The sequence below is a fragment of the Salmo trutta genome, chromosome 10 (assembly GCF_901001165.1).
Source record: "Salmo trutta chromosome 10, fSalTru1.1, whole genome shotgun sequence".
In the NCBI taxonomy this organism is placed as follows: Eukaryota; Metazoa; Chordata; class Actinopteri; order Salmoniformes; family Salmonidae; genus Salmo; species Salmo trutta.
Window position 1 is genome coordinate 18,282,821 of NC_042966.1, and position 118,829 is coordinate 18,401,649.

At 42.7% G+C, this 118,829-nt stretch overlaps 8 protein-coding genes and 1 long non-coding RNA gene across 21 annotated transcripts; 6 read left to right on the forward strand and 3 right to left on the reverse strand.

The window, feature by feature from the left end:
- Window positions 1-1,784: 1,784 nt before the first annotated feature.
- On the forward strand, window positions 1,785-5,925 carry hexd (hexosaminidase d). The gene is made up of 13 exons (XM_029764707.1): window positions 1,785-2,099; window positions 2,373-2,474; window positions 2,565-2,680; window positions 2,841-2,928; window positions 3,128-3,292; window positions 3,478-3,661; window positions 3,796-3,867; window positions 3,969-4,167; window positions 4,342-4,424; window positions 4,519-4,597; window positions 4,698-4,808; window positions 4,989-5,078; window positions 5,242-5,925. The coding sequence occupies exons 2-13, from the start codon at window positions 2,385-2,387 to the stop codon at window positions 5,441-5,443; spliced, it is 1,479 nt and encodes a 492-aa protein (XP_029620567.1). The 5' UTR covers window positions 1,785-2,099; window positions 2,373-2,384; the 3' UTR covers window positions 5,444-5,925.
- Window positions 5,547-9,109, reverse strand: LOC115201247 (cytochrome b-245 chaperone 1 homolog). 2 transcript variants are annotated; one of them, XM_029764712.1, is made up of 6 exons: window positions 8,944-9,109; window positions 7,768-7,855; window positions 7,620-7,661; window positions 7,318-7,488; window positions 6,950-7,094; window positions 5,547-6,715 (listed from the first exon to the last, which is right to left on the reverse strand). In XM_029764712.1, the coding sequence occupies exons 1-6, from the start codon at window positions 8,950-8,952 to the stop codon at window positions 6,565-6,567; spliced, it is 606 nt and encodes a 201-aa protein (XP_029620572.1). In that variant the 5' UTR covers window positions 8,953-9,109; the 3' UTR covers window positions 5,547-6,564. The 2 variants fall into 2 exon arrangements, with proteins under 2 accessions (XP_029620572.1, XP_029620573.1); XM_029764713.1 differs by lacking the exon at window positions 8,944-9,109 and adding an exon at window positions 7,941-8,610.
- On the forward strand, window positions 7,801-21,206 carry LOC115201244 (nuclear prelamin A recognition factor). 3 transcript variants are annotated; one of them, XM_029764709.1, is made up of 11 exons: window positions 7,801-7,888; window positions 11,146-11,206; window positions 11,404-11,613; window positions 12,040-12,172; window positions 12,394-12,528; window positions 13,098-13,216; window positions 13,385-13,514; window positions 17,305-17,377; window positions 19,232-19,369; window positions 19,562-19,719; window positions 20,051-21,206. In XM_029764709.1, the coding sequence occupies exons 2-11, from the start codon at window positions 11,150-11,152 to the stop codon at window positions 20,308-20,310; spliced, it is 1,413 nt and encodes a 470-aa protein (XP_029620569.1). In that variant the 5' UTR covers window positions 7,801-7,888; window positions 11,146-11,149; the 3' UTR covers window positions 20,311-21,206. The 3 variants fall into 3 exon arrangements, with proteins under 3 accessions (XP_029620569.1, XP_029620568.1, XP_029620570.1); XM_029764708.1 differs by lacking the exon at window positions 7,801-7,888 and adding an exon at window positions 9,342-9,694; XM_029764710.1 differs by lacking the exon at window positions 7,801-7,888 and adding an exon at window positions 9,701-10,004.
- Window positions 21,207-23,721: 2,515 nt separating this feature from the next.
- LOC115201248 (uncharacterized) lies at window positions 23,722-26,549 on the forward strand. The gene is made up of 4 exons (XR_003879712.1): window positions 23,722-23,828; window positions 24,892-24,961; window positions 25,187-25,543; window positions 25,832-26,549. It is a non-coding gene; the product is annotated as an uncharacterized LOC115201248 (long non-coding RNA).
- A 147-nt stretch (window positions 26,550-26,696) lies between these two features.
- Window positions 26,697-29,199, forward strand: LOC115201245 (uncharacterized). Its single transcript, XM_029764711.1, has 4 exons — window positions 26,697-26,890; window positions 27,032-27,403; window positions 27,876-28,006; window positions 28,512-29,199. The coding sequence occupies exons 1-4, from the start codon at window positions 26,824-26,826 to the stop codon at window positions 28,662-28,664; spliced, it is 723 nt and encodes a 240-aa protein (XP_029620571.1). The 5' UTR covers window positions 26,697-26,823; the 3' UTR covers window positions 28,665-29,199.
- A 2,534-nt stretch (window positions 29,200-31,733) lies between these two features.
- Window positions 31,734-53,345, forward strand: fdxr (ferredoxin reductase). Of its 4 annotated transcripts, XM_029764716.1 has the most exons (13): window positions 31,734-31,769; window positions 32,279-32,451; window positions 32,683-32,783; window positions 42,176-42,271; window positions 42,398-42,520; window positions 42,635-42,748; window positions 44,461-44,562; window positions 46,653-46,760; window positions 49,141-49,225; window positions 50,254-50,453; window positions 50,663-50,834; window positions 51,173-51,346; window positions 52,851-53,345. In XM_029764716.1, the coding sequence occupies exons 2-13, from the start codon at window positions 32,361-32,363 to the stop codon at window positions 52,979-52,981; spliced, it is 1,497 nt and encodes a 498-aa protein (XP_029620576.1). In that variant the 5' UTR covers window positions 31,734-31,769; window positions 32,279-32,360; the 3' UTR covers window positions 52,982-53,345. The 4 variants fall into 4 exon arrangements, with proteins under 4 accessions (XP_029620576.1, XP_029620577.1, XP_029620575.1 ...); XM_029764717.1 differs by lacking the exon at window positions 31,734-31,769 and having other exon boundaries at window positions 31,776-32,451; window positions 52,820-53,345; XM_029764715.1 differs by lacking the exon at window positions 31,734-31,769 and having other exon boundaries at window positions 31,776-32,451.
- A 3,157-nt stretch (window positions 53,346-56,502) lies between these two features.
- Window positions 56,503-62,009, reverse strand: LOC115201251 (39S ribosomal protein L38, mitochondrial-like). 5 transcript variants are annotated; one of them, XR_003879714.1, is made up of 5 exons: window positions 61,935-62,009; window positions 58,157-58,347; window positions 57,941-58,013; window positions 57,765-57,808; window positions 56,503-57,146 (listed from the first exon to the last, which is right to left on the reverse strand). XR_003879714.1 is itself a non-coding variant. In XM_029764723.1 (5 exons), the coding sequence occupies exons 1-4, from the start codon at window positions 61,890-61,892 to the stop codon at window positions 57,008-57,010; spliced, it is 408 nt and encodes a 135-aa protein (XP_029620583.1). In that variant the 5' UTR covers window positions 61,893-62,009; the 3' UTR covers window positions 56,503-56,875; window positions 56,987-57,007. The 5 variants fall into 5 exon arrangements, 2 of the variants coding, with proteins under 2 accessions (XP_029620583.1, XP_029620582.1); XM_029764723.1 differs by lacking the exon at window positions 57,941-58,013 and having other exon boundaries at window positions 56,503-56,875; window positions 56,987-57,146; window positions 61,859-62,009; XR_003879715.1 differs by having other exon boundaries at window positions 57,765-58,013; window positions 61,780-62,009.
- Window positions 62,010-62,294: 285 nt separating this feature from the next.
- Window positions 62,295-85,182, forward strand: trim65 (tripartite motif containing 65). Of its 3 annotated transcripts, none has more exons than XM_029764721.1 (8): window positions 62,295-62,546; window positions 65,703-66,177; window positions 66,434-66,529; window positions 78,511-78,741; window positions 83,034-83,202; window positions 83,996-84,085; window positions 84,320-84,574; window positions 84,671-84,882. In XM_029764721.1, the coding sequence occupies exons 2-8, from the start codon at window positions 65,743-65,745 to the stop codon at window positions 84,757-84,759; spliced, it is 1,365 nt and encodes a 454-aa protein (XP_029620581.1). In that variant the 5' UTR covers window positions 62,295-62,546; window positions 65,703-65,742; the 3' UTR covers window positions 84,760-84,882. The 3 variants fall into 3 exon arrangements, with proteins under 3 accessions (XP_029620581.1, XP_029620579.1, XP_029620580.1); XM_029764719.1 differs by having other exon boundaries at window positions 62,297-62,546; window positions 84,320-84,537; window positions 84,671-85,182; XM_029764720.1 differs by lacking the exon at window positions 62,295-62,546 and adding an exon at window positions 65,012-65,034 and having other exon boundaries at window positions 84,320-84,537; window positions 84,671-85,182.
- Window positions 85,183-107,304: 22,122 nt separating this feature from the next.
- wbp2 (WW domain binding protein 2) lies at window positions 107,305-115,578 on the reverse strand. The gene is made up of 8 exons (XM_029764725.1): window positions 115,353-115,578; window positions 112,345-112,453; window positions 112,085-112,223; window positions 111,458-111,550; window positions 111,206-111,349; window positions 110,939-111,061; window positions 110,678-110,748; window positions 107,305-108,068 (listed from the first exon to the last, which is right to left on the reverse strand). Exons 1-8 carry the CDS (start codon window positions 115,409-115,411, stop codon window positions 108,021-108,023), a joined length of 786 nt encoding a protein of 261 aa, XP_029620585.1. The 5' UTR covers window positions 115,412-115,578; the 3' UTR covers window positions 107,305-108,020.
- Between the last annotated feature and the right edge of the window lie 3,251 nt (window positions 115,579-118,829).

Below are 118,829 nucleotides of genomic sequence, written 5' to 3' on the forward strand. Positions count from 1 at the left end.
ACGAGGGAGGAACACCCTGGATTGCTGGATAGGAGGGAGGATGTAAATTATGCGTTGAATGCACCATTTACCATGGCAGAGATGATAAGGGCAATAGGTAACACTGGGTTAACTTCACCTGGGAAAGATGAGGTGTGCTATGTTATGTTGGCCCATCTTAGTGATGAGGCACTGGATAAAGTATTGGTGTTGTACAACAGAGTGTGGGAGGAGGGGAAACTACCAGGCAGCTGGAAGGAGGCAGTAGTGGTAAAGCTAACGGCCAATAGCTTTAACATCACATGTACAATGCATTTGGAAAGTATTCAGAAACCTTGACTTTTTCAAAAAAAAATTACATTACAGCCTTATTCTAAAATTGATTAAATTGTTTTTTGTCCCTGATCTACACACAATACTCCATAATGCCAAAGCAAAAATAGGTTTTTAGAAATAAAAAACGGAAATATCTAATTTCCATAAGTATTCAGACACTTTATTCAGTACTTTGTTGAAGCACTTTTGGCAGTGATTAAAGCCTCGAGTCTTCTTGGGTATGACGCTATAAGCTTGGCACACCTGTATTTGGGGGAGTTTCTCCAATTCTTCTCTGCAGATCCTCTCAAGCTCTGTCAGGTTGGATGGGGAGCGTCGCTGCACAGCTATTTTCAGGTCTATCCAGAGATGTTTGATCGGGTTCAAGTCCGCGCTCTGGCTGGGCCACTCAAGTACATTCAGAGACTTGTCCCAAAGCCACTCCTGCATTTCCTTGGCTGTGTGCTTAGGGTTGTTGTCCTGTTGGAAGGTGAACCTTCGCCCCAGTCAGAGGTCCTAAGTGCACTGGAGCAGGTTTTCATCAAGGATCTCTCTGTACTTTGCTCCCTTAATCTGTCCCTCGATCCTGACTAGTCTCCCAGTCCCTGCAGCTGAAAAACATCCCTACAGCATGATGCTGCCACCACCATGCTTCACCGTAGGGATGGTGCCAGGTTTCCTCCAGACGTGATGCTTGGCATTCAGGCCAAAGAGTTCAATCTTGGTTTCATCAGACCAGAGAATCTTGTTTCTCATGGTCTGATAGTCTGTAGGTGCCTTTTGGCAAACTCCAAGCGGGCTGTCATATGTATTTTACTGAGGAGTGGCTTCTGTCTGGCCACTCTACCATAAAGGCCTGATTGGTGGAGTGCTGCAGAAATGGATGTCCTGGAATGTTCTCCCATCTCCACAGTAGAACTCTAGAGCTCTGTCAGAGTTTGCGTGTGCACAAACTCAATTCGACCTTGCACACAATTTTTAAAAACTTTGGCAAGTCTATAAAACTTAGTGCACTGTGTTCGTAACAGATTTTCGTTTTGTGAACAGACATTTTTTGAGATCAGATGTTTAATCGATGAGAAAATTGGCACATTGTCGGCCCAGTTTCACCTAGTTTCATCCTCTTCCACTACCCGAGACTGGACTTCCCCTCACTACCATATTTGGTGATGAGAAAACGTTCTAAAAGGGTGCTTCAATTTATAGGCCCTGTCAGGTTTCCCCTTCTGTCTGTGATATTGGGCTGCAGATACCCAGACTTGGAAGATGGTAACATGCTGAAATGACACTTCCTGATCTTCAAGTGTGCTACTAAGTATTCTGATAGGAAACGCCATCGTTCATATTTTCTACAGTCTATGGCAGATAAGCTTGTGAACAACAGATGCCTGGTTTGTACTTGCAAAACAGGTCTACTAGTAAATAAAAATGTACAGGCAACTGAAAAAATGTAGAACGTCTGGAAAGAATCTGTATTATTTTTGACCAAGTCCACCTCTTCGGCACCTCCATCAATAAAATCAGTCGTTACTGCCGCGCACAGAAGAGTAGCTTACGGAGTTTCCTTTTTTACCCCGGTAGAGTTGGTGGCGGTAATGCACGATAAATATTGGAAGCCAACCGCCGTTAAACTTCATCGAAGAAGAAAACTTACATACGGTGGATTTGGCGCATGAGCACTTGGTCAAAAACAAGAACAATTCTTTCCTGACAAGGCATATTTTCGATTGCTTGTAAATTTGTATTTAGATACAGGGCGGGACTGCAGTACATGAAGATAGTTGCTCAGCGAAACGCCATATTTTGTGAGTAACAAACGTATTTTGACATTATAATGCTTGCAGAGCTGTCTAATGCAAACAAACATGGCAGCTTTCTGGGCTAGAAAGGGGACTCGTCATATTCATTGTCTTCTCTGACCAGATAGATACTGGTTCAGCCTAAATGCAAATTGTATGAATGTAAAGGCAACGTTTGTATAGTAGGCTACTCCTTTTATTATCAAAAGTCGAGCATTGTATTGTAATAGTAATTTATGCATGATCCTTGTACACAGTAATTTACTTGCTGCTCTCCAGATTTCAGCTACAATGGATGCTTTACCAGCATGGCCCAAGGGGAAGAAGCTGGTTCACCTGGATCTGAAAGGAGCACCTCCTAGAATGGATTACCTGCACAAGGTAATAGCACCGCTCACCTATCTCTTCCTTATCTGTGTGTTGAATGTAAGATGTCTGTCTGACGTGACCTTTTTCTCTCACTCTCCCCAGCTGATTGGTCTTTTTTCTGGTCTGGGTGCTGACGGTCTATTGGTGGAGTATGAAGACATGTTCCCCTATGAAGGCGAGCTGAAGGTGCTGCAATCCACTCAGCATCCACCATACAGGTTGGGCTATACACATCCACCATACAGGTTGGCCTAAAGCCAATCACTGATATCAACTCTTATCCCTCGAACATCACTATCTTGGCCTCGCTAGAAAGTGTGGGGGGGGGGGTGGTTCTTTCTGACATGTAATGATTCTCCTCTCTCTTCTCTGCTGCAGTCGTGAGGAGGTCCTGTCCATTCAGGAAGTGGCCAAGTCCCAAGGGTTAGAGGTCATTCCTCTGGTGCAGACGTTTGGACACATGGAGGTGAGAGAGAGGGAACACATATCTGCCTCCCACCTGTTCATATCATACCCCACTTAATACCCCACTTAATAATCGTCGAGTTTGAAGCCAATTTATGTTGTATTGTCTTGGTATCTTTGATATTCTTTTGTTTCTTTGCCTCCTTTCTCACTCATTCTCTCTCAGAACTTCTCACCCCCCCACCCCCTCTCTCTCTCAGTTTGTGTTGAAGCACAAGTCGTTGTGGGAGCTGAGGGAGGTGGGCCACTGCCTGGGCACTCTGAACCCCCACAGAGAGGAGGGTGTGAGGCTGGTAAAGGAGATGCTTCGCCAGGTGGTGGAGCTCCACCCAGGCAGCACCAGCCTGCATATTGGAGCTGACGAGGTGAGGCTTGGTATTTTGATCCTTTTGGAATTAAAAAAAAGTGCAGATGAAGGGGAGGCGATGAGGAAAGGAAGCCATATTGAGATGCATACAAGATTGAAATAGCTTTCTAATGATGAACAATGCATGACACCACTTTAATTGAAAGCCTTTCCCCCCCCACCATATCTGTCATGCGTCCTCAGGTGTACCTGCTAGGTGAGGGAGAGGAGTCTAGACGCTGGCTGAGCACACCTGGCCGTACAGTACAGCAGCTGTTCCTCAATCATGTGACCAGGGTAGCAAAGGGCGTCAGGGAGGCGTGGCCAAACCTCAACATGATCATGTGGGACGACATGTTGAGAGGGATGGACCACGACACACTGAAAGGTCAGGGTACAGGCTCTTAGTGATAGTTCTGCAAAGTTACACAATCATTTCAATGTTTTAGCCTGAAAGTAGTCTATGGGCCAGACAAGTCTGCAATCCACCCCTAACATTTGCTTTTTTGACCTGTTTGCCAGGCAGCGGTTTGGTAGGATTGGTCCAGTTGATGCTGTGGGACTACAACCCCACCCTAGATGTGAAAAACACTGGTAAGAACTAGTGGTTTTACTAGAACAGTTTCACTATGCACATGGACAAACACTATTTTGTGCTTAATGTCAATGTTTCCCATCTCCTTTCCCCTCTCCAGTATATCTATTGGAGAGGTACAGTGGTGCAGGGCTATCAGAACTGTGGGCAGCCAGTGCCTTCAAAGGCTCTACTAATGTCCATACCTGTGTGACCAGCACACAGAGACATGTGAACAACCATCTACAGTGGCTACAGGTGGCAGCAGCCCTGCCTGAAGGCATACACATGCTGGGCATTGCCCTCACTGGCTGGCAGAGGTGAGACAGAGAGAATTCACTTGTATTCATCTAAAGTATAGTGTCATAGGGCAAAATCAGACTTGTCTAAATCATACAATGCATCAGACTTTTGCGTAAATCATGGGACATTTGTGCCGAAATGTATGATATGATTTAGCCATAATCTATTTAATAATATTATTTCATCAATAGGTATGACCACCTGTCTGTGCTGTGTGAGTTGCTGCCCCTAGCCCTGCCCTCCCTGGCCTCCAGTCTACAGACACTCACACATGGTCAATACTTTCCTCCAAATACACTTTGATGTGATCCTTGAGGTATTGTAATGGCACCTGACCCGTGTTGATGGTGGTTCTGTGTGTGCTACAGGCCAGTTCAGCCCGGAGGCTCAGAGCAGGGTGACAAAGGCTTTGGGCATCTCTTCTGTAGAGGTAGAAACCATGGAAAGGTGAGAGAGGGAGACCCTTCATAACAGAAAATGCTCCTCTGTTATAAGTGGGTTGTGTTTTTAATCCTAAAAGTGTCTGTCTCTCTGTGCCCTGCCCTAGCTCCACTACAGCTGACTCTGTGCTGTTTCCAGGGAGGAGGTTGGCAGAGTTGGTTGTGGAACTAACAGCAATACTGCAGTCAGAAGAACTCCGCCATTTTGAAGACAACATGTGAGTGAAGCCAGCAGCCACATGGGCTGGAACTAAAGCCTGCACACCCTGTAGCACTCTAGGAAGAGGGTTGGTGACCACTGCAATAAAGGCACACTTAATGATTTCTTGATTACTACTATAAAATCCTTGAATTAAAGAGCTCTCTAACCTTGATACATGTTGCTCTGTGGTTCTCAGGTTTGTGAGAGGCTGGTTCACTCCTTACCACAGACAGAGAAAGACAGTCAGCCCTCTTATTGCTCAGCAGTTACAGAGTCAAGCCATGACGTAAGCATCTGAATGTTTGTATTCCACCACCGTTTATATGCTAAGAAAGGTTTTTCACTCCCTCCATATAGTTAAAAAAAAAATAATAACCTAACAGCCCTCCCCCTAAACAAAATAAAATGTGCCAACCTGTGTTTCTATCAACCACCCTCCTCTCCCCCAGATTGTTGGCTCTTGTGGAGCAGAGAGTGGCGATGGTGAAAAAGGAGATGGTGCGTCTGTACCCAGCCTCCACAGCTCAGGAGTGGGTAGAGCAGCATGTCAGCCCCGTGGTGGCTCCCCTCCAGAGGATCCTGGAGGACACCAGAGCCAGCCTACTAGAGATGGTACCCCAGAATGTCTCTGCTTCTATGGTTGGGCAGTAAGGTTTAGCCTGGGTCCCGTTGATTGATTTTTTTGACAGAGAAAGGGATCTATCAGTGCAGACAGTGAGGTCCAAGAGGTAGTGAGAAAATGATTCCATGATTATCAAAAAGCAACTTTTATTTCATTCTGTTTTTTAACAAAAAAAGCACAAATAAATGTATAAAAGTAATATAAAAAAAAGACAAGGCAAACCAGTACCTGCAGTCATCCAGCAGCACACACTAACTGGACACAAAATATCTCATGCATTCTTTCTTTCAAGCAACTACACTCACCTTCCTCTTGCCAACAGATGCAGTAACGTAGTTAATACAGTCCAGATACAATGTAATACAGTTTACTTGTCAAACATACCTATTGTTATTAACACATTTGTCTACGGACAGGAATGTTACCTGAGACTGGTCTTTCATTTTGTGTGTATATAAGGCCAGCCGGAATCTGTAGTTTACCCTATGAATAATAAATCAAATCAATACAATTTATTACACCCTTTTTTTACATCAGCGAATGTCACAACGTGCAGAAAGTGCAGAAACCCAGCCTAAAACCCCAAACAGCAAGCAATGCAGATGTAGAAGCTGTTAGATTAAGTTAATTCTAGAGGTTTTGCCTCCACAGATTCTGTCTGACCCTAGTCATAGAACCCATCAATGCTGAAAGACATGCAAGTATTTACTTTAACATAAAAACAGGCAAACATTCTGAACTGATCCCTGGAAATCCATGCTTGATTATAGTTTACGGTCACATGCATTCAGATGGATGGATGGTTGCAGTGAGTAGAGACGATCCTACTAGACCAAGATTATCACTTGGGAGGTCTCAAACACACTGTGTTGCCTAAACTGTGGGAATGTTCTGAATGAGTATTTCACACATACTGATTACATTTAAATAGAAAGGCACTGTGATTATAGGGTTGAGTCTAATACAGTAATGATTGTTTTTGAAGAACAGGCAACACAACTATGATTTTGTTTAAATACTCTGTGGAAAACGCTACCATTGAAGTGTATTTAAGGCAATTTATACTATCAGGGATACTACGAAATGCTATAAAATATATTTGGGTGCATTTCAAGTTTGCTGTGGCTTTCCCTCATCACCTCTTCTCCTTCTACTGCACTGAGTCCCCCTCTTCTTCGGAGTCAGTGCTGGGGTCCAGTTCATCTTCCTCCCTGACTGCCTCTTCCTCCTGCTCCCAGCGACACTGGAGCTCCTCCAGACCCAGGAAACGCTTGAGCAACGAAGCCACTGCCTCCACATCACTGACGGAGAGGGGGAAAGGACAGGATCAAATGACTAGTTGTGATCAAGAATAGACAGCAGGAATATTGACAATCAAAACACTAAATACATTTGTCTGATTTTACTTCTGTTCCATGCGAATCTTGAACTGTTATACTAAATATTCTTCAATGTTTTCAGATCCTGGGAAACCTGTGTTCTGATCCTTTAACACACATCTTCCATGTTAGGGTCTTATAATAGACCTATCTCACCTGCGTCCCCCCATGGTGGCGCTCTGTGTGAGGGGGTAGGAGAAACCTGTGGCCAGTCGCAGCACCAGCAGGTAGCCCTTCCCTAGGTAGCGCACCTTCTCCTCCTGAACACACACGTCACGCAGGTGCCTCATGTCCATCACCACTGAAAGACGGAGACGGGAGGAGAGGAAGGGTTTGGGGCAGGGGATGGAAGGGAGACGGGAGGAGCAATAGAAGAAGGATGGAGACGGGGAGAGACCCAGTTGGAAGACCCCTGCGCTAACTGGATTCCAATCGTAAAACTCATCCCATCTGATCTACCCTTATTGGTAAAGGAGGTTCAATGTGAAAGTACTGTACAGGACACATTAGGTGATGTTCCTCACCTTTCTCCTGGCCTCTCCTACACATGGTGAGAATCAGAGCATACAGACTGAAGGTCTTCAGCTCTATCACTTTCTTGGTTTTATCAAACACTGCCTCCTCCCACTCCTCCATGTTCTGCATGGCCACGAACAGACAGCCCGTCATATAGAAAAGCTTCCACAGGATACTGTCTGGAAAGACAAGAAAACGGGGATGAGAGACGGGCAGACATTTTTCCCGTTCTGTCTTAATTATGTAATTGATGACTGGGATTCAAGATCGGACAGGCTGGCACTGGTGATGCCTGTAAATCAGGTTGTACCTGAGCTGTAGTATGCAGCAGCCAGGCCAATGGACGCAATACCTGAAATCAGAAAAAGGACCAAATGCTGTGTCAATTTATTTTCTGACATTGCATTCAAAGAAATAAACTCAGTAAATACACACACACACACACATCATGATCATACCTATGAGCAGCGACCAGGAGCGGATGCCAGGCGATCTCTTCAGGTGTAACATGTTGGTGGTGTGCTCCTCTACCTGCATATACCCCATCTTACAGACCGACAGGCAGACATGAAAAAAATGGTAAACAATATGGATAGGCAAAAGCAATATATTATGAAGAACCACTGCTTACTCTTGTAATTCTGTGCTTCAAGGAAAGGAGAGGATGTATGTCAGAAGTAGAACATAGCCATGTGGGTTCAATATTGAGGTTATGAATAATGATCACAGATTACTGGAAACCAGGATGTTTAAACAGGGAAATTGTCAGTGCTGAGGAAATGGGGAAGCAGATCTGAAATACAAAATGCTATGTTTTACTTCTGACAGATATCCCCCTTCTCTCTAAGAGCAGGGTTGCCAGGTCAAGCAAAATTTTCCAGACCAATGACAACTCAAAACGTGCCCAAAAGGCCTGAAAACGAGCACATTTTTTTCACAGCAAGAGGAGTTGCCATTTATACAATAAACCCCTTTTCCATAATGTTACGAGACAATTATGGATTATCGTAGTAACTTGTAACGACGTTGGAAGCAAAAATCTGTTTTCCTCAAAATAATAATTATTGCAAGTTGTTCCTGAGACCGCTGCGCCACTCGGGAGGCCAACAGTTCATCTACTCCAGTAGCTCTCCAGACAACGTCTTCATTCGAGGAAAACTAACATTGACGGGAATGGAATAAGTTATTCTGCAATATATGTCACGACGTGCGCGCGTGCTGCTCAGCCAATAGCTGAAGTGCTCTCACACACACACACACCCCTCCGGTCCCCCCATCCACTCACTCACAGTAACAACCTGCCCCACAGTCAGCAGCAGGTCACTGTGAAATATATATTTTAAGATATATTTATAATTATATTCGTTATGAAGGTATTCAATTACAAAAAGAAAACAATGAAAACGTTCGCGAAAGTCATCGGATAGAAGTAAATTAATCCACGAATATAATTTTACATCTTCAATGACCGCGTTTTCATGAATTTGATTATATAATTTGAAAACCATTCAAAAACTGTGGGCATGCTCCATGAAGTAGGCGGGACATTCATAGTGTTGCCGATCACTCATTCATCATCTCGCCTATAAGAATGAAATAATGTATTCCCATACGCCTATTAATTTCTCTCTTACCTTACACATTTCAACTGGAATCCTAAAATGATACACGCGGAATAATGTGTCAAATCGGCTTGGTGATAGTGACAGTTACATGTATAAAGTTTTAGAGAAGTCCCATTTCATTTTACAGTAACAACGCACAGTGGGAATGTGTTGATATCTTCCGGGTTACGTCTATGCTGATTAGATGATGACATGAGCTACAGTTTATCCACCCCCACATGATAAAAATGTAGAGGAAACAATATTTCTAACATCTTGTCTCGGATATTTTAATAACACAAACCCATAGAAGAAGAAAAACGCATCTCAATCATATTTGATTTAATAAGAGTGTCTTACAGTACTAGAATATAGTCGTTGATTTACACTAAAAGTGGGAAAAAACTTTTTCACATGGCGCGTGACGCACCCAAAGGGAACCGGGTTTTACGCATGCGCCCTTGATTGACCGCGGCTCAATGGAGTCACTTATGTTCTTTTATAGTTCAATGGTCACGAATTCTGATGCCAAGCCGTCTGGAAAACCGGTCTGGAACCCTCGACTAATTTCTACATCAGACGGTCTTGTGACAGAAACCGTCGCGGAGTCGCATATTGTCCATTATAGCCTTTCAGTGGTATCGTAATCGCTTCAGATATTGCTGAGTAAACATTGCTACATATTACCCTGGCTCAAACTCCCCTTTCTCCTTTACGAAACAGCTTGAAAGGTGTCTGAAGTCATTTGTATAAAGGCAGACTAGTAGAAAACGTCCAACCGGTGAGTGCGTGCGTGCCGTGATGTAATAAATACGGAGAAATCGGATGTCATTGAGTTCAACAATTGCGAAGAACATGAAAGACACAAAACATGAGAAGAATATTCGTTATAATAATGGACTTTAGATAAGCTTTTCTTATTATTTAGTATTTTAAGAGACTCAATTAAAACAAATGATATCCAAACACTTTAAAGCAGGGGGTTGATTATAAAAGATATGGTTTTGTGGATATAACGTTTGCCAAAATCATGACGTTAGTTCTACATTTCAAAGAGTTCAGAGTATCAGTAAAGTGACCAGTTTTACTCGGTATGTACATATCTCTCCAAAATCTAATAGTGTACGAACATCTGTAAAACAAATGTCAGTGTTTCAGGTTCATCATTGGAGAATGTACACTTCTCATCAATTTCTGTTAACATTGACACCATTGTTTTGGAGGGGTACATATTGTGCAAAAAAATATTTAGGTGCACCTCTTATCTTATTAGAAATACCACATTTGAAGGGACAAAGCCAAGACTTTCGACATGGAATGTTTGTTTTTCCACGCAGTTGGTAAATGAATTGTTAATATCCTTACATGTGGATTCGTGTACAAAAAGAGAGAGCGCTGGATAAACAAACCGAGATACACCCTCAGCCTTTGTCAATAGAACCATTCTTAACTAATACATGTAATGGCTGATGATGGGCCCTGGTATAGGCGTCATAGGTTATCTGAGCCATGCCAGACATTGCACATTTGTTGCCAAGCAAGAAATGTTTTTCTCCCTCCAATTACTGTTTAGAGATTTAAAACTACCAGAAAGCATAATCATAGATAATTAACCCTAAATAAATTGCTGTTTATATTGGGTCCTGATAATAGGCCTATATGTTATAACAGAGGCTTCAGCCTTTATTTAACATTTATTATATCAATTATGATGATGTATAATAATAATCTATTATTATTTTTGTCTTTATTTACTGTATACTATGCAAGCCCATTTTGAATACAGTAGTCTACTCAGAGGACACACAGATTATTTGGGGTTTGGGTCCATTCTTTGGATCTCCGTCAACATAATAGTTATCATGTCATAGCCTATACAAATAAAGCTTCATTGCTTGCCTATTGACACACTTGGTGCAATTATGTATGCTTTGTTGTGATATGGATGCAGTTTTGTCGGCAGTTTACCATCTTTATTATATGCTGCTGTTGAGATAAGAAGAATGATCCTGATTGGTTAGGACAGGGTTAATGATGTAGAAGTTGGGTGGAGTTGAGTCACACACCCAAACATAAATACTAGCGTTTTAGTTTGGATCGTAGAGTAGTTGGCACGAGAGTTGTCCGAGGAAAATGTGTAGAAGGGTTGTGAAGATTCCAGGTCTATTCCAGAGTTGGATGGCTTACTGATCCTGTGTTTGTGTGGAATCCAAACCCACCTTCATTTCACAGAAAAATGTCAGAAGAGAACATTGGAAGGCGCAAGGAGAAGTGTGAGAATTGCACTAAACAGGTAAGCCCATGGAATGTTTGTGGTTTCGCTGTGCAGTGTGCAAGTGTCTCTCTGCAACTAAAATTGTCCATCCAGTCATATCTGACCCAGTTGTTTGAGGTCATTACTTTTTGCATATTATAGTCAAACATGATATATTGTGTCCAATTCTAACACTTATTCATGTATTGATTTGTTGGTTGATTGGTCATTTCCAGTGCAACAAGAAGCAGAGTGATGAAGGCATTAGCTCCCTTTCGGAGAAAGATGTAGCCAACGGAGAGGTCCCTGCCTCCTCCCATCTCCTCAAGCAGCAGGTGTTGCTGAGTGCCTGTCTGTCCTGTGAGGGCTGTGTGTCCGAGGAGGAGAGCCTAAAGATCTCCCAACAGAACCTGGAGGAGGTGGCCCGCGTCCTGGGCCTCAACAAGGTACTACTGGACCACTGACCAGGCTACCTGGGTCGTATTCAATAGGCACCAAACGGAAGAAAACGGACTGAAACAGGGAGGGACTATTTGAACTTATCTAATAACAACTGCTTTTTTCCCTTTTTCGTTTCAAAAGGTTTTGCTGAGGTGGTCACTAATGAATACAAACCTGGACACCTCACATGATTAGCCTCCCTAAGCACAATTGGGTTATCTTTGCTGTACTTCATTTCCAGATTACCTCATGCCAGATTTGTTTTAATGTGTGTTGTTATTGCTGGTCTCTTTGCCTGGCATGCAGACTGATTGTTTGGTTTCACTTCACTGAAATGTATAGGGCATTCAGTGTTGATGCCAGGTAAATGGTCTCGTCTCTTCTCGGCCGACGTTTGACATGTCCCTCTCTCCCTCTTTTTGTCATTGCAGAAGTGTGATGTGTCCAAACACCAGGTCCTGGTGGTGTCAGTTTGTCCCCAGTCTCTGCCTTTCTTCGCTGTCAAGTACGGTCTGGACATTCCTGAGGCCACACGCAAGCTCTGTGGCTTCCTCAAGAGCCTGGGTAAGCGAGCGTGTACAGTGTTGACTGGGAATTCCAGACAAGCCCTGTAGTTTCCTCAAAGATCTTTGTGTGGGTGTGTGCGTATGGTGATGGTGTGTGTGTGTGATTAGTAGAACACAGCGTGTGTATGTGAAATAAAAGTGCGGTACATTCATTGGCATCTACCATAACAGATGAATCATTCTCTTCCCTTCTCTCTCACCCTCCCTTTCTGTCTGTAGGAGTGCAGTATGTGTTTGATACTACTCTAGCAGCAGGCTTCAGTATTCTGGAGAGCCAGAGAGACTTCGTCCAGAGGTACAGCAGGAGGCACCATGATAGCCAGGCCCTACCCATGTTCACCTCCTCCTGTCCAGGTAGTATTTACACAATCTCCTTGTTCCTCCCCCTCTTTCCCTATATGCGCGCACACACACACACACACACACACACACACACACACACACACACACACACACACATCACAACCTGAGAATAAAATATTAAGCAGCTTTGTTGTGTTTCAGTTTAACATTTGTGTGTGTGCTGTTTGAGGGATGTGTGGCATTATTAAGGTAAGGGTATTAAGGGTTGGACCTAGCTCCTATTTGAAAGTAGAGATAGAGCCGGGCTGGGAGGGAGAGATAGACACAGCCTCACACCACTCCCTTCCCTGGAGATAGGCCTTTCAGGAGGGGAGTCGCCCTCCCTCTCCTGCTCTCTCATTCAAATCAAATCAAATTGTATTTGTCACATGCACCGAATACAACGGGTGTAGACCTTACCGTAAAATGCTTACTTATGCTCTCTCGTGTACTCGTTCTCATGTTCTCTTTTTTCTGTGTCAGTCTTGCTCGCTCTACATCTTTCTCTGACCCCATCCCTTTAGATAATAAAACCATAAGCTTAGGACTCAAGTCAATTTCATTATTCTATTTACGTCCAGGGTGGATCCGGTACGCTGAGCGTGTTCTGGGCAGTCTGGTCACTCCTCACATCTGTACGGCCAGGTCTCCTCAACAGATCATGGGCTGTCTGGTCAAAGACTATTTCACCAAACAACAGGTCAGCGCTATTTGTGTGTTATAACAACCCACTCCATACAATTAAATGAAACTCATGAGAACATGTGAATAGTGATTGATGCCACACTATTCATGTGTTTTAACCATGTTACTCATCTCACACAGCAGGTGAATAGTGGTTTTATATGTGTCTGCTTTGTGTTTGTAGAAGCTGAGCCCAGACAAGCTTTACCATATTATGGTGGCTCCATGCTTTGATAAGAAACTGGAGGCAGTGCGAGAGGAGTTCTACAACAGTCTCCTGGAGTGCAGAGACGTGGACTGTGTCCTCACATCAGGTACTATGCTCTCATATCCTCTACCTCTACACCCCTTGACTTTTTCCACATTTTCTGGGATTAAAATGGATTTTTTTCTTTTTTTTTACATTCTACACAAAATACTCTGTCAAAGTGGAAGAAAAATTCAAACTTTTTGTAAAAAAATTATGACAAATAAAACACTAATGTGCATTCGGAAAGTATTCAGACCCCTTGACTTTTTCCACATCTTATTACTTTACAGCCTTATTCTAAAATTGATTAAATAACACATAATGACAACGCGAAAACAGTTTTTTTTTTAAATGTTTGCAAATGTAACAAAAACTAAAAACATAAATACTTTATTTACATAAGTATTCAGACCCTTTGCTGTGAGACTCGAAAATGAGCTGAGGTACATCCTCTTTCCATTTATCATCCTTGATTTGTTTCTAAAACTTGATTGGAGTCCACATTTAATGAATTCGATTGATTGGACAATTGATTGGACATGATTTGGACTGAGTAAAGGGTCTGAATCATGTTTTTGCTTTGTCATTATGGGGTATTGTGTGTAGATTGAGGGAATAAAAACCCAATTTAATCCATTTTAGAATAAGGCTGTAACAAAATGTGGAAAAATTCAAGGGGACTGAATTCTTTTTGAATGCCCTGTACCTTGATTACATAAGTATTCAACCCCCTGACTCAATACATGTTAGTCACCTTTGGCAGTGATTACAGCTGTAAGTCTTTCTGGGTTTCTCTAAGAGCTTTGCACACCTGGATTGTACAATATTGGCGCATTATTCTTTAAAAAATTCTTCAAGCTCTGTCAAATTGGTTGTTCACCATTCCTATAAAGCCATTTTCATGCCTTGCCATAGATTTTCAAGCCAATTTAAGTCAAAACTGTAAACAACTCCAGTGTATATATGGCATTGTGTTTTAAGGTTATTGTAAAGGAAAATGTGTATCCCAGTGTCTGTTGGAAAGCAGACTGAACCAGGTTTTTCTCAAGGATTTTGCCTGTGCTTATTCTGTTTATTTTTATCCCAAAAAAACTCCCTAGTCCTTGCCGATGACAAGCATACCCATAACATGATGCAGCCACAACCATGCTTGAGAATATGAGGAGTGCTACTCGGTGATGTGTCGTGTGGATTTGCCCCAAACATAACTTTATGTCCTGAATACAAAATGTTAAATTCTTTGCCACATTTTTTTGAAGTTTTACTTTAGTGCCTTATTGCAAACAGGATGCATGTTTTGGAATACATTTTATTCTGTATAGGCTTTCTTCTTTTCATCCTCGGTTTTCTCCCATCGCAGCCATTAAACTCTAACTGTTTTTAAGTCACCATTGGCCTCATGGTGAAGTCCCTGAGTGGTTTCCTTGCTCTCCAGCAACCGAGTTAGGACGTACACAGTCACTACAAAGTATCTTTAAAAAAATACACCATCCAAAGTGTAATTAATAACTTCACCATGCTCAAAGGGATATTCAATGTCTGCTTTTTTGTATTTTTACCCATCTACCAGTAGGTGCCTTTCTTTGCGACCCATTGGGAAAACCTCCCTGTTCTTTGTGGTTGAATGTTTCAAATTCAACGCTCGACTGAGTGACCTTACAAATAATGTGGGGTACAGAGATGAGGTAGTCATTCAACAATGATGTTCAACACTATTATTGCACACGGAGTCTATGCAACTTATTATGACTTTTTAAGTACGTTTGTGCTCCTGAACTTATTTAGGCTTGCCATAACAAAGGGCTTACTCATTGACTCAAGACATTTCAGCTTTTCATGTGTAATTAAAAAAATAAAAAAAACATTCCACTTTGACATTATAAGGTTTGTGTGTAGGCCAATGATGCAAAATCTCAATTTTAAATTCAGGTTGTAATACAACAAAATGTGGAAAAAGTCAAATGTGAATACTTTCTGAAGGCACTGTATAAATAAAATGTTATTTGTCACATGCGCCGAATACAACAGGTGTAGACCTTACAGTGAAATGTTTACCTACAAGCCCTTAACCAACAATGCAGTTTTTAGAAAATACCTAAAAAGTAAGAGATAAGAATAACATATAATTAAAGAGTAGCAGTAAATAGCAGGGCTATATACAGGGGGTACCGGTACAGAGTAAATGTGCGGGGGCACCGGTGTCGAGGTAATTGAGGTAATATGTACATGTAGGTAGAGTTATTAGTGACTATGCATAGATAATAACAGAGAGTAGCAGCAGTGTAGAAGAGGGTGGGGGGGTGGTGGCAATGCAAATAGTCTGGGTTGCCATTTGATTAGATGTTCAGGAGTCTTATGGCTTGGGGGGTAGAAGCTGTTAAGAAGCCTCTTGGACCTAGACTTGGCACTCCGGTACCGCTTGCCGTGCGGTAGCAGAGAGAACAGTCTATGACTAGGATAGCTGGAGACTTTGACAATTTTTAGGGCCTTTCCCTGACACTGCCTGGCATAAAGGTCCTGGATGGCAGGAAGCTTGGCCCCGGTGATGTACTGGGCCGTACGTGCTACCCTCTAGTGCCTTGAGGCCGAGCAGTTGCCATACCAGGCAGTGATGCAACCCATCAGGATGCTCTCGATGGTGCAGCTGTAAAACCTTTTGAGGATCTGAGGACCCATGCCAAATCTTTTCAGTCTTCTGAGGGGGAATAGGTTTTGTCGTACCTTCTTCACAATTGTCTTGGTGTGTTTGGACCATGATGATTTGTTGGTGATGTGGACGCCAAGGAACTTGAAGCTCTCAACCTGCTCCACTGCAGCCCCGTCAATGAGAATGGGGGCGTGCTCGGTCCTCCTTTTCCTGTACTCCATAATCATCTCATTTTGTCTTGATCACGTTGAGGGAGAGGTTGTTGTCCTTGCACAACACGGTCAGGTCTTTGACCTCCTCCCTATAGGCTCTCTCATCGTTGTCGGTGATCAGGCCTACCACTGTTGTCATCAGCAAACTTAATTATGGTGTTGGAGTTGTGCCTGGTCGTGCAGTCATGAGTGAGCAGGGAGTACAGGAGGGGACTGAGCATGCACCCCTGAGGGGCCCCCGTGTTGAGGATCAGCATGGCGGATGTATCGTTACCTAACCTTACCACCTAGGGGGCGGCCTGTCAGGAAGTCAAGGATCCAGTTGCGGAGGGAGGTGTTTAGTCCCAGGGTCCTTAGCTTAGTGATGAGCTTTGATGGCACTATGGTGTTGAACGCTGAGCTGTAGTCAATGAATAGCATTCTCACGTATGTGTTCCTTTTTGTCTAGGTGTGAAAGGGCAGTGTGGAGTACAATAGAGATTGCATCATCTGTGGATCTGTTGGTGCGGTATGCAATTTGGAGTGGGTCTAGGGTTTCTGGGATAATGATGTTGATGTGAGCCATGACCAGCCTTTCAAAGCATTTCATGTCTACAGACGTGAGTGTTACGGGTCAATAGTCATTTAGGCAGGTTACCTTAGTCCCTGTGCCCAAGAACACTATGGTGGTCTGCTTGAAACATGTTGGTATTACAGACTCAGACAGGGAGAGGTATATCTATCTGCTTTACCTCTTTCTCTCTCTCTTTTCATCAACTATTTTCTTCCTTTCATCATTTCCAGCCTCCTCCTCTCACAAGATGTCTCGATGCCAGCTATACTTTCAATTCCCTGTCTCCTATACCTAGACCCACTTAATTACCCCCTCTCTATCCCCAGAAGTTGAGAAACATCAGACAGTGAGGGATGTCATTCATGTTTATACTGTAAACCTGTAGGTTTTCTCATTTGTCCATTGTTTAATGTAAGACTGTAAATCCGTGTGTGTGTTCCAGGGGAGGTGTTCCACATGATGGAGCAGATGAAGGTGTCATTAGCAGACCTGGACTCTGTCCCTCTAGACCACGTGTGAGTGTTTCACTTTTCACTGGCCTCTTATCAGGAAGTTTGTGTCAGTGCTCAATGTGGGGCTCATTACTCAGTGAAGCGGTGGTGTGTGTGTGTGTGTGTGTGTGTGTGTGTCCTTCCTCCTAATCAAATCAAGCTTTATTTATACAGCACATTTCAGACATTGAATGCAACGCAATGTGCTTTATAAGAATCAACAAAGAAACTGAAAATAAAAGCTGAAATGTTTTACTACACAACAAACATAAAACAAACGAAAGACAAACTGAACAACTAAAGCACCTTAATGAAAAGCAAAGCTAAAAATATGTGTTTTAAGATCTCATTTAAATATCTCCACAGTTTGGGCCCCCCTCAGGCTATTCCAGCGGCTGGGGGCATAATGACTAAAGGCTGCCTCTCCATGTCTCTTGGTCCTAGGCTTTGGGATCGTTAGAGGACCTGAGGGACCTACTGGGTACATAACTTAAAAGCATGTCTGACATGTATTGAGGTGCACAATCGTGGATTGATTTAAAAACCAATAGAAGAATCTTAAAATGAATTCTAAAACTCACAGGCAGCCAGTGCAGAGACCTTAAAACCGGTGTAATGTGTGCTCTCCGTCTGGTCTTGGTCAGTACCTGTGCTGCAGCATTCTGTATGTTTTGCAGTTAACCAATGGCTTTCTTGAGTAGACCAGACTGCAGAGCATTGCAGTAGTCAAGCCTGCTTGTCATAAAAGCATTGATGAGTCCCTCTGTATCAGCCTGAGAGAGAAATGGCTGCACCGTGGTAAAAAGCTATTTTGGTCAATTCCTAATGTGTGATTCAAAATTGAGTTCAGAATCTAAAATAACACCTAGGTTTTTTTCCTGGTGTTTTATCTTTATTGTCCATTAATTAAAATATGCATCTATAGCGCGGGCTCCTGAGTGGCGCAGCGGTCTAAGGCACGGCATCTCAGTGCAAGAGGCGTCACTACAGTCCCTGGTTCTATTCCAGGCTTTATTACATCCGGCCCTGATTGGGAGTCCCATAGGGCTGCGCACAATTGGCCCAGCGTCATCTGGGTTTGGCCGGGATAGGCTGTCATTGTAAATAAGAATTTGTTCTTAATTAAAAAATAATTAAGCAAGTCGGTTATCTCTCTGTGCTTTGGCTCCAACAATAATTACCTTGGTCTATCTTGATTTAGCTGGAGGAAGTATTTAAATCACTAATGCAGTCAAATCGTTTATCCGTGGAGCTGGTGACACAGAAATGTAAAGCTGTGTATCGTGTGCGTAGCAGTGTAAATCAATGCTGTGCTTTCTGATAATGCTGCCAAGGGGTAAAATATATAAACTGAACAGTACCGGACTCAAAATCTAACCTTGGAACGCCACGTGATATGTATTCTCTCTGAGTTATGTTCACCAAGGGTGACAAACTCTCTCAACCGGTTAAATAGGTTATAAACCAATTCAGAAGTGGACCGGAGAGAAGTGGACCCACCTCTCCAGTCTGTCCAGAAGGACATCATGGTTAACAGTGTCTAATGCAGTACTTAAATCTAAGAGTACAAGGATAGAGAGAAAAATACTGTTGGCACTTAACTCTTTTAGCTATTTGAAAACCAATTTCTCCAGAATTTTGCTCAAGAATGGAAGGTTGGAGATTGGCTGAAAATTGCTAAATTGCTGAATAATCTATATTTTGTTTCTTTGTTAGCACTTCTATTTTGTTATTTGATGATATGAAGTACTTTTTTACTTGTATTGAAAGCGCTAAACAAATAGTTTATTATTATTATGCCTGTGTCTGTGAGTGTATTTCCGTGTGTTAGGTTCAGTGACTCAGAGTGTGTCACGTTCTTCTTCGTCTCCATGTTAGCCTGGGTGAGGCGGGGGATCCAGCCTTGGTGAGACACCAGGGCAGAGGATCGGAGGGCTTCCTGGAACACATCTTCAAATATGCTGCTTCTGAACTGTTTAGTCTGGATGTAGAGGAGATCACATACAAGACTCTCAGGTAAATTGGGAGGAGGGGAGAGAGGGATGACCGGGACAGAGCGAGAAATTGAAGACCTTGAACTGAGAAAGATGGAGAGGGAAGGATGAGAGCAGAGAGGGGTAGGAATGGGGGTAGAGGAAGCAGGCTGTAAAAGAGGACCTGAGTTTAAATATCCCTCTCATTCCGTCTCCCCTCCGTTTCTCCCTCTAGGAACCGTGACTTTCAGGAGGTGTGTCTGGAGCGGGATGGGGAGGTGCTGCTGCAGTTTGCATCCGTCTACGGCTTCAGGAACATCCAGACCCTGGTCCACCGCATGAGGAAAGGACACGTCCCCTACCAATTGGTGGAAGTGCTCTCCTGCCCCGGAGGTAACCCATTGGCCCAGCCACCTGTCAGTCACATCTACTTCCTAGTTCTGGTTTTGGTTTTGGGTAAATGTGACGAGGCAGTTGTGAAAACCCGTGTTAGAAATTCTTGCACAAATCGTTTTTTACAATTGAGTAACCCCAGACTAGGCTGCCATTGAACTTAAATCCACCGGTGCAAGTGTAAAAAATGTATCTCAGGAAGCTGAATTCATGTAGAAACAACAGTAGTAATTTAGTGTGATCTTTATTGTCCCAATGAATGTTGACCCTTCATTCTCCCATCTTCTCTCCTCTCTGCCTCCCCCTTCTATTCTCTCCCTTCTCTCCCCAGGTTGTGTGAGTGGTCGTGGGCAGGCGCAGGGAGAGACAGGAGGTCGGGTGGACAAAGCCTTGGTTCAGCAGATGGAGGAGGCCTACAGCAGTCTACCAGTCAGGCTGCCTGACACCAACCCTGGCCTACACATTCTCTACCAGGACTGGCTGGAGGGACAGGACTCAACATACGCCAAAACACTCCTACACACACAGTACACACAGCATAGCCCCAGCCAGACACGGACACACACACAGCCCCCGCACATACAGTGGTGAGACACACACACACACACTCACCTCTCGTACACACGCACACACACAGAAAAGTCCAACACACCTCAACATCCAAAAGCCCAATATGAGGGGTATCAGGACACTGACCCTTTCTCTACTAAGGACCATTACAATGCTTCCCATAGGTACCATTGTATAGGCGGGGAGGGCCAGAGGACCTGGATGTTGCTTTTGTGGTCCTTTGCACCCTGCCTAAAGAATAGTGTATGGAAAAGACTGGACCAGTATATCCCAGAAAGACTTGATTCTGGACTTACTTCAATACGCCATAAGGTGGTGCTGTTGTTCCATCTGTTTCACTGCTCTAGACTGCTGTGGAGGCTGGTCCACTGTGCTCTCACACCATGGAGGGGGAAACGAAGATATGGGGAAAGGACGCCAGTGCCAAATACGTGGGCTAGATTCCAGAGGGAATCAATCATGTGACGGACACATTTGCAGGATGGACAACATTTCATCTGCCAGCCAAAGGAGCAGTAACCCTGGGAGGAATAATATTCGATCCAAGGGGATGAAGCTGGAAAACTATCACACAAATGTGTCCTGTTAACATGTACTGAATGTTAAGCCTGTAAGAAGATCTAGATGCCTTAGTAGTATTGCATTTCAGAGGGGCTAAAATATCCAAAATGTTCAACATAAAACCAGGTGTACTTGTTTCAACTGTGAAATGTACATGTTGTTTTGTCTCCTGTGATTCCAAAATGATCAATCAATCAATTGATTGAAAATGCTAGATCTTCTCACTGATAGTGCTGTTGTGACTGCCATTTGCATTGCGTGTGTTCATCCATGTAATAATCACTGCAATAAATTTGGTAAACAGCTGTGGGATAGGGATGGAGAAATATAACCACTCAAATTCATAGACAAAGCTATTTTGACTTTTTCCATTTATTTGTATTTTTTTTAACCTTTTATACAGGTTTTTTTCTCATTGAGATAACATCTCTTTTTCAAGAGAGACCTAGAGAGAGACTTACCATTTTATGATTTAAAAATTATAGTTTTAACCATAACAAATAAAATGTTATTTGCCAAATACTTTGTAAACAACAGGTGTAGACAAACAGTGAAATGCTTACTTTTGTGTCCTTTTCTAACAATGCAGAGTTAAAGATATAAAACAGAATTAGTGACACGAGGAATGAATACACAGTGAATAACAAATGTTTTGTTCATATTTACATTGTTTACAAACAAATGGATAAAACGATATTTAGGGTTCTGAAGGGGTACGACAGTTGATCTAAGCATCAGGCATTTATAAGTTATATTTTTCAATAGTTATTGGGTATACATCAATCATTTACAAGTCCAAAATTGAATGGACCAATCGCAGATTGGACCTTTTAAGGTTATTGTTTTATTTGACCATGTACTGTCTGTGTCATACTGATGAGCATTAAAACAACTCAAACCTGGAAATCAGTCTGATTTGAAATAATTCTGAAATGGGACTGAGAATGTATCCCTTAACCCCTCTCTCTTTCTCTCTAGAATGCTATAGACTCTACAGCCTAGAATTTTGAAAATGTGTGGAAAACACGTCAAATCATCCACCTCTGTTCTGACAAAAATAAAGTGGTGTAAAGGTTGCATTTTAGTAGTGCAGGCTAGGGCTCTTTCACCTCTGTAAACTATAGTTGCAAGTTTTAATGTGACAAGTACAGTTTAATGCTTTTCTTGCAAACTCAAAACCCAGCAATGCAATAATCAATAACAATGTATTACTAGAAAAAAAACAAGAGAAATAAGAATAGGAAATATGAAATACACAAAGTAAGGATATAATATACAGGAAATATTTAAAAATCAGATCCAATACCATATTTGCATGTGCAGGGATACTGGAGTGATGGAGGTAGATATGTTTAGGGGTAAGGGAAATAGGCAACAGGATATAAGATTAACAGCGTAGCAGCAGATTGCATGTGAGTGGGTGTGTAGACCAGTATAAAATGTATGTGCATATGACGTGTGAGTGAGCAAATGGAGCGTGTGTTTGTGTTGGAGTGACGATGTCTGTGAGTGTGTATATATTTAAATAAAAATGCACTACTCACCCAGAGGATGGCAGTAAACCTCTAAATAGTATGCTGCTGTGGCTGGATATTGGAGCAGGTCCCAGATCTTCCCTCTTTCTTGTACAGTGTGTATTCCATTTTGGGAATCAGGAAAGCCTGGTTTAGTTTATTTTCCTTTCAAACTGTAAACAGAGTCAAAATGTTTGCTTTGACTGTTTGTTGCTTTGTCTCAGCTGTGCATACTACATATTGTTTCAGATTAGTTTGTCATGAGCTTTTGTTTTCATTGACTACACTAAACCTTGTTGTGTTTTCCTTTTTATTGATGCAGTAGTAGCTAAGATGGGGAGAAGTCTGTCTGTAATAAAGCGACGCTCTGCCTTCTTAACAGCACTATCAACAGGGCAGGTCCTACAGGCCCTAGTTTTGTCGCTGTTCAGTCGTGTGGCCAGGTTCCACAAAAAAGGACTTAGGAAAATTGTCATTGGCTCAGAACAGGGCAGCATGGATGGCCCTTGGATGTACACAGAGAGCTAATATTAATAATATGAATGTCAATCTCTCCTGGCTCAAAGTGGAGGAGAGACTGACTTCATCACTACTTTTATTTATGAGAGTTATTGACATGTAGAATGCACCAAGCTGTCAGTCTAAACTACTGGCACACAGCTCGGACATGCATACCCCACAAGACGTGCCACAAGAGGTCTCTTCACAGTCCCCAAGTCCAGAACAGATTATGGGAGGCACACAGTTCTACATAGAGCCACAAATACGTGGAACTCTATTCTACATCAAGTAACTGACGCAAGCAGTAAAATTTGATTTAAAAAACCGATAAAAAAACACCTTATGGAACAGCGGGGACTGTGAAGCAACACAAACATTGGCACAGACGCATGCATACACAAACACAATAACATACGCACTATACGTACACATGGATTTAGTACTGTAGATATGTGGTAGTGGTGGAGTAGGGGCCTGAGGGCACAGAGTGTGTTGTGAAATCTGTGAATGTATTGTAATGTTTTTAAAATTGTATAAACTGCTTTAATTTTGCTGGACCCTGGGCAGAGTAGCTGCTGCTTTGGCAGGAACTAATGGGGATCCATAATAAATACAAATACAAATACAGCCCGTACAAATTGTTGATTGAGCCCAACAAAAAGTCCACCGCAAACAGGAAAAAACTATTCAAGCTTTGTCCTCCCTCAGTGCCCATGTTAAAACCTGTCGGATCAGAGAGAGACATCGTGACAGTGTAAGACCGCATACTGTTGACATTTGATTTGTTTCCAGTACCTCCTCCAATGAGATCCATACATTTGCAGATTGCCTCAGTAAAGAGGAAATGAAAGTTAAAGTTGAATATCCACTCTCTCCGCCCACTCTCTTCTCCCACAGTTATAACCTGGGACACAGCATTATATGGATTTATTGGACAGAAGAACCTCCAGAGGCTGTGAGCTTGTAAGTGCATTATACTTACTATTTAGATCCTTGTGTGATTGTGTGATTGTGTGTGTGTGTGTGTGTGTGTGTGTGTGTCAGGATTTATTAGTCACCTGACCTCGAGGTGACATCTCATGGTTACACTCAGGGTCTCTATCTCAGAATGACCTTTTAGAGTCTGTGTTTTATGGCACTGAGGCTGTGGAGAGAGGAAACTGCATAAACTTGAAAATATTTTGGTGTACTGTGGGACTAGGGCAGACACAATTACCATATAACCAAAGACATACAATATGACGATAAGCAGAAATTGCTTTTCCAATAGAAATCCCTGACCACGCTTGTAGGCGATGTCATGGCAACGTTGGCTAGCTAAGCTCATGTGCAGAAACACATCATCGGGTCTAACATCGTCACCCGCCGAACTGCGCATGTGCATGACGTCAAATTAAAGGCACTCCTTCAATATAAAGTTGTTTTTTAAGAAAATGAAAATGTGTCAGTTTGTCACTTTCATTACCTGGCCTCCACAATCACCCGACCTCAACTCAATTGAGATGGTTTGGGATGAGTTGGACCATAGAGTGAAGTAAAAGCAGCCAACAAGTGCTCAACATATGTGGGAACTCCTTCAAAACTTTTGGAAAAGCATTCCAGGTGAAGCTGGTTGAGAGAATGCCCATTGTGCAAAGCTGTCATCAAGGCAAAGGGTGGCTACTTTGACGAATCTAAAATCTAAAATATATTTTGATTTGTTTAACACTTTTTTGGTTACTACATGATTCCATGTGTTATTTCATAGTTTTGATGTCTTCACTATTATTCTACAATGTAGAAAATAGTACAAATAAATAAAAACCTTTGAATGAGTAGGTATGTACTAACTTTTGACTGGTACTGTATATATATTCCACTTTGACATTACGGAGTATTTAGTTTTACAATTAAATCCATTTTAATCCCACTTTGTAACACAATAAAATGTGAAGAAATCCAAGGGGTATGAATACTTTTGCAAGGCACTGTACATATACTCTTTAAGTTAATCATGTGTTGTGGTCTTTTTTCTTGGTGCTTTAAGACAGATACACTCACTGGCAAAATGCTTCTGTTGTTTCTGTCTCTGGTTTTGGGAACTCCACAAGGACAAGGTAAATTTCAAACTGCAAACTTAGGTGAAATTATGTTTGTTATGGTATTACTGTAATATTACAATATAATACAACATTGTTATATATGATAATGAACATGTGAATGTCCACTTTTATCATTGTGTATATATGAGCATATTTATCATACTGATATCATCCATTGATATCCTTTTAGTCATTGATATCCTTGCATGTTCATTCATTGATATCCTTTGTGTTTTCCAGGGGTTAAAGTAACGTGTGACAATGCATTGGTTCCAAAAGACCAGCAAGTGACACTGTGCTGTACAGTGGATTACACTGCCATACAAACTCCCAACCATGGGATGGAGGGGACCTCAAATGACACAACATGTGTTACTAAGTGGTTTGCATGGAAGTATTCAAATAAAGTACTATTGAATTGTGAAAACAACCGTCACATGAAAGAAATGGAAGCACCGCTACGACACTACTGTTATAAGAAAGAAAATGTTACAAAAGCTGATGAGGGTAATTACACTTTTTCCATTGGCACAGACTGTGGGATTGATTCAGGGACAGCAAGCGTTTTCATTGTTGCAGTTACTGGTGCAGTTACTGGTGAGTACAATGCTAAAGTACAAAGCACTACATCAATTACTCCTGTGTCAATTCACTGTCCGGTAAAATATGCTATGCTTTACCGGTCAGTGACCAGTCTATATTGACTAGGGTTAAATGGGCACTGAGTTTTTCCCGATCATGTGATATGACCAGGAAAAGCTTTAGTAATTATTATTATTAAATGTGATAATACAATATTCCTATATAAATTCAATATAGGGCTTTGTACTGTGACGTTTGTGAGTATTCAGTGTGTTCACAGCAAACGTATCTTTATTTTCTCAGAGAAAAGTGTTGACAACAGCAGAGACCAACAATTAAGGTTATTCCTGGTTGTTATCATCATCGTCATCGCTGTTCCGGGCATTCTATTGTTTCTCAAAACTTCTCGTTCTGGCAGAGGATTGATGGAACGACTCAAGAGTTCTATGACCCAGAGCAACAACACTGATGAGAGCCCTGAAGGTTCAAGAGAGGCCGTTTCCCTGGTGACTGCATAACATTCAGCGTGAGCCAGTTGGCTTGTTGGTTCTTTCGAAATGAACTCAACGTTGACCTTTGCTATGTTGCTGTATGTCAGATGCATTCTACACCAATAAAACACTACTCACCTTTGCACCTAAATTAGTTTTGCACCAACATTTGTGGAATCAGTTAGTGAAATCACTAATAATTGTCTTTCACAGAAAAAAAGGGTGCTATCTAGAACCTAACAGAGTTCCCTCGGCATCCCCATAGGAGAACCCTTTAAATAACTCTGGTTCCAGGTAGAACCCTTTTCATAACCCTTACTAAGCTTGTTTATAAAGGGAGTTGGTTTTGGTCTATATATACATTGATGTGTTGTAATATTCTGCCCATCTCACAAGCATTGTTTTCATAACTACTAAGCTAAGCTTGTTTTTCATTTTAGCCTAACCTGATGTAATATTCTGGGATTCATGTTTTTTTTTATGAATATAAAATGTTATTGATTTGTGTACAAATAAACTTTTGGAAATAACCAGTCTTCATGATGTTATTTCTCTCATATAGAGCTTGTCGTCTTGTACCGAATTATTATCACCAACAATAATGTACATTTCAGTTATCACAGCACATACAGAGTATCCGTCAGCAGAAAACAACCACAATACTTCCTGTGAACAAGTCAAAAGAGGAAACTCTTCTCTATCCATTTATTCAGTTGTTCTTCACCAGTCAGTTGTGAGTGTTTTGCATGTGTGGAAGAGTGTGTGGAGTTCTCTGATAAATGCAGCTGGTACCTAGGTGGCAGGATGGATGTTCTGTTGTGGAGATGTGTGCTGGGACTCCTCTGCACACCTGCAGTGCTCACCTGGACAGGTAAGTGAGTTTTTAGTTGACCCTAAATGGACAATAAACCTTCAGACAAAAAACAAGGAGGACCAAGGGGGCATTCTTGTCTTCATAATAACAATATGTCTAAAACCTGGGCCCCTGTCTATCTATCTCTCTCCCTGCAAGTTTCCCAGAGCCCCAGTGCCGTATCTCTGATGAAGGTCAACTCCTCGGCCGAGATCCTCTGCTCCACATCGCTACCCGACCCCACAGGCCTCTACCTCAGGGGTCAATTCCACGACAACAGAGATGTGCTGTACTTGTCGATAGCTGACAGAGCAGTCGGTAGGATCACAATCCACAATGGGTTCAGAGGTCGGGTCACAGTGGTGTCAGACCAGGACCAGGAGGTCAAGCGGTACTGTGAGTTCACACTTAGGCTGTCCCAGCTTGGGGTGGAGGACACAGACAGTTACTACTGCAGCTGGAGGTACTACGATACCCAAAGGAAAGTGCTGGTACAGCGGCACAGTAATGGCACCATCATCATTGTCAGAGGTACAAATATTGTTTTATTTATTTAAGAAGAAGAAGAAGAAATGTTATTCATCAGGGTTAGGGTGAATTCCATTTTTCATTCAGATTGTCTTTCTCTTCCTGGATTAACAAAGAATTGGTATCCAATCATTATTCTAGAACTGTCTGTTCCACACTTTTTTATGATACGGTGTGAAAATATCGATCTCTGCAATTTCAACGACATACCACAACTGATGTAAGTGGTTTTAATGTGGCTAGTACTAGCTATGATCATGATTAGTGCACAAGATGTTAGGTATTGTGTTCCAATATGTGCAATATGGACTCACCATATTCCTTCGAATTTCTTTTGAATGAGTTTTCCCTGAGCAGTTGACCAGGCCAGGAAAAACTCAGGGTCAGACTCAAAGGGCTATAATGAGGGCCCAGAGTTTTTCAAGAAGACATGAAGCTGAACCACTTCTTCAAATTCCCTCTCCCCTCCATACAGAGAGCGATCCAGAGAAGGGCTGTGGTGGCGGTCAGGCCATCATGGAACTCATCTTGATTGTGCTGAGCTGTACGGCCTTCATCGTCATCTTCTTCCTCTTCATTGGAGCTCTGATGTGGCGATGCACACGGGTAAGCCAGTGTTTCCATTATTTGCCACTGCAAAACCATTCAAATAGTAATTATAATAATTTCCGGAATGGTAAAACGTTTTCAGTGTAACATTAAACATATTGGAGCAATATATTTTTTAAATAAGATTATCTTTGAGAACTAACAATCACCATTCTCAGGGAGAATCTGAAATTCCAAAAATGTCATGGGCTGGGTCCCCCAATGATTTTGTTGTAATGTTTCAGTCATTTCAGATAGCATAAGAACAAGGCATAGGCCAAGGCTAAATGTGTATAATTGCAGGAAATTATCTTTAAAACTGAAAATTCTCTCAGGCCCATGACAAAATGTGTAGAATTGCAGGAAATTAGCTTCAAAACAGCAACATTTTGACTCTGCGGCCAAGAGAAGGGCCTATAAAACCGTGCCTTTGGCCATGCCCATGCCCACTAACCCCCCCATTCTGGATGAAGTCTAAGATGAGTGTGAATATGAATTTAAACATCTCTATGGTTTCCTACAGACCAAAAAGCACTACACACCAGCCAGGGACAATAGAAGACACCACCATCACCACCACCAGCATGTGTGTCCACAGCACAGGCCTACTGCTGACCCACAGTTCATCTACTCCAACCGCTCTCCAGGCCATGTCGACTTTAAAGGGATACTGTAACATTGAAGGGAATGGAAGAAGTTAGTCTGCAATTGCGATAATAATTTACCTTTAGAGTGTCTACGTAGTTAGGCCCTACTGTCTGTTCTCACTAATGGAATGTTCTTTAAATACTATTTTTGGCTAGATTTCAGATATATTTTCAGATGTCTGTCTGAGCAATCCATTATTTGTGTTTATTTGCCAAGTTGGTAGTTGTGCATTTCTGTTCAATGCATCTTACAGAAACATCCGTGCAATTAAATAGTGTGAAATTCTGTGCATTTGTAGGCTACTATTCTCATGAGCTCTTTCTCACGAAATGTCTGTTTTTCTCTTCTTTTGTGTCTCCACTTCCGATTGTTATGGAACTTGTCTATGTTAACAGAAAGACTAATTCTATGTGACTCAGTGATACGTACGGCAACGTACCATACCACATCCTGCAGTTTGATGTCTGACATGCTTTCCGATCAGATATGGGCTGCCTAATGTGTGAACAGGTCAATTGTTTAGTTTTTTTGCACATCCAGCAGATTTAAAAGAGTTTTGACAATGTTGGCTAATCTGTTTGATTATCCTGCTCTTCATCTGACATGTCCTAATGTGACCAAGCTGAATATAAATTCCATACAGGTCAGAGATATAAAATAGGCATGTGTCAGTCAAGTCAACACACACCCATTTAAAGAGATATTGCTGCGTTACTTTGTATTTATGGATTCCCTGGTCTCACTAACAGACCTGTATGGAATTTATATTCAGCTTGGCCCCACCTGTTTAGTTGATTTATATATATATATTTGGGGTTGCCTGTGTTGCATGTTATTTTGGCATTAATACGTGTCACAAATCAGTTTGCAAACAATGTAAAAAAATAAAGCTGCATACAAACATGGTCTCTTTTTGCTTTCTTGAGTAAGGCAGCTTCAAAATGCAGGTGTTTCAGCCTAGCTCAGTGATTTCTGTGGTGGTGGGACAGCCAGCGGAAAATACGGATCGTAGGGGTTGGTAATGTTCTCTAGTTGCACCGTGATTGGCTCAGTGTTCTGTCACTCATGGGGACACTACATCTCTGCAAAATCTACGGGGAGAGCTCAAAAATTCAAGCCCCTTGGGTGCTGCCATAGATTTACATTAGAATTGCCCAACCAAGCAGGCTCAAGGTCATTGGACACAGATAGAATGATGTCAAATCACATTATATCTACCATAGCTTTGATTGTCATCAATCTACTGGCGAATCCTTTTCAATCCTTGTCATATGAAGAGAAATTAAAGATAAAACGTATCGGTGCTCATCGGCCATAAACATTACACAACAAGTTGGAAATCGCAAATTCAACAATGAGTGGTTTGGAAGGAATCAGTGGCTAACTGCAAGCTTCGCAAAGCAATCACTAGCCTGCTATTTAGTGGAGAGGGTGTATGGTCCATGTCTGGGTTTAAGGGTCTCTTTCACAAGCTTAAAAGGATAAACATTCACTCGTAACACACTATGGGCCAGAAAAGGTTGAATACATTGGCCATGCTGTCAATCCAGCATGACTCCTGCCGCGTTCAAAAGAACTGGGAACTCTGAAAAAAAATCTCAGACTGGGAAAATACTTTTTGAACGGTCATCCAACTCAGAATTCCAAGTCGGAAACTCGGGCCTCTTTCTAGACCTCCGACCTGAAGATCACTAACGTCATGAATGAACATATATATTTTTTTGAGTTCCCAGTTGTCTTGAAAGCACCATAAATCCTGAGAATGCCAGACTTTGATGACAAAATTTGCCCACAAGAAGGACCGCCGTGCCACCTTCCTGTTCAAATGAGCACAGCACAACAAGGTGAGTCCAAAAATGTATTGTATGCTGCTGCATAAATGATATAATATGTCAGGGAGATATTTATACTGTAGCTAAGAAAGCAATACTAAGTGTATGTTGGTAGTAAGCTCTTAGTAGCCCATGTGCCTCACCCTAATAATTTGGTCCCTTTCCCCCTCATAACTTAGCCTACTTTTCTGACTTTGTGGTGCACATGTAGCCTATAGCCTGTTTTAGACAAATGTCATCATTGAATATTGTAAGAGCTTTCTTTGTCTGCTTATATGCCCCCTTTATTTATCCTACGGTTCTGACTTGGTGTACAGGGACAATACTGTAAGAATGGACCATGTTCTGAATTCTGTTGCTGTACATTTGAAAAATGCTGAACAAATTCATATTGACTTTGTCCGTCTTAGCTCGCTCATTAATATCTTAATCAGAATTACGGATTGCCTTTTATCTGCTCATCGTTCCCTTATGCCATAGTTTGTACATTTCAATTGTCAGTAGAAACCACATTTGTTTAAGCAAGTCAGCCATATCAGCTATGTTTTTTTTAGAAAGGCAGTAAATTATGCTGAATGAACTGTTTCGCTGCCAGACAAGGCTCCGCTGATAGCCAGGTGTAGCAGTGGTAAGGATTCACTCCATGGTGCTGAAAAGAAAGCTCTGATATTGGGACATCCTTATGTAGGCCCTAACAGTTTGTGGGCACCGTTTGTCACCCTTATAGTGCAATTAATGTATTGTTTAGTGTTGGGTTGTGTAGTGGCTTTGCTGGCATGCATCTAAAAAAATATTGTTTTGTTTGCCCCACCAAGATTTACATGCTAACATTGCCACTGCATACAGATATTGTAGAGTTTATGAGAATTTGGCACTCTACAGGGGAATTTCATGAGGCAATATCTAGGGCTCGTCAATGTCTAATCTTAGAATACATTATGGTGTCTGAAAGAGAGGACATAGTAATTCCTTTAAACTGTGTTTTACACAGAGTCTTCAAAATAAAATATGGTGCAGAAGCTATTGAATTTATTTCATGTAGAAACCCAACAGAAAACACAGTGACAATCATTCAAGGGCGCCAGAAATTCAAAAGCAAGGTCTTGTTATGCAACTGTGTGTGTGTGTATTCTGGGGAGACAAATCCTGATAAATTCAAGACATTGAGCCACTATTACCTTGGGTTTAGAGATTACTATCTCTATAATGCCATTTGTCAAGGTGCAGTTAGTTTCTCCCGGAACTATGTATGCAGCTGTTTTTTCAGGACGAGACACTTTGGACGGAACACATGATAAACGGTTAGTTTTTGACGTATGATTTACATTTGTTTCAAGTCTTCCACTATTGTTTTGAAATGTAATCTGCCTTCAGGCATGGCAAGTACCACATTTTTCAGAATAGCTAGCTAACTTAGTTTGTCTAATAATTAACTTTAAAGCTTATAAACCTAACCAGTTGAGCGAGGTATCTAGCTAATCCTGTTGAATTAATTTGTCAACAAACGCACCCACGGTCATCTGCAGCACTGTGGCTAGCACATTCACGTAGCTACTACACTGTGGATGGTTAACTATCTAGTAGGGGAACAATTGTACTTTTAATGAATGACTGTGCGTTTATTTAATTACTAACGCTAGCTAGCTACCTATTTGCAATGTACCAGCTAGCTGATTAATTGTGTTTTCATTATTGTGTGACAACTGGAGAGCACACACCGCCGGAAGAGATGAAGTGATTGATAATCCCGCCCGTAATCCATTCCTGTCCTAGTGCCTGGTCTATTCTGCGTTTAACGTTATGACCATAGCTCAGTCTGGACCAAACTACAAGCGAGTCTCCCTAGCCGCCTACCAAAGAGACATTTCCTGGACGATTGATGAGTTGTGAAGATGAGCACTCATAAAGCTGCGTTGTGCAAGGTCCAGATGTTAAAGTTATTTCTGACTTCGGCAAGGTGCGTGAGGATCACACGATTCCATGGTAAGAAGGGGGGCAAACAATGGACATTGCTCGCCAAGTGCATGCAGTAATTCACCCTGCCTAGTGTAAAACGACACGTCTACAGGTCTGGACAGAATAGTGATTTAGTAACAGCTATTTATATGTCTGACACTAGCCTATATGGACAGATAAAATGACCATGTAGTGACATAGAATGAGTTAGCTACATACATGGGTCGTCATTGCTCATTCTGGCATGTGCCTATACAGGTGTGTGTGGACTTTCCACATCCACACCTGCCTCCAGCCCCAAGGTGTGCATAGTTGGAGGTGGCCCAGCTGGCTTCTACACTGCGCAACACCTAGTCAAGGTGAGTGATGTCTCAGTGCTACTGTCCCCAAGATTTGAACCATCGGGTAGATGCTTCCCTTAGGCACAAATCTTGGATCAGAGCTTTCTTTCCCAAAATCCGGTTCCAATTTATTGCCCTTCTCCCCGAAGTGTGAACTAGGGAGTCCATTCCATGAGGGGAAGTTAACAAGTGCAGACTTCAGGAAGGATAGAGATTAGATAAAAGGGACAGCAGCCAATGTGTACTTTACACCCAGAGTTTCTCCAGTCCCCACCTACAGTAATCCACCAGACCCAGGTCTTTGTTGTGCTACAGCTCTGTATTGTTTACATAGCTGAGAATTTGGTCGTCACTAGTTACCACAGCCACAAAGTCTAAATTATGTATCTTCTTAAAATCAGATTTTACCTTTTACCTTAACCATAGCCCAAGATGTACTCTTAAAGTTCAGACACACCGGTAAGATTGTCACATTTTTGCCTTCCGACAGTACTTCTGAACAGGGCACCTCTGAACAGGGTGTCAGCAGTCAATCTTTTTTGTGTTCACACAGCAAAGACCTTGGATGTTGTCAGCCACTCAGCCTTGTTAAAATACTCCAAACCAGAAGTCAGTAGCGTTGTTTGGTAATGCATATCCGTGTGTGTTCCTTATGGTTCAGATTCCAAGCTATCTGTTCTTATGTTGCTATTTCGTAGAAAGCCCTTGATGATACTAGCCAGATTGCCACATCAAGATGACCACCTAGGAAGAGGGCGAATAAACAATTTAATTCGCTCTCCATAATCCCTTACTGCCAGTGCCAGCCCATAGTCAAATGTTTAGCTATCTACTTAATGTTAGCATATTCGCTAGCTAGCACAACATAGCTGCACTAACTCGGACACTGCACTAACTCGGCAGTTAACAAAGGCAGCTGTTTCATGGAAAGTAGCTAATCCATTGTTATTTAATTATAATGTCATCACTATCTACAGTGTTTAGCTAGCTTGGTGGAAGTATTTAGTGTTGTATGCATTGCATCTGTGCACTTAGCTAGCTACCATCCCATAGTCTACATTGCATATGAAGTGTGACTGGCTCATATGTGGATGTATGGAGAAAATACCATCTTTTTGGGGGGGGGGGGTCTCTGGTTGGCTCAAAGTCAAGTTGTTGGCCACCGACGAGCATTGCATTAGACAAGTAGAATCGGTAGGTTCGTCGCTACTGGGTAAGAGAAGGAACGGCCTCCCACTGTGATAAGTACCTATCGGCAGTGAGATTCCCTGTGTGCTTAATTCTTTTAAGGAGCCTACTGTTACTCCTTAAGGTCCAAGGACCAAATGTTATTTTCAGAGGTAGACTGGCTCTGGCAGACAAATACTCATCTAAACGTGAATCGATTCTCAATTGTGATACGGTTCTAGAACATAAAGCCCCATACTTTCATTTTTATTTTTTTCACCTTTATTTAACCAGGTAGGCCAGTTGAGAACATGTTCTCACTTACAACTGCGACCTGGCCAAGATAAAGCAAATCAGTGTGACAAAAAACTAAGAGTTACACGTGGAATAAACAAAAGTACAGTCAATAACACAATAGAAAAATATATATACAGTGTGTGCAAATGGCGTAAGGAGGTAAGGCAATAAATAGGCCACAGTAGCGAAGTAATTACAATTTAGCAAATTAACACTGGAGTGATAGATGTGTAGATGATTTTACTAGCGTTTAAGAGCAGTTGGAGGCCACGGAAGGAGTATTGTATGGCATTGAAGCTCGTTTGGAGGTTTGTTAACACAGTGTCCAAATAAGGGCCAGATGTATACAGGATGGCGTCGTCTGCGTAGAGGTGGATCAAAGAATCATCTTCTCTTACCCAGAGCGACATCGTTGATATATACAGAGAAAAGAGTCGGCCCGAGAATTGAGCCCTGTGGTACCCCCATAGAGACTGCCAGAGGTCCGGACAACAGGCCCTCCGATTTGACACACTGAACTCTATCAGAGAAGTAGTTGGTGAACCAGACGAGGCAGTCATTTGAGAAACCAAGGCTGTTGAGTCTGCCGATAAGAATACGGTGATTGACAGAGTCGAAAGCCTTGGCCAGGTCTATGAAGACGGCTGCACAGTACTGTCTTTTATCGATGGCGGTTATGAGATCGTTTAGTACCTTGAGCGTGGCTGAGGTGCACCCGTGACCAGCTCGGAAACCAGATTCCACAGAGGAGAAGGTACGGTGGGATTCGAAATGATCAGTGATCTGTTTGTTAACTTGGCTTTCGAAGACTTTAGAAAGGCAGGGCAGGATGGATATAGGTCTGTAACAGTTTGGATCTAGAGTGTCACCCCTTTTGAAGAGGGGGATGACCGCTGCAGCTTTCCAATCTTTAGGAATCTCGGACGATATGAGAGTTTGAACAGACTGGTAATAGGGGTTGCAACAATGGCGGCGGATAGTTTTAGAAAGAGAGAGTCCAGATTGTCTAGCCCAGCTGATTTGTACGGGTCCAGGTTTTGCAGCTCTTTCAGAACATCTGCTATCTGGATTTGGGTGAAGGAGAAGCTGGGGAGGCTTGGGCAAGTAGCTGCGGGGGGGTGCGGAGCTGTTGGCCGGAGTTGGTAGCCAGGAGGAAAGCATGGCCAGCCGTAGAGCGATGCTTATTGAAATTCTTGATTATCGTGGATGTATCGGTAGTGACAGTGTTTCATAGCCTCAGTGCAGTGGGCATCTGGGAGGAGGTGCTCTTATTCTCCATGGACTTACAGTGTACCAAAACCTTTTGGAGTAAGAGCTACAGGATGCAAATTTCTGTTTGAAAAAGCTAGCCTTTGCTTTCCTAACTGACTGTGTATTGGTTCCTGACTTCCCTGAAAAGTTGCATATCGCAGGGACTATTTGATTCTAGTGCAGTACGCCACAGGATGTTTTTGTGCTAGTCGAGGGCAGTCAGATCTGGAGTGAACCAAGAGCTATGTCTGTTCTTAGTTCTACATTTTTTTAAAGGGGCATGCTTATTTAAGATGGTGAAGAAATTACTTTTAAAGAACAACCAGACATCCTCTACTGACGGAATGAGGTCAATATCCTTCCAGGATACCCGGGCCCGTTCGATTAGAAAGGCCTGCTCGCAGAAGTGTTTTAGGGAGCGTTTGACAGTGATGAGGGGTGGTCGTTTGACCGCGGACCCATAACGGATGCAGGTAATGAGGCAGTGATCGCTGAGATCCTGATTGAAAACAGCAGAGGTGTATTTGGAGGGCAAGTTGGCCAGGATAATATCTATGAGGGTGCCCATGTTTACGGATTTAGGGTTGTACCTGGTGGGTTCCTTGATAATTTGTGTGAGATGGAGGGCATCTAGCTTAGATTGTAGGACGGCCGGGATGTTAACCTCTCTTGGGCAGGTGGGACGCTAGCGCCCACCCACGGTTCACACTATTCAACAGCCAGTGAAAAATCAGAGCACCAAATTCAAAGCACAAAATGTCATAATTCAAAGTTCTCAAACATCCAATTATTTTACACCATTTTAAAGGTGCACGTCTCCTTAATGTAACCACATTGTCCGATTTCAAAAAGGCTTTATGGCGAAAGCATAAAGTTAGATTGTTTGGACAGTTCCAACACAAGAAAAAGCACACAGCCATTTTCCTAGCAAGGACAGGCGTCACAAAAACCAGAAAACCAGCTAAAATTATGCACTAACCTTTGACGATCTTCATCAGATGACACTCCTAGGACATCATGTTACACAATACATGCATTTTTTTGTTCAATAAAGTTCATATTTATATCCATAAACCCCATTTTACATTGGCGCGTGATGTTCAGAAAATATTTTTCCTCCAATACTGTCGGTGAGTCAGCACAACAATGTACAAAAATACTCACCATAAACGTTGATAAAATATTAAACTGTTATTCAAAGAATTATAGATGAACATCTCCTTTATGCAAACGCTGTGACAGATTTCAAAAAAGCTTCACGGCGAAAGCACACTTTGCAATAATCTGAGTACTGCGCTCAGAAAAATACACTAGGCAATACAGATACCCGCCATTTTGGAGTCATCTAAAATCATAAATAGCATTAGAAATATTCACTTACCTTTGATGATCTTCATCAGAAGGCACTTCCAGGAATCCCAGGTCCACAATAAATGTTGTTTTGTTCGATAAAGTCCATAATTTATGTCCAAATAGCTCCTTGTTGTTAGTACGTTCAGTTAGCTACTCCAAATGTAGGAAGCGCGTGGAAAATGTCACGACGAAAGTAAAAAAAGTTCTATTTACATTCGTTCAAACATGTCAAACGTTGTATAGCATCAATCTTTAGGGCCTTTTTAACTTAGAACTTCAATTATATTCCAACCGGACGATTGCAATGTCTTGAAAAATGTTTTGGAACACAGCTAACTCTCACGTGAATGTGCGCCAATGAACGCCAGTACTTTCCTGAGTCAACAACTTCCAACTTCCTCTGTTCGCTCTCTGTTCATCATAGACGCCTCAAACAACTTTCTAAAGACTGTTGACATCTAGTGGAAGCCTTAGGAAGTGCAAAATGAACCCTAAGTCACTGTGTGTTCGATAGGCAATGACTTGAAAGGACTACAAGCACCAGAATTCCCACTTCCTGTTTAGATTTTTCTCAGGTTTTTGCCTGCTATATGAATTCTGTTATACTCACAGACATCATTCAAACAGTTTTAGAAACTTCAGAGTGTTTTCTATCCAAATCTACTAATAATATGCATGTTCTAGTTCCTGGGCCCGTAGTAGGCCGTTTAATTTGGGTACGTTTTTCATCCGGCCGTGAAAATACTGCCCCCCTACCCTAGAGAGGTTAAGCATATCCCAGTTTAGGTCACCTAACAGAACAAACTCTGCAGATAGATGGAGGCGCAATCATTTCACACATGGTGCACTGCTGCGAGCTGAGGGGGGTCTATAACAGAACTCAAGTCCTTTTGTTTAGCTGACCTAGAATTCCTTACAATCAAATGTCGACCGCATTATCTACCAAGAGAATTCTCTTGGATTATAATCACAGTCGTGTATATCCCCCCCCCAAGCAGACACCTCGACGGCCATGAAAGAACTTCATTGGACTCCACATATCCCCAGGCTGCATTTATTGTAGCTGGGGATTTTAACAAGGCTAATCTGAAAACAAGGCTCCCTGAATTTTGTCCGCATATCGAATGCGTGACCCGGGCTGGCAAAACCTCTGCAACGCATACAAAGCCCTCCCTCGCCCTCCTTTCGGCAAATCTGACCACGACTCCATTTTGTTGCTCCCAGCCTATAGACAGAAACTAAAACAGGAAACGCCCGTACTCTGGTCTGTTCACCGCTGGTCCGACCAATCTGATTCCACGCTTCAAGATTGCTTCGATCACGTGGACTGGGATATGTTCCGGATAGCATCGAACAACATTGATGTATACGCTGATTCGGTGAGCGAGTTTATTAGCAAGTGCATCGGAGATGTTGTACCTACGGCGAGTATTAAAACCTTCCCCAACGAGAAACCGTGGATTGATGGCAGCATTCGAGCAAAACAGAAAGCGCGAACCACCGCTTTTAATCAGGGCAAGGTGACCGGAAACATGACCGAATACAAACAGTGTAGCTATTCCCTCCGCAAGGCAATCTAACAAGCTAATCGTCAGTATAGAGACAAAGTAGAGTCGCAATTCAACGGCTCAGACACGAGAGGTATGTGGCAGGGTCTACAGTCAATCACAGACTACAAAAAGAAAACCAGCCCCGTTGCGGACCCCGATGTCTTGCTCCCAGACAAACTAAACAGCTTCTTTGCTCTCTTTGAGGACAATACAGTGCACCGACACGGCCCGCTACCAAAACCTGCAGGCTCTCCTTCACCGCAGCCAACATGAGTAAAACATTTAAACGTGTTAACCCTCGCAAGGCTGCCGGCCCAGACGGCATTCCTAGCCGTGTCCTCAGAGCATGTGCAGGCCAGCTGGCTGGTGTGTTTACGGATATATTCAATCAATCCCTAAAGCTAAGGTAACTGAGCTGAACGACTATCGCCCCGTAGCACTAACTTCTGTCATCATGAAGTGCTTTGAGAGACTAGTCAAGGATCATATCACCTCCAGCCTACCTGACACCCTAAACCCACTCCAATTTGCTTACCGCCCCAATAGGTCCATAGACGACGCAATCACACTGCCCTAACCCATCTGGACAAGAGGAATACCTATGTACGAATGCTGTTAATCGACTACAGCTCAGCATTTAACGCCATAGTACCCTCCAAACTCGTCATTAAGCCCGAGACCCTGGGTCTCGACCCCGCCCTGTGCAACTGGGTCCTGGACTTTCTGACGGGACGCCCCCAGGTGGTGAGGGTAGGAAACATCTCCACCCCGCTGATCCTCAACACTGGGGCCCCACAAGGGTGTGTTCTCAGCCCTCTCCTGTAATCCCTGTTCACCCACGACTGCGTGGCCATGCACGCCTTCAACTCAATCATCAAGTTTGCAGACGACACTACAGTGGTAGGCTTGATTACCAACAACGACAAGACGGCCTACAGAGAGGTGGTGACGGCCCTCGAGTGTGGTGTCAGGAAAATAACCTCACACTCATCGTCAACAAAACAAAGGAGATGATCGTGGACTTCAGGAAACAGCAGAGGGAGCACCCCCCTATCCACATCGACGGGACAGTAGTGGAGAAGGTGGAAAGTTTTACGTTCCTCGGCACACACATCAGACAAACTGAAATGGTCCACCCACACAGACAGCGTGGTGAAGAAGGCGCAACCTCAGGAGGCTTAAGAAATTTGGCTTGTCACCAAAAACACTCACAAACTTTAACAGATGCACAATCAAGAGCATCCTGTCGGGCTGTATCACCGCCTGGTACGGCAACTGCTCCACCCAGAATTGTAAGCCTCTCCAGAGGGTAGTGAGGTCTGCACAATGCATCACCGGGGTCAAACTACCTGCCCTCCAGGACACCTACACCACCCGATGTCACAGGAAGGCCAAAAAGATCATCAAGGACAACAACCACCCGAGCCACTGCCTGTTCACCCCGCTATCATCCAGAAGGCGAGGTCAGTACAGGTGCATCAAAGCTGGGACCAGGAGACTGAAAAACAGCTTCTATCTCAAGGCCATCAGACTGTTAAACAGCCATCACTAACATTGAGTGGCTGCTGCCAACGTACTGACTTAATAAATCTCTTGCCACTTAATAATAAAAAATTGGATGTAATAAATGTATCACTAGTCACTTTAAACAATGCCACTTTATATAATGTTTACATACCCTACATTACTCATCTCACATGTATATACTGTACTGTATACCATCTTGCCTATGCCGTTCGGCCATCGCTCATCCATATATTTATACGTACATATTCTTATCCATTCCTTTACACTTGTGTGTATAAGGTAGTTGTTGTAAAATTGTTAGATATTACTGCATGACCGGAACTAGAAGCACAAGCATTTCGCTACACTCGCATTAACATCTGCTAACCATGTGTATGTGACCAATAAAATAAATGACTTAAATGTAAATGTAAAACTTGATTTGATTTGAACAGGCGGCAACAGCGATATACTTTTTTCTCTAGAGATTACTTTTTTAAATTAGAAGCTCAAACTGTTTGGGCATAGACCTGGAAAGTATGACAGCCTGTAAAGTTCTATCTCTGCAGTAGATTGCGACTCCTCCCCCATGCATTTTACAAATGCAAAATATACACTTACTGTACGCTGTTTTAACCGGCTTTATCACAGTTGCAGCAGACAGTATTTTTCGGTGACAACACGTTTCTGGTAGCCTTCCGTTACACACAGGTGTTCGGCGCGTGCAAGATAACGGGACCACCTGTGTTAATTAGCTGTCTTTTGTCTGTCTTCCGGTAAACAAGCACTGTAACATGGAGATATGGCCATGTAGCAACACTACCCTATATAGGTGTGTCTCAATTTAACATTTAGTTTTTTGAAAATGATTTCAAAAAACAAAATGCTTTCAAAACCATACCGCAAGCGATGCGTGTTAATGTATAGACCGACTGTCGGGGCTCTTAACAAAACTCCCCGTACAGAAGACGCCTTCGTCCAATTACTTTTATGTGTAATGTAATGGACTAACCTTAACCACAATGCTAACCTTATGCCTAACTATAAATTAAGATCAAAAAGCTCATTTTTATGTTATGATATTGCCCATTTGACTTTGTGGCTGTGGTAACTAGTGACAACTCTTTTTACTAGAGTAGTTTCACTGTCGGCTTCAGATAATGGTTTGCACTTCTCAGAAGACCCCTGAACTGTAAAATACAGGTAAATCCATTTGAATTCAATCACTTATTTTTTTGTGAACTTTTTAAAAACTTTTTAACATCAATTATCTAAAAAGGCATCAACTAAAAAAAAAATGCATACTAAATGCATGACTAAATGTTTTTTTCACGAAAATATACAATAGTTTGACAGCCCTGTTTGTAAGCTTTTAAATGGCAGCAAAATCTCAACTGTTTATCTTTTCCAGTGATGAAGACATGGATGTCTCATGGTAGGGTAAACAAAATAGGTCAACTTTGAGCACCTTTTATCTCTTGAATGTTCTGGCATTCAGGTACAAAAAGTCGCTTTCTGAGCTCTTCTACAATGGGCAAATATATATGGAAGGTTTCGTTCATATCAAAGTGATGCTGTCAAAAAGTGATTGAATTCAAATGGATTTACCCATACTTGGTGATATTAAGAGATCATCTGAGAAATTGTATGTGCACAATTGCCTAATTTGCCTGGAACATATTTTTACAGGCAGCTACCGAGCATGCTCGTAAACCAGGAAATTACGTCATCAATTGCTGATCACTCTATCAATAGCTCTCATTTGTATTGTGGTACATACAGTATATAGCGACTGGCTGCTACTTGTATATTTCCCATGTGTAAAGATAGCATTATTTGTGGTCCACGGTTGTTAAATGGCATGAATACATTTCCTGCACTTGCACACAAAGCCCTTATTTTAAAATAAAAGCCTACCAAGTCTGACACTACCCGACAGTGTTGCTCTAGCAATACTGTCGGGTCAAATATAGCCCTACATACGTCAATAGAGTAAAACTAAAGTAGTATGCAGGTCTGGGCAACGCCAATCCTCAGGGGCCTGATTGGTGTCACTTTTGCCCCAGCCAACACACCTGACTCCAATAATCAACTAGTCATGATCTTCAGTTAAAAATGCAATTTGTTTAAATCAGGTGTGTTTGCTAGGGATGGGGGTAAAAGTGTGATACCAATCAGGCACCCGAGGACTGGAATTTCCCAGGCCTGAGTCAGTGTCAACATATGTTTGGTTCATACTGGCATGTTTTTAAATGTAAGCAAGACTTTATTGTGTGTCTGTAAAAGACTCGGACAGATGTTCAGGTGGACATCTACGAGCGTCTACCCGTCCCCTTCGGCCTGGTCAGATTTGGGGTGGCCCCCGACCATCCAGAGGTCAAGGTCAGTATTAATTGATTAAATGATAGCCAGACAGAAGCAGACAAAATTATATAATTTGTTGAATCATGGCATCTCTCTTTCTCTCTCCTCCCTCTTCTCCTCTCTCTTTTTTTCTTGTCTCATCAGAACGTCATCAACACCTTCACCCAAACGGCCCAGCATGCCAGGTGTAGTTTCCATGGCAATGTGAGAGTGGGGAAGGACGTCACTGTGGAGGAGCTTCAAGAAGCCTACCACGCTGTGGTGCTGGTGAGACTACACCCCAAAGAGATCTACACCCCTAAGTGTGTGTGTGTGTGTGTGTGTGTGTGTTGGTTTTGTGTCTTTAAGTGTGAGTATTTATGTGTGTGTGTTTATCCATAGAGCTATGGAGCGGAGGGGAACAGGACTATGGGTGTACCAGGGGAAGACTTGGCTGGGGTGTACTCTGCCAAAGACTTTGTCGGCTGGTACAATGGGCTGCCTAGAAACAGAGAGGTATGTTGTCCTAACTATTTACAAATGTGTTTGGAGAAAGTACTGAGCTTTTAAATCACAGGCTTCGACACACATTTCAGTGATATACAGTGCCTTCTGAAAGTATTTAGACCCCTTAACTTTTTCCAAATTGTTCCACATTCCACATCCTTATTCTAAAATGTAATACATATTTTATTCCCCATGTCAATCTACACACAACAACCCATAATGACAAAGCAAAAACAGGTTTAGACATTTCTGCAAATTTATGAAAACTGTAAATATCACATTTACGTAAGTATTCAGACCCTTTACTCAGTAACTTGTTGAAGCACATTTGGCAGTGATTACAGCATCGAGTCTTCTTGGGTAGAAGCTACAAGCTTGGCACATCTGTATTTGTGGAGTTTCTCCCATTCTTCTCTGCAGATCCTCTCAAGCTTTGTCAGGTTGAATGGGGAGCTTTGCTGCACAGCTATTTTCAGGTCTCTCCAGAGATGTTAGATCGGGTTCAAGTCCGGGCTCTGGCTGGGCCACTCAAGGACATTCAGAGACTTGTCCCGAAGCCATTCCTGCATTGTATTGGCTGTGTGCTTAGGGTTGTTGTCTTGTTGGAAGGTGAACCTTCGCCCCCAGTCTGAGGTCCTGAGTGCTGTGGAGCAGGTTTTCATCAAGTAGCCCTCTGTACTTTGCTCCGTTCATCTTTCCCTCGATCCTGACTAGTCTCCCAGTCCCAGCAGCTAAAAAATATCCCCACAGCATGATGCTGCCACCACCATGCTTCACCGTAGGGATGGTGCTAGGTTTCCTCCAGACGTGACGCTTGGCATTCAGGCCAAAGAGTTCAATCTTGGTTTCATCAGACCAGAAAATCTTGTTTCTCAAGGTCTGAGAGGCTTTAGGTGCCTATTGGCAAACTCCAAGTGGGCTGTCATGTGCCTTTTACTGAGAATTGGCTTCCGTCTGGCCACTCTACCATAAAGGCCTGATTGGTGGCGTGCTGTAGAGATGGTTGTCCTTCTGGAAGGTTCTCCCATCTCCACAGAGGAACTCTAGAACTCTGTCAGTGACCATCGGGTTCTTGGTCACCTCCCTGATCAAAGCCCTTCTCCCCGATTGCTCAGTTTGGCCGGGGGGCAGCTCTAGGAAGAGTCTCTGTGTTTTCAAACGTTTTCCATTTAGGAATGATGAAGGCCTCTGTGTTCTTGTGGACCTTCAATGCTGCAGAATTTTTTGGGTACCCTTCCCCAGATCTGTGATTCGACACAATCCTGTCTCAGAGCTCTACGGACAATTCCTTTGACCTCATGGCTTAGTTTTTGCTCTGACATGCACTGTCAACTGTGGAACCTTATATAGACAGGTGTGTGCCTTTCCAAATCATGTCCAATCAATTGAATTTACCACAGGTGGACTCCAATCAAGTTGTAGAAACAGCTCAAGGATGATCAATGGAAACAAGATGCACCTGAGCTCAATTTCGAGTCTCATAGCAAATGGTTTGAATAATTATGTAAATAAGGTATTTCTGTTTCTAAAAACCAGTTTTTGCTTTGTCATTATGGGGTATTGTGTGTGGATTGCTGAGGAAAATTATTTAATCAATTTTAGAATAAGGCTGTAACGTAACAAAATGTGGAAAAAGTCAAGGGGTCTGAATACTTTCCGAATGCACTGTACATAAATCTGTCTCTCGGTCCCTCTCCGTCTCTCTTTATCCATCCTACTAGCTTAGGCCGGATCTGAGCTGTGAGACGGCTGTAATTCTGGGGCAGGGTAACGTGGCACTGGATGTTGCGAGGATGCTGCTATCTCCTGTAGATATTCTGAAGGTAAGATATGTTTGCCTGACGACTCATCCTGAATTTAATTCTGCTGCTCTATCGCTCCATACATTGTCTGAAACTGCCATCCTAGAAGTTGTTTGTGTTGACCTCAAAATGTGGGCCATTGTACAAAACTAATTAAACAGCAAATGGGTCATCTCTAATAAATCTAGCCAATCACAATATCAAAGTTGATAACATCATCATGTAGGCCAGCTCTGGGCCAACCCATTGGTTTCTGGGACCAATCGGAAGGCTCAGAATATGTTTGCATTCTAGAGAACGTAATGGAGGAAAGCAAATCCGGACTCATTGTGGAGAAGACACGCTAGTTTGGCCAGAGCAATGTGGAGTCAGGCTAGAGATATGCTGCCATGCATCTGCCCAAATACATTCTATATCTGATCTCTCTCTCTCTCTGTCAAAGCCTGAATTCTACCATTGTGTATAAAATGTTAAAGCACACAGAAAGAAAACAATCCATATCTGCATATCTCTGGATTAGAGGTCGACCGTTTATGATTTTTCAACGCCGATACCGATTTTTGGAGGACCAAAAAAAAGACGATACCGATTAATCGGCCGATTTTTCATTGTTACAAATGTGTGTGTGTGTGTATTTGTAATAATGACAATTACAATAATACTGAATTAACACTCTTATTTTAACTTAATATAATACATCAATAAAATCAATTTAGTCTCAAATAAATAATGAAACATGTTCATTTTGGTTTAAATTATGCAAAAACAAAGTGTTGGAGAATAAAGTAAAAGTGCAATATTATGTGCCATGTAAAAAAGCTAACGTTTAAGTTCCTTGCTCAGAACATGAGAACATATGAAAGCTGGTTCCTTTTAACATGAGTCTTCAATATTCCCAGTTAAGAAGTTTTAGGTTGTAGTTATTATAGGAATTATAGGACTATTTCTTTCTATGCCATTTGTATTTCATATACCTTTGACTATTGGATGTTCTTATAGGCACTATAGTATTGCCAGCCTAATCTCGGTAGTTGATAGGCTTGTAGTCATAAACAGCGCTGTGCTTCAAGTATTGCGAAGAGCTGCTGGCAAACGCAGGAAAGTGCTGTTTGAATGAATGCTTACGAGCCTGCTGCTGCCTACCACCGCTCAGTCAGACTGCTCTATCAAATATCAAATCATAGACTTAATTATAATATAATAACACACAGAAATACAAGCCTTAGGTCATTAATATGGTCAAATCCGTAAACTATCTTTTTGAAAACACAATGTTTATTCTGTCAGTGAATTACGGAACCGTTCCGTATTTTATCGAACAGGTGGCATCCCTAAGTCTAAATATTGCTGTTACATTGTACAACCTTCAATGTTATGTCATAATTATGTACAATTCTGGCAAATTAATTATGGTCTTTGTTAGGAAGATATGGTCTTCACACAGTTCACAACGAGCCAGGCGGCCCAAACTGCTGCATATACCCTGACTGCTTGCACGAAACGCAAGGGAAGTGACAATTTCCCTAGTTAAAAGAAATTCATGATAGCAGGCAATATTAACTAAATAAGCTGGTTTAAAAAAAAATACTTGTGTATTGATTTTAAAGAAAGGCATCGATGTTTATGGTTAGGTACACAATGGTGCAACGACAGTGCTTTTTTTGCGCTTGTTAAATCATCACCCGTTTGGCGAAGTTGAAGTAGGCTGTGATTCGATGATAAATTAACAGGCACCGCATTGATTATATGCAACGCAGGACAAGCTAGATAAACTAGTAATATCATCAACCATGTGTAGTTAACTAGTGATTATGTTAAGATTGATTGTTTTTTATAAGATAAGTTTAATGCTAGCAAGCAACTTACCTTGGCTCCTTGCTGCACTCGCGTAACAGGTAGTCAGCCTGCCACGCACTCTCCTCGTGGAGTGCAATGTAATCGGCCATAATCGGTGTCCAAAAATGAAGATTAACGATTGTTAAGAAAACTTGAAATCGGCCCTAATTAATTGGCCGTTCCGATTAATCGGTCAAACTCTACTCTGGATATATAATTATTACTAAGTGTCAGGTGTCTCCATGTCACCCCTTCTCTGTCTCATTCCTGTGTAGAAGACTGATATCACCCAGCATGCACTAGATGCCCTGGCAGAGAGCAGTGTCCGCAGGGTGCTCATTGTGGGGCGCAGGGGACCCCTACAGGTGGCCTGCACTATTAAGGTGAGGCTCTAACCCCTGACCACTACAGGTGGGCTGCAGAACACAGGGAGCACACAGGTTGATATCTCACATTTGATGATTCACATTTGATGATTAACATTGTATGTATTTTTATTGTCCGAACATTAAATTATGAAGTCATATTTATGAGGGTTTAAAGTTCCAAGTGCAATTGTTTTGTTCTGTAAATCAGGGAGTATTTATTACTTCATAGTACTTGAGTTGGTTTTGCATAGTGTGATTCTAGATTGTGTGACAGATTGTGGGACAGTTTCCATTCACAACATACAATTGACTGTGACAGTTTGCCATGTGAGTATATGTGCCAAAGGTTGAGCCTTTTATCTGCCTAAACATCCCCACGTCTTCATAAATGAACTTGGTCAGGTCAGGGATAATGATTTATACACTGCTCAAAAAAATAAAGGGAACACTTAAACAACACATCCTAGATCTGAATGAAAGAAATAATCTGATTTAAATACTTTTTCTTTACATAGTTGAATGTGCTGACAACAAAATCACACAAAGAATCAATGGAAATCCAATTTATCAACCCATGGAGGTCTGGATTTGGAGTCACACTCAAAATTAAAGTGGAAAACCACACTACAGGCTGATCCAACTTTGATGTAATGTCCTTAAAACAAGTCAAAATGAGGCTCAGTAGTGTGTGTGTGTGGCCTCCACGTGCCTGTATGACCTCCCTACAACGCCTGGGCATGCTCCTGATGAGGTGGCGGATGGTCTCCTGAGGGATCTCCTCCCACACCTGGACTAAAGCATCTGCCAACTCCTGGACCGTCTGTGGTGCAACGTGGCGTTGGTGGATGGAGCGAGACATGATGTCCCAGATGTTCTTAATTGGATTCAGGACTGGGGAACGGGCGGGCCAGTCCATAGCATCAATGCCTTCCTCTTGCAGGAACTGCTGACACACTCCAGCCACATGAGGTCTAGCATTGTCTTGCATTAGGAGGAACCCAGGGCCAACCGCACCAGCATATGGTCTCACAAGGGGTCTGAGGATCTCATCTCGGTACCTAATGGCAGTCAGGCTACCTCTGGCGAGCACATGGAGGGCTGTGCGGCCCCCCAAAGAAATGCTACCCCACACCATGACTGACCCACCGCCAAACCGGTCATGCTGGAGGATGTTGCAGGCAGCAGAACGTTCTCCACGGCGTCTCCAGACTCTGTCATGTCTGTCACGTGCTCAGTGTGAACCTGCTTCATCTGTGAAGAGCACAGGGCGCCAGTGGCGAATTTGCCAATCTTGGTGTTCTTTGGCAAATGCCAAACGTCCTGCACGGTGTTGGGCTGTAAGCACAGCCCCCACCTGTGGACGTCGGGCCCTCATACCACCCTCATGGAGTCTGTTTCTGACCGTTTGAGCAGACACATGCACATTTGTGGCCTGCTGGAGGTCATTTTGCAGGGCTCTGGCAGTGCTCCTCCTGCTCTTCCTTGCACAAAAGCGGAGGTAGCGGTCCTGCTGCTGGGTTGTTGCCCTCCTACGGCCTCCTCCACGTCTCCTGATGTACTGGCCTGTCTCCTGGTAGCGCCTCCATGCTCTGGACACTACGCTGACAGACACAGCAAAACTTCTTGCCACAGCTCGCATTGATGTGCCATCCTGGATGAGCTGCACTACCTGAGCCACTTGTGTGGGTTGTAGACTCCGTCTCATGCTACCACTAGAGTGAAAGCACCGCCAGCATTCAAAAGTGACCAAAACATCAGCCAGGAAGCATAAGAACTGAGAAGTGGTCTGTGGTCACCACCTGCCGAACCACTCCTTTATTGGGGGTGTCTTGCTAATTGCCTATAATTTCCACCTGTTGTCTATTCCATTTGCACGACAGCATGTGAAATTTATTGTCAATCAGTGTTGCTTCCTAAGTGGACAGTTTGATTTCACAGAAGTGTGATTGACTTGGAGTTATATTGTGTTGTTTAAGTGTTCCCTTTATTTTTTTGAGCAGTATATATACACTAGGGGACTGATGGGGGGGGCGCTGTGTTGAAACCACCGTGCCTCCAACTTGGCAATCCCCTATCGTTGTAACAAATATTTTGGAAGTTATAGAAATGCATTTATTAATGTCTTCATTTAGTTTTTTTCCCCACAATTATTCGATTAAAGAAAAATGTATGCATAGTGTTCCAATATGTGAGCAAAACATTTAAAAACATGAAACATTACTCCTGTCTAACTTTTTCTACTTATAATTTGTTCTACTTCTTTGACGAACACTTAAGGCAACTAAGTTACAAATAGTTAAGAGTTGCGTTCATAACCATCACCTGTGCTTGTATGTAGTTAAATCAACATTATTTTTGTAAACACTCGTGGGTGTTTATTTGTTGTTGTGTCTAGGAGCTGAGAGAGATGGTGAACCTGCCTGGCACCAGACCAGAGATGGAGGCGTCTGAGTTTGAGGGCATAGCAGAAACTCTTAAATGTGAGACACGGCTGTTTAGTTCCTCTTAAGGTTTCTCTCATTAAAATCTTCTGCTATTGACTTTTATTCTTGTTCGTGTTCTTAGTAATGTGATGTCACACACTGCCCTTCACAGGCCTCAACAGCATCTGTAAACCCTTCCCCCTTCCTAAGGCCTCCACTGCTACCATCTATCTATCTGACAAGGAACATGCTCCAAACTCCCCCCTCAATCATGTCAGAACTCTGCAGACCAGCAGCAGTATATGTCTGCTCTACCATAACCCAGATCGTCAATGGTTACAGAATCAGATTAACATCATTTGTAAATTCTCCCTTGCTGGTTTGAAGACATATCTCTCTCTCTATCTCTCTCTCTCTCTCTGCCTTCCCATCAACCTGTTCCCCATGATAAACTGTCTCTTATCTAGACTGTCCGCTCTGCTATCACAGTCTTGCGAGGGCATTTCAGAAGTCTGAATTATTTACAGTATTTTCTTAACCATATTGAGTATAGGACTATGGATTTTCATCTTACATTTTGAGTCATTTAGCAGACACTCTTATCCAGAGCAACTTACAGGAGCAATTAGGGTTAAGTGCCTTGCTCATCGCAGATTTTTCACCGACCCAGCAACCTTTCGGTTACTCGCCCAACACTCTTAACCATGCACTTCTAAGTGGATGACATAATGGAGATGACCTATTGGAATGGTGCTTTTCCAGACAGCCTGAGGGATTATTTTTGCACGTAAATAGGAGGGAGTAAAAAAAATTAAACAAGTTTGTGACATGCAGAAGCTAGTTTGGCAACATATGGTGTCTCGGGAAAAGTCCCTGAAAGTGTCAACCAAGAGTTAGTGTAGATTCCTATGTGTGTGGGCTGTCTTATTTGTGTTTATGCCTGAACTGTAGGTATGTGTTGATACTTGCCCCCTAGGTTTTGTTCAACTTGTTTATTTTTGTCAGTATAATTCTTATCTGTGCTGGAGTTTCTGTTGAACTGAATATTTGACTGTAATTGTGTGTTTGTGTGTGTGTCCTCTCAGCGCTGGCCAGGCCCAGGAAGCGTCTGACCGAGCTGCTGCTGAAGGCTGCAATAGAGACTCCAGGGGAGGAGGAGTTAGAGAAACGGAACAGGGCAGAGCGGGCCTGGGGATTCCGCTTCCTCCGGAGGCCCCTGGAGGTCCTCCCCTCCACTGACCTCATCAGGGCCGCAGGGATACGATTGGCTGTCAACCGGCTGGAGGTGAGCCGGGTGCTTTAGGAATAGATATACTGTAGGATCATCTCTTGAGCTTACCCTCTTGCCTCTGTCGTAATTGATTGTCCTTACCTTCCCAGATAAACCCAATAAAACCTTTTTCATTAAACACAAGACAAGGCCATGTTGTCTGAAGCTGGAACAGAGAAGCGCCTAGGTTAAGCTGGCCCCGGCCTCTCTCTGCCTCTCCCCAGGGTGACGGTGAGGGGGTGAGGGCAGTGGCCACCGGTGAGGTGGAAGATGTGGAGTGCGGCCTAGTCATCAGCAGCATCGGCTACAAGAGCCTTCCCATCGACCCCGCCGTCCCCTTCGACACCCGTAAAGCCATCATCCCCAACACTATGGGCCGCGTGCAGCAGACTGCAGGTGTGTATGGGTGCGTTCGTCTGCCTGCCTTAATTAAACACAAGCTAATTGGAAAGATAGGCCCCATTTCCCCCCAAAAGGTGTGTGTATATATATATGTAAGTATTTTCATTTGTTTTTAATTCAGATAGGGCTAACATGAATTGAGAGAGGTGACCCAGAGGGAGATGCAGAATAGCAGTGGGGTCGGGATTCTTACCCACGCTAGGGTGGTGGATATATGCCGCAGGCGGTGGGGTTTCGATGATCAACCTCAGACCACTGTTGAGGTCTGAGAAGAACGTCTATCCCCTTTGGATTGAACTGTCCCCTTTTAACGTGTGTGTGTGTGTCGGCAGGTCTGTACTGCAGTGGCTGGGTGAAGAGGGGTCCCACGGGGGTGATAGCCACCACTATGAACGACAGCTTTGACACAGCCAGGACTCTGCTACAGGACATTGGCAAAGGAACACTGGATGTATCCACCGTCAAGCCTGGCTCACAGGGGGTCTCCGCCCTCCTGGAGAAAAGAGGTACTGCAACTCTTTAGCACTGTGATTATTGAAATGATTAAATTCACTTCAAATAACAACATTTTTCCTGTGAGGAAACTTCTTGTGTGCAATAGTACGTACAGTAAATGCAATACAGCAGTGTACCGGTGTTACGCCTGCAGTGCTATATTTGTGTTTTAACTTCTTGCACGTACTATTTACATCAGGGATAGGCAACTTTGATGGGAGTGGGGGCCACAAAAATTCTGAATTCATCATGAGGGGCCACAGATCCTCTCGGGTCGGCGTACCCACATGTGCATTTCTGTTTTACAGCTAATTACCTGCAATTATACACGTAGATGATGTGAGCAAGACCTCTAAACAGGTCAACGTTCACAAGGCCACGAGGCCAGACAGATTACCAAGATGTGTACTCCAAGCATACGCTGACCAACTGGCAAGTGTCTTCACTGACATGTTCAATCTCTCCCTACCTACATGTTTCAAGCAGACCACCATAGTCCCTGTGCCCAAGAAAGCGTAGGTAACCTGCCTAAATGACTACCGTTGGTAGCCATGAAGTGCTTTGAAAGGCTGGTCATGGCTCACATCAACAACATCATCCCGGATACCCTAGACCCACTCCAATTCACATACCGCCCCAACAGATCCACAGATGAAGCAATCTCAATCACACGCCACTCTGCCCTTTCCCACCTGGACAAAAGGAACACCTATGTGAGAATGCTGTTCATTAACTATACCTCAGCGTTCAGCACAATAGTGCCCACAAAGCTAAGGACCCTGGGACTAAACACCTCCCTATGCAACTAGATCTTTAACTTCCTGACGGGTTGTCCCTAGGTGGTAAGGGTAGGCAACAACACATCTGCCACCACTAGTGTCATAAGTTTTCATAACTGTGACCTTAGTTGCCTACCCTCTGTAAGCTGTTAGTGTCTTAACGACCGTTCCACAGGTACATGTTCATTAATTGTTTATGGTTCATTGAACAAGCATGGGAAACAGTGTTTAAACCCTTTACAATGAAGATCTGTGAAGTTATTTGGATTTTTACAAATTATCTTTGAAAGACAGGGTCCTGAAAAAGGGACGTTTCTTTTTTGTTGTTGCTGAGTTTACATTACAGTGGAGATACGTTGTTATTATTATCCCTTTATCTTTAGTCAGGCTCAGTTTATGGCAGCTTAGTGACAGATAAAGGTGTGTATGGAGTCAGCAAGATTACTATTGGCCTTAGGGGATTTCCAGCCGTCATGATTTGTTATGTAAATCAGGGATGGGCAACTGGCGGCCCGTGGGCCCTTTTGAATGCCCTCGGATCAAACATTATTTTTGAAGATCTGTGAAGCTATTTGGATTTTTACAAATTATCTTTGAAAGACAGGGTCCTGAAAAGGGGACGTTTCTTTTTTTGCTGAGTTTAGGTATGTTGAGGAATAAGTATCAACTTCCACAAGTGTTAGCGTCCACCTTGATATTTTACAGAAACAACCTACCTCCCTGTGCATGACTGTAGGTGTGAAGCCAGTTTCGTTCTCTGACTGGGAGAAGATCGACAGTGAGGAGACGAGGAGGGGAGAGACCAGGGGAAAGCCCAGGGAAAAGATGCTGGACGTGGGAGAGATGCTGCAGGTAGCCCGGGCATAGGGACAAGGGACCACACACACAGGTCATAGGGACCAGAGGACTCGACAGCCAAGAAGTGAATAAGAACCACTGACCACACACACAACTCTGGTCCAACCCCACTTTTTATACCAGCTACAGGCCACAAACTTGTCTGTCTATGGTACACGAACATGATCAATTTAGTCCCTGACCATCATGCAATGCCAGTCATACAATACCCAAGTTCCAAGTTGACTTGCCATATGTAATAAATACAGTTTACATCTTACTCACCAGAGCTCTCATTGAAACAATGGTGGTGTTTCACTGCAGTACTAGGGATTTTAATGGTTGTGGCTTGGCGCTAATAAAAACAGTCAGGTCCTGGTTTCTTGATAGCGATGGAATTTAGGCATACAAGTGTTTTAATGATGCATCCATATTTCTGAAGATGTTGTATGTGTTTCTCAATACACCACAGAGAGAACGTTCGCTAAGTGCGTTGTTGAGGCATGTGTCGATACTGATAGGATCGAGACAAAAAAAGGCAGTGCTGCTCTTGCATCAGCGTTCTCCATTCAAATAACACCTTAACGTTATAATTATTCCACAATACTGTCGATGGATCAGCTCATAGAGAGATTATCGCCTATGGCTGCAAATCTTATAACACTGGATTTGGCACGTCACTGTGCACATTAGGCTACACATGAAATATATTGAGTAAAAAAAATACAGTAACCTAATAGCAAACTAAAACTAAATTGAATGAACATTGAAGTTCAGTATATAGGCCTATGTAGCTGTAGGTTGACTATTTATCTTTTAATGCACTCGTCTGGGTTTTCATTTGAAGCTTATTTGTAAGAAAGACATTGGCAACTTTATTTGTAGTCAACTTCGTTGTGAAGTTATCGACAGTTACAGAGACATATCTTGATTCTATGTTTAGCGGTGATCTTCTGTGTATAAAGTGACGCGGTAGGGGAAAAACACATCTAATGACGCACTTAGCTGTTCTACGAGTGGTCTGAGGGAGACAGTAAATAACAAGTGTTTAAGTGCAACTTTAGTAACGATGGATTTGGGAAACAGCTCAGAGATTTAACGATGCCCCATGAAGGTTCTAACACTGAATTTAGCTTTAAGATGCTTTATGAAAACTGGGCCCTAGTCTCTGTTGCATTTCCATGAAGACTTACCCCTCACACCAGTGTGTCACTAGTGTTTTATGTAACTGTAGTGTAATTGTGTTTTCATTAGGAGTGTGACACTAAGAACTTGGGTAGACCAGAATCAACAACCTCTGCATCATCAAAGACAGTTGCTTTGTGAGAAGGTGTTAAAGTTCAGTTGGCCATATACACTGAGTGTACAAAACATTAGGAACACTTTCCTAATATTGAGTTGCATCCCTTCTGCCCTTGGATCAGTCTCAAGTCGTCAGGGCATGGACTACAAGGGGGATGCTGGCCCATGTTGACTCCAATGCTTCCCACAGTTGTGTCAAGTTGGCTGGATGTCCTTTGGGTGGTGGACCATTCTTGATACAAGGGAAACTTTTGAGTGTGAAGAACCCAGAAGTGTTGCAGTCACCTTGTATTTGAGGGTGTTTTTATACATATCTGTTTTACCGTTTTGAAATGAATGCACTTTATGTACAGTGCCTAAAGAACAGTTAAACCCTTTGACGTTTTTCACATTTTGTTTCATTACAAGGTGGGATTAAAATCTTTTTGTCAAAGATCTACACAAAATACTTGAATGTCAAAGTGGAAGAACATTTTTAACATTTGTATAAATACAGTACCAGTCAAGTTTGGACATACCTACTTTTCTTATTTGTACTATTTTCTACATTGTAGAATAATAGTGGAGACATCAAACTATGAAATAACACATATGGAATCATGTAGTAACCAAAAAAGTGTTATTTTGATTTGTTTATTTGAGATTCTTCAAAGTAACCACCCTTTGCCTTGATGACAGCTTTGCACACTCTCGGCATTCTCTCAACCAGCTTCACCTGGAAGGCTTTTTCAACACTCTTGAAGGAGTTCCCACATATACTGAGCACTTGTTGGCTGCTTTTCTTTCACTCTGCGGTCCAAACCATCTCATTTGGGTTGAGGTCGGGTGATTGTGGACGTTCAAATCAAGGCCGGTCTGGACAGGACCAAAAAAAGATGTTGGCGTCGGTCCATGCTTACTAGGGTGTTACAATTAAATTGTATTTATGCCCATCCGTGTGTTAGGCCCATGTTTGTAAAACAGACTGTTGCATTGGCTTTATTAGTCCTGATTCCTGTGACTAATCTATTTGGCTCTGAATATCAGCTACCCAACTTTATCAGGAGTTATCCTGATCCTATTTGGAATGTGTTTACACAGCGGGAAATGCATTAGTATATTTTTTTGTTTGCTATGATTAACTTTGTTTTGGATGTGTTCAGAACAAGGTTAAGGGCAGAGAGCTTGTTGGACACTAAAAAAGCTTTGTTGTAGAGCGTTTAACACAAAATCCAGGGAGTGGCCAGCTGAGTACAAGTCTATCATCTGCATATAAATGGATGAGTGTCCTATTGCCTGACCTATGTTGTTGATGTAAATTTAGAAGAGCGTGGGGCCTAGGATCGAGCCTTGGGGTACCCTCTTGGTGACAGACAGTGGCTGAGACAGCAGATGTTCTGACTTTATACACTGCACTCTTGGGGTGGCAGGTAGCCTAGTGGTTAGAGCATTGGACTAGTAACCGAAAGGTTGCAAGATCGAATCCCTGAGCTGACAAGGTAAAAATCTGTAGTTCTGCCCCTGAAAAGGCAGTTAACCTGCTGTTCTTATTTTCTTTATGGGGGTGTGTTGGTTAACAATGCCACTGAAATCATGTCATAGGTATGCTTGTAATTGTTAAGGATTGGAAAGTTTTTCAGGATACAAAGAAATGGAGGCAAGCACATGAAACCTGTTTGACTGCTTTCCACCCTACACTGGGAGATAGATTATTGTGCTATTGAGGTAAATTTAAAACGAGGCCAAATCTACACTGGAGTTGCTTACCCTGAGACAGTGAATGTGGCCGAATTAGTTTTGACTTAAATCTACTTAAAATATGGCAAAACCTGAAAATGGTTGTCTAGCAATGATCAACAACAAATTTGACAGAGCTTAAAGAATTGTTTTAATAATGGGCAAATATTGCACAATCCAGGTGTGTAAAAGCATCGACTCTGGGGTGTGAATACTTACGTAAAGGAGATCTGTATTTCATATAATACATTTGCTAAAATGTTTTTATACATGTTTTCAATTTGTCATTATGGGTTATTGTGTGTAGATCAATTTAATCCATATTATAATCAGGCTCTAACAAAATGTGGAATAAGCCAAGGTGTATGAATAATTTCTAAAAGGCTTTCTTTAATTGATCCCTATATTCTGAACCAGTTCTCTCGATGTATTCTAGTGAGTCGGTCAACAATTCGAATAAAAAAGGTACACCATATTTAAAGGGATGTCTTAAGATTGTTAGGTTCTAATTCTCAGAGTAAAACACTCAGACATTATGAAAGCTTAACCAAGTTTATTCTGCCCAGAGGGTCGATACAGCTGCATTCAGCCAAAACATGTTTCCACCAACAAGTATGTATGTATATATATATATACTCCAATGTAGGTACTTCTCTCCAATCCTTACATCTTTTATGGTTCGACAGGAAGACGAAGTGATAGTGTAATAAACCATTGTTTCTCCCTTAAGGAGATCTGACCTGACCTTAGCCTAATCCAAAGATCTCCACCCATATCCCCTACAGCAATCCTGTGACTTCCTACCATCCAGTACAGTAATACTCACAAACCATGGAAGAGAGAGAGGCCTGCTGGAGTCATGCGGTCCTGGTGCTTCCTGTAGAAATCTACAGTCTTAAATATCCGCTGTGACAGATGCATTCGAGGAGCAGAAAGGGGGGAAGCGTGTTACTGTGAAATGAACGGATGGATGGTGGTCATGGCGCACAAATGATACTTGTATGTCCTGTTAGTCACCATGGTGATGGTCAGATGTCTTCATGGAAGTTGATGGTTCCTTCCTGTCTGAACAGGATGTAGACAAAGTGGTGAAAGCCGGTAAGCCTTGGTGGGGATCGGGGCCAGATATTGACACAGGTCCTCTCCTGACGTCACAGCCCCACTTGGGATGTTCCCACTGGAAACAAGGAGGGGATGTCAAATCGGCCACTTTTTTTTTGCGACCAATTTGTGATTGTTGTCATTTTAAATTACAGGTTTACATTTTCTGATGGTAATTAAACTAATCTTCATAAATTAAAAACAGATTATCTAAAAAGGGTAATTATCTTAATCATCATATTGGTGGTGGAAGGAGTTCGTTACGCGCAATTCCACAGTAAGTGTGATGTTGAGACACTGCAAAGTTAAACAAACCATAACTGTGCACAAGGACTACTTTTAACAATTTCCACCAAAATGTTTACAAAAACACATGGACAGTGCAGACGCAAAGTTTGATAACAGAATGGCGGTTTGTGCTGTTGGTACTGTCATTCTGTTCCAAACTTTGCATCTGCACTCTTCAAGTAAATGTGTTTTTTAACATTTGTGGTGGAAATGAAGTCCTACTTGTGCATAGAGTTGTATGGTTTAACTTGCAATCGTGGGTTTTTATTTGGCATACATTTAAAAAAGTGTAAAATCAGAGTCTGCATTATTCTGTTACTGGGGAATTGCCCTTACCCCCAGACAATTTAAATCACTTACAAGTTTGACAAAAGCACAATACAATAATCATTATTGCAATACTCACACCAGCCAGCACACACTCCCCTTCACTATCCAGCAGATGCTCATCTGAAATGAAGGAATCATTCAGTAAATATTTCTTTAGTCATTCATTCGCATGGGGACACAGTGCCACCATGTGGACATGTTAAGAACTGGATTACAAAACTCATTCTCATATGGTGTACGAGTGTCTTTTACCCGGGCTGGTGAGCAGCAGTGTCCATAGGGAGCCCTACTCTGCCACAAAACTGACCTGAGGTGCTACAGAAGCCTGTCACACACAGAAGAGGGCAGGTGAAATAGAAGAGAGCCATGCAGGATTCAGAGAGCTAAAAAATGATCTGAGCAAAGATACGATAACTGTCGCCGTATTAGTCATGAACTACTGTATGCCCTACGATCCATTTCTCTTACCTCTTTGGGCATCAAGTGATTCCCATAATGAACTTGTGCTGAGCTGTCTTGGTCGTAGCTGAAGCTCAGTGTGACCCAGGGGACGAAATAGGCCATGGGGAACAGATCCTTGAAGATCCCATAGTGATTCGCAAGCCTCTGAACGTGGTACGGGCCACTTGTCTCCTCCCAGCCTGCTTGCACCCGATCCACTGGAAAAACAACAAAGACTACACTCATAAGGTGAATTGCTGACACCTACTGTACAGGGTAGTAAATAATACCCCAAAAACAAAATGTTTTGGATGAACAAATTTGTACTAATTATCAAAAATAAAAATCACTAAGCAAATTCACGCTACTACCCTGAATTTCAAAACAAACAAAAAAACTCCTTCAGTCAGATTTAAATGTCTATTCAGATCCCAACACAGGCTCAGGAACCTCTTCATTCAGTACTCCCTGTAACATTTCAGCTGTAAAGTCCTGGAGATCCAGAAATCTTTGTCGCACTCACAATGTCTAGCTAATTAGATTGTTTTTATTAGTTTGACTAGTGCAATGTATCACTTGCGCTATAAACGCAAAAGTCCGTCTTCACTGTTAGTGTGTCGGGATCCTTCTCCTGCATGGCATTCACTGCAGACTGTGGGGACATCCAATAGCATCTAATCTCTACTCACTCCTTCAGCTATTTTCACTGCCTTCACATAGGAGACCTGCTGGATCGCCCTGAACCTAGCTACTGCAACCTCCATCCTTACAGGGCACTCCGGGAACATGATTCCAATCACAATTCCAGCAGCATGTTTCATCTGACCCTTCAACTACTGCATATGTATTATTCCTTAGACAAAACACTTGCCAAGTGTCCAAACTTTTTACAATTGTAACACTGCAGCGGCTTCTGTGCATATGGTGTCACCGCATATTTCTCATACAAAAGTTTTACATTAAGTCGGGAGAACCACTTCGTCAAATGACAGTAAAACTGAGGCGCAAATAAGCCTATTGTTCGATTAAAGCGACGTGCGTCTACCACTCCTGGAACGTTATTCTTAAACCACACATCCTCTCTGTCAAACGAGAACCAATGTAGTCAGTTTCAAGTTGGATATTCGCGCTTTCAAACCTCAATAGCTTTCAAACCACTTGAGCCACAGACCCCAAATAAGTGTCATGATGTTGGAAAAAAATTGCACACAACATAGCACATGATTTGGACATTAATTAACTTTCCAAAGCTAATAAACATGTGGAAGTGTGAACAGCATTTTGTATTCCTAATTTAATTAGTTAGTGTAAACAAAGTTCAATTTTTTTTTTTTTACATTTGAATTTCAATATCTCCTTGGTCATGTGACCTGACTTCAAACAAGGTTCAGAATATACCCTCAGTGGGCCAACACATTGCACACCCTTTAGTTTGTCCATTTTCATCTCACATGTTTTTACATGAATCTTTCTAAATTTAACATTTCAATAGCTCCTTGGTCATGTGACCTACTGACTTCAAAGTTCAGAATGTACACTCAGTGGGCCTACACATTGCACACCCTTTTGTTTGTCCATTTTCATCTCACATTTTTACAAACTTTCAATGTTTTTCAATTTCAATAGTTCCTTGGTCATGTGACCTACTGACCTCAAACTACTTTGAGAATGTCCACGGTATAAGGGCACAAGGCGAGACCCAAATGCAGACACAGGAGGCAGATGGTTGAGCTCCGATAATTATTATAACAAAGGGAGTAGGCAAAGGCAGGTCGGGGACAGGCGAGAGTTCATAAACCAGGTCAGAGTGGTTGGCTGCGGCAACTCTTGATGCGCGCCAGGCCCTTCTCGCGGATCTCCCCAGACTACGGCGCTCGCCGGCCCCCCACATTGTAGGTGGGGCAGTCTCCTCTGCGCTCACCTGACTTGAGATAGAGACTAAACCCATTGGTCCCGCAGTGATAGGGCATTGCATGGATCTGGCTCGTCTGGGGAGGGAGGCCTACATCTGATGTGGGTAGTACCATCCACGCTCATTGATTTGCTGCGGAACCATAAAACGGACGGAAGAAGCCTAAGTTCCCACTGGACACGGATCACTGAATGTCAACTTGATGAACTTCAAAAGGAACATACCTACCTGTCGCGGTCGCACTCAAATCACCCTATTGGGTGACTGTGACCCCCTCATGTCAAAGTGAGGAATATCGATTGAAGCGCTGGTAAAGATGGTTCCTATGGTTCTGTCCCGGAGGGCTGACTGGGCAAGCAAATGATTGAAAGGGGATGATTATTTTCTGTTGCTTCTTCCAACACCCAGTTGATGGTGCCGCTAGATACTGCAAGGGGTATTTGGTTCTCAAGCCTTTAAGTATTGCGAATGGAACTTGATGTCGATTGGGTGTAAAAAAATTAAATGTTAAAAAAGCAGCTAAAGTCCGCAGAAGGTTAGTAGCGGCAACTGATGTCGAGTTTGTAAGACAGAAAAGCCTCTGATGATACCACCGGACGTTACTCAGGAGCAGCACTCAGGCTGTGGAGGTTGGGGACTTAGTCTCTGAGCAGATAAAAGCGGGCGGGTCACCAGGTCCACAAGGAGGCCTCTAACAAGGTGGGGGGTACTCCGAGTCCAAGCAGGGGCGGCCGGACCCGGGGGCTGGGTGCAGCACTCAGGCCATGGAGGTTGGAGTGGGGACTTAGTCTGTGAGCAGAAAAAAGCAGGCAGGTCACTAGGAGCACAGAGCTTGTTTCGGTTTACCAGGTGCACGTGGTTCCTGACAGTGGGACTATAGATGTCTTAGTAATTCCAGGGAGTAAGCTATATTCTAAGGCCAAGGGAGAGGGCTGTTGACCGGGTAAGGAGAGTAGGTGTGGAGGTCTGTAGGGAGTAAGCTATACACTCTCATGCCCAGGGAGAGGGCAAGCAGGCGGGCAGGGAGTGTAGGCCTAGAGGCCAGGAGTCAGAGGTCACCAGGTCAATGGGGGCCTTCCTGGAGGTCAGGAAGGCCCCAGGGAGAAGGCCCAAGTAAATAGGTTTGTGAGTGACACTGTCCTTCAGGGGAGCAAGGCAGACAAATTAATGTAAAATCGTGTGAGATGAAAATTGACAAACTAAAGGGTGTGCAATGTGTAGGCCCACTGACTACATTCTGAACCTTGTTTGAAGTCAGTAGGTCACATGACAAAGAGCTATTGAAATTCAAAAATGTAAATAAATAATTTAAAATAGTGGGAGATTGACAAAAAAAAAAAAAAAATATATATATATATATATATAAATAAATAAATACTTTTTTATCGACAAAAAAAAGTGCAATGTGTGTCTATGCCTTCGGGTTAGCTAGAACCAGTTTCTAACATTTTAGGAGTAATTGAAATTTGACATTTTTGATTTGTCACTATGTGGACGTAAGGAAAACTACAGGCGAATATCCGTCGAATATTCAACCTGAAACTGTCTTTACCTCGGTCAAGCGAGACACGAAGAGACAACACCTTTAACCGGTGATCTACTCTGAACAGCATAGCTTTGCACATCATATGTCGACATCTTGAAGAGCCAGAAAACGTTCCTATTTTGCGATTTTGACACACGAAATCAACATCATACCGCTCATGAGTCCTAATCACTCTGACCGATTCCACTTTACCCAATTCGTCATTCACCATCTTCGAGACCGTAAACTGGGTCAACCAAAAAAAATATCCTTGCTCGTGAAGAGCACTCACACCATAAACTGCTGTTAATTTCCAACTTTAGCATCTTTTACTCTACTCTTCTTCTCCATCGTCCACACATTCTCACCAACTGTACTCGCGCCAAGAGAATCGCACAAGACCTCCACTTCCACCGGGCGCTGTCTGACTTATGTGAATGAAGAAACGCAAACTGTAACATCCGGTAGGTGGGAATAGGTATGTGTATGCGTACTTCGTCATCATGTGGAGCGTCTGACGCGTTCAAACCAACTCGGAAATCTCTGTCTTCCGATTTATTAAAATGTATTTCTTATTTAACCTTTAATTAACTAGGCAAGTCAGTTAAGACCAGATTATTATTTACAATTGCGGCATATACTGGCCAAACCCGGACGACGCTGGGCCAATTGTGCGCCGCCCTATGGTACTCCCAATCACCGCCGGTTGTGATACAGCCTGGACTTCAGTTTATTCAAGACAACTGGGAACTCGGAAAAACAAACTCCGACTGAGAAAAATATTTTGGATGATCATCCAACTAGGAATTCCAAATCTGGCCTCTTTCCAGTGCTCAGACTTTCCGACCTGCAGATCACCGACGTCGTGATTTTACCTCGTTTTTTCCGAATTCCCAGTTGTCATGAACGCTATATTTCGGCAAGGCGGATTCCCAGCAACTGTATTTACGTCAGATGCCCTAATTTATTATATTGCACTGGTGAGCTACATTTACTTTTAAGTGGAATTTTAGCTAGAATTATATATGTGAAAAGTTGTACCTTTAATCCGTTTGGCTAGTATCATAAAACTGTAACGTTACTCATATTTCGACTTGATAGCTGTCTTTTTACTGTAATCATGGTTACAAAGTAACGTTAGCTAGCTACATTAGCTATGTGTTAACGTTAGCGCCCTGGCTAGTATCTACTGTGATGTCATTCATTTGATATAGCTAGGCTAGCTACAAACTGCTGGCTTTGCTATAGCCTATGTAGCATCGTTTGACCCACTCACTGTATAGCATCAAATGACAACATCTCATAGTGTATAACGTTAATTCCTTTGTAATGGTCAAGTTGCTCATAATGTCCAACTGTCACTATGGTCATTCTCCTAAATATACAGTATATATACAGTGTATATATACAGTGTGTATATAATATATATATATATATATATATACACAGTGTATATGTATGTGTGTGTATATATATATATATACATACATACATACATACATACATACATACATACATACATACATACATATACACTGTGTGTATATATATATATATATATATATATATATATATATTATATACACACACACACACAGTACAAGTAAAAAGTTTGGACACACCTAATCATTCCAGGGTTTTTCTTTATTTTTACTATTTTCTACATTGTCGAATAATAGTGAAGACATCAAAACTATGAAATAACACATATGGAATCATGTAGTAACCAAAGAAGTGTTCTTCAAAGTAGCCGTCCTTTGCCTTGATGACAGCTTTGCACACTCTTGGCATTCTCTCAACCAGCTTCATGACGTAGTCACCTGGAATGCATTTAAATTAACAGGTGTGCCTTGTTAAAAGTTCATTTGTGGAATTTCTTTCCTTAATGCGTTTGAGACAATCAGTTGTGTTGTGACAAGGTAGGGATGATATACAGAACATAGTACTATTTGGTAAAATACCAAGTCCATATTATGGTAAGAACAGCTCAAATAAGCAAAGAGAAATGACAGTCCATCATTATTTTAAGACATGACGGTCAGTCAATCCGGAAAATATGATGGTTTTTGCGATCAAGTGCTATGATCTTCCCTGTGGCTCAGTTGGTAGAGCATGGCGTTTGCAACGCCAGCATGGTGTGTGCAACGCCAGGGTTGTGGGTTCGATTCCCACGGGGGGCCAGTACAAAAAATAAAAATGGATGAAATGTATGCATTCACTACTGTAAGTCGCTCTGGATAAGAGTGTCTGCTAAATGACTAAAATGTAAAATGTAATGATGAAACTGGCTCTCATGAGGATCGCCACAGGAAAGGAAGACCCAGAGTTACCTCTGCTGCAGAGGATAAGTTCATTCAAGTTATCTGCACCTCAGATTGCAGCCCAAATAAATGCTTCACAGAATTCAAGTAACAGACACATCTCAATATCAACTGTTCAGAGGAGACTGCAAGAATCAGGCCTTCAGGGTCGAATTGCTGCAAAGAAACCACTACTAAAGGACACCAATAAGAAGAAGAGACTTGCTTGGGCCAAGAAACACGAGCAATGGACATTAGACCGGTGGAAATCTGTCCTTTGGTCTGATGAGTCCAAATTTGAGATTTTTGGTTCCAACCGCCGTGTCGTTGTGAGACGCAGAGTAGGTGAACGGATTATCTCTGCATGTGTGGTTCCCACCGTGAAGCATGGAAGAGGTTTGCGCTTAGTGGGACTATCATTTGTTTTTCAACAAGATAATGACCTAAAACACACCTCCAGGCTGTGTAAGGGCTATTTGGCCAAGGAGAGGAATGGAGTGCTGCATCAGATGACCTGGCCTCCACAATCACCTGACCTCAACCCAACTGAGATGGTCTGGGATGAGTTGGAGCGCAAGTGAAGGAAAAGCAGCCAACAAGTGCTCAGCATATGTGGGAACTTCTTCAAGACTGTTGGAAAAGCATTCCTCATGAAGCTGGTAGAGAGAATGCCAAGAGTGTGCAAAGCTGTCATCAAGGCAAAGGGTGGCTACTTTGAAGAATCTAAAATCTAAAATATATTTTCATTTGTTAAACACTTGTTTGCTTACTACATGATTCCATGTGTGTGTGTTATTTCATAGTTTTGATGTCTTCACTATTATTCTACAATGTAGAAAATAGTACAAATAAAGAAAAACCCTTGAATGAGTAGGTGTGTCAACTTTTGACTCATACTGTATATATATATATATATATATATATATATATACACTGTATATGGCACATCTTTTTTTAATTTAACTATTTTTGTGACTATCGCTAACAGAATAAACACACCTTGAATTGCATACCTATAGTAGAGAAGAGGAGAACATCTTTCTCACGATGTCAACTTTATTTCTCAACTCCTAATATTAGGCAAATTACACTCATTGGAGCTAATTACAATCACTGGAGTATCTGACAAAGGCTTTTAAAAAGCACCTGCAAGTACCAGTTGCCACTGGTAAGCTTTCTTGACTTAATTTTTGCGAACACGACTAACCTTCGTTTAACCAGCTAAACAGGCAGTATAAGATATATATTTTTTAAAGTTACCTTTCTATCTAATAGGCTGTGTTCACAGGAGGTTGGTGGCACCTTAATTGGGGAGGATGGGCTCGTGGTAATGGCTGGAGCGGAATTGGTGGAATGGTATCAAATACATGGTTAGCCAGCCATTAGTATGAGCCGTCCTCCCTCACCTCCCTCCACTGGCTGTGTTAGAGTTTACACTTCCTCTTCCAATTGTAATGTGGGGAGGTCAAAATAATGCAAAATCTATTCATTTTAAAATGTTGATTACTTCTCCTTGGCATTCACCTGATGATAAGATGTGAATTATACATTTTTTGCTAACATATGATGGGGGTCGCCAGTTTGCCTGGGCGGTAGTCTCTGGGAAAGAAAGGTTGAAGACCCCTGTCCTAAATGGCTCTTTGTCTCGTGATGCTGTCGATAATAAATAAATGAACATGTTACAGTAGGCCAGTACACAATAATGTGACAGTATCATGGCTAGCTACAGCATGACGCAATCTTAGAATCAAGATTGAAATCCATATGCATGTTATGTAGCTACTGTATCAGCAACCTACATCATGTCCAACTTCTCCCATTCATTTCTCTCCACAGATCTGAAGAGGTGTGTTCTGTACACAGATCTACTGGAGGGATGGAGACCCACAATTTGTCCTGCGCCATTTGTTTGGACCGCTTCAAAGTCCCAGTCACCATCCCATGTGGTCACACCTTCTGTCGAGACTGCATCACGACTCACTGGGACACCAAGTCCAAGTCCGACATCGGTCCGCATTGCCCAATCTGCAACGAGAAATTCCCCACTAGACCCATCCTAAAACGCAACGTGTCCCTGTCCGTTCTGGCTGAGGCCACAGCGAACAGTGCCGGTGCATTCGGTAGAGACACTGTACCGGTTATGAGGGGCGACATGGCCAGAGCCACGCCCCTGATTCTGTGTGACCGACACAAGAACCCCCTGGTGTACTACTGCCGGAAGGACAACATGTGTGTGTGCTGCGAGTGTGCCATCACCGAGTGTAAGAACCACGAGAAAGTGCTGGTGGAGGCTGAGAAGGAGAACCGAGAGGTGAGTGTCAGACAGACCGTACGTGGCTCCTATGTTTTTGTGACTGTCAAAGAGATTAACAAAAACAAAATCTGCCGCAGTCCCATTGGCTGCCTGTGACCCAACACTAACTTCTGGAAAACACTGATACTATATATACACATTATATTCTCTCTGACAGGTCAACATCTGTGTGCTGCAAATGTCATGAAATTGAATTGATACTCTGCTGCATATCCTACACACTCATTGTGGTATTGTCTATCTGTTTGAACAGTTACTACTGAGGAGGAAGAGTGTGGAGGTGGGAATATGTATGGAGAAGACTGAGAGGAGCATCGCTGAGCTGACAGAGAACATCACCAAAGCCAAGGTAAAGTTGTTTTTGACAGTGACCGTCACTACACCTTTATGTTGAAAGTACCATAGTCAATGGATAGTCCTACATTGGTTCATTGTGAAAAGGTTTCCTCTACTTGCAAAGTAGATTCGTCGGATATTAGTCGCATTGTTTCAAATTAGGGCTGTGACGGTCATGGACATTTGGATGAAGGATATTTGTCAGCCATATGACCGCGGCCACTTTATAATCATTCAGTATATTTTTTTTAAGACGCATATTTTGTCCTCCACTCCTGCAGGTGCTACTGCTGAAAGGGGTGCATTGTCTAGGCAGCCTAAGACTCGTTTTCTACAACACCTTGCTTGTTTCAGCAAAGTTTAATCACGTTGTAAATAGGGATGTAACTATTCACATAGGCATCTGTCCATGATTCAAATGTTTAAGATACAAGTGCATTGGGTCTGCGGACCCAAAACCAATCAAAATGTAGCATGTATCGGTCATAAAAATCAATTCAAAACGTTACGAAATTCCGGTTCACAAAAATGTTTTGCTCTTATTACATTCTTTCTACCTTCCGAAAATACCTCTCATCTTTTGTGACAACTGTCAAAGACTCCAGCTACCCAAGCCATAGACTGTTCACTCAGCTACTGTTCGGCAAACGGTACCAGAGCATCGGCTCTCGGACCAACAGGCTCCGAGACAACTACCACCCCCAAGCCATAAGACTTCTAAATAACCAGACTGCTAAATAGTCAATTAAGGGTACCCAAACTATCTGCACTGACTCTGTCTTGCACTGACCCTACACACACTCACTAGACTATATAAACACAAACAATATACATACACACACTCACTCACACACAATATTGACACCCCACACGCGTACACTATGTTAGGTTCTAAATAACAGGGTAAAAACGGACGAACAACTATAAAAACTCAAACCAAGTTTATTCACCCAAAGGGTCAGACAGCTGAACAGACAAAGATGTGTTTCCACCAGCACTGGTATATATACCTCAATTTGTGTGAAGTCTCTTCCTTCCCTCTAAACATAACTTCCTGCCTAGCAATAAAGATGTAAAGTGATGCGGGTAATAAACTGTTCCTTCTCCCTTAATGTGACCTGGCCTGACCTTGGCCCCCATTTCTCACTAAACCACAGCTCTCCACCCTTATCAGTGACTGCAACCATGTGATTGCCTTAACTTTACCTACAGATTAACTTCTGGTGTAGAAACCAGACTGTGGCACTCCTCATTTCAATAAGATACCTGATGATTAACAATATTTCAGGTTTAGAAATCAGAACCCATCAACTATATACGCACACACTTTTATACTCATCATATGCTGCTGCTGCTCCGTTCTTTATTTTACTCTTATTATTATCTATCCTGATGCCTAGTCACTTTACTCTGCCTTCTGGCCTCAAGTACCTCATACCTCTGCACATTGATCAGGTACTCCCTGTATATAGCTCCACATTGATCTGGTACTGGTACTCCCTGTATATTGCTCCACATTGATCTGGTACTGGTACTCCCTGTATATAGCTCCACATTGATCTGGTACTGGTACTCCCTGTATATAGCTCCACATTGATCTGGTACTGGTACTCCCTGTATATAGCTCCACATTGATCTGGTACTGGTACTCCCTGTATATAGCTCCACATTGATCTGGTACTGGTACTCCCTGTATATAGCTCCACATTGATCTGGTACTGGTACTCCCTGTATATAGCTCCACATTGATCTGGTACTGGTACTCCCTGTATATAGCTCCACATTGATCTGGTACTGGTACTCCCTGTATATATCTGCACATTGATCTGGTACTGGTACTCCCTGTATATATCTGCACATTGATCTGGTACTGGTACTCCCTGTATATATCTCCACATTGATCTGGTACTGGTATTCCCTGTATATATCTGCACATTGATCTGGTACTGGTACTCCCTGTATATATCTCCACATTGATCTGGTACTGGTACTCCCTGTATATATCTGCACATTGATCTGGTACTGGTACTCCCTGTATATATCTGCACATTGATCTGGTACTGGTACTCCCTGTATATATCTGCACATTGATCTGGTACTGGTACTCCCTGTAAATAGCTCCACATTGATCTGGTACTGGTACTCCCTGTATATATCTGCACATTGATCTGGTACTGGTACTCCCTGTATATAGCTCCACATTGATCTGGTACTGGTACTCCCTGTATATATCTGCACATTGATCTGGTACTGGTACTCCCTGTATATTGCTCCACATTGATCTGGTACTGGTACTCCCTGTATAAATCTGCATATTGATCTGGTACTGGTACTCCCTGTATATATCTGCACATTGATCTGGTACTGGTACTCCCTGTATATAGCTCCACATTGATCTGGTACTGGTACTCCCTGTATATAGCTCCACATTGATCTGGTACTGGTACTCCCTGTATATAGCTCCACATTGATCTGGTACTGGTACTCCCTGTATATATCTGCACATTGATCTGGTACTGGTACTCCCTGTATATTGCTCCACATTGATCTGGTACTGGTACTCCCTGTATATATCTGCACATTGATCTGGTACTGGTACTCCCTGTATATTGCTCCACATTGATCTGGTACTGGTACTCCCTGTATATATCTGCACATTGATCTGGTACTGGTACTCCCTGTATATATCTCCACATTGATCTGGTACTGGTACTTCCTGTATATAGCTCCACATTGATCTGGTACTGGTACTCCCTGTATATATCTCCACATTGATTTGGTACTGGTACTTCCTGTATATATCTCCACATTGATCTGGTACTGGTACTTCCTGTATATAGCTCCACATTGATCTGGTACTGGTACTCCCTGTATATATCTCCACATTGATCTGGTACTGGTACTCCCTGTATATATCTCCACATTGATCTGGTACTGGTACTTCCTGTATATATCTGCACATTGATCTGGTACTGGTACTTCCTGTATATAGCTCCACATTGATCTGGTACTGGTACTCCCTGTATATATCTCCACATTGATCTGGTACTGGTACTCCCTGTATATATCTCCACATTGATCTGGTACTGGTACTTCCTGTATATATCTCCACATTGATCTGGTACTGGTACTTCCTGTATATAGCTCCACATTGATCTGGTACTGGTACTCCCTGTATATATCTCCACATTGATCTGGTACTGGTACTCCCTGTATATAGCTCCACATTGATCTGGTACTGGTACTCCCTGTATATATCTGCACATTGATCTGGTACTGGTACTCCCTGTATATATCTCCACATTGATCTGGTACTGGTACTCCCTGTATATATCTGCACATTGATCTGGTACTGGTACTCCCTGTATATATCTCCACATTGATCTGGTACTGGTACTTCCTGTATATAGCTCCATTCTTGTGTATTTTAGTTTATTCCTCGTGTTACTATTTTATTTTTAAACTCTGCATTGTTGGGAAGGGCTCATAAGTAAGCATTTCACAGTAAAGTCTACACCAGTTGTATTCGGCGCATGTGACAAATAAAATTAGATTTGATGCATCCTCCCCATCAGTGTCAGAACTACATGTAACTGTCGACAGTCATTTATCTACAAGTCATTTTGCATGCCGAGCAACCCCAGGCAATATCAGTAGCCTAGTCAAACTGCGCACTGTGCCCAGCATCAGTCGCAGACCAACGCGAGGTAGGAGGCCTGTTCCTGATCTTGCACATATGAGCGGCACCTTTAGGATTCAAATGCTAAAATGGCTTGTGTGATATTAGGCTTTATTTTTTGAATTACAACCTATGTAATTTGCTAGGATATTGTTATCTATGCGCTGTTGAAAATTGTGTTTTGCCGGAATAAAAGTAAGCTACAGGAGACAACTTTCATCTGGCTATGTTCAAAGATTGTCTATTATATTGACAAGATATTTGAGTGACCGCTCTAACAATGGAAAAACATGTCCTCAAAGATGGAAGGCATGCGGGAGGAGGCGAGATCAGGCGAGCCCATCTCAATTTTAAAGTAGTAAATTTTCACATCACTGCACTCTATACTCATCTGTAAGCTGGTCATCTCTGTATACCCGTCGCAAGACCCACTGGTTGATGCTTATTTATAAAACCCTCATAGGCCTCACTCCCCCCTATGAGATATCTACTGCAGCCCTCATCCTCCACATACAACACCCGTTCTGCCAGTAACATTCTGTTAAAGGTCCCCAAAGCACACACATCCCTGGGTCGCTCGTCTTTTCAGTTCGCTGCAGCTAGCGACTGGAACGAGCTGCATCAAACACTCAACTGGACAGTTTTATCTCAGTCTCTTTATTCAAAGACTCAATCATGGACACTCTTACTGACAGTTGTGGCTGCTTTGCGTAATGTATTGTTGTCTCTACCTTCTTGCCCTTTGTGCTGTTGTCTACCCAATAATGTTTGTACTCTGTTTTGTGCTGCTACCATGTTGTGCTGCTGCCATGTTGTGTTGCTACCATGTTGTGTTGCTACCATGCTGTGTTGTCATGCGTTGCTGCCATGCTATGTTGTTGTCTTAGGTCTCTCTTTATGTAGTGTTGTAGTGTCTCTCTTGTCGTTATGTGTGTTTTGTCCTATATTTTTATTGAATTTATTTAGATTTTTAATCCCAGCCCCCGTTTCCGCAGGAGGCCTTTTGCCTTTTAGTAGGCCGCCATTGTGAATAAGAATTTGTTCTTAACTGACTTGCCTAGTTAAATAAAGGTTGAATAAAAAAATTGGCTGATTGCTCCCAGCTCATAGGAATCCCCACCCAGTTGACTTATTTCAAACGGTGGAAGCCCTCGATGTCCATGCTAAAACGGATTATATCAGTGATGAGTCCTCCATCTCTATGACAACAGGCACAACTTTGATATAGAGTTGTTTTTGGGTAAGTGACCGAAAATTGCCACGTGCGTCCACTTACAGTGCATTTGTAACAACCTAACCATTACGAAACTTCTATTAGATCAAATAAGCCTCATGTAGCAAATTAGCAATTATATTTTTTGTTGACCAAATTAGACACTCTGACCTCCATTCAAAAATTCAGGTTTCAGGTTCACCATCAGCAATATTTTTAGTAGTTTTGCTTTAAACGATCAGTGTATATGGTCATTTTTAGATATACAGGGTGAAGTTGATGATTTCATAACGAGGAAAGCAATCACTTTTGCGAGGTGCACTGCATGGCCGAAGCGAGAGGAGGAGAGAAGATCACTCTAAAAACATCCAAATGGTTAAAACCATTTGATTTTGAGATGGGGGGAAATTCAAAGTGCTTTATATTCATTGACTATGTCATTACTAATCAAATCAAATTAAACTTTATTTGTCACATGCGCGACGAATACAACAGGTGTAGACCTTACCGTGAAATGCTTACTTACAAGCCTTTAACCAACAATGCAGTTGAAGAAAGAGTTAAGAAAATATTTACCAAATAAACTAAAGTAAAAAATAATAAAAAGTAACGCAATAAAATAACAATAACGAGGCTATATACAGGGAGTACCGGTACCGAGTCAATGTTTGGGGGTACAGGTTAGTCGAGGTCATTTGTACATGTAGGTAGGGGTAAAGTGACTGCATAGATAATAAACAGCGAGTAGCAGCAGTGTAAAAACAAATGGGGGGGTGTCAATGTAAATAGTCTGGGTGGTCATTTGATTAATTGTTCAACAGTCTTATGGCTTGGGAGTAGAAGCTTTAAGGAGCCCTTTGGTCCTAGACTTGGCGCTCCGGCACCGCTTGCCGTGCGGTTGCAGAGAGAACAGTCTATGACTTGGGTGACTGGAGTCTAGGACAATTTTTTTTCCTCTGACACCGCCTAGTATATAGGTCCTGGATGGCAGGAAGCTTGGCCCCAGTGATGTACTAGGCCGTATGCACTACCCTCTGTAGCGCCTTATGGTCAGATGCCGACCAGTTGCCATACCAGGCGGTGATGCAACCAGCCATCGTGCTCTCGATGGTGGAGCTGTAGAACTTTTTGAGGATCTGGGAACACATGCCAAATCTTTTCAGTCTCCTGAGGGGGGAAAGGTGTTGTTGTACACTCTTCACGACTGTCTTGGTGTGTTTGGACCATGATAGTTAGTCAGTGATGTGGACACCAAGGAACTTGAAACTCTCGACCTGCTCCACTACAGCCCCGTCAATTTTAATGGGGGCCTGTTTGGCCCTCCTTTTCCGGTAGTCCACAATCAGCTCCTTTGTCATGCTCACATTGAGGGAGAGGTTATTGTCCTGGCACCACACTACCAGGTTTCTGACCTCCTCCCTATAGGCTGTCTCATCAGTGTTGGTAATTAGGCCTACCACTGGTTTGTCATCAGCAAACTTAATGATTTTGTTGGAGTCGTGTTTGGCCATGCAGTCGTGGGTGAACAGGGAGTACAGGAGGGGACTAAGCATGCACCCCTGAGGGGCCCAAGTGTTGAGGATCAGCATGGCAGATGTGTTGGTGCCTACCCTTACCACCTGGGGGCGGCCCGTAAGGAAGTCCAGGATCCAGTTGCAGAGGGAGGTGTTTAGTCCCAGGGTCCTTAGCTTAGTGATAAGCTTTGTGGGCACTATGGTGTTGGATGCTGAGCTGTAGTCAATGAACAGCATTCTCACATAGGTGTTCCTTTTGTCCAGGTGGGAAAGGGCATTGTTGAGTGTGATTGAGATTGCGTCATCTGTGGATCTGTTGGGGTGGTATGCGAATTGGAGTGGGTCTAGGGTATCCGGGATGACGCTGTTGATGTGAGCCATGACCAGCCTTTCAAAGCACTTCAAGGCTACCGATGAAGTGTTACGGGCGGTAATCATTTAGGCAGGTTACCTTCGCTTTCTTGGGCACAGGGACTATGATATTCTTCTTGAAACATGTAGCTATTACAGACTCGGTCAGGGAGAGGTTGAAAATGTCAGTGAAGACACTTGCCAGTTGATCCACACATGGTTTGAGTACACGTCCTGGTAATCCATCTGGCCCCGCGGCTTTGTGAATGTTGACCTGTTTTAAGGTCTTGCTCACATCGGCTTCCGAGAGTGTTATCACACTATCGTCCGGAACAGCTGGTGCTCTCATACATGTTTCAGTGTTGCTTGCCTTGAAGCGAGCATAAAAGGCATTTAGCTCGTATGGTAGGTTTGCGTCACTGGGCAACTCGCAGCTGGGTGTAGTAGGATTCAATCCTAATCCTGTACTGACGCTTTGCCTGTTTGATGGTTCATCTGAGGCTATAGCGGGATTTCTTATAAGTGTCCGGATTAGTATCCCGCTCCTTGGAAGCTGCAGCTCTAGCCTTTAGCTCAATGCGGATGTTGCCTGTAATCCATGGCTTCTGGTTGGGATATGTACGTACGGTCACTGTGGGGACGACGTTGTCGATGCACTTATTGATGACGCCGATGACTGAGTTGGTGTACTCCTCAATGCCATTGGATGAATCCCGGAACATATTCCAGTCTATGCTAGCAAAACAGTCCTGTAGTGTAGCATCCGGGTCATCTGACCACTTACGTATTGAGCGAGTTACTGGTATGTCCTGCTTTAGTTTTTGCTTGTAAGCAGGAATCAGGAGGATAGAGTTATGGTCAGATTTGCCAAGTTGAGGGCGAGGGAGAGTTTTGTATGCCTCTCTGTGTGGAGTAAAGGTGGTCTAGAGTTTTTTTCCCCTCAGGTTGCACATGTGACATGCTGGTAGAAAAGAGGTCAAACGGATTTAAGTTTGCCTGCATTAAAGTCCCCGGCCACTAGGAGCGGCACTTCTGGATGAGCATTTTCTTGTTTGCTTATGGCCTTATACAGTTGGTTGAGTGCGGTCTTAGTGCGAGCATCGGTTTGTGGTGGTAAAAGTATGGCTAAGAAAAATATAGATGAGAACTCTCTTGGTAGATAGGGTGGTCTACATCTTATCAGAATATACTCAGCCGAGCAATACCTCAAGGCTTCTTTAATATTAGACATTGCGCACCATCTGTCATTGACAAATAGACACAGACGTAACTTCTCTGTCCTGCTGATGCATGGAAAAGCTCTGTATTATCCGTGTCGTCTTTCAGCCACGGCTCGGTGAAACCTAAGATATTACCGTTTTAAATGTTTCGTTGGTAGGATAGTCTTGATCATATATCATCCATTTTGTTTTCCAATGATTGCACGTTGGCCAATAAATCGGATGGTGGTGGAGGTTTACTCACTCGCCTACGAATTCTCAGAAGGCAGTCTGACCTCCGCCCCCTGTTTCTTCTTCTTTTCTTCACGCAAATGACAGGGATTTGGGCTCGTTCCCGAGAAAGCAGTATATCCTTTGCGTCGAACTCGTTAAAGAAAAAATCTTTGTCCAGTTCGAGGTGAGTAATCGCCGTTCTGATGTCCAGAAGTTATTTTCGGTCATAAGAAACATTAGCAGCAACATTATGTAAAAATTTTTTTTTTTAAATAAGTTACAAACAACGCAAAAAAACGAACAAAATAGCACAGTTGGTTAGAAGCCCATAAAACGGCAGCCATCCCCTCCGACGCCATTCTAGTGGAAATTAGAATGTTAATCTGTAAACAATACATTTTATACAACACTAGTTCAAACACTTAATCTGCAAAAATGAAAAGTTAATTAGTGGGTGATGGTGGTTTCCGAACCAAAGTGGTCGGACCATAAAAAAACACCCCCCTTAATCTGATAGTGGGGTGGTAGATGTCTAGTCTCCTTTTATGGCACAGCTCAGGTCCTTACATAGTACATACATCATTTACACACACACACTTTTTATTTTATTTAACCCTCATTTTACCAGGTCAGTTGACCTGAGAAAACATTCTCATTTACAGCAACAACCGGGGGAGTAGTTACATGGGAGATGAATGAGCCAATTGGAAGCTGGGGATGATTAGGTGGCCATGATGGTGGTGAGGGCCAGATTGAAAATTTAGCCAGGACACCAGGGTTAACACCCCTAATCTTATGTCCTTTGGTGACCACAGAGTCAGGACACCCGTTTAATATCCCATCTGAAATAAAGCACACCCTACACAGGGCAATGTCCCGAATCACTGCCCTGGGGTATTGAGAAATTTTTTTAGGTCACAAGAAAGAGTGCCTCCTACTGTCCCTCGAACACCACTTTCAGCAGAATCTGGTCTCCCATCCAGGGACCGACCCTGCTTAGCTTCAGTGGCAAGCCAGCATGGGGATGCAGGGTGGTATGCTGCACGCGCACACATGCACACACAGTCTTGTGACACAATTCAAAATCAAAATCCTATTTTCCCTAACCCTAACCTGTACTCTTAACCTAACCCCAAAACCTAACCTTAACCCTAAACATAACCCTAGTTCCTAACCCTAAAACTAACCCTAGTTCCTAACCCTTAACATAATTCTAACCATGACACTAATTATAACCTTAAGCCTAAACCCCCTAGAAATAGCATTTGACTAACAAAATGTCCCCAGTTGGTCAAATCTTTGTTTGTTTATTATTCTTGTGGGGACTTCTGGTCCCCACAAGAATAGTTAAACATGTCCACATCCACACACACACACACACACACAATGAGGCACTTTGTCTACTTTCCTAGAGTCAGATGAACTTGTGGATACCATTTTTATGTCTCTGCGTGCAGTTTAAAGGAAGTTGCTAACTAGCGCCAGTGTAATTGCTAACTCACGTTAGCGCAATGACTGGAAGTATATGAGTTCATCTGACTCTGGGGAAGTAGATAAAGGGCCTCATTGCCAAAATCCCGAAGTGTCCCTTTAACCCTAAACCTTTAAACCTAAAATAGCTGGTCCTGACAAGATAGGAAAGCAAGTTCACACACATCAACTCATACAAATCCAGCTCAGAGAGGCCCAGCTCATGAGCTCCATCAGCAGCAGATTTGAATTTCAATTGGAAAATGAATGTGTCTATGCAACAAATGTTAGTGCATCGAATCGTATCGCAACTAATCGCATTGATTAGATCTCTATTCAAACCGGTTCACTTAAAACTAAAACGTATCATTCCTGTATCGTATCGGAGCCCATGAATCTACAGTGAGGGAAAAAAGTATTTGATCCCCTGCTGATTTTGTACCTTTGCCCACTGACAAAGAAATGATCAGTCTATAATTTTAATGGTAGGTTTATTTGAACAGTGAGAGACAGAATGACAACAAAAAAATCCAGAAAAACGCATGTCAAAAATGTTATAAATTGATTTGCATTTTAATGAGGGAAATAAGTATTTGACCCCCTCTCAATCAGAAAGATTTCTGGCTCCCAAGTGTATTTTATACAGGTAACAAGCTGAGATTAGGAGCACACTCTTAAAGGGAGTGCTCCTAATCTCAGCTTGTTACCTGTATAAAAGACACCTGTCCACAGAAGCAATCAATCAATCAGATTCCAAACTCTCCACCATGGCCAAGGTCAAAGAGCTCTCCAAGGATGTCAGGGACAAGATTGTAGATCTACACAAGGCTGGAATGGGCTACAAGACCATCGCCAAGCAGCTTAGTGAGAAGGTGACAACAGTTGGTGCGATTATTCGCAAATGGAAGAAACACAAAAGAACTGTCAATCTCCCTCGGCCTGGGGCTCCATGCAAGATCTCACCTCGTGGAGTTGCAATGATCATGAGAACTGTGAGGAATCATCCCAAAACTACACGGGAGGATCTTGTCAATGATCTCAAGGCAGCTAGGACTATAGTCACCAAGAAAACAATTGGTAACACACTACGCCGTGAAGGACTGAAATCCTGCAGCACCCGCAAGGTCCCCCTGCTCAAGAAAGCACATATACATGCCCGTCTGAAGTTTGCCAATGAACATCTGAATGATTCAGAGGACAACTGGGTGAAAGTGTTGTGGTCAAATGAGACCAAAATGGAGCTCCTTGGCATCAACTCAACTCGCCGTGTTTGGAGGAGGAGGAATGCTGCCTATGACCCCAAGAACACCATCCCCACCGTCAAACATGGAGGTGGAAACATTATGCTTTGGGGGTGTTTTTCTGCTAAGGGGACAGGACAACTTCACCGCATCAAAGGGACGATGGACGGGGCCATGTACCGTCAAATCTTGGGTGAGAACCTCCTTCCCTCAGCCAGGGCATTGAAAATGGGTCGTGAATGGGTATTCCAGCATGACAATGACCCAAAACACACGGCCAAGGCAACAAAGGGGTGGCTCAAGAAGAAACACATTAAGGTCCTGGAGTGGCCTAGCCAGTCTCCAGACCTTAATCCCATAGAAAATCTGTGGAGGGAGCTGAAGGTTCGAGTTGCCAAACGTCAGCCTCGAAACCTTAATGACTTGGAGAAGATCTGCAAAGAGGAGTGGGACAAAATCCCTCCTGAGATGTGTGCAAACCTGGTGGCCAACTACAAGAAACGTCTGACCTCAGTGATTGCCAACAAGGGTTTTGCCACCAAGTACTAAGTCATGTTTTGCAGAGGGGTCAAATACTTATTTCCCTCATTAAAATGCAAATCATTTTATAACATTTTTGACATGCGTTTTTCTGGATTTGTTTGTTGTTATTCTGTCTCTCACTGTTCAAATAAACCTACCATTAAAATTATAGACTGATCATTTCTTTGTCAGTGGGCAAATGTACAAAATCAGCAGGGGATCAAATACTTTTTTCCCTCACTGTAGATACGTATTGAATCCACTTGAAAGGGAAAGATGCACATGTAAAAAGTATATTACTGTGGAAACACTCAACCGCACGAATGCATTCAGCTGTTCGTTTAAAAAATAAATGTAAACGTAATGACGTTTTTTTTATTTTCATGAAGGTCTTCGTCCATAATCGGCGGCTACACAAGCCAGCCCTAATTTCAATATTGGTTTATTGGAAAGTTGACACCTCTCTCACTGCAGTCAAAACTACAATCCTAAATACTACTACTATCCTTGTCGCTGTATGGTAAATGTTTCCCTCTTACTATTCTCACCCCCAACTTCTCCCCCTCTGTAGGTGACCCTGCAGCAGACCTCCCACTGGGTGAATGCCAAGTTCTCCATGCTGTTGAAGGTGCTCGCAGAGAAACAGGAGTCTACAGAGAACTTCATTGAGCAGGAGAAGGAGGCTTCCCTCTCCCAGGTGGAGGCTAGGTTGGAGGAGTTACAGGAGAGGGCCAAGCAACTCAGGGAACGCCAGAGCCAGATCGCAACTCTTCGCAACCTGCCCGACATCCAGCTAATACAGGTTAGCATTGACATATTTTCCCAAATAGATTGGATTTTTACCGGCATACAGAATGACCTTTCACCAAAAACGATATGCTGATAATTTATCTCAGAGCTGGTTTTACATGTAAGTATTCACTGCTATAAAACTTGTCGGTTAGGAGACTCAAGCCTAGTGTGCACATAGCAGAGTAATAGAAATGTTTGAAAAGATTGATAACCTTGATATTTAGCACTGACGCCGTTCCCTCCAGATTCAGGCAGCATCCTCTATTTACAGACCATTGATATGTTCTACTCCCCAGTAAACAAATCACATCAGGTTATAAGGTTCTCTGTATACATCAGTGATGTCGCTCTTGCTACTGGTGAGTCTCTGATCCACCTCTATGCAGACGACACCATTCTGTATACTTCTGGCCCTTCTTTGGACACTGTGTTAACAACCCTCCAGACGAGCTTCAATGCCATACAACTCTCCTTCCGTGGCCTCCAACTGCTCTTAAATACAAGTAAAACTAAATGCATGCTCTTCAACCGATCGCTGCCTGCACCTGCCCGCCCGTCCAGCATCTGACTTAGAATATGTGGACAACTACAAATACCTAGGTGTCTGGTTAGACTGTAAACTCTCCTTCCAGACTCACATCAAACATCTCCAATCCAAAGTTAAATCTAGAATTGGCTTCCTATTTCGCAACAAAGCATCCTTCACTCATGCTACCAAACATACCCTTGTAAAACTGACCATCCTACCGATCCTCGACTTCGGTGATGTCATTTATAATATAGTCTCCAATACCCTACTCAATAAATTGGATGCATTCTATCACAGTGCCATCCGTTTTGTCACCAAAGCCCCATATACTACCCACCACTGCGACCTGTATGCTCTCGTTGGCTGGCCCTCGCTTCATACTCGTCGCCAGACCCACTTGCTCCAGGTCATCTACAAGACCCTGCTAGGTAAAGTCCCCCCTTATCTTAGCTCGCTGGTCACCATAGCAGCACCCACCTGTAGCACACGCTTCAGCAGGTATATCTCTCTGGTTACCCCCAAAGCCAATTCCTCCTTCGGCCGCCTCTCCTTCCAGTTCTCTGCTGCCAATGACTGGAACGAACTACAAAAATCTCTGAAACTGGAAACACTTATCTCCCTCACTAGCTTTAAGCACCAGCTGTCAGAGCAGCTCAAAGATTACTGTACCTGTACATAGCCCATCTATAATTTAGCCCAAACAACTACTTCTTGCCCTACTGTATTTATTTATTTATTTTGCTCCTTTGCACCCCATTATTTCTATTTCTACTTTGCACTTTCTTCCACTGCAAATCTACCATTTCAGTGTTTTACTTGCTATATTGTATTTACTTCGCCACCGTGGCCTTTTTTGCCTTTATCTCCCTTATCTCACGTCATTTGCTCACATTGTATATAGACTTATTTTACTACTGTATTATTGACTGTATGTTTGTTTTACTTCATGTGTAACTCTGTGTTGTTGTATGTGTCGAACTGCTTTGCTTTATCTTGGCCAGGTCGCAATTGTAAATGAGAACTTGTTCTCAACTTGCCTACCTGGTTAAATAAAGGTGAAATAAAATAAAATAAATAAAAAATAACAAGATTGAACCCAAGTGCAGACTCAGACGAGGAGACTGGGATAAGGTTCCCAAGGTATTTATTGAAAAGTGGGGGGGAGATGGGGTGCAGGCCAGGGGGAGCTCGGGCGGGTAGCAGGAAACCAGGAACTGAGGCTAGGGTAAGGGGAGTAGGGGCAGGGTAAGCAGGTCCGGAGCGGAATCCAAGGAAGCAGTAGAGCGGGGGTCCAGAGCAGGGAAGCAGGATTGACGAGACGAGGAACTGGCGACAAGGACCAGAGTCGGGGGGGGGGAGTGATGGTTGCTGATAATGGGCCTCTGTACGCCTATGTAGATATTCCATAAAAAATCTGCCGTTTCCAGCTACAATAGTCATTTACAACATGAACAATGTCTACACTGTATTTCTAATCAATTTGATGTTATTTTAATGGACCAAAAAAATGCTTTTCTTTCAAAAACAAGGACATTTCTATGTCACCCCAAACTTTTGGACGGTAGTGTATATACTCGTACTTGATTGATAAATTAAGGTAAATAATTAGTAAACAACTCCCCTCACCTGGTTTTCTAGGTTTTAATTGAAAGGAAAAACCAAAACCCAGAAGACACTAGACCCTCTATGGAATGAGTTTGACACCCCTGCTCTAGCCTATCCACTGGGCAAAAACTGGTTGAATCAACGTTGTTTCCACGTCATTTCAACCCCAGAAATCAATGTGATGACGTTGAATCAACGTGGAAAACCGATTGGATTTGCAAAGTCATCAGTGTGGCTAATATTCTGCTTATTGTCTTGACTGTTCATGAGAATCCAAATAAGTCAGATCAGGTTTGTAATGAATAACTTCAATCAAACCCCCTCTCACCCGTAGAGGGGGAAGGAAAGAACTTGTGGGGATTAACAACTCATGTCCTGTTGTAAATCAAGGGAGAAGATCTAGGCCTGCACTCTCAAGATTCACCAAAGGAATGTGCTTTGTCTCAGACTTTTTCCCGGTGAAACTCAAACACGTTCAAAAGCGAATACTGGAACAATATTTCTAATGGAGAACGTGGGGAATGGTCAGAGGCTATGGACACGAATGTCATTTTGTTTGTTATTTTGTGATGTCATTAAAAATGTTAAAAGGGAAATACTGTGACTTGGAAAGTATACCAACTACATATATGAAGTTTCCATACTATGAGTTGTGCATGTAATATGAAAGATGATGAAAAGGTTTTTGTTAACACAGGGATGTGATTTGAGAAGTTAAGAGATAATTGTTTTCCATAACTTTGCACAGTGAGTAATCACCGCTCCAGAGTGAGGTCAGGGAGCGTGCCAGCCTGACGGAACCGCCCTTTTGAGGAAAAAGTATAAAGGATGGGTTACGAAGTTAACACATTGAACCAGAAAAAGCGTGAAGCGGCAGCTGTGCGTTTAAAATGGGTTGAATTTTGAATCTCAACACGAGGTAGAGATGATAAACTCACCTCCCGGACAATCACTGGTATGGGTGATTAGCTGTTCTAAGTAATGTATCTTCAAAAGCGAATTTAAGTAAGACCATCCTGTTACTCTGCTCAAACCATCTTATTACGCTACTCTCAGCACCCCATTGGGGAACCATCGATATGGCTGGCTAAGCCTATCTTCAAGAGCAAATGGAAGGAAAACCAACTCTGTAATTCTGTTCAGGAATACACAACAAGTCACCGGATACCGGACAACTACAAAGAAGGACAACAGGAGGAATTGTTGGAACCATTTTGGACATTCAGAGCCTTACAAGCGTGCCGCGAAAGGGCCCAAACCCCCTTTCCAAGGCTGCTCCATTCACCGAGAGACCCCCGGCGAACCCAAGCATGTCATGAAATACATTCATGATTTCTTTCTCAATGTTTGCGGTGACTCCTGTGCAAAGTATATGGTTATTGTAGGTGAGAGTAGTTTCTGAATGTGACAATGTTAAGTGTCTCGGTCTCTCTCCCTCTCTTCTTTAACAAGCGTCCATGTTGTTGTCAATCCGCTAGGGACCTGTTTTCAGCGTATTAAGTCTCCAGTCAATAACCGGTGCAGAGTATATGTTTATCCTGTGTTCCCATTTAGTTAGCTAGTAAATAAATAATTTAACCAATTTGTGGAGTACTGAATCATAAGTAAGGTTCGGGTTTTTGAAGATGCAAGGTTATGACTATTCAAAATGATGATATGATATGAGGTTATGATTAATAAGTTGACTGTTTATAGATATGATAGGTAAAGAACTTTGAGTTTAATTCGAGAGATGGTAACTCTTTAAAGAACTGCTCTCGTGGTGCCTCAGATCCTAATGATTTAATTGTTACATGGTTAATTTTAAATCGGGTAACAATTACATAGTTGGTTAATTTGTTAAATAACAGTCTTCAGATTAATGTTAAAGTCAATGCACGACATTATCATAGTAACCTATCCGGTCCCAAGTGAAAATACCAGTCATCGGAAGGCAAGTCCGAGTCACCAATGGTCGAGAAGGCGAGTCCAAGTTTAGTCACAAGACATAAAAATTGTGATTTGAGTCGTACTTGAGTCCGAGTCCTGTACTTGAGTACCACAACACTGCATAAATCACATACATAAAATATATGTACATGTTAGCACTAAGTAGCTTTGGGATAAAATTCCCATATTGTGTTATTATTGACAATCATACAATATAATTTTCCTCCTTTGCTCTGTAGGAGTCTCGGCTGGTGGAGGTCCCTCATATGAAGGACATTCCAGTGGATGTGACCCCTAACCTGCAGGAGAGGCTCAGCGGGGTGACAGACGTCCTCTCCCGGATCTCCAAGCTAGTGTCTGAGGACCTGGAGAAGGCTGTGTCCACAGCTGTGGGGCAGGACAAGCAAGGTAACCTAACCTAACCTCACTGTATGAAGGAGGAGGCTGTGTGTAAGATCAGGACAAGATAACCTAACCTCACTGTATGAAGGAGGAGGCTGTGTGTAAGGTCAGGACAAGCAAGGTAACCTAACCTCACTGTATGAAGGAGGAGGCTGTGTGTAAGGTCAGGACAAGCAAGGTAACCTAACCTCACTGTATGAAGGAGGAGGCTGTGTGTAAGGTCAGGACAAGGTAACCTAACCTCACTGTATGAAGGAAGAGGCTGTGTGTAAGGTCAGGACAAGCAAGGTAACATAACCTCACTGTATGAAGGAGGAGGCTGTGTGTAAGGTCAGGACAAGCAAGGTAACCTAACCTCACTGTATGAAGGAGGAGGCTGTGTGTAAGGTCAGGACAAGCAAGGTAACCTAACCTCACTGTATGAAGGAGGAGGCTGTGTGTAAGGTCAGGACAAGCAAGGTAACCTAACCTCACTGTATGAAGGAGGAGGCTGTGTGTAAGGTCAGGACAAGCAAGGTAACCTAACCTCACTGTATGAAGGAGGAGGCTGTGTGTAAGGTCAGGACAAGCAAGGTAACCTAACTTCTGTATGAAGGAGGAGGCTGTGTGTAAGGTCAAGGACAAGGTAACCTTATTGTATTAGGAGCATATTGTCTTACTTTGCCGAGGTAAATGCTGTATATTTAGAGCTGTGTGTGTTGTTTTTATGGATAGTCATCTCCAAACTTTTTAAATGTCTGTCTGTTTCTCCCCCGATCTCCCTCCTCTTCCCCATCCCCCCACCCCCTCTCTTCCCTAGGTTCTCCCCAGGATAAGCGCCCTGTCCTGGCTGTGGTCCCCAGTCCTGCTGCTCCATGTCACCCCGCTGGGAAGGAGGGCCTCAGTGAATGTATGTGGTCGTTCCTTACTTTAACATAAAACGTTCAGATATTAACACAGTAACTGTAAATAATAACAAATATATTTTTTATGGAATCTATAATTAGTAACCTGAATGGTGTTCAGAAGTTTACCATCATAAGCGTGATCTATCACCTACTCTTTGTTTTAGAGCTAATTTAGACTAATAAACTGTACACCTAAATGTCTTCTCACATGCTACCTCCCACCTCCTCCTCCTCAGACCGCTGCACCCTGACCTTTGACCCTCGCACGGCCAACGGTCACCTGCTCCTCTGCCAGGAGAACCTACGGGCGGAACACCTGACCTCTGGGCCGCGCCGTGTCCCAGCCCACGAGGCTCGCTTTGACCACACCTGGCAGGTGCTCTGCTTCCAGGGCTTCAAACACGGAAAGCACTACTGGGAGCTGGAGTTGTCCAAGCCATGGGCCTACCTGGGGGTAAGAAGATGTGAAGGCCATGGCAGCCGAATGATATGTAAATATTTGTATACACTGTATAAAATTGTGCCCGTGTCTTTAGAAATTTTGACTGCACCTCTTCCTACCTTTGACCCCTGCATCTCTCCCCCAGGTGACTTACGAGGGCATCCCCAGGAAGGAAAAGGGGAAAAAGTGCATGGTGGGAATGAACGATCTGTCCTGGAGCCTCCAGCTGGATGAGCGCCAGCTGAGTGCCTGGCACAACGGCCGCCGGGAGACGGTGGCTGGCCACTCCCACCACTCCCGCATCGGAATTCTGCTGGACTACGAGGCTGGAACACTGACGTACTATGGAGATGGGCATACGCGGCTGCATGCCTTCCACTGTGCCTTCACTCAGGAGCTGTTCCCCGCCTGTTGGATAGGGGAGGGCGTGAGCATCACCCTCTGCTCGCCATGACGACAACACGAAAGGGAATGACCATGACCTAACAAATCTTATAGGACTAGTCTTGGGAAACTATAACCCTGTTTATACCTGGTGCGAACATGGGTCCTTTGTCCTGATCTTGCCTACATTCTGATTGTGCCTACATTTCCAGAAATGTGTCTACATACAGTATGCTATTAAAATGTGCCTGTTATTGGTCCATTGTGTCTGCATTTTGACCAGATTTCCTTGTCCCTTTATGCAAATTATTTCACAGCTTTCAAAATAATGTGTATTTATTGTAAGACACATATTGATGTAATCAATGATTTGAGAGTGGAATAATTATGATTTAAATGGTTTCTCTATCCGGATCTGTCTACTCTTGTAAAATATCCAGACACTGTGTGTCTGACTACCTCCGGTCACAATCAAATTACAATGTGTCTTTTGATTGTCAACACCTGTCTAAAAATGTGGGCACAATCAGGATGTTGACAGGATCAGGACAAAGGACACAAGTTAGAACCAGGTATAAATGGGGCTTATGGCAACAGGTTCAGTTATTTTTCGGGAACCATAGACATTGCATCATTGTATCTGTCCCATTATGGCGTCTGTGAGAGCACGGAAAAGTCTAAACGGGATCCTAGGGACGTCCCAACTCTGGCATCATCCCATTGAAGTTGAATTTTAAACAGTTTTAGTTAGGGTTGGGGGGGTAGATCATTTTGGGCTGTTCGTGCATACATTTTTTTCTAGAGACAAGCCGAAGTTCAAAGCCGAAGTCTATGCCCCTTTGTCGGTGATTGGTCAACAGTAGTGATTTTTCAATGAAGTGTATGTTGTCATTCAACGAGAGATTAATTGTTTTCATGTACACTACCGTTCAAAAGTTTGGGGTCACTTAGAAATGTCCTTCTTTTTGAAAGAAAGGCGCATTTTTTGTCCATTAAAATAACATCAAATTGATCAGAAATACAGTGTAGACATTGTTAATGTTGTATATGACTATTGTAGCTGGAAACAGCTGATTTTTTATGGAATGTCTACATAGGCGTACAGAGGCCCATTATCAGCAACCGTCACTCCTGTGTTCCAATGGGACGTTGTATTAGCTCATCCAAATGTATAATTTTAAAAGGCTAATTGATCCTTAGAAAACCCTTTTGCAATTATGTTAACACATCTGAAAACTGTTGTTCTGATTAAAGAAGCAATACAACTGGCCTTCTTTAGACTAGTTGAGTATCTGGAGCATCAGCATTTGTGGGTTCGATTACAGGCTCAAAATGGCCAGAAACAAATAACTTTCTTCTGAAACTCGTCAGTCTATTCTTGTTCTGAGAAATGAAGGATATTCCATGCGAGAAATTGCCAAGAAACTGAAGATCTCGTACAATGCTGTGTTCTACTCCTTTCACAGAACAGTGCAAACTGTCTCTAACCAGAATAGAAAGAGGAGTGGGAGGCCCTGGTGCACAATTGAGCAAGAGGACAAGTACATTAGAGTTTCTAGTTTGAGAAACAGATGCCTCACAAGTCCTCAACTGGCAGCTTCATTAAATAGTACCTGCAAAACACCAGTCTCAACATCAACAGTGTTCCTCTGTCCAGTGTCTGTTTTTTTTGCTCATCTTAATCTTTTCTTTCTATAGGCCAGTCTGAGATATGGCTTTTTCTTTGCAACTCTGCCTAGAAGGCCAGCATCCCAGAGTCGCCTCTTCACTGTTGACGTTGAGACTGGTGTTTTGCGGGTACTATTTAATGAAGCTGCCAGTTGAGGACTTGCGAGGCATCTGTTTCTCAAACTAGACACTCTAATGTACTTGTCTTCTTGCTCAGTTGTGCACTGGGTTCTCCCAATCCTCTTTCTATTCTGGTTAGAGCCAATTTGCGCTGTTCTGTGAAGGGAGTAGTACACAGTGTGTCCCAAGGATCCAGGATAGGACGAAGCGAAGATCTCAAAGGCAGCTCCGTTGAAGCCATCTAATTTTCATCTACTACTACTTCTATGAGTTGGTAAAACAAACTGAGAGGGTGCACACTGCCACCTAGAGTGTATTGTTTGAACAGGTATAAAGCCAAGGCTGGCGATTTACTGCCACCTGCAGTTATGGAATGTTTCCTAATGAGTATAATTCATTGACTAGGTCGTAGTGTTAGATAGAGGACTCTAGATGGATAAAACCCGTTTTGTCATGGACATTGCCATTGAGGGCTTCCACTGTTTTAAAGTAGTCAACTGGGTGGGACTTCCTATGAGTTAAGGACGGATCACATGATTCCATCCGGGTCATCAGGAGGGTCAGACAATTAATTATAGCCTACTCGTGAACATTACACAACTGTAGGTGGCAGTAAATCACCAACCTTGGCTTTATAACTGTTCAGACAACACTCTAGGTGGCAGTATGCACCCTTTCTGTTTGTTTGCCAACTCAGAAGTAGTAGAACAAGAAAATGTACTACTTCAAAATGGAGATTGCCTCAATGGCGCTGCCTGCGCACGCACAGACGCCATAATGGGACATGTATAAATATGATATCTCTATCATTCTCTATAGCCTAGGTAGAGCTAGAACCATATTGTCTATATTTGTGGTCACTAACCTTGATTTTAGGGAGTCATCACATATAGAGGGAAGAAAGGTAGCTTTTTGGATTGAATTCCAGCCCCTGTCCCAGTTGGGTACTAGGACACTGATGCCTGGATGGGTGAAAGCAATATGGTTTTCCATTATGCTCAGCGGAGTTGCCTCCATATTCTGTTCACCTATCCAGACTTTTAAGATGAGTTAGTTTGGGAAGGTACTAGGACGTGTGTAGGAAAGTAAAAAATAAAATGCGTATTAGGGACCTATCCCATGTGAGACCTTTCATTCTCCGACTATAGTCTGCAACCCTCATTTTCCCATAGCGAGATAATGTAGCAGTCAGCATTTTATAAACAAAATCCTTAACCTGGTGAGACCCCCGGTTGCAAAAATGCAACAGGTCCTAAACTCATGTCAAACACTACATAGTTCATCTCCTTAGATCCAGATGTGTATCTTAGTTGCATTTGTTGTGTGTCCAGTCTTCTCTACGATGTATTGATTACATAGAAGAAAAAAAGAATCAAGAAAAACATTCAAAGCCAGAGCTAGAGGTTAATTAAATCTAGTTGTGTAGTTGCCAAATGTTGTGAGTTAAAAGAGACCACTCCTAATTGGAACCTTAACAGGAACACAAACCACTCTTCCTCACATTGCTGTCCCTAACATGTAAAGCTGATGATGATGATAGTGTTGTGATGTCACCTACTATACAGATGTTTTTACGGTCCTGTTGTTGTGGGACACTGACTTAAAATGGGAGAGATTAGTAAGCACAGCTGTGTCACAGGAATCTTCTGGAATGTTAATGTTCAGGAACATGGGATCAGACTCGATACAGTGGACTAGCCTTTGGGATACTGTTGGGAACTGGAAAGGACTACTGTACGGGAAACCGGTTTTCCGTGAGAGAACGGAAAATCACATCTCTAAGGCTGGGCTAAGGAAATGTCACAAAAGTTCCTGTTGGAATTGTACTGGAGATGATGTTAAATGTTTACAACAACTTTGTGTTGGAAGTTGGAACTGGACATAAATCTGGTATTAATGTAGACTTGGTGCCAGCCTGTTTCTGATGTAGCCAACTTGTCGTTTTGTCAAACAAGGCAATGATGTAGCACATAAATTCAGAAATTGTCAGGTACCCAGGCTAGCATCACAATGTGTACAGAACTATTAAATACAGTCAAATTAATAAAATGGACACACTTCACATCACACAAGATCAGTTTGATAAAACCCAATTCAATGCATATTAGTTACAATTGAGACCATGCTTTGCTTTTGTTTTGTCTTTTCAATATTATATTTGAACATTTTAATTACTCAATAAATTAATGTGAATTTGAAATAAATACAGTGCATTCGGAAAGTATTCAGACCCCTTGACTTTTTCAACATTTTACGTTACAGCCTTATTAAAAACATTTATTAAAATTGTTTTTTTTCCCCCTCATCAATCTACACACAATACCCCATAGTGAAAAAGCAAAAACAGGTTTTTAGATTTTTTTTTGCAAATAAACTGAAATATCACATTTACATAAATATTCAGACTTTTTAACTCAGTACTTTGTTGAAGCACCTTTGGCAGCGATTACAGCATCGAGTCTTCTTGGGTATGATGCTACAAGCTTGGCACACCTGTATTTGGGGAGTTTCTCCCATTCTCTGCAGATCCTCTCAAGCTCTGTCAGGTTGGATGAGGAGCATTGTTGTACAGCTATTTTCAGGTCTCTCCAGAGATGTTCGATCAGGTTCATGTCCGGGCTCTGGCTGGGCTACTTAAGGACATTCATAGACTTGTACTGAAGCCGCTCCTGCGTTGTCTTGGCTGTGTGCTTAGGGTCATTGTCCTGTTGGAAAGGTGTACCTTTGCCCCAGTCCGAAGTCCTGAGCACTCTGGAGCAGGTTTCCATCAAGGATCTCTCTGTACTTTGCTCCGTCCATCTTTCCCTCGATCCTGACTAGTCTCCTAGTCCCTGCCGCTGAAAAACATCCCCACAGCATGATGGTGCCACTATCATACTTCACCGAAGGGATGGTGCCAGGTTTCCTCCGACATGACGCTTGGCATTAAGGTCAAAGAGTTCAATCTTGGTTTAATCAGACCAGAGAATCTTGTTTCTCATGGTCAGAGTCTTTAGGTGCCTTTTGGCAAACTCCAAGTGGGCTGTCATGTGCCTTTTACTAACATTTTACATTTACATTTTAGTCATTTAGCAGACGCTCTTATCCAGAGCAACTTACAGTAGAGAATACATACATTTCATACATTTCATTTTCATTTCATGCATTTTTTTTTTTTTTTTTTTTTTGTACTGGCCCCCCGTGGGAATCGAACCCACAACCCTGGCGTTGCACACACCATGCTGGCGTTGCAAACACCATGCTCTACCAACTGAGCCACAGGGAAGGCATAGCCACTAAGGAGTGGCTTCCATCTGGCCACTCTACCATAAAGGCCTGATTGGGAGAGTGTTGCAGAGATGGCTGTCCTTCTGGAAGGTTCTCCCATCTCCACAGAGGAACTCTGGAGCTTTGTCAGAGTGACAATCGGGTTCTTGGTCACCTCCCTAACCAAGGCCCTTCTCCCCGATGGCTCAGTATGGCTGGGCAGCCAGCTCTAGGAAGTGTCTTGGTGGTTCCAAACTTCTTCCGTTTAAGAATGATGGAGGCCATTGTGTTCTTGGGGACCTTCAATGCTGCAGACATTTTTTGGTACCCTACCCCAAATCTGTGCCTCAACACAATCCTGTCTCGGAGCTCTATGGACAATTCCTTCGACCTCATGGCTTTGTTTTTCCTCTGACATGCACTGTCAACTGTGAGACCTTATATAGACAGTTATGTGCCTTTCCAAATCATGTCCAATCAATTAAATTTACCACAGGTGGACTCCAATGAAGTTGTATAAAATCTTAAGGATGATCAATGGAAACAGGATGCACCTGAGCTCAATTTCGAGTTTCATAGCAAAGGGTCTGAATAGATATGTAAATGTGATATTTCCGGTCCAAACATTTTTAAACCCGTTTTCGCTTTGTCATTATGGGGTATTGTGTGTAGATTGTTGAGAAAAATAATTTTATCAACGTAACAATATGTGGAAAAAGTGAAGGGGTCTGAATACTTTCCCGAATGCACTTCGCCAAAAGATCTGTTACCGTTACACTTGTTTACACTGAAATACACTGGGGTCAGAATGCCAACATGGTTAGATTAAGACACCGCGGAGCTGGCGTGAGATATGGGTCTGAAAACGTACCTCAATGCAGGGATGGTATATGCCACTACTCCAAATTTTACCTTTATCCAAACTGTACATCGAGAAGATTGAAATACTGCTACTTTTCTGGAAAACTGCCTTTTTCGTCCTCTTATGGAATGGCACGTCGCGTTGAACAACAAAGGAGCTGATTGACTGACAAAATGGCTGTGGTGGCTACTGCTAGCTAGCATGAGGACGAAAAGGGCAGTTTTCAGAGAAAACAAGCAGTATTTCAATCTTCTCGATTGAAAATAGTTTGGATCAGTGATCTAGTCACTTAGTGTTAGTCTGGAACACTGCAGAGTGATTTGATGCAAGGATTCTTTTTTTTATTCCTTGATGTTGATGGATTCTGGGTTCTGACTCCTAAACTTTGAATATTGTTAATTATCAGGTATCCTATTGAAATATTGAGTGCTCTAGTCTAGGGCAGGCCTGAGCAATTATTTTCCATGGAGGGCCACGTTAGATTATATTTTTGCCATCGCGGGCCAGAATCATACTACAGGATTATACATCATGTGTATGGCTGTGTTGACAGATATATCTACTGTAAATCACGTCCAGATATGCTACTTATTTTACTTTTTTAACATGAACAGAAATAAACCACATCCATGTTCTCCTTTTGGTAGGTATTTTCATTATTAAACATGCAATGAACTACACGGAGGGAAAGTACACTGTGCATTCAGCACCATGGACAGAACTCTAGTTAACTAGTATGCACAAAAACACAAGAAGGAGAGAGCTTAACATTACATTTAAACTACTCAATCAGTGTGAGGAGTGAAGTCTCTGATGGGCATTGACTAGAGAGGTGAAGTCAGGTATAGTTTTGTCGCTATGCGCAGGATTGCTGAGAGGTGAGTCAGTAAGAGATGATCTGAGCCTTGACTTGTTATATTTCATCACTGAAAATGTCTGTTCACATACAAAGGTTGACCCAAACAGTACAAACATCTTCTGTGCATGACTCCTAATCTTTGGAAAGTTTTGTTCATTGAGAGATGCATAGAACATCGTCAGCGGCATTGTTTTGAATAGTTTTCCAATCACTGCATCAGACTGAAGATCAATAAGCTCAAGTTGCAGGTCAGTGGGAGCGTTATCCACATTGAAGGTAAAAGGAGAGGAAACCAACAGCATGTCATTTTCCAACACTTTGAAATCCTCAAAACGATGAGAAAACGCAGCAGGGATGTATACTTCTCCCGCTGGTCATCTGATAGGGAACAGACCAGTAGTGTGGGAAGGTGGGTGAGATTGTTGGCTTCTACTTGGAGGGTCAGGAGGAGTAATTTTCCCTTGAAGGCTTTGACAAGGCTGTACATCTAGTGTGCAAAAAGGCCCTTCCCTTGTAGTTTGGAATTCAGTTAATTCATGAGGGCCCTGATGTCAACGGTGAAGGTAAAATCAGCCAACCATTCTTTATCTTGCAGTTGAGGGAAATCCACATATTTTCCTTTAATTTGCAAAAATTCAGCAATCTCCGACTTCAGGTCCCATACTCTTTTAAGTACCTTCCCCAAACTCAGCCATCTCACGTTTGTGTGGTAGGGAAGATCTGCGTGACCCGACTCTGTCTCTTCCAACAGTGAGACAAACTGCCTGTGGTTTAAAGATTTTGCTCTTATGAAGTTTACCGCTTTAGTGACTGTATCCACAGCATGGCTAATTTTCACAACACATTTACAGAGCACCTCCTGATGAATAATGCAATGCAGGAAAATCATTTTCTGATCTGGATTTAGCTCAGCTATTTGATCTTGTATTCTTTTCAAAAGGTCAACGTTTTTCCCTGTCAAGTTTGGGGACCCATCAGCGGTCACACTGGATAACTTTTCAAAACGCAGTCACAGCTTTGCCCCACACTTATTAATCTCCTCCAATAAATCTTACCCTGTGATTGTGCTCTTCATTGACTGCACTGAGTCCTGTTTCAGGTGTGGGGCTGTTGGTCATTGGAAAAGGGAGTGTAAGGTGGGAATGGAGCCTGCTGCATTCGGAGGAAATGCTGCCATGCAAGCGTTTGCATCTTTGTCAAAAGAGCAGCAACAAATCCTCTTGAAAGCGTTGGGACAGGAAAGTGTTACATGGCCTCGGTTCGATCGATAGTGGTTCGTGGAGATTACAGTTTCTATGTGAAGGGAGACAGGCCACGTCTGAAACAACGTTTTAATAGATGCCTGGGATCAAATATTGATGATTCCTTACGATGAGAAATTGGCTAAATTTGACACAGGAAAAAGTATTTTGGGTTGAACAATCTGTGTGAAATGCCAGGGGAAGGGATTCTAAAAAGTAATAAATTAAAATTACCAGGCCCAGCACTGCCTGGCCAAACACTGCCAAACACAATTGTCGTCTTATTCTGAAATAGATTTACATTTTATGTTGTTTTATTATTAAATAGATTTATAGAATGGACAAAAGGGAGGAGTGGTCACGAGAAATTAGCATTGGGGTTACCAAACCTAAAATGTACTTTTACAATGTTTTGTTCATGAACATGAATGGCATTGCGGTGCGGTAGTTATAGAGAATCATGGGGAAAAGAGACCAGTGAACCGTTGGACTCGGTGTCGAGATAATGTCGCCTTGTCTAAGGGTCGTACATGCTAAATAAAGGATACATAAACGAGAGGGTGGATTAAAACAAACGTTTAATGATTGGAGTGAGGAGAGTGGACTTGGTTTGTAATTAAAACTTTTGGGTTGCTGATTAAGATGTGGCATAGTGAATGGTAATGAAATTTACACTTTCTTTTCCAGGAGAGGACAGGGTTTCATTATCTCTCTTTGGAATGTTTCCCGAGACTGTGGTTTTGGGAGAACAGTTAGTGAAATTCTGCAGTGTTATAAGTGTAAAGGTATCCGGATAAGCCGTAAAAGGAGCTCCCGGATAAGTAAGGCCTGTTCGTGTGTGTGTTTTTGACCTACGGTTTACCACACACACACACACCACCACGCATACACAATTTACCGCGGTTAGGAATATGGGTTAGTGGTCTTAATACTGTTGGATTTATTGTGTGGGGTCTTTTCAATTTGGTTTTAAACTGGGTACGTAGAATGATGGAAATGTTTGAAATGTTTTTAAATGGTTTCTGAAGGAAAGGGAAAGAAAAGGAAAAGGAAATACTTAATGGTGTTGAATGACCTGGGTCTTGACTTTCAAATCAAATACAATTTAATTTCTCACATGCGCCGAATACAACGGTAAAATGCTTAGTTATAAGCCCTTAATCAACAATGCAATTAAGAAAAATAAGTGTGTGGACCTCCCGGGTGGCGCAGAGATTCTGGGTTCGAACCCAGGCTCCACACACGAACCCAGGCTCATGGGGCGACGCACAATTGGCCCAGCGTCATCTGGGTTAGGGAGGGTTTGGCCGGCAGGGATATCCTTGTCTCATCACGCACTAGCGACTCCTGTGTCGGGCCGGGCGCAGTGCACGCTGACCAGGTCGCCAGGTGTATGGTGTTTCCTCCGACACATTGGTGCAGTTGTTCTTCCGGGTTGGATGTGCATTGTGTCAAGAAGCAGTGAGGCTAGGTTGGGTTGTGTTTCAGAGGACGTATGGCTCTCGACCTTCGCCTCTCCCAAGTCCGTATGTGAGTTGCAGCGATGAGACAAGACTGTAACTACTACCAATTGAATACCATGAAATTGGGGAGAAAAAAAGGGTAAAAAAAAAAGAAAGAAAGAAAAATAAGTGTTAAGTAAAAAATGAAAGTAACAAATAATTAAAGAGCGGCAGGAAAATAACAATAGCGAGGCTATTTACAAGGGGTACCGGTACAGAGTCAATGTGCGGGGACACCGGTTAGTCGAGGTAATTGAGGTAATATGTACATGTAGGTGGAGTTAAAGTGATTACGCATTGATAATAAATAGAGAGTCGCAGCAGCGTAAAAGAAGGGGGGGCAATACAAATAGTCTGGGTAGCCATTTGATTAGCTGTTCAGGAGTCTTATGGCTTGAGGGTAGAAGCTGTTAAGAAATATTCTGTACCTAGACGTTGTGCTCCGATACCGCTTGCCATGCGGAATCAGAGAAAACAGTCTATGACTAGAGTGGCTGGAGTCTTTGACAATTTTTTAGGGCTTTCCTCTGACACCGCCTAGTATATAGAGTGCTATCACACTGTCGTCCGGAACAGCTGGTGCTCTCATGCATGCTTGCCTCAAAGCGAGCATAAAAGGCATTTAGCTCGTATGGTAGGCTTGCATCACAATTTTTAGGGCCTTCCTCTGACACCCCCTGGTACAGAAGTCCATGATGGCAGGAATCTTGGCCCCAGTGATGTACTGGGCTGTATGCACTACCCAGTGCCTTGTGGTCAGAGGCCGAGCAGTTGCCATACCAGGCAGTGATGCAACCAGTCAGGATGCTGTCAATGGTACAGCTGTATAACTTTTGAGGATCTGATGACCCATGCCAAATCTTTTCAGTCTCCTGAGGGGAATAGGCTTTGTCGTGCCCTCTTCCCGACTTTCTTGGTGTGTTTGGACCATGATAGTTTGTTGTTGATGTGGACACCAAGAAACTTGATGCTCTCAACCTGCTCAACAACAGCCCCGTCGATGAGAATGGGGGCGTGCTCGGTCCTCCTTTTCCTGTAGTCCACAATCATCTCCTTTGTCTTGATCACGTTGAGGGAGAGTTTGTTGTCCTGGCACCACACGGCCAGGTCTCTGACCTCTTCCCTATAGGCTGTCTCATCGTTGTCGGTGTCATCGGCAAACTTAATGGTGGTGTTTGAGTCGTGCCTGGCTATGCAGTCATGAGTGAACAGGGAGTACAGGAGGGGACTGAGCACGCACCCCTAATGGGCCCCTGTGTTGAGGATCAGCATGGTGGATGTGTTGTTACCTACCCTTACCACTTGGGGGCGGCTGTCTGGAAGTCCAGGATCCAGTTGCAGAGGGAAGTGTTTAGTCCCAGGGTCCTTAGCTTAGTGATGAGCTTTGAGGGCACTATGGTGTTGAACGCTAAGCTGTGGTCAATGAATAGCATTCTCACAGTGAGGCCTGATCAACCTCACTAGAAATTATCAAGACAGGTGGGATTTATTTAGAACATGAGGGACACCAGTCTCTAGTCTATTTTACCATTACATTATGGGATACCATTATTTCCTTATGGAGTTATTGAGAGTTGTAATTCTACATTTATTGATTTAACCTGCAGTCTTGTTGTTTGTTTTTGAATCACAATGTGAGACGTGTTCAAAGGTGAAATGACCTGTTCCCTGTGGCCCTGGCCCTTTGGTAAATATGCAAATGTATTTTGTTCAGTCTGCATATAAAAGGTAAAATATATGTTAGTAATGGTTGACAGTTATTCCAAATGGATTGTGATATGTGTATTGCTAATGTGTATAAGGGTGTATAAGCTAATTGTGAAAATGGTTACAACAGTTGTGGTTCTGCTCTTTGACATTCGTCTTAAAGATTTTGGGAATATTAAGAAAATTGGGAATGTAATCATTTGTCATACGGTGAATGGATGGTCTGGAGTTCCAGATTCAGAAGTGTCTTAAATTGTTGTTTTGCTCTCTTCTCACTGAAGTTATGGCGAAGGTGACCACAGATGGTGTCTTGATGAATGGAAGGGATCATTTGACCACGAATAGTGTGTGAAACTCAAAACCCTCCCTAACCGGCTGAAGAAAGAGCGACAAAGGCGTTCAATATGACCGTGACTTTTAACACTCCTACCTGTGACCTGAGTCCAAGCCATTAACCTGGCTACAGGTGGCAGGAGTGCGCCATGAGTCCTGAGACCACGCATGTGGAGTGAGCATGGAGAGAGATAACATTCAAACTTCTCTCATGCTGCTGGTGTACTGGTGGGAAAAATGGACCAGACAGAATGGTGGTGGTGGCTCAGGTGAGAGACTCGTGTACTTGGGAAAAACGGATTCATTTCTTTGGATATTGAAATCGAGACATTATCAAGGGCCATCAACTGTGACAGGCATGAGTTACATATGTGCCGATGGGAAGAACTCTAACGCTATCTGAAGAAGAACCAAATAAAGACATGCTAAAAGAATGGGTGCTGGGAGAAGGGAAGGTGGTCAACCGTGCCCTTAATTGTTTAGTTGGGGTGTCAGGTTTATTGAGGAAGTCTGCACACTGTGAAATTTATAGTAATGAAGACTTAGACAGCATTGAGATACTGATCTGTCATTAATTACCATGCCACTCGAGATAGTAAAACAGGGATAAACACGGGTTACAATGAGAGGAGTTATTACCGGTAATATATGGTCCCGTTTGTAAATTTACATTACATTTACATTTTACATTTTAGTCATTTAGCAGACGCTTTTATCCAGAGCGACTTACAGTAGTGAATGCATACATTTCATACATTTTTTTTTCTTACCGGGATGATGTGTGCTAGGTTGAGGGGGTTGAATTCGAGTGATAGACTCTGTTACGCGGAGTGGAAGGGGGAACCCAAGAGCAGACTCAGATGATGAGACGGGGATGAAGTAACCAAGGAATTTATTGGAACACAGGGGGAAGATGGAGTGCAGGTCAGGGGAAACTCGGGCGGGTTGCTGGAAACTAGGTGCGGAGGCTGAGGGGTTGAGACAGGGTAAGCAGGTCTGGGGGGAATCCAAGGGAGTAGTATATTGGGGAATCCAGGACAGAGTAGCAGGATAACGAGATGTGGGACAGGAAACAGGGACCAGAAGTCAGAGCGGGCAGAACCGTAGAGGAGAGGAAAACAGCATCAGGCAGGGAAACAGGTACAACAGGATAACAGGATCTGAATAGTAACAAACAGCTAGAAGCACAGACTGACTGAGCAGAGATTACGATCTGGCAGCGGGGAAGTGGCAGGGCTGAATATTTGTAGAGGTCTTGATTATGGAGCAGGTTGCAGCTGGTGGGGATCTGCTCTGACTCCAGCACACCTGTCTCCTTCAACACAATCACACACACACACAGAATGAGCAGTAGAGGGCGTTGCAGGAGCAGATGTGACAGACTCAATATAAAGCACTATGGACTGTCATTCTAAATTTGGGTTGGATCATTTATCAAATGTTTTAATTATGATTCGGAAAGGAGAGAAAGAGAGAGAGCGTTGCTCTCAAACTGTGAGGGGTGGGTGCACTGCTCAAGTTGATTTGGTCTAAGGAAGGTTTTTTCTCCCTAGAAACCTTTTCTTTAAGTGTCCTCCGAGAGTGAGGACACTAGATGATAGCTTGAGTCAACCATGAAGGGTTTTTTTGTTTTACCATGTCATCAGAATTTTTATGTTAAATCGCATCAATACATAACAATTTCTGGATGATACGTTACAATTAAATACATACAAGGCTCATAGTCTGTGTCTTGCGTTAACACCCAAGGATGAAAATAAAGGAAATGCGCATGAAGACCAGCATCCCATGGGCATAGAACCGAACGGATGGACGTTTTTTTCCCCGTCTTGGTCGCATCACGGGTGGTGTAAAATTATTAAATATGCATTGTCTCTCTTCCCTGTTCAAGTCAATATGTTTTTAGGTGTCGTGGAACATACAAGTGATCATTGTTCCATAGGAGGGATTGGTGTATATTGACTAATTGATTTGAGAATGTTTTAGTATGGTTATAACTATAGTAGTGACTAATGTGTTATGGGTTAGATGGAATGATTTCTGTGCAAATGTATTTGTAGCAGGAGGCGAGGTACAAACGAGGCCTGTGGTTGAGACAGAATGTTTACATAAGGGTGTAAAGCGCAATGGAATGTGAATGTGGGGCTCATAAATGAAGGACGGGGTGTGGGGGATGATACCACTCCTCTATGTATATTGCTACAGGAGATAGCTCGTAGGAGAGGGAGGACAGCTAACTGTGCACTATAGACTACTATGAAGTTAAATTCAACTTCACACATACCCAGATCATGGTGAGAGTAGCAGAGATAGTGTTGGCATTTCAGACACTGTTTTCAAATTTCAGTGATGGGTTTGTCAAAAAGACAATGCTTGGAAGAATAGCCACAGATTCCTGTATACAGGAGGCCACATCACCGGAAGGCTGTAATAATAGCATCACATCTCCTGCAGAGTGTGATTAAGAAACATGTGACTCAGAGTTGTGTAAGGTTGGATACGCTTCCAATGTCACTAATCTCTCATCCATTTCTAACAGACAGAAAACACTTGACATCGCTCCCAGAAGACTGGAACCGAGTGACGGTAAGCGGAAAATGTCAGAGGGTGGCTGTTTATCAACTGTTGGGACACAAAGTTTACACTATAAAGAGAGTGTTCACAAAGGGGTGGGGTGTAGACCGGCCTTGGGATGAGCGATGTGTACATAACCTGAGCACAAGAAAGTATTGTCCACAAGTAGACTGTAGTAGAATAAATCAAATCAAATGTATTTATATAGCCCTTCTTACATCAGCTGATATCTCAAAATGCTGTACAGAAACCCAGCCTAAAACCCCAAACAGCAAGCAATGCAGGTGTAGAAACACGGTGGCTAGGAAAAACTCCCTAGAAAGGCCAAAACCTAGGAAGAAACCTAGAGAGGAACCAGGCTATGAGGGGTGGCCAGTCCTCTTCCTGCTGTGCCGGGTGGAGATTATAACAGAACATGGCCAAGATGTTCAAATGTTCATAAATGACCAGCATGGTCAAATAATAATAATCACAGTAGTTGTCGAGGGTGCAACAAGTCAGCACCTCAAGAGTAAATGTCAGTTGGCTTTTCATAGCCGATCATTGAGAGTATCTCTACCGCTCCTGCTGTCTCTAGAGAGTTGAAAACAGCAGGTCTGGGACAGGTAGCACGTCCGGTGAACAGGTCAGGGTTCCATAGCCGCAGGCAGAACAGTTGAAACTGGAGAAGCAGCATAGCCAGGTGGACTGGGGACAGCAAGGAGTCATCATGCCAGGTAGTCCTGAGGCATGGTCCTAGGGCTCAGGTCCACCAAGAGAGAGAAAGAAAGAAAGAGAATTAGAGAGAACATACTTAAATTCACACAGGACACCGGATAAGACAGGAGAAATACTCCAGATATAACAGACTGACCCTAGCCCCCGACACATAAACTACTGCAGCATAAATACAGGAGGTCATTGGAGATGTTGGTGGCTAGGGGACCAGGTATGAGTTGGGAGATACGTAGGGAGTATATGAAAGGGTCAGTCCTAAATCTATTAGTGAACTACGAACAGTAGAAGAGCAGGAAACAGATTCCAGGCAGTAGTTGTTCTCACGGCAGTCACTGTAGGGACAGTAATGGAAGGATGCTAGAGTAACAACATGGAATGGGACTACGGTGCAAATGAGGGATTTTGAAGTATACGTCATGGGCAGTGTTAGTAGTAGCAGGGGTTACTTTAGTAGCATTGTTGGGATATAATTTTCTGAAGGCAGTGAGGTTGAAACGTGTATATACAGTGTTGAGTTACCTCAAGATGAGGTAAAGTGGATTAAGGCTACTGCACGTGTATATTGGGTGGCTATGGAGGAAGAAGGAGAAGGGGAGCAAAGTGAAAATAACATGGCTTGGGAACACCTCTCTGGAGCCTGTGGTCTGAAAGGGGAAGACTGGGTGAAAGCATGAGGTTTTTTAGGGCCTTCATTTTTGTGGAACCCAGCTGAAAAGTATCCTGAAGGCATAGAGTCAGGCAAAGAGAGAGTGGGAATCGTCATGTTATCAGACTGTTTTTTTCTTTGCACATATTATTATGAATAGTGTCACAGGTATTGAGAGGAGTAGGCAGGAGGCAGTTGCAGGTTTAGAACTACTGAATTTATTTAAGCACCATAGAACAAAGCGGGACGAAACCTAAACCCTGTTGTGCTCAAAATATATTTTCATAAACAAAAAGGCATAGGGCGAACCCAAAGTGCAAAATATAAAGCACTCAGGAAATAGTAGGAGAGATTCCTCTCAGGAAAACAAGCAACATTTACAGTGACCAACAAAGATAAATGGCAGAGGGAGTATATATACAGTGATAGAGTGGGGATTGGAACCAGGTGTATGTACTGATGACGAGACAAGTCTGGGGTTGATGAGTGAAGGGTGTTTGCCAGCAGTGGCTTCGGCAGCAGCTAGAAGGCCGGCGATGCCAAACGCCTGAGCTGGACAGAAGGGGGAGCCAAAGCGAAGGCTGGTGTGAAAGTCCCCCGAGACACTGCACCAGCAGCGGGGCATCGCCAGCGGGGCACCGCCAACCTTAGGGACGACCCCGGAGACGCGGTGCGGGTCGGTCGGGACGATGCCTGTGGAAGTCCCGGATGAGAGAACGATCCAGGACGTCCCGCACCGGAACCCAGCACCGCTCTTTGGGACCGTACCCCTCCCAGTTTTCCCTACCATAATGCTGCTTTTCTCTCCGCTACATTTCCGTCCGCTCTGACTCTGGTCCCTGTCGCCAGTCCCTCGTCTCATCAGTCCTGCTTCCCTGCCCTGGACCCCCGCTCTACTGCTTCCTTGGATTCCGCTCCGGATCTGATTACCCTGCCCCTACTCCCCTTACCCTAGCCTCAGTTCCTGGTTCCCTGCTACCCACCCGAGCTCCCCCTGGCCTGCACCCCATCTCCCCCCCGCTTTTCAATAAATACCTTGGGAACCTTATCCCTGTCTCCTCGTCTGAGTCTGCACTTGGGTTTACCTGCTCCGCCCCACGGAACAGGCTTCTTCTAACCCATCCATTTTTACTACATATAATAATACGATTAAATGATATCTTCACATTAAAAACCAAAGTCTATCAGAATTCCAGTCATTCCAATACAAGTTATACCCCTTGATCTTCAAGAATAGGACTTGGAAATATGGAAGTATAGATTAGCCAAATTGTTTAACCTGAGCATAACCCCAAAACGAAGGACTTATTAGCCAGCCCTACTCTGTTGTTTATGATTGTGTTGTCATGGAGGACTGATTGAGCTCATTGATTCAAGTTGAAAAATAAGTGCTGTGCTCATGGAATGGCATGCTTTGAGAATGACTGAAAAGTGCTAATTACGTGTGATAAATGAATGCCACATGCTGCATTTTCTATAGGCCTATTGTTTACCTATAGTTGGTGACACTTTGATATATTGATAATATGCAGCTGTTTAAAGGGCAAATCCACAGATGAAACAAAACACTCGCCCACCTCTATTTCAGTAAAAACCTGAGGGATGAACCTGGAGAAATGTAACCAAGGACTGATCATCCATGATATAACAACTATTGTTTTACCATGTTTTGAGGCTATAAAGTGTTTGTTTGCATTTATAATGCTTACAAACATTGGAGAAAAACAAGCTTATATTTTGGGTTCTCATGGAGTATGACAGTTGAACTAAACTCAAAACTAGGGTATTTCTAAATTATATTCTTCAAGAATCAATGGATATATATAATTTATAAGTTCAAAAATGGATGTAGCAACTACAGATTACCCCTTTAAGTATATCAAAAGTGTGCAAATTTGAGCATGTGTCCATTAGATTTTTTTCCACAAACATCCTTTCTGAATTTAAAAGTAATCCTCGAAATAATCATCTAGTTTTTAAAAGTATCGGTAATCTGATTAGCCTACAATATTTTAGCTGGTAACATAACGGATTACAGTTACCGTTTTTTATAATCCCTTACTCCCCAACAGTGGCTATTGGTTGCGTTTAAGACATGGGTTGTTCGTTTTATTGATCTCAGTATTTCATTGACAGTGTATCTTGTCATTTTGGTCATTCGTGAAGTATTAAAAAATGTATCCAGTCATGTAAAATGATGTAGAATTGGTAGAATTTATTTTAGAAAAGGCTATGTTTTTCTCAGACTTGCAAATACTGTACGATGGTTTGCAGGGCTGAGCCCCTGATTGCTTGTTCTGACCTCTAAAAATAATGAATGCTGAGTGTAGCAGTGCAAGGTCTTTTTAAGCAGAATATTTGGATTAGTAGTTTATGAACGACTTGCATTTCGATTGCTGGATAATCGAAGCCATCCATCCAAACCATTTATTCAGATCTGGCAGTTCAAAGAGGATAGTTTCAAGGGTAATCGATTGGGCCTAGTTATTGTTCATAAGCAGCATACATTTGCATTCATTCTCTTAAAATAGCCTATACTCTTCATGTGCAATGTATAGCCTACTGTACTGTTTGTCTGTCTGAACTGTCTGCCTGTCTTGGTGAGAATCTTAAGTTAAATAAAATACTATACTGAACAAAAATATAAACACAACAGGCAACAATTTTAACAATTTTACTGAGTTACAGTTCATATAAGGAAAGCAGTCAATTTAAATGAATTCATTAGGCTCTAATCTATGGATTTCACATAAATTGGCAGGGGCACAGCCATGGGTGGGCCTGGGAGGCCATAAACCCACCCACTGGGGAGCCAGGCCCAGCCAGTCAGAATGAATTGTTCCCCACAAAAGGGCTTTATTACAGACAGAACTACTCCTCAGTTTCATCAACTGTCTGGGTGGCTGGTGTCAGATGATTCCGCAGGTGAAGAAGCCGGATGTGGAGGTCCTGGGCTGGTGTGGTTACATGTGGTCTGCCGTGGTGAGACTGGTTGGACGTACTGCTAAATTCTCTAAAACGATGTTGGAGGCAGCTTATGGTGAAGAAATTAACACTCAATTCTCTGGCAACAGCTCTGGTGGACATTCCTGGAGTCAGCATGCCAATTGTACGCTCCCTCAAAACTTGAGACATCTGTGCCATTGTATTGTGACAAAACTGCACATTTTTTGTGTATTTTTATTGTCCCCACAACTAGGTATTTAAACAGCTACTTTGATATGCCACACTTGTCAGGTGGATGGATTATCTTGGCAAAGGAGAAATGCTCACTAACAGGGACGCAAACAAATGTGTGCACAATATTTTAGAGAAATAAGCTTTTTGTGGGTGGGATCTTTTATTTCAGCCCATGGAACATGGGACCAATACTTTACATATTACATTTATATTTTAGTTAAGTATAAAATAGTCTCCTTTAGTTTGTGTGCCTATTATTATTCACCGGAGTGTCCTCGCCAGCCAGAGTAGGGCAGGACTTTACAACATTCCAATGATAGTCTTGTGAATCTCTCAGGCATACTTATTTTATTGAAAATGGGAACAATCGGAGCGATGGACAAATACTGATTTCAAAATGGGCTTCATTCCTATTCATATTATCAAGACATGAGGTGAGTATCAAAATAGTTTTGAAAGATGCCCTTGCCTTAAAGTTGAACCTCAGATCTTTAGTGTAATTGCCTATAGAGTCAACTCAAAATATGTTCTGTTCTTTTGAAATAGCCAGACATGTTCAGTATCAGAATGAGTTTAAATTAACCGACATAGGCCAAATGGGTTTGGTGATGTCCTATATTATATGGACTTATTAGACTATTAAAATGTAGGGGGAAAAGCAGACATTTTATATAAAAATTGGATTTCTGTGGCTCGAATGTCACAACCATTTTCGTTTTCAGACGTTTTCCTTTGGTAGGCCTACCCATGTGTCTCTCCTCACTCGAAAAGCCTTCTCACTGATGCCAATACCAAAGCTGATAATTGTGACTTGTTTGAATTGGAATGATGTTAATAATGATAATAATGAATAATGAATAGTGAGGATGGTGAGAGCCCAGTATATCCTAACCCTTTAATCATAGGCTATTGTTACTTTGTGTCTCTAAAATCATTGTTTCCATTTCTAGTCATGAGAGTCTTTTTTAATTGAAACATTCAAATTTTGGCCATTTACCAGATATATTGTTTTGCGCATGGACTGTTCTATTTTCAATATTGATCAAAATTAAGTATGCTATAGCCTATAGATCACATTCTGCCCATATGAAGACATTTATTTTAGGTCATATAAAGAACAGCTATGCATGATTTAATGAAAAGCAGAAAAAATGCATTGTTTTACATTCTTTAATAAAACACAAACAGAAACAAGCTGGCTTCACAGTTTCCCTGCCGAAAAGCCCACCTACAAGGAAACTTGACATATCTCGATGACTTTGAGTGCGCGAGGTGGTCTGTGCGTCCAGTGGTACCTTGCTCTACAAAAAGACATGTATATGATATAACCCCACCCACTTTGCCAAAGCACAGCCCCCACACCACCAGACTACCAACTTGAGACAAGGCAGAATATAGCCCACAAAGATCTCCCCCACCAACACCCCACCGCACAAACCCGACATTGTGACTTAAAAAGGAACATTCCTTTGGGAACCTTAACCTCTACAGGATCGGTGGATCCCCCGCGGACGGTTGAGCTACCGTAGGCTAATGTGATTAGCATGAGGTTGTAAGTAACAAGAACATTTCCCAGAGCATAGACATATCTGATATGGACAGAAAGCTTAAATTCTTGTTAATCTAACGGCACGGTCGAATTTACAGTAGCTATTGCAGTGAAATAATACCATGCTATTGTTTGAGGAGAGTGCACAGTTATGAACTTCAAATTGTATAAATAAACCAATTAGGCACATTTGGGCAGTCTTGATACAAAATGTTGACAGATGCAATGGTTCATTGGATCAGCCTAAAACGTTGCACACACACTGCTGCCATCTAGTGGCTAAAATCTTAATTGCACCTGGGCTGGAATAATACATTATGGCCTTTCTCTTGCATGTCAAAGATGGTACAAAAGAAATTTAAAACACTTTCTTCGTATCATCTTTTACCAGATCTAATGTTATATTCTCCTACATTCATTTCACATTTCCACAAACTTCATTGTTTCCTTTCAAATGGTGTCAAGAATATGCATATCCTTGCTTCAGGTTCTGAGCTACAGGCAGTTAGATTTGGGTATGTCATTTTAGGCAAAAATTGAAAAAAAGGGGCGGATCCTCTTAACAGGCATGCAAACCACTCTCCCTCCTGTTGCTGTCCCTAACATGTAAAGTTTATGATGACAGTGTTGTGATGTCTCCTGTACAGATGTTTTTACGGTCCTGTTGTGGGACACCGACTTAAACGGGAGGCAATTAGTAAGCACAGCTGTGACACAGGAATCTTCTGGAATGTTAATGTTCTGGAACATGGGATCAGATTCTCTACAGCGGACTAGCCTTTGGGATACTGATGTGGATTTGCACAAGTTCTCCGAACTTGTCGTTTTGTCAAACAAGGCAATGATGTAGCATATAAATGCAGAAATAGTCAGGTACCCAGGCTAGCATCACAATGTGTACAGAAAAATACAATTAGTTGAATTGAGACCATGCTTTTGTTTCGTCTTTAAAATAAAATATTTTACCATTTCAAATAAAATACTCACTAAAATTAATGGGAGTTACAAGAGGCCTGATGCATATTTTTTTTAAAGTGTGTAACAGAGGGAGAAAGAGAGGCCAAAATATGAAGGTGTTCAGATGCGATTCAGAGATTGACCTCAAACATGTCAGTGAAGAACACATCACAAGAGAAGTACAGCCATTACTGTTGTTATAAGAGAGAGAACTGACTAGTCCGTTAGCTAGTGCAAGTCCGGAACACTGCAGAGTGCTGTGACGCAAGCAAGACAGCACTTATCCTTGATCTGATGTGGTGGGTGAGTGAGTTCTAGAATGTTCAGAAGAGTGACACACAGGACATTACATCATTGGGCAACTGCTCCATACACACAGGCAGTAGCAGATAGCTATTTCTCTCTAATTTTGGGCACAAATTTGTTAACGTACCTGTTAGTGAGCATTTCTCCTTTGCCAACATAATCCATCCATGTGACAGGTGTGGCATATTAAGAAGCTGATTAAAACAGCATGATCATTACACAGGTGCACCTTGTACTGGGGACAATAAAAGGACTCTAAATTGTGCAGTTTTGTCACACAACACAATGCCACAGATATCTCAAGTTGAGGGAGCGTACAATTGGGAATGTCCACCAGAGCTGTTGCCAGAATTTTATGTTAATTTCTCTACCATAAGCCACTTCAAATGTAATTTTAGAGAATTTGGCATTACGTTCAACCGGCCTCACAACCGCAGACCACGTGTAACCACGGCAGCCCAGGACCTCCACATCCGGCTTCTTCACCTGCAGGATTGTCTGAGACCAGCCAACCGGACAGCTGATGAAACTAAGGAGTATTTCTGTCTGTAATAAAGCCCTTTTGTGGGGAAAAACAAATTCTGATTGGCTGGGCCTGGCTCCCAAGTGTGTGGGCCTAGGACCTCCCCGGCACACCCCTGGCCAGTCATGTGAGATCCATAGATCAGGGCCCAATTTCTTTATTTAAAATTGACTGATTTCCTTATATGAACTGTAACTCAGTAAAATTATTGCATGTTACAGTTTATATTTTTGTTCAGTACAGTTCGACTAGGATCAGGGATTCACTAGTATTCTAACTAGCTGTCAACTATAACTGACATTATGGTCCCTATCAACACAAAGGACGAGTCTCAAATGACACCATATTTCCTACATAAGGGTATCATTTCAGATTTGTACCATATATGTCAAACTTCACCAACTGTTCTTTATTTAACCTTTTTTTATTCAGGTTAGTCTCATTGCAATAACATTTATTTTTCAACAGAGACCTGGTCCAATGATCTACTGCTATGCTCTCATATTTAAAGTAGTCACATTAAAATCCTGTACAGAAAAAGAATAAATTAATAAATAAATAATCAACAATACAGACTTTCGCTAGCCACTGGATAGATTAGCAAAGAAAAAAAACTTCATTCAGTCCAGTTTGTCCAGTCGTCTTAGAAAATAAATCAGCTTCTCACCAAAACAACCTGCTAAACCTTCAGCCTGCCCGTTTCTGCTTTAGCCAACTTGCCATTGTCATGTCTGGCAAGAAAATGTAAAGTTTGCTAATACAGAAAAAGGCAGGCACACAAGACCAGTACTAAACCTCACCTCAGACTTAACCTAATATCCCCTGTTTCCCGAAAGCTTAGGGCCCAAACAAGCTACAATCATATCATCAACCACTCTAGAAGAGCTGTAAGTTACACTGTTTAGTTAAAATCAGCTGGGTATGATGTAATTGTTTAGTGGAACTCAGGTAGAAAGGAACTGCCTGTACACGAGCTTGAGAAAGCTGGGATGGATTCAAAGGGAGCCAGGTAGACAGAAGGGGTTGGTAGAAGAGACAGAGGAGGAGAAAGGAGGAGGAAATAAATCATAGGGATGGAGAGATGGGGCGGTAGAGGCCGTGGGAGCTGAGATATCGGTGCTCTACTGGGTCTTCTTGTCCTCAGTAGGAGAGTAGGGGGGAGGTTTGTCCTGGAGAGGAGGAGGAAAACATACAGTATGATTACAGATATACACAGTATGGAGGACAAAATCAACTCTGAGTTAAACCCATTTGATTAAAGTACTACATCGATACTATGGTAATCTGATATACTGTCAGTTCCTATGCTAGATATAGCAGGATAACATCTGCTTTGACTGGTTTCTCCAACCGGTCTGTCTGATTTCGGCCTGTAGCTGTCATTACATTTTGTCAGCTGGTTATTGTCATGCAAAAGACTGCGGGTCTCCCAGTAATTGACAAACATTTAGCATCTCCAGGCCTCAACTCGTTATGATATGAAGAAATTGTATTTCAGAAGAACAGAAGACGAGTTGGCCTACTGTATGTTATCTGGCTATGCACCATGTCGTAGGCTGTAGGCTTGTTCATTTAGCAGACGATATATGCTTATAAGTCCCATGCCATTATATTATTTTAAGAATAATATAATTGAACTTAGTTGAATAAAATACAAAGGATATTTTTAATTCTGGATCGAGTGTGCATATGAAGTGGCTATGTTGAGCATAAGTGATCATTTGAAACAGGTCCTATACACTAGATTTAGAGCTCTTTGGCAACTTCAGTTGTGAATGATACAAACCTTTGAAATCAAAACATATATGGGCTGCATGATGCAACCATAGCTTTTTTATGACTTTCTCAAATCATCAATAGCCTGAAACTCTGTTCCTTGCCTCGGCTGCACACGTTCTCTCATCAAGTGATCATATTTTCACCCAACAGACTATTCTCAACTTAGCCTTAACTAATATGTAAAAATGCGTTTCAATTTAGAATGGCAGAAACAGTGGCAAAAGAAAAGACGTATGCACTCGAATAGCGAATGGAGGCCGCGTTCCTACAGCTACCCCAGTGCTCTGTATGCCATGGGCTCTCCAACCCTGTTCCTACAGCTACCCCAGTGCTCTGTATGCCATGGGCTCTCCAACCCTGTTCCTACAGCTACCCCAGTGCTCTGTATGCCATGGGCTCTCCAACCCTGTTCCTACAGCTACCCCAGTGCTCTGTATGCCATGGGCTCTCCAACCCTGTTCCTACAGCTACCGCAGTGCTCTGTATGCCATGGGCTCTCCAACCCTGTTCCTACAGCTACCCCAGTGCTCTGTATGCTATGGGCTCTCCAACCCTGTTCCTACAGCTACCCCAGTGCCCTGTATGCCATGGGCTCTCTAACCCTGTTCCTACAGCTACCCCAGTGCTCTGTATGCCATGGGCTCTCCAACCCTGTTCCTACAGCTACCCCAGTGCTTCATTTGGCAAACCAAGTGAAATATGTTTGGGAACGTCGATAGTATAATGTTTTCACAAGGAAACATTTAATTCAACTGTTGACAGCCCCTCTGCTTGCTCAAGCAAGGAATGTAGGAGAGAGAGGAGATGGAAATGCACGGTATAAAGCTATAAAGTCATGCGTCAGCCTAGTAACTATGAAAATATAAAAAATTCCCTATTACTAGGGAATTTGCAAGTTCACTAGAATTGTAAGCTAACTCTGTAAGCCTGCCTAGGCCTATATGTTCTCTCCCAGAATCATATATAGAATGTTTGGAGTGTAGCATCAGGTAACCAGTCCATCCAGTATGCATAATAATACAGTCCTCACTCAAAGAAGATTACTAGAATTCGTTATATTTTCGGAGTATAGGCTAGACCAATTATGTACCAGACATCTTAAATCAGTTTGTCTTATGGTTCTCTGCCATGTGTAATAAGCAGTAGGCGATGTATTGTATAACGGCACAATCATTTTAATTCCGTTCTTTCTTGGTGTCAAATATAGGCCTATGTATTTGCATAATTCTACAATATGCTTATGGGGGTTTGAATGAACCATCCCCTTAGAAAGCGCTGTCCATTTCATTGTGTTTGGCTTTGAAACAACATCCACAACGACCATGTTTTACACTCAGTTTCAACCTGTTGTTGAACTTCTTTCTTCAAATTGATCATCACAGTGAAGTGAGTTTTAAAAGCATGATACTGTTTTGATGATTAGTGTTTGATGTGATTTTCCAATTGCATTTGCATTGATGTCAGAGTGGTTAGACAGACAATAGAGCCCTGAGTACCAGGCCATTAGCAACCTGATGGTAGTTAGCAAATTGTGTACTACCAGCTCATGTCCAGAGTGCATAAAAGGAGATTACAAGGTTACGTGGAATTTTACTGCGGTCATGACTGCCTGTGTGGTGGTAATACGGTCACCACAACAGCCCTAGTCTAAGTACTCTCCACCTGAGAGGAAGTGAGCACCAGTACTCTGGTTGCACTGTAAGTGGGATGTCTCTCACAGGTCTCTGTACCATTGGATTGTTCCTCTCTCATTGGTCCTGTGCCGCTTCCTGCATGGCATTCATTGGCTGTACTCTAACTTGCTCTTTGTTTATTGGGTCAGGCAGCTGTGTGCATTGACTTGTCCTGATGACCCTGCCTCTCCTACCTGCTACTGGGCCAACAATTTAAATAGAACGGTGAGAATCCATACCCTAGTAAAGTGAAATGTTATCTATGTGCATTTGATAAAGTCAGATTAACAGTGGTAAAATGCTAAAAAGGTGGTAAACAGGTGTACCTGTGGTAGGTAGGTGGGAGGGAGTGTGGCACAGCTGGCACTGGCTGCTGCCTCTGCTGCCTTTGCCTCGGCTGGGGGAGGAGAGAGAAGCACAAGTTAATGAATTGTCCTATTATTTAATGCTTTGGCAGCATGGGATCGCTCACATCACGCTAATTAAAACTATCACTAATGAAGGAACTTTGCAAGAGTGAGTTAGAAAGAAAAGGACAGAGAGCGCGAGAGAGAGGAGAGAAAGCAAGAACCAAAATGTATTCTGACCTGCAGGTGTGGAGGGCAGGTCAGGGTTGTGGGGGGCCTGCTGTCCCAGAGGTGCGGAGTAGGGAGGAGGGGGCATGTAGGCCGCAGGGCCATCAAACCCGGCGGGGTTGGGGTAGAATGCATCTGGGAAGAAACAGAGAGTGGTTAGATATGACATGCAATAATACATGGACTATTTTTTGTGATTAAACTATTTTTCAAAGTTCAATTGTACAAGTACAAAACATTAAAAGGAAGACAACAGTCGTCTTCGTGTCTGGTCAGTACCTGGCGGAGGGGGGTTGGGGTAGGAGTACCCGGGTGGGGGTCCCGCCGGGTACCCATTGGCTGGGGGAGGAGGGTAGGCATATGCCCCGTTGGCCATGTACGGACAGCCCCCAAAGCCACCACTCACAGGCTGCCCTCTGGATGCTGCACAGGGGAAGAGGAGAGGGGGAAACATCCATTTAAACTAGCTATTTCAAAAGGAGCTAGTCATTGGGTAAAATGGTCAAAGAATAAAGCTCCAAAGTTCTTTACCTTGTGCAGCGACCTGTAACATGCACTGTCCAAACTCAATGGCTCCTCCAGCAGCAAACACCAGCTTAAAGGTGGCACAGCCTTCCCAGCCTCCTGAGATAGTGATAGAAGTACAGTTAACTCTTTCAAAAAATAAAAGATAAAACATATTCCTGATTTTAAACTAAAGCGAGCCTGTTCCTCCAAGGTTTGGCAGAGAGATCAAGAAGACTTTCCTTTTATGTCCATTTTAAGCACAGAAGTGGTCCTTGGCCAGGTATGTCTCATAAATGTACTTATTATGCAGTAACTTTACCTCTCCAAATTACCTCGACTAACTGGTACCCCCACACATTGACTCGGTACCGGTACCCCCTGTATATAGCCTTCCTATTGTTATTTTATTGTGTTAATTATTTTTAGTTTTATTTTTAGTTTAGTTAGTAAATATTTTCGTAACTATTTTCCTAACTGCATTGTTGGTGAAGGGCTTGTAAGCAAGAATTTCACGGTAAGGTCTACACCTGTTGTATTTCGGCGCATGTGACAAATACAATTTTATTTGATTTATGTTTCTCTGCTACTGACAGTGTGAAGTTCTTTGAGGTCTGGTGGGATACAGTCAGTCTCATTCTCTCACACACACACCTCCGGGCTCTGCGCTGACTGTGCCTTTGATGTAGTTGGCCCCCAGGACAGGCTGTTTGACCTCACAGCCCTTCATCAGGTAGAAAGGCATCATGAAGGACAGCAGAGCATCATGACCCCCCTTCGCCACAAAGATCACCTGGGGACAGACAACCTGGATTACACCAATCCTTTTCTTTCATATCTAGTGCCTATAGGGTTAGGGACTGGGTTGGGGTGTATGAAACATGTGCACAGTAAAGAAGTGTGTCTCCTCTTACCCTGTAGGGAGTCAGGAAGATACTCCCCTTCTTACTCTTCCTGAAGGCATCAGGCAGGCACTCAGCTTCACAGAATACAAGCTCCACGTTCTCATAGCTCATCAACACACTGATGACACACACACACACACACACACACACACACACACACTTTTGTCAACATATAATTTTGAAGTTGCAAGTCAATTCAGTGTTAATTTACCTAAATCAACATGACAATGATTATTTTCCATAACCACAGATAAAAAGAAAACATTTAAAAGAGCATGCTTATGAGATCAGGGGGGGGCGTTGTGCAACTGTCTGAGCTGGTCAGTTACCATAAGTGGTCCATTGCTCATCTCCAGTAAAGAGCTAGTAAGGTGTGATAGGCTTGGTGACACACTAGTGGCTGGCTAGACGGTTAGTTCCAACACCTTAATAGGTTTACCTGCCATGCTCGCATGACAGATACGTAACACGTATTTCCGGGAAAACGGCAGGATTAGTGGAATAGCGTTGAGTGTAGAGGTGGATCAAATGAATATTCTTAGTGTTTGTGACGCCCGCCGTTTGGTGAGAAGTAGACCCGGTGGCAATGGCAAGATGGAGAATACCCAGTCTGTCTTGTTGAGCTTTGACAGTGTTTCTTCCTGATAGGGTCAGGTTATAGTTGCTATTCTGTGAGGGCCTATGTTCCGAACCAGCTTCGGTGCTTTAGGTGCCAAGGATTCGGACATGTTGCAGCAGTGTGTAGACGGGAGATCCCACGATGTGAGAAATATGCAGGAGAGCAAAGTCAGAGTTGGGATAGAGAAAGTACAGTTGGGATAGAGAAAGCCCTGTGTCAACCGTGGGGGTGCCCATGCAACTGGGGATCCAAAATGCCCTGTGAGAGAGACAGGTTGAGATTCCCTAAGTTTGAGTGGGGCAGAAAACTTCCTATGCTGAGGCAGTGAAGAGAGTAGAGGAGAGCCCAAGGGTGAGTTAGGCAACTCCGAGCCCCCAATTGAGTAGGCCTGAAGAGAGAGCCAGAGAGGATGAGTTTAAGTAAGGTTGGATTTCTTGCATTTATAGCCATGGTTATCAACTGCAATGCACTGATGGAGCAAAAATCACAGAAGATAGATCTGGTAGTTGCAGCAGCAAAGATATTTGGGTGTGAGAGATTTTAGTGCAGAAGATCTACAGGAAATTTTGGGAGAAGGGGTTTCATCCTCCCAGGCTGACGGCCTTCTGTAAGATTGTTTAGGGCGAAGTAGTGGAAGTGGTGGGAAAAGTACCCAATTGTCATGCTTGAGTACAAGTAAAGATACCTTAATAGAAAATGACTCCAAGTAAAAGTGAAAGTCACATAGTAAAATACCACTTGACTAAGTCTAAAAGTATTTGGTTTTAAATATACTTAAGTATCAAAAGCAAATGTAATTGCTGAAATATACTTAAGTATCAAAAGTAAAAGCATGAATCATTTCAAATTCCTTATATTATTATTTTTTTTAAATGTATAGATAGCCAACAATCAGACATAATTTACAAACAAGGCATTTGTGTTTAATGAGTCCGCCAGATCAGAGGCAGTAGGGATGACCAGGGATTTTGATAAGTGTGTGAATTGGACCATTTTCCTATCAAAATATAATGAATACTTTTGGCTGTCAGGGAAAATGTATGGAGTAAAAAGTACATGATTTTCATTAGGAATGTAGTGAAGTAAAATATAAACAGTAGAGTACAGATACCCCAAAAAACTACTTAAGTAGTACTTTAAAGTATTTTTACATCACTGAGTAGTGGGATGGGGTTGTGAGTTTTTGGGGATAGTGTATAGGTGCAGGATTAGATGGTGCTGCAATTTAAGTTTTGCTATTCTCCTTTATTTTCTTGTTTTGTCACAATGTGGAATGCACATTCCAAACTGAGAAAGGCAGCAATATGCCAAAAAGGGTCTAGTCTGTCAGAAATTCACAATAGGAAGAAGAAGACGAGGTCAAATCATGACATCAGTGATCTTCAGATCAGAGTTCTAGAAAGATGCCAGAGTTTCCGAGTTGGATGACCGTTCAGAGGTCGTTTTCCCCCCCAGAGTTCCCAGTTGTTTTGAACGCGGCATAAACTCAACCTAAACTGATGAGCTGAAGTGACACTGACAGACAGTCAACACACGATTTGATTGTCATCATTATGCAAGAGTTAGCTTCTGAGTCCTGGCCAAGTTGTTGACAAGGCAAGATCTATTAGCTAGTTTGCTAGGTGCCTGAAAGAATACGCAATGTCAAAGCTACAGTAGCTACAATACATTGAATAGCTAGCTGGTAAGATACACAGAAAGCTAACTAACGTTTACATAACTAGACACTGACTAGCTACATAGGGAGAATCTCAATTGCATACTCCTCGGTTCCTCCCCTCTGACCTTCTCCAAATGGGTTTTGAGGAGGTGAAGAGAGGACGATGAGATTCTCCCATACACACCGAGCTAACTAACGTAACTCTACCAAAGACAGTACAGTATGAAGACGGGAAGGAATTGCTTCTTGAATAGAAATGCCGGATCACGCTTGAAGGCGACGTCAAGGAGACGTTGGCTCGCTAAGCTCATGCGCATAAACACGTCAGGGTCGTCTCGCGCCGAACTGCGCATGTGTACACCGTCAAATCAAAGGCACTCCTTCGATATAAAGTCGTTTTTGACGAAAATAAAAACGTGTCAGTTTGTCACTTTCACGAGGTTGGAGTAATAACATGTTCAAATACTTAAGACATTGGATCGAATCTAGGTGGTGCCTTTACATTTCATGAAAATTAACAACCAATGAATATTTTTTTACTTCTCTCATTGACTTCTCAAACCCCAAACCCCGGCCTGGTCTGTTTTAGTCTGCTTCGCAAGCGTTCACAGAAGTCTAGCGATGTTCCGTATCTGTGTTTAGAAACTCTGTGCGTCTACTACGGCTAGCTTGCTCACGTTGACTGAAGAGCATTAGCTAGCTAGTATGAGCAAGCTAGCTCTAGCTGTCTAACGTTACCTTTCACTGTTGGTGATAATGACGCCTCCGGATTCTGAATTGTTCTTGTTCAAAGCCATTGCGATGTCGCTTCGTAACTACCGAGTGTAATGAACAAAGTAAAAGACTGACAAATGCAGTCTCAAATGTGAACGGGCTAAAATCGTTGTGTAGTTTCACTAGTCCGCCTGCTTCACGGACCACTTTTGTTGTGATGCTAATGCGCCTGCCCTTTCTGGCATGTTACGCCCACACCGCGATGTCATCTCTGAAAAGTGTCTCTCTGGCCATTTCTAGAGAGAGAGTGGACGACTTTAGAGAGATGTCATTAAGGTACACAGTGAAGTGGTTTACCATACTGTATTTTGTTAAACATCTACTTGCACATTCATCTTCTGCACATTCTACCATTCCAGTGTTTAATTGCTATATTGTAATTACTTTGCCACCATGGCCTATTTATTGCCTTACCTCTCTTATTTGCACATGTTGTATATAGATTTTTCTACTGTATTATCGATTGTTTGTTTATTCCATGTGTAACTCTGTGTTGTTGTATGTGTCGAACTGCTTTGCTTTATCTTGGCCAGGTCGCAGTTGTAAATGAGGACTTGTTCTCAACTAGCCTACCTGGTTAAATAAAGGACTTGTTCTCAACTAGCCTACCTGGTTAAATAAAGGTGAAATAAAATAAAGAAATAAAAACGTATTAGCAGTTGAAATTGAAAGAGCTCTACAGTACCCAATATTTAGGCTACTTATGGGTGCAAGCATAGCCGCTGGAAGTAGTGGTGCTGAGTTGGGGTGTGCCTAGTAGTCAGTTATTGGAATAAATACATGAGCAGGATTCTTGATATTTTTTTATTATCCGTAATTTAAAAAATTAAAAAGATATCAGGTGTCAGCACACAACTTTCTAATATGTGCAAATTTCTAAATAACTCAACTGGCTAGTTTGTCTGTCAATATTTAACTTTGGCTGTCAAGAGATGGGCGGGCTGTACTTTGATCCTGCTGCTCTGATAGAAATATGAAATGCTGATGCGGATTCTGACCAGTGGAGGCTTCTGAGGACGGCTCATAATAATGGCTGGTATGGAGTCAATGGAGTGGTATCAACCACATGTAAACCATGTTTTTGATGTGTTTGATGTGGCACATTCACCGAATAACTTTACTGTGACATGCTTACAAGCTCTTAACCAACAATGTCGTTTTAAGAAAAATACAAGTTTAGAAAAGATTTACTAAATAAACTAAAGTAAAAAATTAAAAAGTAACAATAAAATAAAAATAACGAGGCTATATACAGGGGGTACAGGTTAGTCTAGGTAATTGAGGTAGTATGTACATGTAGGTAGGGGTTTAGTGACTATGCATAGATAATAAACAGCGAGTAGCAGCAGCATACTTTAAAAAACATTTTTAGCAAGGGGGGGGGGGGTCAATGCAAGTTGTCCAGCCATTTGATAAGCTGTTCAGCAGTCTTATGGCTTGGGGATAGAAACTGTTAAGAAGCCTCATAAAGTCTCATAAATGTACTTATTATGCAGTCACTTTACCTCTACAAATTACCTCGACTAACCTGTACCCCCGCACATTGACTCTGTACCAGTACCCCCGGTATATAGTCTCGCTATTGTTATTTTACTGCAGCTCTTTAATTATTTGTTAACTTTTATTTCTTTTTTTTGTTGGTATTTTTCTTAAAACTGCATTGTTAGTTAAAGGCTTGTAAGTAAGCATTTCACTGTTGTATTCGGCGCATGTGACAAATACCGTTTGATTTGATTCGACACACACACACATAGGCCTAATCTGCAGGGTTTTTTGCAGTGAGAAACATGCAGGGATGTATTTTTCTAACATCTACATAGGCATATTAAAACATTTACGGATATGATTACAAATATGGGTATGGCCATGTCGGCACACCCCTAGCGCTGCAGCACCCCCTAAAAAATGGAGCCTTTAGTAGTCCTGTATTAGCGGACCGATATAGTTGTGTGTAGCACGGGCTAAAAAATGTATTCAGCACTGCAGCACCACCACCGTCAGCGAAAATATCACAGCACCCTCACCCCCAAACTACAGTGAGGGAAAAAAGTATTTGATCCCCTGCTGATTTTGTACGTTTGCCCACTGACAAAGAAATGATCAGTCTATAATTTTAATGGTAGGTTTATTTGAACAGTGAGAGACAGAATAACAACAAAAAAATCCAGAAAAACGCATGCCAAAAATGTTATAAATTGATTTGCATTTTAATGAGGGAAATAAGTATTTGACCCTCTCTCAATCAGAAAGATTTCTGGCTCCCAGGTGTCTTTTATACAGGTAACGAGCTGAGATTAGGAGCACACTCTTAAACTCTCCACCATGGCCAAGACCAAAGAGCTCTCCAAGGATGTCAGGGACAAGATTGTAGACCTACACAAGGCTGGAATGGGCTACAAGACCATCGCCAAGCAGCTTGGTGAGAAGGTGACAACAGTTGGTGCGATTATTTGCAAATGGAAGAAACACAAAAGAACTGTCAATCTCCCTCGGCCTGGGGCTCCATGCAAGATCTCACCTTGTGGAGTTGCAATGATCATGAGAACGGTGAGGAATCAGCCCAGAACTACACGGGAGGATCTTGTCAATGATCTCAAGGCAGCTGAGACCACAGTCACCAAGAAAACAATTGGTAACACACTACGCCGTGAAGGACTGAAATCCTGCAGCGCCCGCAAGGTCCCCCTGCTCAAGAAAGCACATATACATGCCCGTCTGAAGTTTGCCAATGAACATCTGAATGATTCAGAGGACAACTGGGTGAAAGTGTTGTGGTCAAATGAGACCAAAATGGAGCTCTTTGGCATCAACTCAACTCGCCGTGTTTGGAGGAGGAGGAATGCTGCCTATGACCCCAAGAACACCATCTCCACCGTCAAACATGGAGGTGGAAACATTATGCTTTGGGAGTGTTTTTCTGCTAAGGGGACAGGACAACTTCACCGCATCAAAGGGACGATGGACGGGGCCATGTACCATCAAATCTTGGGTGAGAACCTCCTTCCCTCAGCCAGGGCATTGAAAATGGGTCGTGGATGGGTATTCCAGCATGACAATGACCCAAAACACACGGCCAAGGCAACAAAGGAGTGGCTCAAGAAGAAACACATTAAGGTCCTGGAGTGGCCTAGCCAGTCTCCAGACCTTAATCCCATAGAGGGAGCTGAAGGTTCGAGTTGCCAAACGTCAGCCTCGAAACCTTAATGACTTGGAGAAGATCTGCAAAGAGGAGTGGGACAAAATCCCTCCTGAGATGTGTGCAAACCTGGTGGCCAACTACAAGAAACGTCTGACCTCTGTGATTTCCAACAAGGGTTTTGCCACCAAGTACTAAGTCATGTTTCGCAGAGGGGTCAAATACTTATTTCCCTCATTAAAAGGCAAATAAATGTATAGCATTTTTGGCATGCGTTTTTCTGGTTTTTTTTGTTCTGTCTCTCA

What these genes read in the sequence shown, in the direction of transcription:
- hexd (XM_029764707.1), top strand. Translation starts at nt 2,385, where the DNA reads ATGGATGCTTTACCAGCATGGCCCAAGGGGAAGAAGCTGGTTCACCTG. An exon ending in TGCATATTGGAGCTGACGAG is followed by an intron (nt 3,293 to 3,477) that starts GTGAGGCTTGGT and finishes ATGCGTCCTCAG; the next exon opens with GTGTACCTGCTAGGTGAGGG. An exon ending in CGCCATTTTGAAGACAACAT is followed by an intron (nt 4,809 to 4,988) that starts GTGAGTGAAGCC and finishes TGTGGTTCTCAG; the next exon opens with GTTTGTGAGAGGCTGGTTCA.
- trim65 (XM_029764719.1), top strand. Translation starts at nt 65,743, where the DNA reads ATGGAGACCCACAATTTGTCCTGCGCCATTTGTTTGGACCGCTTCAAA. An exon ending in CTGAGAAGGAGAACCGAGAG is followed by an intron (nt 66,178 to 66,433) that starts GTGAGTGTCAGA and finishes CTGTTTGAACAG; the next exon opens with TTACTACTGAGGAGGAAGAG. An exon ending in CCGACATCCAGCTAATACAG is followed by an intron (nt 78,742 to 83,033) that starts GTTAGCATTGAC and finishes TTTGCTCTGTAG; the next exon opens with GAGTCTCGGCTGGTGGAGGT.
- LOC115201251 (XM_029764723.1), bottom strand. Translation starts at nt 61,892, where the DNA reads ATGCTAAAGTTGGAAATTAACAGCAGTTTATGGT. An exon ending in ATCACTTGATGCCCAAAGAG is followed by an intron (nt 57,809 to 58,156) that starts GTAAGAGAAATG and finishes CCTTCATTTCAG; the next exon opens with ATGAGCATCTGCTGGATAGT. An exon ending in GGGAGTGTGTGCTGGCTGGT is followed by an intron (nt 57,147 to 57,764) that starts GTGAGTATTGCA and finishes CCTTGTTTCCAG; the next exon opens with TGGGAACATCCCAAGTGGGG.
- LOC115201245 (XM_029764711.1), top strand. Translation starts at nt 26,824, where the DNA reads ATGGATGTTCTGTTGTGGAGATGTGTGCTGGGACTCCTCTGCACACCT. An exon ending in TGCAGTGCTCACCTGGACAG is followed by an intron (nt 26,891 to 27,031) that starts GTAAGTGAGTTT and finishes TCTCCCTGCAAG; the next exon opens with TTTCCCAGAGCCCCAGTGCC. An exon ending in CACCATCATCATTGTCAGAG is followed by an intron (nt 27,404 to 27,875) that starts GTACAAATATTG and finishes CCCTCCATACAG; the next exon opens with AGAGCGATCCAGAGAAGGGC.
- wbp2 (XM_029764725.1), bottom strand. Translation starts at nt 115,411, where the DNA reads ATGGCTTTGAACAAGAACAATTCAGAATCCGGAGGCGTCATTATCACC. An exon ending in AGTCAGCGCAGAGCCCGGAG is followed by an intron (nt 111,551 to 112,084) that starts GTGTGTGTGTGA and finishes TCACTATCTCAG; the next exon opens with GAGGCTGGGAAGGCTGTGCC. An exon ending in CCTGCCCTCCACACCTGCAG is followed by an intron (nt 110,749 to 110,938) that starts GTCAGAATACAT and finishes CTCCTCCCCCAG; the next exon opens with CCGAGGCAAAGGCAGCAGAG.
- LOC115201247 (XM_029764712.1), bottom strand. An exon ending in TGCTGCATACTACAGCTCAG is followed by an intron (nt 7,489 to 7,619) that starts GTACAACCTGAT and finishes TTGTCTTTCCAG; the next exon opens with ACAGTATCCTGTGGAAGCTT. An exon ending in GCCACCATGGGGGGACGCAG is followed by an intron (nt 6,716 to 6,949) that starts GTGAGATAGGTC and finishes CCTCTCCGTCAG; the next exon opens with TGATGTGGAGGCAGTGGCTT.
- LOC115201244 (XM_029764709.1), top strand. Translation starts at nt 11,150, where the DNA reads ATGTCAGAAGAGAACATTGGAAGGCGCAAGGAGAAGTGTGAGAATTGC. An exon ending in GTGAGAATTGCACTAAACAG is followed by an intron (nt 11,207 to 11,403) that starts GTAAGCCCATGG and finishes GGTCATTTCCAG; the next exon opens with TGCAACAAGAAGCAGAGTGA. An exon ending in TCTGTCCCTCTAGACCACGT is followed by an intron (nt 17,378 to 19,231) that starts GTGAGTGTTTCA and finishes TCTCCATGTTAG; the next exon opens with CCTGGGTGAGGCGGGGGATC.
- fdxr (XM_029764716.1), top strand. Translation starts at nt 32,361, where the DNA reads ATGAGCACTCATAAAGCTGCGTTGTGCAAGGTCCAGATGTTAAAGTTA. An exon ending in CTCCTGTAGATATTCTGAAG is followed by an intron (nt 44,563 to 46,652) that starts GTAAGATATGTT and finishes ATTCCTGTGTAG; the next exon opens with AAGACTGATATCACCCAGCA. An exon ending in CGCCCTCCTGGAGAAAAGAG is followed by an intron (nt 51,347 to 52,850) that starts GTACTGCAACTC and finishes GCATGACTGTAG; the next exon opens with GTGTGAAGCCAGTTTCGTTC.